Source organism: Homalodisca vitripennis, chromosome 3 (assembly GCF_021130785.1).
Source record: "Homalodisca vitripennis isolate AUS2020 chromosome 3, UT_GWSS_2.1, whole genome shotgun sequence".
NCBI classification, from domain to species: Eukaryota; Metazoa; Arthropoda; class Insecta; order Hemiptera; family Cicadellidae; genus Homalodisca; species Homalodisca vitripennis.
This window is the reverse complement of record NC_060209.1, coordinates 35,961,130-36,105,308: the sequence shown is the minus strand read 5'-3', so window position 1 is coordinate 36,105,308 and position 144,179 is coordinate 35,961,130. Positions and strand designations below refer to the sequence as shown.

General features: G+C 32.7%; 1 protein-coding gene and 1 pseudogene across 1 annotated transcript; both read left to right on the top strand.

Annotated features, from left to right (window-relative positions):
* Positions 1-78,228: 78,228 nt before the first annotated feature.
* LOC124356796 (neuropeptide F receptor-like) lies at positions 78,229-125,026 on the top strand. The gene is made up of 6 exons (XM_046808004.1): positions 78,229-78,356; positions 110,021-110,271; positions 112,053-112,345; positions 112,957-113,074; positions 113,710-113,962; positions 119,846-125,026. Exons 2-6 carry the CDS (start codon positions 110,134-110,136, stop codon positions 120,223-120,225), a joined length of 1,182 nt encoding a protein of 393 aa, XP_046663960.1. The 5' UTR covers positions 78,229-78,356; positions 110,021-110,133; the 3' UTR covers positions 120,226-125,026.
* An 11,576-nt stretch (positions 125,027-136,602) lies between these two features.
* The window catches only part of LOC124358146, a 7,926-nt pseudogene continuing 349 nt past the window's right edge, over positions 136,603-144,179 (top strand).

Below are 144,179 nucleotides of genomic sequence, written 5' to 3'. Positions count from 1 at the left end.
TTAAAATCGGTTGTTTCCAACCACACAGTTAATCAGATAAAATTCGGGGAACTGTGTTAATTTCAAAACCACAACGATATTGATGAACATTCATTTTGCCGTATTTGTTGAATCAGTAAACTATTCCAATATCTTTTGTAAAAAAAAAACGTGTAGTGCTTTTAAACATGTTGAAGTTTCCTTGAGCTTTTTAAACATTTCATTAAATTTTATCGAGTTGATCATTGTTCGGATTTAATTTATGATGCTCACCATACGGTTATATATGTAAATTAAACTAAAACTATACGACATTCGTTTTAATTAAATTTATTATTCTATAATGTGTAGCATACTCATTAGATATTAACTCATGAATACATCTGTTTGTACTAAATATGACCAAAGAAGTGACTTTCTTCCGCTACAAACCATATTTATCTTACTATTCGATTTAGGTGGACGTCATAGTAATTTCATTTAGAAATAAATATTAATCATGATTTGTTTAGTTGATTTTATAAATATTCAATCATGTAGTATAAATATTGAGTTGATAAAATGAATTCGTAAAAAAACATGTGCATAAAAATATAGTGGTTATTTTTATAATTGTACTATTTATTTCCTTTAAAATGTTGGTACTAAAAATGTTAACAAGGAGTAAGCATGAAAATATTTCAATAAGTTGGTAAGTACTAGGCTCTGTAAAAAGTCTTCAACGGTTTTTACATGTTTCTAAAATAAAATAAAAATATCCTCTTTAAACATGTAATTAATAATCAGTTACTATTATTTCCCAACGTACGTACAGTACTAATAATAAAGTTGTCTTATTTTTAACTCAGAATAATAGTAATATAATTTTTAACTCAGAATATGCTAGCAATATCAAAAAAATAAAAATAAATATAAAAAAATGGATGGTTGCCTGTAAAGTCGGTTTTACGGGCGAAGATTTTACGTGACAACGTCTTTTTCTCGGTAGAATATTTATTGATATGATTATTATTAAATTGCACAATAGGAACAAGGAATTGAATGAAAATAAGAATTGCACAAATTTTAACTATAGAAATATATTTTGTTTACTAAAACATTGTACATAATTTAAAATTAATTAAAATTTGTTATTGTAAATGGTAAAGTTGAATAAAACATTTACTAAAATTGGAATTTGAAATTCTTGCTAAACACAGTTAAATTCTAACTCCGCGCGTGGTGATTGGTCGGTTTAGTTCGTTTGTTTGGTCGCACTGTTATGACAGGTTAGAGGTTATAATTTGTTATTTTAAATGTTTTGACTAGCAATACGCGCTGTTTCTTCTCAATCGACTGAATTACGATTGATTGCAGAGTGATTTAAACTAATAATTTACTTAACACTATCAACATTTGTCAATAGTATGACATAACCTATAAACTCAGTTTCTCAACTTTTGTGTCAATCTAACAATTAATCAATCAATCATAGTTTACGATAATGAAATATCAGTGTACAATTATTTACCATTATTGTTGTAGTTGTTGTAAATGACGAATCTAAGCACTCCACATTTTCACGAATAAACATAGTTATCTGCTTTATCCCGTGCGGCGGACCCACAGTTATCTGCTTTATCCCGTGCGGATCCCGTGCGGCGGACCCACTGGACGGGCATCGTAACGTTACCGGGCGTTACACTTTTTCATGAGTGACTCCGAGCCGCAACCTAATTTAAGACGTTGTCACGTCAAAAATATACCATTGCAAAATCTATAATTTCCCTCTAACCACTGCTTTATATATTTATCTATAGGAGATATGTAACGCTCGAAATTCATTCATAGTAAGTTTTGCATCTATGTAACTTTTCAGTTATTTCTGATACAACGATTTAACTTGAGTAAAATAACATACAAAAATCCAAATAGTTGTAAAAATATAAATAAATGTAGTACAGTGATCACTAATTAATAGATGTGCTTAAAAACGTTATACTAGAATATGAACAAATAATTTAATAATATTAATGACAAAAACTAACTTATTCTAAATTACATCACAACATTTAAAAATACTTTTACATATTTCCTAATTCAAAAATGTTATCTTATAACTCCAACTATGTTGTTTGGGAATAGTTAGACTTTTAAAAGTTTCTCCAGATTTCTCTATAACAGAAATTATAAATAATTTAATAATTGATTTTAAACAAACTAAGCCAGGAAAAGATTAGACTGTAAATATTCTGAGCAATAATATTTAAATATTGTCTAAAGTTAATAAGTTAATTTAGGGAATTGCCTCTGAATTCATCATTCTTATTGAGTCAACCTTTATCACCATAGGCCTTCGTTACTAAAGCAACGTTTGTTTAAATTAGAATCCCTTTTTGGAGATCTGGAGAATCTGTGAAAAAATTTTCACTTGCACGGAAAACTAGGCGAGTGTTGTAAAAAATTGTTAAACATTTTTGCTGGTGATGAATTTACATCTTTCAGTTAATTACAACCAAAAAGTAACATATGTTACTTACAATTAAGAATAATTGTTTTTCTTGTAAAACATGAATACAAATATTCTATCTGAATTTACAATGTACGAATTTACAATGAGATTTATTGGTTTTGTGTGTAATAATGTGTACGTACATATATCAACTTGATACGCAGTAAAATGGTTTTTAGAAAAGTTTTGATGTTGTTAGACGTAAAATGTTTTTTAGTTTGTATTATAACTGACAGTTAATACTTGCACAATGATTATTTTTTATTCTGTGTAAATTGCATGCAGTTTGAAACTATATCACAGAATCCCAAGTAAAATAGATAATTGTGCTTGTTTATTTTGGTAAAATATGCATCACAATAAAAATCAATGCACTTTCCGCTGTGATTACACCAGCAACCTATTGTGCTACTGAGGTAGAGAAGGTTAATGTCTAGGTGTTTGTCAGTCAATATGTTTCCCCATTCACAAGTTTACAGGTGAGAAAACAGGCATATCCAATAAGGCAAGAGAGTTAATTTTCCAGTCGGCTTGAGTGTGAAGTCTAGTGTTAGTGGAAGATAAGTGGGACAATGTACGATTATTGTACTCGAGATTTGCTAAACCGACAATTTGAGATCAGTATTAAATCCTGTTACTACCCGCCCTCGCCATTCCTACACGACGACTTCGTTATATTTGGGTCTATGGTGGGAAAGGTTATGACTTTCATCAGCCAGTATCCATTAAAATCAACGTTTGTTGTGTACTATATGTATATCTTACTATTACCCCCTCTCACCGCTCATACTATTTCCAAACTTGATCTGCCTTCTCCAGTGGCACGCTTTCAATTGCACAATACTGTGCAACACTGCCTAATGTTGCATAAAAGTGTAAATGTTGTTTAGCAGGTTACACAATAAACCATACACGTAAAATGATAAAGGCCCAATACTAATAGACATTGTTTATAAAATGTAATAATAATATATTGTATGTAAAAGTAAAGTACCTAATTAGTATGTTTCCTAATGTATTTATTTATCTTGACATATTTTTAAAATATATTAAATTTCAATGAACTACTGAATATCGTAACGAGTATTGTAAGCTATAGTTAGGGTGTGAAATAGTAAAAAGTGAAAATCTACCAATTTAAGGGGGGTCCGTACCAAAAACTTCTTTTTTCAAATTATTTGTTTTTTTTTTAGTTTTATATTCTTCAGAATCTCACCTTTTCAAAGATGAGGTTATTGTATTTCTATCTTCATTAGAAGTTATTGAAAAGAAAGTTTTTAGAAAGCATTGAGAATAAGCGACTCAAGAAAGCCGAATTAGCTGCAAGTGAGCTTGAGAAGAAACTCAGGAAGGCTAAGTCATTGAAGAAAAGAAAATTAGAGGACCAATTTGAGCAGGATGAAGCAGACAAACCAGCCTACAGCACTGGCAGATACTGATGTTACCAAGTTCACTGTAGGTTAGTACAAAGACTTTTTCAATCGCGTTTCCCCAGAAGTTGTATTTTCTAACTTTGATGTTTTCTCAGGACCCGTTAAAGATATCTTTATGAAATTTTCACCGTATGTTTATTATAGTATTTAAAAGACAAGAACACAAAGGTTTTGTAAAATTTTAATTTTTGAGCTTATAAAAAAATTCTAATTAAAAAACCCGAAATTTAACACAAGTTTTTAAAAAACTCTGTAGAAAAATTAAAATACAAAATAAACAAATATCCTTGTGTCAGTGTCTAGAGTATTAAATGACTAAAAAAATAAAATAAAACATTTCAGTGTAGGTCCAACACAACTCTATAAAAATTACATATAAACATATTACAGAGATAGGCGCACAGATCCCATAATTGAGATAATGATTTTTATCAATAGTTTTATACTCTTAGGTGCACATCCAAGGATTCAATTAAGAACTTCAACTGTATTGAATTTAATATAAGATTTGTTTTTTCATGTTTGTAAAACGCATAATGAGATACAAGGGCTACAATATCTTAACATAGAAGGCAGGTTTTGCTGAGGTTGCATGTAAAATTGTAAGTATACAACTCATTTTATCAGCCTACACGTGTTACTAAGTTCCCAAGCTTAGACCTGTCTAGTGAAAGCTCCATGCTCAACAAACTGAAACCTGTAGACCAGATGATTAATAACACAATAATGTTTCTCATAGGCTAGTGACCTTTGTCTCTTTAAACCTTCCTGCTGACTGGAAAACACCAAGTACAGATTCATAAGTAATCAGAGAAAGTGACTCATAAGTTTTACTCATTGTAATAAAAACTGGTAAATTTGTACTAATGAAACCAGCTTAAAAATAAATTGTTTATTTTATTTTAATTGAACATTAAAAAAATGCTAAAAAATTAGTGTAACACATTTTGTGGCAAGAACCATGTTAAAATTACATTGTTGAACATCAGTAAATTTTCAATACTAAAAATGCTCTATTTTCTGATAGAATAATTCCCTTGAGATGCGGTTTGTGGCATTCAATTCAGTAAGCTATTACCTTTAAAATTATGTATCACAAGGTATAGGATTCCATTAAGAATATTCACGATACCCTCGGCAGGACGTCCCCCGTTGGTGTGACATAACAAAACATTATTCCAAAAAGTAGATGCCCAATCTCTATCACGATTGTAAGAGGTTTCAAATTTATATTTAATTTATTTATTAAAGGATATATTTGGGTGTTTCCAGACATAATATACACCCTGTATATATATATATATATATATATATATATATATATATACGAGTATATATATACATACATGCGTACGCAAGTTCGTGTGTGCATTGAACAACTGAAATGGTTATTTCTGCATAAACCTATCACAAAATCAATAACTGTAATAGTTTTATCAGTTTTTGTTTTTTTTTTTAATTGTTTAATATGGTAGGTAACATTGATATGCAGAGATGCGTATAGAGTTATATTTAAATTACATGGACCATAAATACCATTTTTAATCTAATTGCTGAGACTACATCAAGATTGTTGTAGAATTAACTTTTGTAGAGTATAGATGCAGAAGAAACGTCATACGTAATATTGATTTAAATCTCATGTTACTCATAATGTTTCTTTATAAGAGACGCGAGAAAAAATCACAACGAGGAATCATAGACCAGTAAAATAAAAGTAGATTTTGATAAAATAAGAATGTAAATAAGAATGTAAAATAAGAGATTTGTAAAGCAACATAAGTCGTGAAAAATCTCGGTCATCAGGATACAACGCAGTTTGCCAGATTAGATTCTGAATAACTGTATTGATTTAAATCTCCAACAATGTTGATGAGCAATCGCTTTGGTTGTCTGTATTGAATCGGAAAACGATTCCAATAACGTTGCTAGGTAAGAGAAAAGTGTACCGTTATTAAAAAAGTTCGAATGTTACGTAAATTATAAAACCTTGTTTGACTTTTATCATGGTCTACGGAGTTGATGTTTTGGGTATAATTTGTACCATTTACCATTTGGCATTTTGGTAAGGTGAATTTATGAAAACATTCAATAAATCATACTTTTTTAAACATTTATTGTACATGATGTTTATGTCCCAATGGGGCTATATCTGTCGATCTTTATATAACGTTGCATAGTAACACATTAAAATCTATTTGTACCAAATGCGTCGAGCTTCTCTTATTGCACGCCATTATAGCAAAATTCTTTATAATTTTACTAATATTAATTAATCCAGTAAAAATGTAAGCTATATAACTTTTTCATTATTATTTGTTTTTAACAGTCTTGACCTACTATAAAAATAACCGATGTGTAACACGTTTACTTCCAGAGCCTACATGTTCTGCCACTGGAGCCAAAGAGTTGAAACTGATATAATAAAAAAAATGTTAAGAGGAATATAAAATATTTAGCGTCAATATCAGAATTCATTTCAAAAATGAAGTAACGTATTTCAACGTAATCGCAGTATAATATAATCAAGTGAAAATGAACAGATTTCTTTAATATGTACAACAAATTTACTAACAACAGATTTTAATATTTCAAAAAACAAATCATATTACTTTTTTGCTATTTTTTAATTTTTAAATCTTAAAACAACAACTTTATGAATTATGTGAATTTAACCATTTTATATCATAATGGTGTCTAATAATAAATGTTTTGTTAGTTTGTTGTATTTAACGAAATATATACACCTCATAAATATTGAATATTAGTTATCTAACTTAATTATGAATAAATAATCTGAAACAATGAAAACTTTGAATAAAAATGTATATGAGCAAAAATGTTTAGAATTCAGTAAGCTATCACGTATAATCAAGAAAGAAGAGTATACGAGATTAAATATTGTCTTTGTACGTGTAACACAAGGTTTATGTTTGTAACCAGCCTTTGCGAGTTGATAATCAACTTGGCTTTCCATTTTGTTTTATATTACTTACTATATGTTTGGAAAAAGATTTTTAACTTTCTTTGTCACCCCCTCGTAACTGCAAAAATAATCGAATAAGTTAAAGTTGCTGCGTTCTTTTTTAGATGTAGTTTGGTCTAAGTTGAACTAATTCCAGAGAACGTGTCTATCTTGGAGTGAAGTCAATATTGCCCCAGGGTTGCGTATTGTCCCCGTTATTGCTCTTAGTTTATATTAATGATTTAGAATGTACAATTCAGTACTATATAATCACAATGTTTGCAGATGACGTAACCCTGCTCCTTACTGGTAGAGATGCTGTAAAAAGTACTATGGACTTTGCAATTTCCCAGCTTTCAGATTGATTTGAGGCAAATGAATTATTTATGAATGGAACTGAAATCAGTGAAATACAGTTTTTGTAGGAATTCGCTTCACATAACTGAGGGGATTGATCATTTTGGTAGTATCGCATTTTGTGAGTCGTCAAAGTTTTATAAGGTAAGATGCTCATACAGGCGAACTTTTGAAGCGTTTGAACTCTGCAACTTTTGTAATTAGAATGTTGAAGCACTCTTGTAGCATAGATGTTCTCTTAGACGTTTACCGAGGATATTGCGAAAGTCTACTGCGCAACGGTCTAGCGGCTTGGGTTAATCCTTCTTCTTTAGACGGTCTGATAAGATTCCAGAAGGCTGTTCTAAAATGATTTTTAACCTTCGCAAATCCAACTCTTACAAAAGGATTTGTTTTATTAAATTTAAATGTCTTTACAGTGCATTCTTTATATATAAAATTGTTATTTATAAAACTCTTTTTGGGATTCTTAAAACAGACTCTAATTATTTTGATACAAGAAGCAAAAACTGAATTATGATTTTGCCACCACAGAACGGTCAAGTTTGAGAAAAGTCACTTTTAATTTGGTATTCGGCTGTTCAATCAGTTAGCTGAACAAATAGGAGCAGAAAAACATTATTTTTGTTTTAAGAGATTGTTGAGGAAACTCCTAATAAGTTCACTGTTTTATTGTCTAAAAGGGTTCCGTAATTTTAATCTTTGACTTAGAAATTTAAAATAACTCGTTATTTTTTGTCTTTGCATTGCTTGTACTTTACTATATTATTGTACTTGACAAAGCACAACATTTTTAAATATTTTGTTTTACTGTGCAAATAATACGTGTAAGTAAATAAAGAATTGAATTAAATGACACAAGTAATTCAGATCCTTACTTTTTTCTTTTTTCTTATTAAAAACGTTAGTAAAACCGGACCCTTCTGGCGAAGAATTATTTATTTACATTAATTAGTGTCTCGGATTAAATATAAATAATTCATATATTGTTCGTGGCAGCAAAAACTCGTGGTAGCAACATTTCTTCATAGCGACATATCGTGATAAAAACCTTCTTGTCGTAAACGTTAGTAGTCAAGTTTATTTAGAGGCAAGTCTTGAGGTCATCCAGTTAAAGAGGATAATTTTTATAAGGGAAAATAATGGGAGAGATTGCAATGATAGCAAGATTTGGACATTAGTAAATAAGGCTGTTAGTTAGAACGTCAATCAGCAATTATGTCAACAGGCATTATGTCAACATCTTACAGCAAAGTTTAGTAATAAATCGGTATTATCAGCCCTGAAAGGCTAAGATTTATGTCTTTTTAGACATACTATGTTAGTATGTCCACAGAAACACATATTGCCAAATGCATGTTTAAAAAACTGCATATCTTATTTGGTTCTTTTGTTGGTAAACGTTATTAATAGAGACTTAAATACTAACAATGAAATAAATGTTTGGGTAATGTTCTCAAAACTTTAATAAATGTAACTTTATGTTTTTAATGTCTTTATGTTTTGTGTGCTCGAAAAAGAGCAGTTTAATATACGGACTTGAGGAGTTATAAATCTTACGAGATATGCCAATAGGTTTCGAACAGCCATTCTCCCTCGCTAGCGGTCCTTTACATAACTCAAATGTTACAGCATCATAATATTTATAGCGTCGGCTTATACGCACTGGGTAGGCCATTCTGTATTTCTACCATTTTGTGTGTTTGTGTATGTTTATAACTTTAAAATATAAATAAATATTTATTTGTGTATTGAAGTTATTACTATAATGAAACTTAACCAGTTTGAAAACTAAATAGCAACAGCATGCGTAATTAAGATAATTATAATGTTTATTAAGGTGGACGCCACCTCCACTACGTTGAAGGTCATGTGATATCACTAGCCAAAACCAATGTGATTACTTACATATATATGGAGTTCATCTAATTACATTTTTGAGAGTGGTGGTGATTTCCTTATTATAGTTCTTTGATTAGTTGCTTTTAGACAGGAGAATCCTAAGAATAACAACAATTTATAAATGTAATTTTCAATTACAAAACAAAGCTGTTGTACAAATGTAATGAGAACTGTTGAAGGTCATGTGATATCACTAGCCAAAGCCAATGTGATTACTTGTATATATATCGGTATATATAACGTTCACAATACAGAACTTTAATAAGGAAATCACCACCAATCTTAAAAATGTTATTCGATGAACTCCGTATGTTTTAATAATATAACCATTCTTTTCAATTTGTTTTAAAATTGTTGTCTAAAAGCATAGGGTAAGATTTATAGTTCCGGTCTTATTTCAACCTTTTCTGCAACCACTATTGGCCACAGAATAAGAAAATATTTAAATAAGAAAATTTAAATTTTAGATAACATATTTTTATCTGTACATTTTGGCAAATTAATTCTGTAATACAGATATAAAAATAATATTTATATAAAACTTTTAATATTGATTTAAAGAATGTTTTAAAGTCAATGTTGTGTTTTGCCAGAAGTAGCCTCATCCGACCTGCATATGTACTGTATATGTATGTATTCTTGACTTGGGCAAGAAAGAAAACCAACAATTGTGATACCCGATATATGCTAGACTTGAAGTAAATTACAATGGATAAATGCATGCGCTTCACGTTCGGAGTAGACTTTTCAGACATGAGTTTGTGTTTTTTTCGAGGAAACAAGGCAAAATCAACTATGGCACAGGAAATACTTAGACCGAAGTATATTACAATTGCCATAAATATACAGTTTTTGGCATATTTTCTTTTGACTGTATTACCAAGGCATGGCTTCGGAAAATTCACTGGAACCAGAAGTGCTCATATACGTGCAAAGCCTACGAAATTGTGTTCCAAGCCGTGGATAACTGCTAGTACATTTGTGAATGAACGAAAGATTGGCGCAAAAGGTAAAAATTGAAAGGGAACATATAACATCAGTAGGGATGTATGCTCCTGAGTAAGGTAAAATATATTTAACTATCTTACATAATTTAATGAAATACTTGAAGAGATTGACAAATGTGTTAAAAAGGATCATGTTGTAATGTGTCTAGATCTGAAGGCCACAGTCGGCAACAATCAAATTCTTACAGTTTCAGAACCACACGGAAAAGATCATCCTACAAATGTTCTATAAAGCATACATTCATATACAATACTCAAGCCAATATTCCTGAATAAACGATCTCAACGTCGTATTGCCATTCTCTTTGAAATTTAAATGGTTTTTATAAATTTAAAAATTGACCAATAACCAATAAAAACCATTAAAATATTTAAACTGTGAAGACGCAACAAGATATAGCCCAAATCTTGCAAGTGGAGAAGAAGAAGAACATTTTAAAGTTGCGTTTAGCTTCAGTTAACTTTCCTATTATTGTAGCGTCTGAAATCTAACACTGTCACAGACTTTAGTCCTCGAAGTCATGTTGTCTAAAGAAGACGATCTGGAGCTAAACTCATCATTCACAGAGAATGGAACTTTCTCATCTTACCTACGTTATGTGAAAGAAGATTAGCAGTTCGTACCAAAGCTCGAGTCTGTTGCAAGCCGATATATGAAAATACGCGCCTTAGTTACTACACTAATCGTACATTGTCACAATAATCTTCCACTAACTGTAGACTTCACACTTAAACCGACTGGAAAATGAACTCTCTTGTTTTATTGGGTGCACATGCTTTCACCTCTGTGACGTTGTAAATGGAGAAGCAGACTCACTAACTGCCAGCTAGTAATTAACCTCTTATAGCTCAATAGTACACTCGGTTTAGCTTTTGTTATCGTCGCAAATATTTTAAGAAAGTAATTTATATTAATGTTTTTTCCGAGATAACTAAAACAAGAGTATGATTGTTGTTGCAGTCTCAAAAATACTTAGTATTACTCAAATTTAATATCCTCTAGGTCGTGCTGTACACTTTATATTTGAGAAACAAATAGAATTAAGATTAAAATTTAAGAATTCAATATCCTGTAACAATATGTAAAATGAGTTTTCTCGTACGACGTGCAAAACTGTTCATAAAACATTATTACTTTTCACTCAGGCAATTTATATTTACACAGTTATTTCATTTCATTTTTAATATAGCCATACATTTTCAAAAATGAAAGTGTGATTTTATAATAATAGGCGTACATTATAAATTACGCGAATAAATAAATGGAAAACGTTCATGAAAATATAGGCCAAAGTAGGCTTCTGGATTTAATAATTTTCCAGTACAGTGATTGAAAACGACATAGCGATACATTAAAGCTTTTAAAGCAGACATATGAGGTTGTACAATGTTAGAGGTACCTTACATCATAACCAAAAATGCAGTATGTAACTATTAGTATTACTATTATTATTATAACTATATACCTGGAATAAACTATGTTGGAACTTTATTGTACAGTACCAGAATATCCTTTTTTAACAGACTAAATGCATTATTCTGTTTTCGTTCCAGATCGATGCTATGTCCAGCATCATTGATTTTGGGTTTTATTTAGTCAAAATTAAATCTTCCTTATTCCAGATTAATTTCATTGCCAACAAAACCAGGAAATAAAATAGTAACACAATAAGTGAAGGTGAGAGGGGTATCTTATTCACAAATATCGAAAAATCTTTATTTGACCTAATATAAGGAGGTGTCTATTTCCTTAACATTATTTCTCTCTGTTATTCATTATAATGTCTGTGATAATAACTTCAAAAAATGAAACATTGGAGAAATTAACTGTATAAAATATATAATATCCTGACGAAATGAGTGATCCTTTTTCCTTCTCCTACGTTGCGTGTTTTATTTATTACGTGTTTGAAATGGACAAAATCTTTATTTGAATCTGTCTAAACTTCATCGACGCTATATCGCCCAGCATCTTCCGAATACGAACTGCTGATTATGAACAAGTTGATTTATGTCCTGTTATTTGGCTGAAGAATCCCCATATATTTAAATACTTTAACTTTCCATCCAGGAATTATACAGGTTGACAATTAAGTCTGGAACCTCTTTTTTAATTTTTGAACCACAATAGAAAGAAATACCAAAGTTCACACGTGTTTACTGGTGATAGTAATGCACACATCTGCCCAATTACCGACCGAATAATCCCTTTGGGAGACGGTCCACAAGGAGTCAGACAAAATTCTTAAATAGCAGCATAGGTCAAGTTTGGTATCAAATTAAAGGTCTTACTTAGCAGAGTACAATGCTGCAAACCGGACTAAAAAAGGTGGATTCATTCAGTAGTTATAGCTATTTGAATTTTAAAACAATTGAATAATGTAAATTATTAAGTATTACAAGTAAACATCAATTTTTAAGTACCTGTGATCAAAGTAAGTGTTCAAAATGTTCCCCTCCCATCATCTGACAATGTAGTAATCAAAGCCAGGAATCAATAATTATTACCAATAACACAACTACTGTTAGAATGTGAAAGTGGCAGATTTAGTCATACACAGCATCCACAGAAAATTAACGTTTAGGCAGGTATTATAGGAAATCAAATTATGGGCCCATTATTTATCAATGGTAATTTAAATGGTGACTCGTGTCTAGCAATGCTCCAAAATGAGATAATTCCTGCACTTGAATTATTCCTGCAAGCTGCTCTTGGTCGACAATTTCAAAGAATTTATTTCCAACAAGATGGTGCGCCACCACACTTTGCTCTCCTTGTTAGAGAATACTTGGATACAATATTCCTTCACAGATGGATTGGAAGATGTGGTGCAGTAGAGTGGCCTGCTCGTTCCCCTGATTTATCTCCGATGGATTTTTTTCCTTGGGGATACCTTAAAGATAAAGTTTATCGTACTAAGCCTCGAGATTTGGCACACCTAAGAAATCTCATAGTCCAAGAAGCTCAAGATATTCCTCGTGACTACCTTCAAAATGCAGTGGATGGCTTTTACAACCGCCTAGGACATTGCCAAACGATGGGAGGGGAACATTTTGAACACTTACTTTGATCACAGGTAATTAAAAATTGGTGTTTACTTGTAATACTTAATAATTTACATTATTTAATTGTTTTAAAATTAAAATAGCTATAACTACTGAATGAATCCACCTTTTGAAGTCTGGTTTGCGGCATTGTACTCTGCTAAGTAAGACCTTTAATTTGATACCAAACTTGACCTATGCTGCTATTTAAGAATTTTGTCTGACTCCTTGTGGACCGTCTCCCAAAGGGATTATTCGGTCGGTAATTGGGCAGATGTGTGCATTACTATCACCAGTAAACACGTGTGAACTTTGGTATTTCTTTCTATTGTGGTTCAAAAATTAAAAAAGAGGTTCCAGACTTAATTGTCACCCTGTATAGGCTTATAACACAGCTTTCTCGTTAAAACTGAGCTTTCACGCTTCTCTCTTTTTTCATCAAAACTGCCGTTGTAAAGCTTTTAACTCGATGATTTTCACATCGTTGAGAGATAATTGTAACCCTGAGGGTTTTGATTAATTAACCACTTTCCTTAAAATGTGAAGTGTTGGTAAAAAGCTGATCTGGACCGCTGTACAGGGGGGGGGGATCCGAAATATTTTGAGAATGCATGAAATGTAAATTGACTTACTGCTGCATACATATTTTACACGTTCACCCTCCTGTAATATATATATATATATATATATATATATATATATATATATATATATATATATATATATATATATATATATATATATGTAATCAGAAGAAAAGGAAACAAGAATAATAATTTCATCCCATTTATATTATCAATGTTGACAACACGCTTTTTATATTGTTGTGATCATTACATGTTTTACCTAATTTAATTGTATATAAAAGCCCATATTTCCACGTCGTCTCTCATCATAAATGTAATAATTCATCATAAACTTTAAGCAAGTCCAATTATATCTTTGTTTTATACACAGTATGTAATTTTCATTAATAACATTTAATACAATTATTTTGAATGGGCGTGATGTAGCGATGAATAAGTAGTTAATACAGGAACTCCATAAGTTGCAATAACTATGCCGTAGGGACTACAGTTTGTAAAACCGACAGAAACAAATATTTTCCACTTCCCCACATAGCTCCCGAAAAATTATCAATTAAATGATGTATTGCTCGGAAATTTGTTTATGCAATGGGCTTTACTCTGTTACTTGCGCTTATTGTGAGTTATGCACAGTACATTTCCTCTCGCTTATACAGACATTTATTTAACTTTTATTAAAGCATGAAATCATTAAAATCATAAATAAGTAAAGTATAAATTTTAACACTTATGTATTTAATAATAAAAATTGTTATTAAAATGTGGAGAAATGTTTATTTGTTATAAAAAACTTTACTAAAAAACTAGTATATCGCTTTCAATTTGGTAGGAGAGAATAGAAATAATTTTACTATACGAGTTTGAATAAATTCGTAATTAGTTTTTTAACGATAGCGTATTAAAGTGATTACACTAAAAAAAGTATACAATCTCGAAAGATATGTAGTAAATATTGCTCGTCACTTTATTTTCACAAATTATAATATAATATATGCCTTGCATTACTTTAGTAGATCCGTGTATTTTTCTTAAAAGTATAAAAATCGCTCAGTACGATAATAGGCTATTTTGAAATACAATTGAGATATGCGAAAATCAACCTTTCCCTAGTAGCTAAGTCAGCTGATTTTCTCTCTCCTATTATTTACACTCTTTCCCTATATAAACATCACTTTATAATCATGTTATGCATTTTGACAGTCCTATGTTCAAACAGCGGATTTAAACACTAAAATGATTTACAAAAATAATGTTACCCTTAATTAATTATGGAAGGATAACTACTAGAGTATGCAATTTCATATAATTTTACCGTGCATAAGTTTGTTTGCGGTGCTCGATATCGTTCTCCAGGTTTGACATTGCTTCCCTCGAAAATTGTTAAAGAACCTAATAAATAAAGAATAAATAACAATTCAGCAAAAAATATAAACTTACAATTGCTTCCCTCGAAAATTGTTAAAGAACCTAATAAATAAAGAATAAATAACAACTCAGCAAAAAATATAAACTTACCATTGCTTCCCTCGAAAATTGTTAAAGAACTTAATAAATAAAGAATAAATAACAATTCAGCAAAAAATATAAACTTACCATATTCTTTTAACCAGTAATCATTATTTAGTTGTTAAAAAAATTATTAATAATTAATACTACAAAGTATGGCGGTTAGTAAGCTACTGGTGAGAAATCAAACAAATTGGACATTGATTAAGATTATTGGTATTAATAACATAGTTTATGTTTAGGTAGTTTTATTGATACAATTGCTCACTCTGTTTTTCTAATACTTATAACTGCAGTTTTTAATTCTCTACTTGTTTCATGAACGATTTAAAGCATTGGTGACTAATAGTACCGACTACTAGTCAAAAAGATAATAAATTACGATGTTTACGTTTAAAACTTGTGTCGATTTACTCTTTTAAATTCAAAACATTAAATTAAAAATCTCTACCATCCTGTTCCGTTGATTTATTATTTGAAAGTTAAATTGAAAAGGAAGATACTTGAATAGATGAGTTTTACATTTCCATTAGTGCAATAAGATCGAACAAACTGAATTAAAGGTTATCCTCGTTTAAGTTTCTACCAAGTTATGAAGAAATATAACAAAGATTAAATAATTTTATAACTGTAACTTTGTAAATAACATTTTAACCTCATATTACAAACATTTTAGTTTGAAAACTAATCCAAAAATTTAGCCAAAAGCAAATATATATATATATATATATATATATATTTATATGATCGATGAGTTTATGTATATATATATATATGTATATATATATGTATATATATATATATATATATTTACATCCTAAGGCGTCTATTACTTTTCAACTATAACAAGGTTTTGTATGCGTTCTTTAGCTTATTTCACTATGAACCCAATTTATCTATGAAATGCATCTATCATATTATATACCTGTGTAGGTTGTTGATTTTCTAATGATGGTTCCCTCCTTTGATTTTGGTGTCAAAAATGACTTCCTTCAGTAATTTATCAATCCTGTAGAACACATTCTTTTTGTTAAAGTCTTGTCAATATTTAATATAAACTACTAAAGCTTGATAAGAAATTTGATTTGTAGAGAAAATTTGCCAAAATGACAAGAAAATTAACTGAGAATATATTTGACACGCAATATATACTTGTCATTACTTATAAAAGATCGTTGTTTCCTTAGGTAAAGTAGTTGCATTGGCTGAGTAACTTGTTTGACAGGATTGAAGCTAAAGAAACATAATAATTCTAAGCCGGGACTATAGGTTTGTATTTAATAATGTATCTGAGAATCCTAAGAGATTTAACCTCTAAAAGAATAAACTGTTAATACACCAGAATCTGTTAATGTCAATTTTAACATCTTCTCCTTTGTCACTGTAATACATTGAGGATATTACGACTAAATTTAAAATTGTTCCAATATATTTACGTTATTCTTCCAAGATGTACATCACCTACTGTAAATGTGGTAAAATGAATAACGCTTGAATACATCGTGTAACACGTTGACTGTGACAGACGCCTCACGGCGCTGTAGTCTCGTGTCACTAGTCACGATCACGCAGTATAGAGCCGCAATGAAGATGTAACTACTTGTATTATAACTAGTTAGGTATTTTACAGTGGTTTAACGAGTGTTGGCTTCTATATTATTGTCATTATATACACAGTAATACCTTATTCCCTTACAGATAATTATTATATGAAAATAAATCAAGCGCCTTTTGTCCGTATGCATATTAGGTTACGTCTATAGTGTCTGCCTCCTTATTCTTTTTAGTGACAAAACTTAACTCAACTAAATATAATAGCCGTAGCAGTTATCAAATGACGAATCTGATAGTATTTTCTAAACAACAGTTATCTCTTAAACACTACTCCTGAATTGGTAGTGAACTAATTATTATAATGGAATGTTACCTTCCTTATTATCAAATTCACATTGCTACTAGACATTTAATAAAAATCCCCTTACTGCTTTTTCTGTATAAAAAATAAAGTAATATTCGTTATTTAACTTTTACAGAAACCTAGACATATTTCACTGATAACTACTCAAATCTTGTAGATAATAAAATTTTTAAATGTAATAATCAGAACATTCTCTAAAGAAAACTTTAAAAATCAGACTATTTAAATGGTTTGGAATGAAAATTTGAAACTACTAATATGAAATTTCAAGGATCGTAACACTTTATTTTTAGATTTAAATTTAAAATCTTTACAAATTTGAATTACTAACTCATATAATAAATACATACTATACTATCTAAATATATAAGTATACATTAAATTAACAATTTTAGGAATGAGAGAATATTACTTTTAGGAGAGAAGCAATATTTTGATAATGTTTTATGTTTCATTTAAATTTATCTTACATATGCTAATATACTTTTACCAGTAGTTAGAATATGTTAACTTTTATATTTTAGCATTTTGAACTAATTTAATTGTCTTAATGAACACTGAACATCCTCGCAAAACTGTTTTGTAGAAATTTGCATAAATTCACGAAAGCTAACATTATGATAATGTGAGCAGCCGTAATGTTATGTAAACTTCCATCAAGCAGCTTAACGAGAACAGGCAACAACAGTTTAGTTTTGTTGTCATGGTAGAATATATTTTTAAAACGAAATACGATAAGATTTGTTTCAGAGTTATTTTAGCTATAATATATCTCTCAATTAAGTTTTGTTTATTTGGTCTCTAGATCTATAGGTACATTTAGGACGTGGGCGCCAACGCAGTTATTTATAAGCGTGTGATACGATCCAAGCGTTCAGTCATTGCTTTCAGCTGCTTCACTTTTCATTCTAATATTAACAAGGAGAGATATATTTGACAGCGGGTTTTCATTATTTCAGATTCTTTAACATACACTAGAAAACTGTATGGATCGTCCAATATATTACATTCTTGAACTATACTACAGTTACGGAAATGTCCACGGTATAATTCACCTGTCTGAATATAATTAGTTTAAATATATTGGAACTATATTTTAGGTTGTTCATATTTGAAATACTTAGTCAGCTTTAATAGAGGAAAAAGACAACTTTATCTAAATAGTTCTTCCTGTTGAACTACATTTTGTTCAGCTCCTCGCCATTCCTGATGGCCAGTTGCAGGTGACGGGGAATGATCCTGGCCTTCTTATATTGAGTAAACCGTGAGGCAATAGATAAAGCTACTTGGTATCCTCATGGTTTTTCAAAGTATCGGACTTTCCGCTTTAAAAAATTTAACAATGGTTACTTCACATAACGTAGCTAAGGTGGGAATAACTGAATAATTGTGAATGTTCAGTTTTGCTTCAGTCTAATTTCCTCTTAGTGCAGCGTCTAAAATCTGACGCTGTCACAGACCTGACTTCCGGAATCCTAGAGTTATGTTCGTCTGAAGAGATAAAAAAAAGTTGCTGTCTCTTTACCTAGTTTCGAGTTAAGACACACCCACATTACAAAATATAGTGTAATTTATTGTAATACCTCTTCACCTATGAGAAAAGTGAACTGCAACATTACTTAAAATATAGAAGGTACACTGAATAAACAAGTTTACACCTTAACCAGAAGAATATTGCAATAATATGCCATTGTATAAAATATCGCTTATTTGTTTTAACACAAAGTCCCTCTATTAGGCTGATTTAAATATGAAAGGAGTTTAAAAGCATTTAACAGGAAATCTATTAAATATTCTAACTTTCAAAAAATGGAAATATTAAAAACTGAAATGTCACATCAGCGTAGTTCAAATTAATCCTGAACTCAAAATAATTCTTCCAATTGTTTGTAGATTATGAACCTCATGTTAAGCACTGGTATTTATTGAAACAGCAAATCTTTCTTCAAGGAAATATTAATATAGCCTTTTGAAATGCAGATGGCTTACACAAGTTTATCTTCAAAGAAATGCAAATGAAGCTGACGAACGTGGTGTGGGTCTACAAAAGAAAATCCGACAGGCAAACAGATAATCTATCTATCCAGCATGCTGCTATACTTAGGCAAAGAGTTATTCTTGTATAATCTGAACTGTGCTATACCCATACTGTAATGAAAGGTCCCCGTCTTTAATTCTTTTTTGTTGCAGTGGCGATTTGCACAAAATAATGTAAAATTAATTCGTAAATACTTCATCATAATTGCAACAACTTTATTGATCAAATTATAATTTATGCACTGTTTATGTAATTAAATTTGTTGTATGGAAGACTGCAAGCCTGGGGTTAGCTCTTGAAGCGGACAAAGGTGATCGCTAGTTGCATAAAGGTTTACTTCTATATAAATTAATAAAGTTCATTCTTAAGTAATTATTACGAAACACAAGTAAGCTCTTTATGTGAACTTTATAAATACTGCACCTTTGATTATAAATTACACAATTCAACTAAAAAAAAACACTAATAATAAGTGATACTACACTTGTAATCTGAAATGTTTACGCATATGGGGTCAAAAATAAAAATATGAGAAGGTTTTAAACATTTTGCATTGTATGAGAGTAACTTATCGATTAATAATTTTATTCCCCTAGACCAGTATGCGCTCTGCACGGAAGTGAAATTATAATGCGAAATGCTTATATACTATGCTTATACATATATAAACGCCTTAACTCTTAGCTTGCACCTGATTTACTCTTTTGATGAAGTAACATTTAATTTATATGAAATTGAATAATGAATTGGCTTAAACGTCTGCTATTGATGGGTGTCTTTTAAAGTTTTGAGAACAGTTTTAACTACATGAACAACTTTAATTGCAAGTTTTAGTTTTACTAGCTGTCTACTTCATACATCCCGTATCCAGTTCTTGGAGCATCGTCCATGTTCAGTATAGTTCGGTATTTACATCCAATTTTGAGAAATTTAGGAAATAGTTCGTCTAACAAACCAAGGAAAGTATTCTTAAAGCGTATCATAGCATTCTGAGAAGAAAGTGTTCGCTTCAACATTTGAAATCTTAGAAAAATTATGTGATTTTGATGACCAACTTTTTATTTCACTGTTTGATTGAAAACACACTTGACATGAAGACCTTGTGACATGAATACAGAATTAAAACGTCCAGGGTAGCTTATAGCAAGTACTGACATAGTTCATTTCAAGAAGATTTGGGTCAATCTTTTATTTAGAGCTATTCAATGAAAGATTGACCCAAATCCGTTTCCTGATAATATAGACTATCGCCTATATGTAGATGATTTAACGTTTTCAGTCCTTAAATAAGAATCAGTTTGTTTTAAAATATAAAGTTTATGAATAAAAAATAAATTGTTATTATCAAAAGTAATTATTAACACCTCTTATAAAATAAAATATTTTCTATAACTACACACCTTTACAATCTTAATCAAATGTTTAGATGTTCTAGGTAAGATTACGGTATGTCAGATTACATTTTTTGTGAATCTGAAAATAAATTCTTTTTATAATTTGATGACGATATTATACAGTTTTTTATTTTCATAAAACTTGACTGTTCAAACCCGCAATGAATAATATAACGGTGTATGAGAAGTATATATTTTATTACTAACTACTTATGTTCAATATAAAGTTACAAGTATTGCTATACTGTATTGTACGAAGCAAGAGTGTTGTACTACATTAAATATGTAAGTGTAATACAATTTTTGAATCATGCGGTTAATTAGTCAGCTCGTATAATTCAAAAGACTCTAGTTTAGTAATAAAAAATAATAATGAGTGTGTGTTTATATACTTTAACTCATGTGGTTTTAGAACGATACCTTCCTATATTTATTTATTTTATCATAATAGAAAAGTTAGGAAAGTATAATTATTGTTCTAAGAAACCAACGTAAGGGGATTTCAATAGGGAACACATCTGTCACGTCCTTTAGGATCCGTGTAGATTTCCCTTGCTTTTACATATTTAGGTCCATGTCTTTGAACAAAATCAGGTCAAAGCAACAGCGGATTCTTAATTTACGTCAATTATTGTATTTCAGATATGATCATGGCTATCTAGAAGATAAGTTAAAATAACGTCACGCGAATGTAATAGTTGTTAACAGAAATAACACCAATAAGGTATTAAAGAGATTAATGGAATCAGAAATAAGTAAATACATATAATACGTATAATACCAAATTTATAGTAGACTAACAAATAATGCAGCAATTTTGATATCAAAGTAGCGATAATAACATCACATCCCAAAATAAGATATCTGTATCCATATACTGGAATGATGTATTAGATAATTATAGTGATGTGATATCGATGGAGAGTGAAGTAGAGTAGTGCTGTCCTTCAAAAAGCCTTAAGAACTAAAATATTGTTCGTTAAGAAAATCAACTTAGGTCAATATACATAGTACGAGTAAAACGGCCATCTAATTTGACAAAGAATTGATGAACCTTTCCTAAAGTTTATATCAGGGTCCCTTGTTCATAGCGTTCTTAATATCACTAAAAAAATAGTGTAGATTATTTTGATTCCTTGGGGAATGTTACCTGCTCACTTTTATCTCCAATAATTGTGAGTGTATAGTACTTACTAGAGTGCATATTACTGTAAATCGCCGAAGCAATTTAATGTTAAAACCATTATGGGTTTCTTACTACAGCAAATTCCAAAATAAAATAAAAATAATAAGCCTTGCCCATGCTTTTCTTATATTTTATCCTTACCTTATTATATATATATATATATATATATATATATATATATATTTTATTATATAGGTGTAGATAAAATGCTGAACATTTGAAACAACTAAATCCTATGTTTGAATTAGAAATGAAGCTTCGGAGACACACATTAAGAAGTTTATAAAATCATCAGGATAATTATCAAAACCCTGCTGAGGGGTTTTCATGTCAGAAAAATCATTACTCTACCTTTACTTTCTTTGTCATTGTATCGTCTCTGTTTTGTAACGAGTTTATAAATTAGGGAAACACGAGTAGTTTGTATTTTCTTTAATTTTGGAATATCAAGTATCGAGTAATGTTTGTTGACAGCTGTTTGTTATTGTCAGACAACAAACTGCTGCCAGCTGTCCCATTGTAGCTGCTGACAGCTTGACAGCTCGTTACTGAGGCCCGACACCGCTCTCCACTTACTCGTACTTCGTCAATGTCGTGACCAGTCTATCAGCGACATTAAGATGTTTATTTCTGGTATCCCACCCCCCCCCCCCAATATATACGTCTAGTGAATGCAATTTTCGTAATGATAAAGTAATTGGAAAAAGATAAAAAATAAAAACTACGATATTATAAATATATATAAAATTATTTGTTTTGAATTGTCTTAAATGACACGCTTACGGATCAATGCTACCTTATCGTACGTATTGTACTATATACTGCAGTGCAGTGTTTTGTGCAGGTTGTGTGCAGGATCTGCTCTTTCTTTTCTAGTTAATATTGTTGGTTTTTATTAAAAAGTTTTATATAAATTGTATATTAAAGTCAACAATAAGTAACCCACATCATTATTACATTGTTTATTTATGCAAAATTTAACAGGAAGGTGCAAAATTAGGGTTTTCCATAATTATTTTTACATTTATATCTATTTCCTACAGAAGATAAGAAGGGTCTTGAGATAAGGACTGATAAGTGAAGTGATCTGAACTGACCTTTGCCTTTGTTTATGAGCCTGAACTTATCTCATAAGATTATCAATACAGTGATCTTTTTAATATGCACCTGTAACAGACTTGGGTTATTCAGACATGATAGCTGAGTGGTAAGGTTCAGGACTAGTACACTGAAGATACCAGGTTCAATTCCACAAGACATTAGTTGAACTTTTTGCTTCATAAAGATTATTTGTTTTTTCCTTCAACTGTCTGTATTCACAAAAATTATTTTTATTTGATCAATTTTTACATCTATATGTTTATCTTCAGACTTTAAACTAACAGCTAATAAATTTATTATTTGTTTAAACTTAACTGGCTGGATAAAATACTATAGTAAAAAAGGAAAAATATACTCTGTATATATATACATAGACGGAACTGAACTGAGTGTGAATCCCTTTTAAATACATTTGATTAATTGTTTTTTTTAATAAAGTTATAAAATTAATATATTAGGCATATAAATTGAAGTTCTAAGTGAAATTTTAATATTGTGAAGGGAAGAGTAATCAGTATTTATACTGCAATGGATCAAGCTGATCTTAACAAGGAAAGTTGTGGGAAATGTGGACGGATCGTAAAGCATGGAGGAGTATTTTGTACAGGTTATTGTAACAAATGGCTACATTTTAGGTGTATAAATTTGCCCTATTCAGCTGTTAAAAGTTTAAGCAAAAGGGAATTAGAAGAGTGGAAATGTCCCTCTTGTGTGCAGCAATTGACAAAAGGAGAATTTCAAAATGATGTGATAGAAGTTAATAATCCTGAACTGGAACATTCCCTAACACTTGCGGCCGAAATAGGGACAGCTCTACTTAATGAAAATGAGGATCTGAAACAGGAATTGCATGACATAAAATACAGGAAATTAACTCTTGAATCTGAACTTGAAGAAGAAATAATTAAAAATGACGAGCTTATCAAAGAGTTAAAAAGACAATTAAAAAATGACGAAGAAGAAAAAATCAAAATAATAAATTCTTTTGAAAATAAATTAAAAATATTAGAGGAACAAAAAGAAGGAATTATTTATCAAGCTGAAGATGAGAGAGAGGAATTAAAACTAAAACTGTATGAAAAGAATAATTTTTGTACAAAATGTACGATCTACAAAGATGAACTACAAAATATCTTATCATCTATTAAATCTCTCGAGGCCACAATTGAGATATTGCAGAAGGATAATGAGGAATTACAGAGCAAAGTATCATATACTGATAAACATGGTTCAGTGTGTCTTAACTGTTTCCCTCCACCATCAGATTGTGACTTAACTAACAACAGTGATTTCACAACTGTGGTTTATAAACGCAGGAATAGTAAAGTTTCTGAGTGCGTAAGGAATGCAAGAGGGTTGCAGAATGTAACCTGCTCACAGGATACATTAGAGACATGTAATCCATTTGACATACTCAGCTCTACAGATGAGCAAGAAAGTATTTGTCATGATAAGGAAGGGTCTGATAAAGTAGAACCAATGGAACATAGAATGTTGTTATTAGCTGACAGTCACGGAAGAGATTTAGCATGGAACTTAAACAAACATGTAAAGAAATATGAAGCCTATGGTTTTATCAAGCCAGGTGGTCGTGCTGCCCAAGTCTTGAATCAACATAACATTGAAGGGGAAAAGTTAAACTCTGATGATATTTTAGTGATCTCCTGTGGCACAAACGATGTAGCACGCAATGAAGGTAACACAATGATTGACATTGTAAGTAACAGGTTGAAAAATTATAAAAAGTCAAAGGTTGTTCTCATAGACCTACCTAACAGATATGATTTGGCCAGCTGGTCCTGTGTTAATGCTGAAACACGAAGAGTCAATATTGAGTTAAAAATATTGTGTGATGGACTCGAAAATGTAACTTTGGTGGAGGCTAGCAAGGCGGATAGACAACTTCATACAAGACACGGGATGCACTTTAACAACAAAGGAAAACAATGGCTTGTGCAGAAGATCTGTGAGGCTGTAGCAAGAATGGACGGAGAGCAGTCAGTATTTGAAGAGACGAGCGTATCTTTGCATGGAGGGGAATCTGAAGAACATACAAAGCCACCTGAAGAAGAGGAAGAGCATAATTTAGAACATTCTTCAATACCAGCACAGACACTGAGTTCTGGACATAATGGTTTTTTAGACAAGTGAGAAACAGTAGGCTAAATAGTTTAGTAACTGAACATAAAAAAGTACAGTTTGCACAAACAGGTTTTTTATTTTTAAATATTCAGGGTCTGGATGGTAAGATAACACTTTTAGAAAGTTTCCTGGTTAACTTAAAAAAATTAGATTTTATTTGTATATCGGAGCATTGGCTAAAACAATTAGAAATTAGTTTAACATTTCCAGTAGGTTATCGCTGTGTTAGTGCCTTCTGCAGGAAAGAGATATTAAGAGGAGGGACAGTAATTTTTGTTAAAGATTATGTTCAGGCAAGGTCCCTTGATCTGGGAAACATTGGTGTGGAGGTACATTTTGAAGCTTCTGCAGTAATTATTGACAATTTAAAATTGATAGTGGTTTGTTTATACCATTCCCCTTCAGGAGATGCAGATATTTTTCTTGATAACCTGGATAAAATGCTGTCACTTTTAACTCAATATCCCAATTATACAGTAGTAGCCGGTGGAGACGTAAACAATAAATTTAATATAAATAACTGTACAAAAACAGTGAAACAATTTCTTAATGTACTGAGACAAAAAAATTTTTATTGCCTAAATTCAGCTGCAACACGGGGTAAGAATTGCCTGGATAATATTTTTATTAACTGTGCTAGACATCAGTTAGAGTTTTGTAACTTTTTTGATTTTCCATACTCGGATCATGTTGGTTTGTTACTTTGTATTAATTGTATAGATTTAATTTTTAATAATTTAACTTGTATGCAAAAAGATTATCTTAAGTTTGTATTACCTAAATCTGCTGTGTTAGATTTAATAGACAGCCTTGTCTCATTTGACTGGAATAGTCTTTATCTCAAGTTTACATATAAAGATGCAAACCAGATTTTTGAAATAATATTAGAAGTAATTTTGAGGTTCTTATAATTTTTTATAGTCCTAAAACGAGCTGGAACCAGTTCTTCCAGACAAGTAAATAACAAGTGGTATACCACTGACCTTGCAAAAATGAAGGAAAAGTTATTGTTTTTAGGTAAACTGAGAACACATAACTCTGTAGCACAGTTGACAGTGTTGAAAAAGCAATATAAATATGCAATTAGTGAAGCCAAGCTTAAGTACAATGTAAATACAATTGAAAAAAGTAATAATAAATGCAAGGCCGCATGGAAAATAATAAATAATAATAGTAATAGCTCCAGACATCACAAAATTAAATTACCACCAGATACTTTTAATGATTATTTTATCAATTGTGTTAAGGAAGTTAAACAAAGCATAAGTAAACCAAGCATAAGTGTTAATGAATAGATAGAGTAAATAAGGTTAATATTGATCATAGACATTTTGAATGGAAATTAATTTCAGCGGATGATGTTATACATGCAACAAAAAGGCTTAACAATACAGATAGTAAAGATATATACAACATCTCTAATAATTTATTAAAAAAATATAATACACACTATTGCTGAACCTCTGTCGTTTAGTTTCAACCAGTGTTTAATGGAAGGTGTCTTTCCAAACAAATTAAAAAAATCAAAAATATGTCCGATTTTTAAAAAAGGGGAGCGGGATGAACCCGAGAGTTATCGTCCAGTATCATTAATCCCTATATTAGCCAAGCTGTTTGAACTGATAGTATATGATCAGGTTAGCTTCTTCTTTGAAAATAATAACTACCTACAATTTTCTCAGTTTGGATTTAGAAAGGGAAGATCGACAATTGATGCTGTAGACAGGCTGGTAAGAGAAATTCTTTTGACATTTGAAAATAAAGCCTTTGCTCAGGTTACTTTTTGTGACTTGAGTAAGGCTTTTGATTGTGTAAATCATGATGACCTTTTATTGAAGTTGAAATATTATGGTATTTCTGGTATACCTCTAAACTTTTTTGAATCTTATCTTATGAACCGTTTGCAGTCAGTTTCAGTTAATGGTGAAACATCCAAGGATGTTTTTGTTGAATGGGTACCTCAAGGATCTGTGTTGGGACCACTCTTATTTTTAATTAGCATTAATGATTTGCCAAACTCATTAAACACAAAATAATTTTTATATGCTGATGATACTACATTCCTAAATACTGCCAATAATGTGAATGAACTTAATTTACTATCTCAAGCCACTATAACAGATGCTGCTTCTTGGTTCAGAACAAATGGATTTTAGCTCAATGAAAATAAAACTCAAAAGATGTTATTTACGTTAAGAACTATGGACAGCAATAATATTGACAAGGATAGGGTTTCCAGGACTAAATTTTTAGGAATCTACATTGATAATAAGTTAAGTTGGCAGGCTCATATAGATTATATATCCTCAAAATTATCAAGAGTTATATATCTTTTAAAACAATTAACAAGTTGTGTACCAAGTCACTATCTGAAAACAGCTTATTATGCTTATTTTCAATCAGTTTTTCGATATGGTTTAATTTTATTTGGCAACTGTTCTAGGATCGATGAAATTTTAATTCTTCAAAAAAAAAAGCAATTAGAGTAATAACAAAATCAGATACAAAAGCTCACTGTAGACCTTTGTTCACTAAATTTGAAGTGCAAACAACCATAAACTTATATATATTTGATTTGATTACTTTCATTTTGAAGAATCATGACTTGTTAAAATTTACAAATGAAATTCATGACCACAATACTCGTAACAAGAATAAGGCAGTAATTGAGTATCACAGACTAAGCAAATCTTTATCTAGTCATATTGTATTGTCTATTAAAGTGTACAATAAGGTTATTCACCTTATAAATGAAAATTCAGTGAAGATATTTAAACACAAATTTTATAAGTGGTTACTCAACAATCCCTTTTATTCTTTAAATGAATTTTTTTTACTGTCTGTGATCAATTTTTAAACTAAGAATTTATTTTTATACTGTGCAACTGTACTTAATTATTTATTAACGTTTTATAATAAGTGTTTGTCTAATTTTATTAATAAATAAATTTATGTTTTGTTTATGTATGTATAACTTATATTGTTTCTATTGTTATTTTGATCTCTAGTTTTCATAGAGATTAAGTTGTTAAGATTTATTAAGTAATACATTTTTAATTGTTTTTTATTTATTGACTTATTTGTTGTAACTTTAAATATCCTTATATTATTTATTTAAGTAGGTTAGTGACGTGGCAATACTGCTCAATATAAATAACTTTGTCAATGCTTTTGTAAGCCTGAACGACAATAAAACATATTCTTATTCTTATTGTAGAATTACCGTTACTTTGACGATCCACCTTACACTGTGAACTGGAGAGGAGTATGCAGAGAGAATATATAACATAATATCACATTACTATTCCTTTACTAGAGCAAAGCAATTAGAAGATCTGCAAGTTTGATGCAGTCTTCTATAATAATTCACATAAGAGGCTCGAGAGGAATCATAACGAGAGATCACAGTACGAATATCTTCAATTAATAGGAGACAAAAATATATTCAAACGCGTTTTGGTAAAAGTCGGTCGTCGTGATAGGACATATTTAACCCGATCAGACTCTCAAAAGAGCGCAATGGATTTAGATGAACAATAGTTTTGGTTTTCCGTATTGAATTGTAAAACATGTCCAGTAACATTGTTTAGTCGGAAAATATGTAGCGTTATTGTAGATGTTGTACTGTTATTTATTATATAAACATTAACATGTGTGCAGGAAGGATCTTTTCCGCTCTCCAATTTGTCTTAGCGTCTTCGCGTCTTACAAAAGGGTATAGAGGTATTATAAATATTTACAAAAAATATGATATTTGCGGAATATTGTTTCAGTAATATCATCAATTCTCATTACAATTTAATATAATAGTTCATGTTTTCTAATCTTGTAGTATAAATCACAAAAAAGGACATAAACGGACACATATTTTGCAATTTAATAAAGTTAAAACGTTTGCGAAGGTTGATACTCTACCTAAAGCAGTTTGATACATGGAAGATATCACTACTGTGAGATACGGCTGCAGGTCTGGTACAACTCATTCCCTCGCTAGTGGGTTTTTACATAATTCAAATTTTTACAGCGGCACAATGTTTATAGCGTCGGCTTACAAACTGGATACGGCTATACAGTTCTTTTAATAGTTTTATGTATTTTTTGCTTTAAAAGCTTAAAATTTGCCAATAAAATGTTAGCTTGACACTGATAGTGCCCAAACTTAAATTAACCATACGGGAAGTGTAAAACCTGCATAAAAACTAACATGAGTATCTGAAAAACATACAACGTTAATCCTACAGTGAATGGTTACTGATGATTTTATAGATATCGTTATTTTTAAACGAATTACGTCTGTGGAAAGCCATTACTCCTTAAAATATTTTATAAGTTTGTTTCAAATACTACATCTAAAATTAAATTTTAAATAAAATGCTGCTATAAAATCTCATACGGAGAAAAATTATGAATAAATGTGTCGTAGAATAGTACAATAACGGAGCCTTCACCTCTTCGTATGTTTAGCTGATGAAAATAAAACAAACAGTAGAGGTAATAAATTAAAAAAAAATTTTAAATTCTCATTTTTAGGATATTTATTCGAACATGAAAATATGATTTTAAAAAAATTAGGAAACCTATTAATACAAAATAACATCAAGAGAAGCATTGTAGAACGAACTCAACGTCTCAAGCATGTCTTCTTTTTCTCCCCTCTGTCTTCAATATGTTATTAAACCACGCGACGAAGTTACACTGTAAAATATTCTGTGACTGACATTTTAATCCTGCTTAGTCCGATGTTTCTTGTTCTCAAAGGAGTTCTAGATATACTTCCCCGAGGATCTCTCAAACTCGTCATCCAACCAGGAACTTGTAAATAACAACGAAACGTGCAAAGTTGTATTCAATGTTCGCATACTCGATAGAAACGGAAATTAAACCTTCTGTAAAATAGATAGACTCATAATCTACATACAGCGCCCTTTCAATGTAAGGATTTTGTACGCTATGAGTGCTTTTGGCAAGCTCCTCAGTTTAATTAGCATACTGTTACACATAAGCGTTTGTACATTCTTGATTGGATACTCTATGTTTTGTTATTAACTATAAAAAATAATTTGTAAGAAAACGATATTCTCGTATTGGTTTTAATTTGCGTTGCGCTTCTTATTCAAATGGGTTTTATTCAGGATAAAATTAAAAATTAAATTTTAAAACTGTCAGTGTACTTGTATACAAATGGGGTATGTTAGAAGCATTATTGTTTTTGAGAAAGTGTTTATAAAAGCCAGAATGCAAGACTGAAATGCGTTCATATTTAAAAATACAATATATAAAGTTGTGTCAATCGTGATTGGTGGAATAAAATTAAAGGGTTTTTATTAGCGAATGTCGACATCTTTAGCTTTTATGCCACTTTAGTCATGTAGTTTTGTACTATGCGACGTGAAGCCGTGGATAAGTAAGAATGTAATTGTGTCTCTTTAGGTCGTTGTATAAGTGTTACTCAATCTGCAGGATTGATTATACTGAAATTTTAAATGGACATTCATAGGGTCTCTGGTTAACATATAAGCCTATTCCTGTTTGGAAAATCCCTTCTGGATACATCTTACCTGTCTTGAAAACTCCATAAACATTCCATTATTCATTATATATATATATAATATATATATATATATATATATATATATATATGAAAAATGAATAATCAGCTTGGCTTAATCAGCAGATAATAAATTTGTTTATAACATTTGAAAGTAAAAAATAAGAAGTGTAATAATTTATACACAATTAAACAGGAGATAGTAAATGTTTATTGTTATTCATCTGTCAAAATCAGTTACACTTTACAAATGTCGTGTTCCGTACTGATTTGTCTGAGTTTGTTTTTGTTGGAATTTTAATCAATTACATTAAAATGAGAAATTTATGACGTCAGTTGACTGGAAAGCTAAGGAGTTCGACTGTATCCTTAGGATTCTTCTACACTTGCCTAAACTAGTTAATTGCTCTAAAACTGTTGGAGCTATTTAATAAAATATGATGAAAAATTATAAAAATTCATGAAATGTTTAGAGATAGGCTACTTATAAAAGCAATCTCAATATCAGAATTCAGGTCTCCATTTTAAACCTAAAACTAAAATCGATAAAAATTTAAATATATTTCAGAGATTACCACCTTACATCAGGTCTTACAGCAGGGCTTACACAAGCAGGAACTGCCGCAGCGTTAACAAGGTAATTAACAAGCCCTCGCTGAACACACTTTTGAGTTGGACTTTTACTGTTTTATACGGATTATCAATATGGAAAAATACCCATTTGTGTAAGATCAAAATATGAAGATTTTTTTAAATCGGTAACTGAGGAGGAACGCTTTGTTTACTGTAATGAAGCGGGAGGTATTTTAGATGGATCATTCGTTTTATATATGTATATATATAAAACGAGTTTTCAATTACAAATCGATTTTTTCAATTGATTTCAGATAATTAGACCATGAGGGTGATTTGAATATATTTAAAGCAACTAATTAAGGGGGGAATAAGCAACAAAACTCTAGATCTACCGTTTACCAACTATATATATAAGGCTCTGTGGTGTAATGGTAGCACATTCACCCGGCAAGTGAGAGATCCGGGTTCGAGTCCCGGCGGAGCAAGTACTTTTTGTGATTCAATGTTTATTGAAATAAATTAAATTCGGCTATTGCCATTTATACAGATTTAACGAATGTAAATAAAAGTCATTTGACAGGTATTTGGTCTTCCGATCATATGTTAGTTTGGTTATTTAAACACATATGTGAAAGAAACGGCCAAATACAAAATAATTGAATCGTAAAAAAGTGAGGGCTCTGTGGTATAATGGTAGCACATTCACCCGGCAAGTGAGAGATCCGGGTTCGAGTCCCGGCGGAGCAAGTACTTTTTGTGATTCAATGTTTATTGAAATAAATTAAATTCGGCTATTGCCATTTATACAGATTTAACGAATGTAAATAAAAGTCATTTGACAGGTATTTGGTCTTCCGATCATATGTTAGTTTGGTTATTTAAACACATATGTGAAAGAAACGGCCAAATACAAAATAATTGAATCGTAAAAAGTGAGGGCTCTGTGGTGTAATGGTAGCACATTCACCCGGCAAGTGAGAGATCCGGGTTCGAGTCCCGGCGGAGCAAGTACTTTTTGTGATTCAATGTTTATTGAAATAAATTAAATTCGGCTATTGCCATTTATACAGATTTAACGAATGTAAATAAAAGTCATTTGACAGGTATTTGGTCTTCCGATCATATGTTAGTTTGGTTATTTAAACACATATGTGAAAGAAACGGCCAAATACAAAATAATTGAATCGTAAAAAGTGAGGGCTCTGTGGTGTAATGGTAGCACATTCACCCGGCAAGTGAGAGATCCGGGTTCGAGTCCCGGCGGAGCAAGTACTTTTTGTGATTCAATGTTTATTGAAATAAATTAAATTCGGCTATTGCCATTTATACAGATTTAACGAATGTAAATAAAAGTCATTTGACAGGTATTTGGTCTTCCGATCATATGTTAGTTTGGTTATTTAAACACATATGTGAAAGAAACGGCCAAATACAAAATAATTGAATCGTAAAAAGTGAGGGCTCTGTGGTGTAATAAATAAATAAATAAATAAATAAAAATGCCTTTATTGCAAGCGTTTCTCAGTATAACAACTGCTTTACAGAACAACTCTTGTCATATCTTACACTATTTACAATACTGGGAAATAAAATTAAAAACTAAAACCTATAGACTAAATATAACACCCAAACAAGACAAGACAAATAAATTACTGTACAATCATTTTTCTTAGTTTACTTTTAAAAACAGTAACAGAAGTCTGTTTAAGGCTCTGGGGGAGGTCATTGTACAACTTTGGGCCAAAGTAAGAAAAGCTCCTCCTCCCAAACTCATGCTTGACTCTGGGAAAGTGAAGCAAGTCACCATGGCGGACACTGCGTTGAGAGACCTCCTCCCGAAATTGGAGCTTCTCGACCAGGTACCGCGGCTCACCCAGCGCAAGCACCTTGTGGATCATGCCACATGTCAGGATCCTGCATACATTTTCCATGGGGGACAAACTGACAGCATCTCGGAAGGGAGACACATGATCAAAGCGCCTCAAATTGAAAATGAATCGAACTGCAGAGTTTTGCAGTCTTTGAATCCGATCTATGTCTCCCCTAGAGATACTGTTGCCGTATGCAGGATAGCAGTAATAAAATACAGACAGAACAAGAGAACTCATAAGCCGGAGCTTAGCGGATTCTGGCAGCAGACTTCTAAATCTGTACAGACCCCTCAGCCTACCAAGGGCACGCTGGATAGCATGAGTGACATGATCAGAAAAGGTGAGCTTACTGTCAAGCACAACTCCGAGAGTCTTGACTGACTCAGAGACAGACAGGCTCTCCCCACTGAGCCTTACTCTCACTCCTCTCTGACCAAGGGCCTGCACCAGATTGTGTGGGGCAAGATGAAGGACAATGCACTTACCTATATTGAGTTTAAGGCCATTGTTAACCGACCAAGTGTTGATGTTCACTAGGTCGGAATTTATTTTCTCAATAGCCTCATCAATGGAGCCAGGCTCGTATGACAAGCGCAACTGACAATCATCTGCGTACAGGTGAGCTGCACAGCTTTGAACACAACTTGGGAAGTCAGACGTATATAAGTTGAACAATATAGGTCCAAGACAACTTCCTTGAGGAACACCTCGCCTTTTGACAAGTGAAGTTGACGTCTCACTTCCCATCTTTGTAACCTGACTTCTGTCTCCTAGGTATGATTTTACCCACTCGATTGAATTTTTGCCAAAGCCATAAAAATGCATCTTAGCGTACAAAAGTTCATGGTTAAGGGAATCAAATGCTTGTGAGTAGTCCAGTATCACTAGTGAACTACACATCCCTTTATCTTTCGCATCAATTAAGTCACTGAACAGACTTACCAGGGCAGTGCATGTGCTATGATTTTTTCTAAATCCAGATTGTGTTTTTGGCAATATGTTTACTTCGTTCATATACTGTGCTATTTGACGTGTTACTATTTTTTCCATAATCTTCGATATTGCTGGTAAAATCGAGATGGGTCTCAGTTGTTGGACACTTTTAGGGGACGTTACTTTTGGCAATGGATGAACAACACTCATTTTCCATCTCTGCGGGAACACACCGCTCATCAATGATTTGTTAATAAGATGAGTAATTGCACCCAAAGCATACGGACTCACGGCCTTAATCATTTGGATGGATATTTCATCACTACCAACAGCTCTAGATTTTATTTCATTTAGTGCTTTTTTTACATCATCTTCAGTGACAGCAGAAAAGCTAAAATCATTCATCGATTCAATTCTCTTACTAGTTCTGAAGACATCGATTTCTTCAACTCTGGCTTCATTTCCATTCCCCATATTGACAAAATACTGATTGATGTCATCAAGCTTCAGTTGGTGTGGAATGTTTTCATTTCTGTTTTTCATAACTATATTACACTGTTTCAAACAAGTCCAAAAATCTTTGGGATCCTTGTTAGTGGATAATTTCTCAGTGAAAAAATCTCTCTTTGCTCTCCACACCATCCCATTCAATTCATTGCGTGTTCTTTTATACATCTCCCAATCTTTACTGTCCCTGGTTTTCCAATATATCTTACGGAGTTTGTTTTTTAGTTTAGTCTGCTTGTTTATGACCTTATTGTCTAATAGGTTCTTTAATATATTCTCTTTAAAAAATCGGGAACTGAGGAGGAATGCCTGGGTGGTTATAATTAATAACGTAGTCGGAGAAAAGCGGGAGGTGTTTTAGATGGATCATTCGGTACATGTGTGGGTAACGGTAGATCTAGAGTTTTGTTGCATATTTGGAGACCACAAAAGCCAATTAATGTTTAAATTGCTAGCACGTCTACAGGATAGTAAATGATAATGTCTAAATATTAAGAAGCAAATTTAATCTGACAAGATTGCATATAAGAATATTTCTTTTTCGGGACTTCTGGAAACTTGAATGATCAACTCTAAGGTTCTTCAGGTAACATAAGACTCCGAACATGACGCTATAAATGAAACAGAATCTGCTACTGTGATGAAAAGTTTCCTCAGTGCAAATAAACGTAACCTAAATCCTAACGAGATGTTTTGATTATTTTAAAATCAAGTGTACAGCCTACCAGTGTACTCGTACAAGACTTAGATGAAATGCTTTTGTACCCCAAATATCTGTTTTGAAATCATTGTCGGGATCTGATAAAATAGATTATCAAACAAGTTGATACAAATTCTTAGTAGTACAATAGACTTCGCTGTTACATCTCTGCACGTACATAAATTTAAACTCCGTTTTCAGAATCTGTTATTGAATGTGTACTATGCATTTTTTCTATAAACTATTCAACAGAAACTCCTATACCTCCATGAAATTAAAAACTAGCCTAAGTGCATAATAAAAAGTTATATCAAACCCGTAAAATTTCTTTGAATAAATTATAGTGGTAAGAAAGTAAGTCGAAAGTATTCATTCTGTAATTGCATTATCTTACAATTAGCAAATATTTGCCACAAGAGTATGCCAGATGACCCAAAAGTGCAATACCTTATTAAAACAAATAAATAAAAACCGACACTAAAAATCATGGTTTTAGTATTACGGCATCTTTGACCCCCAAACCTAAGCAGTGGGGATTGAGAAGTAAGTGAAAATATAAAACATATTATTTTAAAGTCCGGTGTAAAATGCTGCAAATCAGAGGTCTCTACCTCATGTTATAAAAAAAGGTAACTGTGCAATTTACATTCTTTTATTAGAGCAGCTCATCACTGAGGATGTGGAGTAAACATCTATTGAACAGGCATAAAACCGGAGGACGCTATTTACTATCGTGTTAAGTTTATACTATTGTAACATCAGAAACAATAGGAATTTATAACAAATCTGAGTTTGAAAGCTAGATCTCTAATAATAATAATAAAACTTCATCCCTCACAAATTACGCAATGGCATAGGACTGTAAGTTAAAACTCTGACTCGAAATATCACAAAGACTACCATCAGAAGCATGCGACTAGTGAATGCGTGTACTGAACCAGAGGTGTCACCTCGATCGTACATGGCGTCCTACCTCTGCACTCAGAATGTGGATTTCTGTTAACATCGTCACTATGAGTGCTAATTACGTAAACCACCGGTGCATGTGAAAGGAAAAAGGTTCGATGACCCACTTGTCTTTGACTGTTTCAACGTTCTTTCTTCTCTTCAGACACAGACGGTATCAGATTTCAGTTGCAAACTGTGTTACCGCGTACTCAGTTTGAGCTTGAGAGCTTGCTCCGAGTACCATCCTAGCCAGAGTACATGTAGGAGACTAAACTCGATTACAGAGGCTACTATATTCAGAGGCTGGCTGTGGAACATATGAAAGAGTATAAACAACCTGTTTACCCAATGCAATTTAAGAGATTGCAGTTTCCAATCCAACTCAGTTTTACAATGACCGTGAATAATCTTCAAGGGCAATCGTTAAAAATAACTGTTCTTTGTTTGAAGGTTATTTTTGACGATGGAAGGATTGTGAAGGAAACAGGATTTTTCCGGACATTTGCCATCGTTCAGTGAAACAAGAAATCAGTAACACTGCGTTTCGAGATCTGCAATCTGATCTCTTCTTCAGGTAAAGAAACTAACCTAATACATAATTACAAACTAGGTTAAAATAAACAAATCTTACCAAAGCGTTTGTGGCACGCCTTAGTAAGGAATCACAACCTACATGTTGTTTGTCATATTCACTAACTCTATAAACATGCACTTAATAAAAAACTATACAAAACACTAATCATTAAAACTGAACTACGGAATACAGGTCACAATACGACTTCACTCGTCTACTAACCACCTACGACTGACCAGAGGGTCTAGCCAATGGTGATCGTCACGGCTGGCTAAAACAAGATGGCGGAAATAAAAGGGAAGGTGGACAGGAATGGGCCCTTTCGTTATTATTGGTTCATGCGAGATGAACTTCTTTAAAACCATATTGTGACTCCGCATTGGTTTATTGCAAATATCTGATCCGTTTGATACATTTGGTTTTCTCTTTTAGTTCATTTTTTAGAATTGGCAACCAAAAGCGGCGTAATCTCGACTGATTGGTTGGTTCTGCCAATTTAATGTATGTTTGCCTCAATTAATTTCCTTTTGAAGAAATGTGGTTCCCGATGTATTATGTTGGCTTCATCCCAATTCATATGATTGGTCTTCGGACCAACAATGGTGTGCAATTTTTTGACTTTTTCTGTAAGACCCTTTCTCGTGTTTTCTTTGTGCTCTTTTATCCTTACGTTTAGTGGTATTTTTGTCTCGCCTATGTATTCCCTATTGCAACTACATTTTATACTGTAAACACAGTTTTTGGAATCCTGTGTGCCATTTTTTTGGTTTAGTTTTTACGAGACTTTTTCTAAGTGTGTGTGTGTGTTTTAAACGCGGTTCTAATGTTGTACTTTCTACCTACTCTTCTAATTTTCTCCGATAATCCCGGCACATAAGGGGATTGACATAAACGCAAATTTATCACAATTCTGTTTTTCTGACTCAGGAATGATTCTTCTGGTTCTTTTGCACTTATTTATTATTAATTGAGGGTATCAATTGCTTCTGAGATCCGATTCAATTTTCTTAACTTCTTTTTTTAGTCCATCTTTATCTGAGCACAAGCTCTTTGCTCTATCAAACAACGAGTAGGCTAATCCTTCTTTGACAGATTTTTGATGGTTGGATTGATAATTTAAATATTTTTCTGTGTGTGTGTTATCTTTCGAAAAACAGTTGTCTTAAGGACATCCCTATCTCTTAATACACAGACATCCAAAAAGGGAAGCTTGTTTTGGACTTCCACTTCCATTGTGAGGCGGATGGAAGGAGAAATACTATTAATGTGACTCAAAAAATTATTTAATTGAATTTCTCCATGAGAAAAAATAACAAAGGTATCATCCACATACCTCCACCAAATCTTCGGTTTGAACTGAGCTGAAGCCAAAGCTTTTCGCTCAAATTCCTCCATAAAGATATTGGCGAAAATAGGAGACGAGAACCCATTGCCATCCCTCATCTTGACGGTAAATTTATCCTCTAACTCAAAATAATTGCATTGAGTGCATAGTTCTAACAGTTCCATAATCACTGGCACGGGAAGTTTAGTTCTATCCTTTAATGTTTGGTCTTCTTTGAGACGTGATTTAATAATTCCGAGAGTTTCTGGAACTGGTACATTTGTAAATAGACTTTCGACATCAAAACTTACCAGTTTGTCAGTTTCAGTCAACTTTAGGGATTTTGACTTCTCTACACAATCCCTGGAATTTTTGATGTAAGAGTCAGTTTTTCCTACCAATGGCGTTAAGATGTCCAAGAGGACTTTAGACAGTTCCCTGCAAGGTGAATCACGAGAACTAATGATGGGTCGGAGAGGGATGGTGGGTTTGTGGATTTTGGGAAGGCCATACATATGGGAGATTTTGGAGTGGTGAGGAGTTAATTTAGATCTAAATTTATCTGAAAAAAATTCTTTATGTTTTCTTAAGGTGTTTGCTACTTTGCGTTCAAATGAATCAGTCGGGTCTTTATTTAAAACTGTATATTTGCCAGTATTTAAAGTTTCCTAGTTTGTAATTATGTATTAGGTTAGTTCTTTACCTGAAGAAGAGATCAGATTGCAGATCTCGAAACGTAGTGTTACTGATTTCTTGTTTCACTGAACGATGGCCAAATGTCCGGAAAAAATCCTGTTTCCTTAAAAAATAACTGGATTAGATTTACGGAGTCCGTGTTTCTCCCACGGTCAGCTGTACGTGGCCTGGTGTCGAGTAGCGTTTTAACTGTCTAGTGATATGCTGTAACGCGAGGTTCGCACAATAAATGTCATGTACAAGGAAGTTTTAAGACGATAAAAATATTAATGACTAATTCTTTTACCACGGTACTCAATACAAAGTAATTGTTAGATAACAACGAACTAAGTAAAATAGTTTATGTTTTGATACCTTGTCAACGCATGAACAGTAGTTAGTTTATATATATTTTGATAAAACCTAGTGAAACGTTCTGGAGCAATATTGTAATGTATTACGAGTTTTTTAATACTCGCTGATTACAGATGGCGATCGGCCTGACTCCACGAATGATCGTGAGTTATGCAGTGAGTATATAAATTATAAGATAATTTAAGATCAATATTCTTTATCCAAATTTAAGGCAGGCTCCTTAGCAAACGTCACATAATGGGCCTAAAAACTTCAATGAAGTATACGGAACAGTATGATGAAAGTAGATTCGGGTGAACACAATTTATATTTATAAAGAAATAAAGACCTTAGTGAAAATCGGTTTTTTCGAACCACACAGTTACTCAGATAAAAGTCGGGGAACTGTGTTAATTTCAAAACCACAGCGACACCGATGAAAATTCATTTTGCCGTCTTTATTGAATCAGTAAACTATTCCAATATCTTTTGTAAAAAAAAATGTTTATTGCTTTTAAACATGTTGAAGTTCCCTTGAGCTTTTTAAAACATTTCATTAAGTTTTATCGAGTTGATCATTGTTCGGATTTAATTTATGATGCTCCGCATACGGTTATATATGTAAATTAAACTAAAACTATACGTCATTCATTTTAATTAAATTTAATATTCTACAATGTGTAATATACTCATTATATATTAATTCATGAATACATCTGTTTGTACTAAATATGACCAAAGAAGTGACTTTCTTCCGCTACAAACCATATTTATCTTACTATTCGATTTAGGTGGATGTCATAGTAATTTCATTTAGAAATAAATATAAATCATGATTTGTTTAGTTGATTTTATAAATATTCAATGATGTAGTATAAATATTGAGTTGATAAAATGAATTCGTAAAAAACCATGTGCATAAAAATATAGTGGTTATTTTTATAATTGTACTATTTATTTGTTTTAATGCTGGTACTAAACTTTATTTAACAAGGAGTAAGCATGAAAATATTTTAATAAGTTGGTAAGTACTAGGCTCTTCAACTGTTTTTGCATGATTCTAAAATAAAATAAAAATATCCTCTTTAAACATTTTTTAAAGTTACTATATATTATAATTATATAATTATAATATAATTATATGTTATATAATTATAATTGTTACTATAATGAAGTTACTATTATTTCCTAACGTACGTACATTGTTTTTAATTCAGAATAATAATAATATAATAATATAATTGTTATATATTTAAAACTCAGAATATGATGGCAATATCAAAAGAATAAAAATAAATATAATAAATACTATTGCTAAATCACTTACTTCCCTCCTACCGCTGCTTTATATATTTATCTATAGGACATATGTAACGCTCGAAATTCATTAATACTAAGTTTTGTATCTATTTAACTCTTCAGCTATTTCTGATACAACGATTTAACTTGAGTAAAATAAAAAACAAAAATCCAAATAGTTGTAAAAATATAAATAAATGTAGAACAATGAGCACTAATTAATAGACTAAACACTACTTAATTCCTGAATAAAAGTATTTTGATTGTTGGCCGATCCTAATAAGATATGATAAAAAACCTAAGAAAATTATGCGTAAAAACGTTATACTAGAATATTAAATAATAGCAATAATATTAAAGACAAAAACTAACTTATTCTAAATTACATCACAACATTTAAAAATACTTTTACATATTTCCTAATTCAAAAATGTTATCTTATAATTCCAACTATGTGGTTTGGAAATAGTTAGACTTTTAAAAGTTTCTCCAGATTTCTCTATAACAGAAAATATAAATAATGAAATAATTCAATAATTAATATTAACGAACTAAGCCAGGAAAAGATTAGACTGTAAATATTCTGAGCAAAAATATTTAACTATTGTCTAAGTTATAAAGTAAAAACTAGTAAAGAAAACGCGCCAGAGCACACTGTATCTTTGACAGTGTAGTAAACCACGTTTATGTTTGTGTTCACATAATCGACTTGAACTATAATATCGTTTGATTCCCTCGCTTTACGAGTATGTTTGAAAAGAGACCTTAACGTTACATTTGACCTTTTCGTAACATCAAAATAACCTAGTTAAAATGACGCTAAGTTTTTATTTGGGTGTGGGCAGATCCAAAGTAATTTTTCAGGATTGTATATAACACTAGCTGTAAACGCTGTTTCGTTCGTAATTTCCTACGGAGTAACACCATAGCCAACTATTTATTTCCTCAATGATGTAGAACTCTGACATAGGTAGTCATAATTGGAATATATTTCTATTCGAATTTCCGATCAAATATCCATGATTTTGTATTGAATACTCAAAATATTACTAGCACTTAAAATATCTTAGACCAGGGGGAGAAATTCTCCCTGTAATGTGTTAACTCTTTTAGTGAGATCGCCGGTGGCGTGATATGAGTCCTATGATACGTTTGAAACGGAAGTAGTCATATTAATCGGGCAAATTATTTCTACCTTACTGGAGATTTCAATACAGTCGTGCATAGTAGGTTTAGCATAACAATAGTATATTAATATAACCAATTAGACTTGTAATATTCTCGAATCTGCCACACGGTTTTCTGTCCTCGTTTGTATCCTCGATTTTCATTCTTTAAAAGCAAAGTCATAAAATATCATGGAAAACACAGTTTGGTGACATTGAAGAGGCAATATTATAACAGGGAGTAATATTAAGATACAAATATAATATACAACAAATGCTGATTGTACTGGATGCTGGCTGATGAAAGTCATAAGTGTCGTAAACAAACGCAGTTGGAGGAAATTGAGGTGCAATCTATGTTACATCATGTCAAGAGATAATATTTACAGGGTCACAGTATATAGTTATAGTTATTTATAGTACAATAAAAACTTATCATTTCCATATTTTATATACAATTTCTATCAGTATTAGGCCTAATGAATGGGTTCAGCTCCAACTCACCTTCTGTTGGTGAATCGTTTAGAATTTAAGGAATTGCCTCTGAATTCATCATTCTCAATGAGTCAACCTTTACCACCATAGGTCTTCGTTACTAAAGCAACGTTTGTTTAAATTAGAATCTCTTTTTGGAGAATCTGTTAACAAATTTTCACTTGCACGGAAAACTAGGCGAGTGTTGTAGAAATATTTTAAAGATTTTTGCTGGTTGAAATGGATTACATATTTCAGTTAATTGCAACCAAAAAGTAACATATGTTACTTACAATTAAGGATAATTGTTTTTATTGTAAAATATGAATACAAATATTCTATCTAAATTTACAATGTACGAATTTACAATGTGATTTATTGCTTTTGTATGTAATAATGTGTACGTACATAATCAACTTGATACGCAGTAAAATGATGTTTTAGAAAAGTTTTAATGTTGTTTTTTAACGTAAAATGTTTTTTAGGTTATAATTGACAGTAAATACTTGCACAATTATTATATTTCTATTCTGTGTAAATTACATGCAGTTTGAAACTATATCACAGAATCCCGAGTAAAATAGATAATTGTGCTCGTTTATTTTGGTAAAATATGCACCACAATAAAAAACAATGCACTTTCCGCTGTGATTACACCAGCAACCTATCGTGCTACCAATATATAGGAGGAGTCTAGGTGTTTGTCAGTCATTATGTTTCCCCATTCACAAGTTCACAGGTGAGAAAGCAGGCATATCCAATAAAGGAAGAGAGTTAATTTTCCAGTCGGCTTGAGTGTGAAGTCTAGTGTTATTGGAAGATAAATGGGACAATGTACGATTATTGTACTCGTAGTAACTAAAGCGATTATTCTCATACATCTGCCTGCAACACACTCGAGCTTTACTAAACCGACAATTTGAGATCAGTATTAAATCCTGTTACTTACCGCCCTCACCATTCCTACACGACGACTTCGTTATATTTGGGTCTATGGTGGGAAAGGTTATAACTTTCATCAGCCAGTATCCATTAAAATCAACGTTTGTTGTGTACTATATTTATATCTTACTATTACCCCCTCTCACCGCTCATACTATTTCCAAACTTGATCGGCCTTCTCCAGTGACACGCTTTCATTTGCACAATACTGTGCAACACTGCCTAATGTTGCATAAAGTTGTAAATGTTGTTTAGCAAGTTACACAATAAACCATACACGTAAAATGATCAAAGGCTCAATAGTAATAACCATTGTTTATAAAATGTAATAATAATATATTGTATGATAAAGTAAAGTACCTAACTAGTATGTTTCCTAATGTATTTATTTATCTGGTGGCCCAGTTATAATACTGTTGTTATGTATGATCATAACAAACACTTTCATTTGCCAAAAGCTGTTATGCTTGCTATCAAACCAATATTTAGGGATTTGGCTGATCCTTAGCTTTTGCAAAAATGTGTGAAGGGCAAAACACAAAACCCAAACGAATCATTAAGCAATGTAATTTGATCTGTAATATCAATAAGGGTTTTTGTTAGCCAACCTATGCTAAAACCTATAAGCACATTTAATAATGGCCTGATAAGTAGAGTACAATAATAATGGATGAGCTTTCTCCTGGTAAAATTTTGGTTGCTGCAATGAAAAGTCTTCAGAATAAGCGACTCAAGAGAGCCGAATTAGCTGCAAGTGAGTTTGAGAAGAAAATCAGAAAGGCTAAGTCATTGAAAAAAAAGAAAATTAGAGGACCAATTTGAGCAGGATGAAGCAGACAAACCAGCCTACAGCACTGGCAGATACTGATGTTACCAAGTTCACTGTAGGCGATTTTTTCAATCGCGTTTTCCCAAAAGTTGTATTTTCTAACTTTGATGTAAGTTTCAATTAATCAAAATCAAAAATGTAATATTTTTGTCACTGTTTTTGTTTTGAATTGTTTCATATAGTAAAGTTGAAATGCAGAGTTGTGTATAGAGTTATTTTTAAATAACATGGACCAAAAATACCATCTTTATTCTAATTGCTGAGACTACATTAAGATTGTTGCAGAATTCACTTTTGTAGAGTACATATGCGGGAGTAACGTCAAATGTAACATTGATTTAAATCTCATGTCAACTCATAATGTTTCTTTATAAGAGACGCGAGAAAAAAATCGCAATGAGGAATCACAGACCAGTAAAATAAAAGTAGATTTTGATAAAACTAGAATGAATTTTTAAAGAAACATAAATCGTGAAAAATCTCGGTCATCAGGATACAACGCAGTTTGCCAGATTAGATTCTAAATAACTGTATTGATTTAAAAGCTCCAACAATGTTGATGAGCAATCCCTTTGGTTATCTGTATTGAATCGGAAAACGATTCCAATAACGTTGATTGGTAATAGAAAAGTGTAGCGTTATTAAAAAAGTTGGAATGTTACGTAAATTTAAAAACCTTGTTTGACTTTGGATCATGGTCTACGGAGTTGATGGTTTGGGTATAATTTGTACTGTTCACCATTAATTTGGCATTTTGGTAAGGTGAATTTATGAAAACATTCAAATAATCATACTTTCTTAAACACCTCAACATTTATTGTAATTTCGATGTTTATGTCCCAATGGACATACACTACAAGGACCCCGCTGCTGTCACAAATCATTGGACTAATGTGCGGAACACAACGCCAACCCTTTTGCATTGTAACTGAACTGCTTCATCTTCCGTTTCTACAGTTCAAACTTACAGTGTAAATGTATAGCCATATGTGTCGATCTTTATATAATGTTGCATAGTAACACATTAAAATCTATTTGTACCAAATGCGTCGAGCTTCTCTTATTACAAGCCATAATGAAAAATGTTTTATAATTTTACTAATATTAATTAATCCTGTAAACATTTAAACTATGTAACTTTTTCATTATTATTTGTTTGTAACAGTCTTGACCTACTATAAAAATAACCGATTTGTAACACGTTTACTTCCAGAGCCTACATGTTCTGCCACTGGAGCCAAAGAGTTGAAACTGATATAATAAAAAAACCTTTAAGAAGAATATATAATATTTAGCATCAATACCAGAATTCATTTCAAAATTCAAGTAACGTTTTTCAATGAAATTGCATTATAATCTAATCAAGTGAAAATGGAAAAATGTCTTTAATATGTACAACAAATGAACTAAAAACAGATTTTTAATATTTAAAATATAAATCATATTACTTTTTTGTTATTTTTTAATTTTTCAATCTTAAAACAACAACTTTCTGAATTATGTGAAATTAACCATTTATATCATAATGGTGTCTAATAATAAAGGTTTCGTTAGTTTGTTATATTTAATGAAGTATCTAAACCTCATAAATATTGAATGTTATATCTAACTTAATTACCAATAAACAATCTGAAACCATGAAAACTTTGAATAAAAATGTATATGAACAAACATTTTTTGTATTCAGTAAGCTATCACGTATAATCAAGAAAGAAGAGCATACGAGATTAAATTTTGTCTTTGTTCGTTTAACACAAGCTTTGTTTGTAACCAGCCTTTGCGAGTTGATAATCAACTTGGCTTTCGATTTTGTTTGATATTACTTAGTATATGTTTGGAAAAAGATTTTTATCTTTCTTTGTCACCCCTTCGTAACTACAAGATAATCTTATAAGTAAAAGTTCCTGCGATCTTTTTAGATGTAGTTTGGTCTAAGCGGAACAAATATGAGCAGAAAAATATTTATGTTGTTTTAAGAAATTTTTGAGGAAACTCCTAATAAGTTCAGTGTTATATTGTCTTAAAGAGTTCCGTAATTTTAATCTTTGTCTTAGAAATTTAAAATAACTCGTCCTTGTTTGTCTTTGAATTGTTTGTACTTTAATATACTATGGTACTTGACACAGCACAAAATTTGTATACATTTTGTTTTACTGTGCAAATCATACGTGTAAATAAAGAATTGAATTGAATGATACAAGTAATTAATATCCTTACTTTTTCTTACTAATTCCAAAGAACGTGACTATCTTGGAGTGAAGTCAATATTGGCGTGCCCCAGGGTTGCGTTTTGTCCCCGTCATGTTCTTAGTTCATATTAATGATTTATAATGTACAATTCAGAACTATAAAATCGCAATGTTTCCAGATGACGTAACCATGCTCCTTACCGGTAGAGACGCTGTAAAAAGTACTATGGACTTTGCAATTTCCCAGCTTTCAGATTGGTTTGAGGCAAATGAATTATTTATGAGTGGAACTGAAACCAGTGAAATACAGTTTTTGTAGGAATTCGCTTCACATAACTGAGGGGATTGATCATTTTGGTAGTATTACCTTTTGTGAGTCGTCAAAGTTTTATAAGGTGAGATGCTCATACATGCGAACTTTTGAAACGCTTGAGCTCTGCAACTTGTGTAATTAGAATGTTGAAGCCCTCTTGTAACGTAGCTGTTCTCTTAGACGTTTACCGAGGATACTGCGAAAGTCTACTGTGTAACGGTATAGCGGCTTGGGTTAATCCTTCTTCTTTATACAGTCTGATAAGATCCCAGAAGTCTGTTCTAAAATAATTTTTTTAACCTTTGCAAATCCAACTCTTGCAAAGAATTTGTTTTATTAAATTGAAATGTCTTTACAGTGCATTCCATATATATATATATATATATATATATATATATATATATATAAAGAATATATATACATCTTATATATATATATATATATATATATATATGTATATATACATATATAACATTGTTATTTATAAAACTCATGTTGGGATTCTTGAAAAAATAGACTCTCATTATTTTGATACAAGAAATAAAACTGAACTATGATTTTCCTACCACAGAACGGGCAAGTTTGAGAAAGTCACTTTTAATTTGGTATTCGGCTGTTCAATAAGTTAGCGGAACAAATATGAGCAGAAAAATATTTATTTTGTTTTAAGAAATTTTTGAGGAAACTCCTAATAAGTTCAGTGTTATATTGTCTTAAAGAGTTCCGAAATTTTAATCTTTGTCTTAGAAATTTAAAATAACTCGTCCTTGTTTGTCTTTGAATTGTTTGTACTTTAATATACTATGGTACTTGACAAAGCACAAAATTTGTATACATTTTGTTTTACTGTGCAAATCATACGTGTAAATAAAGAATTGAATTGAATGATACAAGTAATTAATATCCTTACTTTTTTCCTATATAAAGCGTAGTAAAACCGGACTAACCCTTCTGGCGAAGCTGTATTTATTTACATTAATTAGTGTCTCGGATTAAATATAATTAATTGATGTATTGTTCGTAGCAGCAAAAGTCGTGGTTGCAATACTTCGTGATCACAACATTTCTTCATAGCGACATATAATAATAAAAACATTTTGTCATAACCGTTAGTAGTCAAGTTTTTTAGAGGCAAGTCTTGAGGTCGTCCAGTTAAAGAAGATAATTTTTATAAGGGAAATTATTGGGAGAGTTAGCAATTATAGTAAGGATTTGGACATTAGTAAGATGTCTGTATAAATAAGGCTGTTAGTCAGAACGTCACTCAGTTATTATGTCAACAGGCATTATGTCAACTTCTTACAGCAGAGTTTAGTAATAAATCAGTATTATCAGCCCTGAAAGGCTAAGATTTAGGTCTCTTTAGACATACTATGTTAATAAGGGATTTTTATGTCCACACAAACACATATTGCCTAATGCATGTTTAAACAACTTGAAATCTTATTTGGTTATGTTGTTGATAAACGTTATTAATAGAGACTTAAATAGTAACAATTAAATAAATGTTTGGGTAATGATCTCAAAACTTTATTAAATGTAACTTTATGTTTTTAATGTCTTTATGTTTTGTGTGCTCGAAAAAGAGCAGTTTAATATACGGACTTGAGTAGTTAGAAATCTTAGGAGATATGCAAACAGGTTTCGTACAGCCATTCTCTCTCGCTAGCGGTCCTTTACATAACTCAAATGTTACAGCATCACAATATTTATAGCATCGGCTTGTACGCACTGGGTAGGCCATTCTGTACTTCTTCCATTTTATGTGTTTTTGTATGTTTATATCTTTCAAATACAAATATATATTTATTTGTATATTTAAGTTATTACTATAATGAAACTTAACTAGTTTGAAAATTAAATAGCAACAGAATGCGTAATTAAGATAATTATGTTTATTAAGTTGGACGGTACCTTCACTATGTCGAAGGTCATGTGACGTCACTAGCCAATGCCAATGTGATTAAATACATATATATAAGGAGTTCATCGAATTAAATTTTGGAGAGCGGTGGTGATTTCCTTATTAAAGTGATTTAATTAATTTCTTTGAGAGAGAATAATCATAAGAATAACAACAGTTTATAAATGCAGTTTGAAATTACAAACAAAACTGTTGTACAAATGTAATGAGAACTATGAGTTCGTATTACAAAATTATAAATAAAGATTAAAAGAAAAATATTTTATAGATAGTAAAATAAAATCCAGTCTATTTTCATAGTTAAATTTATATTCGTATACTAGATCGAAAATTATTCTGTAAATGTAAAAAAATGTATTATTATTTTTTTGATGGAATTATAATGCATATCTATAAGATGAATTATAACAAACAAACGATGTTTATTGAAATAGTCAAATAGAATAAATTGTTAGTTGTAAATATTGTTTTATGACAGCAAAACGACAGTTCTTATTTCAACCTTTTCTGCAACCGCTTTTGGGCACAGAATAAGAAAACATTAGATAGGAAAATTAAAATTTTAGAAAAATATTTTCATCCGTACGTTTTGGGAAATCAATACTGTAATTCAGATATAAAAAATAATATTTTCATCAAACTTTTAATATGAATTTAAAGAATGTTTTAAAGCCAATGTTGTGTTTTGACAGAAGTAGGCTCATCCGACCTGCATATGTACTGTATATGTCTTCTTGACCAGGGCAAGAAAGAAAACACAATTGTGATACCAGATATGTTAGACTTCAAGTAAATTACAATGGATAAATGCATGCGCTTTATGTTCGAAGTAGACTTCTCAGACATGGGTGTGTATGTATATTTTCTTTTCGAGAAAACAAGGCAAAATCAACTATGGCACAAGAACTACTTAGACCTTAGTATATTATAATTACCATATATATAAAATTTTTGACATATTTTCTTTTTTTAATTTTATTTCCAACGGATCAACCATTACAAAATCGAGCATAATAATTTATAATTATAGTAATAAGTTAGCAACAATTACTAACACAAAACTAAAAAACTAAATCCAGGCAATAAGGCACTTATGGGTATGGCCCCCTAAAGGCACCATCAAAAGCTACCACGTCCCCCGCGCCTGTGCCCGCGTGTTCCACGCCTAGTCTCAGCATCTCAACGCCACCTTCGCCTGCACCATCCAGTCTACCGAGCAGTCCCTCAACACCTGATGACTCCTCGCTTAGCCCAACACTTTCGGATGATTTGGCAGTGGAAAACAAGTTACTGAGGGAGAAAATAGATGATCTAAACAGACGAGTAACGGTTTTACTGGACCACTCAATCGAATCGGATACTCGTCTTCTCCAGTACACTGACCAAGTGTTTGTCGCTAACAACTCTAGTTCCGCAAATATGACCGCGCCGCGTGCCGCCATGACTGTAGACTGTGCCACACAGTGTGAACCTCCGACATCTCTCGGTAATCCAGACGATACTGTCGTAACAGTGGACGCCTGCGTGCAGTACGAGTCATTGACAATCCCGGCCGTGTGTGACAGCGAACAGTGTTGTGTGAATCGCGATCTAGTTCACAGCCTCAAAACGACAGTTGAGGTTTTGGAGGCAGAGATTGCAAGCCTTAAATATGAATTAAACCTATTTAAGCGTGAGGAACGTACTAATGAAGATACCTGGACAAAAGTACAAACCAAAACCAGCCAGCAAAAGGTGCCAGCTAAATCTAAAAGTAAGTACGATGATGCTAAAAAGAAGAAAGTTATTACAAAGACGTCAAACGAAAAACATACCTCGCAGCAAAAAACTATTAAAAAGCAAGACATTGGCTTCAATACGGTGGTAATTCGGGGGGATAGTCATGCACGCTACATCGCCGGACTGTTGGGGGAGATGGTTAACTCCGAGGTGACGGGCGTCTGCAAACCAGGAGCGAGACTCTGCGACATCATCGACCACAGCCCGACTCCACCGGTGGCCGGTACCCGCTGCGAGGTACTGATAGCGGGTACCAACGATCTGGCTTCAGGTGAACAGCAGAATATATACCGTCACCTGGAGAATTATATGACTACCAGACCCGCCAACACTAGCCTGGTCATCTCTACTCTGCCATATCGCCACGACCTGCCCGGAGATGACGGCACAAATCAAGATATCGGCCTCGTGAACGCTTACATCCAGGAGTTGGCCGTGAGACACGACGCTCGATTCCTGGATTTTAACCAGTTAGACCGGAAGATGTTCACGAGGCACGGCATGCATCTGTCGCAGCGAGGCAAGAGAAAACTAGCTGGTTTGATACAGCGAAGCCTCGCCAAGATGCATAAGCCCACCGCGAGGCCTTCTCTTAAGATGCCACCTCCATCCTCGGGTGAGCCGCCGTCATCAACTACGCAGTCTTCGAGCGTCACCACCGCAGAGCCGCGATGTCTGCCGATGCCGTCGCCGGCTGCTGACACCGTGGTCCCCTGTGTGCCGCCCAGCCCGGCTACACCCTGGACATCACCCCACAACAGCTACGCGGAGGCAGTGAGATCTTCACCCTCATACGAACGCTCTACAGTTGTTGTTGATGAAAAATCAAACTCTGTTTTTTTAGGGAGCCCTCTTGGAAACAGCGGACAAAATTGACAGACAAAACCCAATTAAAACTAACAAACACTAAAAAACAAACTGAAGTAAGACTGCTTCATCAAAATTCTCAATTTGCAACCAACAAACTGGATCAAATCCAACTTATGTGCGAAGATCTGAAAACCGATCTCCTTGTATTAACCGAAAGTGGTTTCAACATGGAGAACGTCGCACTCTGCAAAATTCCAAATTACAAATTGGCTTCCGCGTTTTGTCGAACTCACTCCAAAGAAGGAGGCGTTAGCATTTTTCTTAAACAAAATTTCTTGTTTACCCCCTTTCCGATCCAAGAATTAATCGAAAAAGATTTTGAAGCAGTCGGGATCAAACTTCAAACGCATCAATCAAAATTAGTCGTGATCGGAATTTATAGGTCTCCTAGTGGAAATGTAGACACTTTTTTTTCTAAATTCGAAAAATTATTGACATGCCTGACTAACCAACGTCAGGAATTTGTCGTGATGGGGGATTTCAACATTGACGCGTTGGACAACACTCACCAATCCACAATTCGATTAGTCGATTTACTTAGGTCATTTGACCTGGAGTTACTAGTCAGAACTCCGACGAGAGTGACGGCTACAACACAATCTGCTATCGACAATATCATCACCAACCACTCAAGTGTCGCGGTGTCTGTAGTGAATACAGCTGTCTCAGACCATAGTACAGGCGCATACAGTTATAGTACAGGTGCATACAGTTATAGTACAGGCGCATACAGTTATAGTACAGGCGCATACAGTTATAGTACAGGCGCATACAGTTATAGTACAGGCGCATATAGTTATAGTACAGGCGCATACAGTTACAGTACAGGTGCATACAGTTATAGTACAGAGTTATAGTACAGGCGCATACAGTTATAGTACAGGCGCATACAGTTATAGTACAGGCGCATACAGTTATAGTACAGGCGCATACAGTTATAGTACAGGCGCATACAGTTATAGTACAGGCGCATACAGTTATAGTACAGGCGCATACAGTTATAGTACAGGCGCATACAGTTATAGTACAGGCGCATACAGTTATAGTACAGGCGCATACAGTTATAGTACAGGTGCATACAGTTATAGTTCAGGCGCATACAGTTATAGTACAGGCGCATACAGTTATAGTGCATACAGTTATAGTACAGGCGCATACAGTTATAGTACAGGCGCATACAGTTATAGTACAGGTGCATACAGTTATAGTACAGAGTTATAGTACAGGCGCATACAGTTATAGTACAGGCGCATACAGTTATAGTACAGGCGCATACAGTTATAGTACAGGCGCATACAGTTATAGTACAGGCGCATACAGTTATAGTACAGGCGCATACAGTTATAGTACAGGCGCATACAGTTATAGTACAGGCGCATACAGTTATAGTACAGGCGCATACAGTTATAGTACAGGCGCATACAGTTATAGTACAGGTGCATACAGTTATAGTACAGGCGCATACAGTTATAGTACAGGCGCATACAGTTATAGTACAGGCGCATACAGTTATAGTACAGGCGCATACAGTTATAGTACAGGCGCATACAGTTATAGTACAGGTGCATACAGTTATAGTACAGGCGCATACAGTTATAGTACAAAAGCATACAGTTATAGTACAGGCGCATACAGTTATAGTACAGGTGCATATAGTTATAGTAACACCCTGTCAGGCAAAGTAAAAATGCAGTACGGTGTTCCCCAGGGTTCAATTTTGGGGCCCATACTTTTTCTCATTTACGTCAACAGATTGAATTCATCAATTCAAAATGGAGAGGTGATTCAATATGCGGACGATACGACTCTCTGCATCAGATCAAGTACGAAACAAGATCTTGAGATCAAGCCTTTATTGAACTAAACGCAATGCATCGAGCACTTTTCAAAGATAAATCTAAAAAACTAACTATGCCAAAACTAACGTAATAAAATTTTGTCTCCGTCAACAAGAAGACGAATACAACCAATTGTGATGGCGGATGAAGCTATCTTAGATGAAGCCGAATCCACCAAGTTTCTGGGGATGTACCTGGACAGGGGACTGACCTGGAGCGATCACATTGACAGAGTTTGCTCAAAAGGTTGCCTCAGGCACTTATGTCTTACGCAATCTAGCAAAATTCTGCTCGTTTGATGTACTGAAAACTGCCTACTTTGGCATAGTACATCCACATTTGACCTACGGTTTGAGACTATGGGGCAGCTGTTCTAAATACAAATTTGACATAGTATTTAGAACACAAAAGAAAGCTGTTCGAATAATTTTCGAAATTAAAACCCAGAGAGTCGTGTAAAATTGCCTTCAGGGAGCTTGGATTTCTAACCTTACCCAGCCTCTATATTCTCGACGTTACCCTGTACTGCCGATTCAAATGTGAACTGGTTCAGGGCAGGGACGTCCATCAGTACGAGACCAGAGGCAGGAAACAATTTCAGGACAGAACAGCATAGAACGGCTATGTTCGAACACTTACCATCTCAAATGGGTGTCAGGTTAATCAATAAAGCTCCCCTGGAGATCTCAAACAAATTAATGAACCCAAACAATTCAAATCTCGATTAAGACACTTTTTGTTGTCAAAGGCATTTTACTCCGTTGATGAGTTTACGATGGGCCGCTGGGATGAAAATTAATATTTTATTATTATTATTCTATTTATCCTTTTCTGATATCCAAAACATGCAAAACGTGCAAAATACAATACATTGTTAGGTTCACCACATTAGTATGTGGAATTAACTGTGCCTATGTTAAGATAGGTTTTTTAGTTTATAGATTTTTAAATCCAAATGTTGAAAATGACCGCTTGCAATGCAATTTTGTAAATTGTTTTACTGCAATAAAGAATTTATTATTATTATTATTAGTACAGAGTTAGTTATAGTACAGGCGCATACAGTTATAGTACAGGCGCATACACTTATAGTACAGGCGCTACAGTTATAGTACAGGTGCATACAGTTATAGTACAGGCGCATACAGTTATAGTACAGGCGCATACAGTTATAGTACAGGTGCATACAGTTATAGTACGAGTATAGTACAGGCGCATACAGTTATAGTACAGGTGCATACAGTTAAAGTACAGGCGCATACAGTTATAGTACAGGCGCATACAGTTATAGTAACAGGCGCATACAGTTATAGTACAGGTGCATACAGTTATAGTACAGGTGCATACAGTTATAGTACAGGCAACATACAGTTATAGTACAGGTGCATACAGTTATAGTACAGGCGCATACAGTTATAGTACAGGTGCATACAGTTATAGTACAGGCACATACAGTTATAGTACAGGTGGCATACAGTTATAGTACAGGCGCATACAGTTATAGTACAGGCGCATACAGTTATAGTACAGGTGCATACAGTTATAGTACAGAGTTATAGTACAGGCGCATACAGTTATAGTACAGGTTTGCATACAGTTATAGTACAGAGTTATAGTACACAGGTGCATTACAGTTATAGTACAGGTGCATACAGTTATAGTACAAGGTGCATACAATTATATTACAGGTGCATACAGTTTATAGTACAGGCGCATAAAGTTATAGTACAGGTGCATACAGTTATAGTACAGGTGCATACAGTTATAGTACAGGTGCATACAGTTATAGTACAAGTGCATACAGTTATAGTACAGGTGCATACAGTATAGTACAGGCGCATTACAGTTATAGTAAAGGCGCATACAGTTATAGTACAGGCGCATACAGTTATAGTACAGGCGTATAACAGTTATAGTACAGGCGCATACAGTTATAGTACAGAGTTATAGTACAGGCGCATACAGTTATAGTACAACCGCATACAGTTATAGTACAGGCGCATACAGTTATAGTACAGGTGCATACAGTTATAGTACAGGTGCATACAGTTATAGTACAGGCGCATAAAGTTATAGTACAGGTGCATACAGTTATAGTACAGGTGCATACAGTTATAGTACAGGTGCATACAGTTATAGTACAGGTGCATACAGTTATAGTACAGGTGCATACAGTTATAGTACAGGTGCATACAGTTATAGTACAAGTGCATACAGTTATAGTACAGGTGCATACAGTTATAGTACAGGCGCATACAGTTATAGTATAGGCGCATACAGTTATAGTACAGGCGCATACAGTTATAGTACAGGCGTATACAGTTATAGTACAGGTGCATACAGTTATAGTACAGAGTTATAGTACAGGCGCATACAGTTATAGTACAGGCGCATACAGTTATAGTACAGGCGCATACAGTTATAGTACAGGTGCATACAGTTATAGTACAGGTGCATACAGTTATAGTACAGAGTTATAGTACAGGTGCATACAGTTATAGTACAGGTGCATACAGTTATAGTACAGGTGCATACAGTTATAGTACAGGCGCATAAAGTTATAGTACAGGTGCATACAGTTATAGTACAGGTGCATACAGTTATAGTACAGGTGCATACAATTATAGTACAGGTGCATACAGTTATAGTACAGACGCATAAAATTATAGTACAGGCGCATACAGTTATAGTACAGGAGCATGGAACTCCTAGCTTGTAGGCGCATACTTGTTCGTGGACAGTAATAATTCACATTCCTGCACGCGAAGCTGAGATTATTGTTTGTTACCATGATTACGGTTCCTTAAAGTACATACTAGAATTAATAAATAATTTTAAATAATACAGTACAATTTAAAGCTTTGTTTGGTTTCATCACGTTATCGTTTGGGAGATGGTAGAAACAGTTTTATAAAACACCTGGAATTCATTGATTACCACTAAATTTTCACAAAGTTAACAATTTAATATAATATACATTATGGGTCATGATGTTGGCAGGCCTGGTCCTATCAGGTAGACGCAGTTTCAACGACGCTCCTCAGTTTAATTAATTTTTAATAGTTTTACAACAACTATATGATAACAGTGTTTTGACTCCGAATTCGTGTATTTGACGTGGAGTGATTAGGACTGCTTATCTTATCTGTAAGTAATTGCTACATGTACAGCTAACCAGCAGACTAACAAGGTTAGACTTGTACCTACAGAGCCATACAGTCCACGTTTGACGTAACTGGAAGCGTCGTAATCTATCAATCACCTACAATTTAATCTTTCATCGGCTCGTGTGGCAATATCGGTAGCGACAGAGTCTGATGTGTATGAGGACCCTGGTTCGGTTCGCAGCACCGGAGAAATATTTTTTGCGCCTGAAAACTTTTTAATGATTTTAACTCTTTCATTTTATATTGTTATTGTTATAAGATTTTATTGTTACTGTTGTTACAATTGAAGTTTTTTATTGCATTTTATCTATTTATTTATTTATCTAACTATTTATTTATTAATTTATTTATTTAATCTAATATGACATTTACCGTTGAAAAAACCAAGTCTGGAAAACCCTGCATCGTTTTCAACAACGTAAAATATAGACAGCAAAGGATTCTGAGAAATGGTGAAGTGTCTTGGCGCTGCTTGGGGAGGAATTGCGGGACATCGATAAAAACTGATGCCGATATGACAAGAATAAATGTGTGTAACCAGAAACATAGTGGCGAACACCCAGTCACCATGCGTTCGATCTTGTCGCCACTGACCAAGCCTCGTCCTGCGACCACCTTATCACCCTCCACCCCAACTGCATCAGCTGCAACATCTGTACCCTCCACACCTCCGGCACCCGTCTCACCGCCTGTCTGCTCTACGCCCGACCCTGGCCACACACTGACCGCCACTACACCTGACCCCAGGGAACCAGTAAGCATCGCGTCAGAATTAATGACACCTGAAAATCCGGTGGCGGAGGTTTCTCGCCTTAAAAAGGAGGTTGAGCGCCTTGAAAGCGAGTTTAAAAAACTTCTGGATCACACAATCGAATCAGACTCTCGCTTACTCCAGTTCACAGACCAAATATTTCCAGTGAACACAGCCCGCACCGAACAGATCGCCCGCGTCTCCGCGGTAGACCGCGGCATACAGTGTGAATCGCTCCTCAATCCACCAGAGGACCCTGCGCCTGATTCCGTGGATTTCAGTGCGCAGTGCAGTCTGTGGACTGCTACGTGTACGCGATGCTCGGAGAGTACTGATATTATCAATAGTCTCAGAACAACTACAGAAGTCCTTCAGGCAGAAAATCGGTACTTGAAGCAACAGCTGTCAGCAAGAGAGGACGTGGAAGCCAATTGTAATCAGCCATGGACAGATGTAAGGCCCAAACAAAAACAAAAAAAAGTACCTCCATATAAAAAGAAAAATTTTCAAGTACTGCCTGTAAAAGAAATAAAATCTCCTTTCCGCAAACAAAAATTAAAAACTACATCTAAAATCCCTATCCCACCCCCTCATAGAGAAAATCCGAATACCTCAAACAATTCACAAGCATTCCGTACACCTATCCCCCACTTCCGCTACATAAATATTAGAGGTGATAGTCACAGCCGACACATCGCGGGACTTGTGAGGAACATGACCGCCCCTCCGTTCTCTGTTGGTGGCGTGTGTATGCCCGGCGCTGGCCTGCTAGACATCCTGAGCTCGGACCACACACCATCTCGGCCCGGAATCCACTGCGAGGTGTTACTAGCCGGCTCTAACGATCTGGCGGTGGGCAGACAGCGCAACATCTACCGTCATTTGGAGGCTCACATCACTGACCGACCGGCCAACATGGAGCTCGTTCTTGTCACTCTGCCGCTTCGACACGACCTGGGACCTGATCATCCCATACACGATGAGACCGTGCTCGTAAATGCTTACATTGAGGAGCTGGCTGCTCGACATAACATCCGAGTAGTAGATTTCAATAAAATTGGGCGGAGGCATTTTACGAAGCACGGTCAACATCTCTCAATGCGGGGCAAGCGGATACTCGCGGGGATGATAGTGTCGAGCCTCGCACTCCTGAGACCCGCTCCTTCGAGACTCCGGGAGTCTGTGTCACCGCCGCGTATCCTCGCTGCTACAGCGCCCCCCGCTCTTCTTACCACCGTCCCGAAGCTGGCGCCTGCTGCTGCTGACGGGGGGTCGACTGTTACCACTCAGCAGTCACCAAGACATCAAAATGTCACTTACGCCGAAGCACTCAGGGGATCACCTACGCCAGGCAGTGCTGATAAAAATGGACGCTCTCCTGAATCAAAAAACATGGACAATCTTGTCGGTGGGAAGCCGGACTAGGGGTGACTTCGGATCCAGTTGCGAAGCATACAAAAACTCTAAATCATCTTCAAAAACCCAAAAAAATTCAAAATTCAAAATTCTCAACAGAAATAATTAAATTGGTTCACCAGAATGCCCAAATCGCAACAAACAAAATTGATGAATTGGCAGTCATGTGCGAAGAACTTAAACCTGATGTTTTTATAGTGTCTGAGCACGGTTTCATAGTCGACACGATTCATCTTTTTAAAATTCCAAATTTTATATTGGCAAAATACTTCTGTCGAAACTATTTCAAAGGGGGCGGTGTGTGTGGCAATTTTTGTAAAAAATTTGTCAAAATTCGAACCTTTCAAAATCAACAACATGTCTGAGATGAATTTTGAGGCTGAAGGCATCGAAATCGTGTCAGATTGTTTGGGGAAAATAGCCGTCATTGGGTTATACAGATCACCCAATGGATGCAGCAATTATTTTTTTGAAAAAATTGAACAACTTCTCAATAACCTTTTTTCAAACTCAGTGAAGTTCCTAATAATGGGAGACTTCAACATTAATGTAATGGATCCCACTGACCCCCTCACCCAGCGGCTTCGTGATGTTCTAGTTTCTTTCAATCTAAATTGGTCCGTGAATTCACCAACACGAGTGACCGCTACAACGAGTACTGCCATCGACAATGTTGTCACCAACATTCCTGACCTGACAGTCTCTGTTTTGAACACTGCAATCTCTGACCACTTTGCGCAGGAGGCCGTGGTTCATGGGTGCAAACTGGAAAGTCAAAATTCTAAATTTAAAGTTGCCAGGACAATTCGGCCCCAAAATATTCACCACTTGAATGAGATTTTGGAAGTCGAGCCTTGGCAGTTTTTAGACAAGTTTGGTAATGTCGATGACATGTATGCAGCATTCAGTGATGGTTTCAACTATTACCTGGATGTTGCTTGTCCGTTCAGGAGGACCAAAGTCAATCGCAAACCACAAAAAGGTACGTGGGTGACTAAGGGAATTCTTGTGTCTCGAGAGAAGCTAAAATTTTTTCACAAAATTTTCATTGGAACCCAAAACGAAAATTTCAAAACTTTTTTCAGAAATTACCGAAGGATCTATAAAAAAGTTATACGAGCAGCTAAAGCGTATGATGTAAATAGAGCCTTGGGTAACTGCGAAAACTTCTCAAAAACTGCTTGGAAAATCATAAACGACTTATCTCGAGATACAAATTTGAGCAAAAACACCAAAGAAATTGCAATCAGAATTGAAGACAAAATTGTTGAAAATCAAGCTCAAGTAGCAGACGAATTCAATAAGTACTTCTCTTCCGTTGCTACAGTGAACTCGGCGTTCACTGAACCTCGGTTCGGTGGGGGAGATGCTGTTGAACCAGTTGCATCCATGGCTTTGGCTCCTGTGTGTGAGGGGGAGGTAGAACGTGTGATACAAGGGCTGAACTAAAAAAAAACGTGTGATGCCAGCGGGATGTCAGTGTGGCTTCTCAAACGTTGCTTCAGGCACATAGTGAGACCACTCACAAAACTGATAAACTTTTCTTTGGAAAAGGGAACTTTTCCGTCTCTCCTGAAGACGGCCAAAGTTATCCCGATCTTCAAAAAGGACGATCCTTGCCTTGCAAGCAACTATCGCCCAATCTCAATTCTGCCTGTGTTTAGCAAAATTGTTGAAAAGATTTTTTATGAAAGACTTGCAAGCTTTTTAGAAAATAACAAAATTCTGAATCCAGAACAATTTGGATTTAGGAAAAACAGATCTACAGTGGATGCTGTGAACAACCTCCTGGACAATGTTGTCGATGGAATGGAAGGACGAGAACATGTGCTTAGCATATTCCTCGACCTATCCAAAGCTTTTGACTGTGTGCATCATGAGACACTGTTGCACCAGTTGGAGAAATGCGGCGTGCGGGGGCTCTCGCACTTGTGGCTCGCTTCTTACCTCAAGGATCGAGACCAGTGCGTGGAGATCTCGAACGTTGTTTCAAACAAAATTAAAATGACCCACGGTGTCCCTCAGGGCTCCATCCTTGGGCCTCTCTTGTTTCTAGTTTACGTCTGTAGATTGAAATCAGTGATCCAGCATGGAACGCTGGTTCAGTATGCTGACGACACTACTCTCTGTCTCAAAAACAAATCAACCCAAGATCTGGAAATCAATTCTTTCATAGAATTGAATGCATGCATTCAGTATTTTGCTGAAATAAACCTGAAAACAAATCAGTCTAAAACAAATGTCATACATTTTAGCCTTCGACAAAATGATCACACAGCGCACCCTGCTGTGTTTGTGGATGATGTTCGTTTAGAGGAAACTGATTCCACAAAGTTTTTGGGAATGTTCCTAGATAGAGGACTGACCTGGGCTGATTATGTGGACAATGTATGTGCTAGAGTAGCCTCAGGCATATATGCCTTGCGGCATTTAGCAAAGTTTTGTTCCCTCAGAGTTTTAAAAATGGCCTATTTCGGCTTAATCCACCCACACTTTGCGTATGGAGTGAGACTCTGGGGAGGTTGTGCCAGAAACAAAATGGAAAGAGTTTTCAAGCTCCAAAAAAAAGCAATCAGAATCATTGCAAAGCTGAATTATAGAGAGTCGTGTAGGGAATCTTTCAGGGAGCTGGGGTTGCTGACTTTGCCCTGCCTCTACATTCTTGAGGTGATCACGTACTGCAAATCAAAGTGTGATTTGGTTCGTGGCGGTGACGTTCACCAATATGGGACAAGAGGCAGGGACAATTTTCGAACTAGTCAATACAGATTGACGTTATCACAACACCTCCCGCAACAAGTTGGTGTCAGACTCATCAACAAGCTCCCTGAGAGTATAAAAAATTCCATCAATCAAAATCAATTAAAAACTCGTCTCAAATGCCTTTTGGTGTCAAAAGCGTTTTATTCTGTCGATGAATTCATGATGAGCCGCTGGGAGGTCTAAATTTGCACAGTATTTAAATAATCAGTTTGTATGTGTTTGCTCTGGATCTGGAGTCGGTATGTATATGTTTGCTTTGGATCTGGAGTCAGTTTGAATGTGCCTGAGCGAATGTATGAATTGTAAGTGTGAACGTGTATGAAGGTATAGTTGGGACTATTTATTTTTGTTTATGACGATTGCGATACAATGTTAAATTGCTTTTAAAATGCAATAAAGAGATTATTATTATTATATTATTATTATTAAAAACTAAACACGAGTACAGGTGTGCGTGCGCGTCCGCGTTTGTGCGCGTGTGTGTTTTGAAATTTATAGTTGAGTGGTCAAGCACTGAGAATCACATAGAGCTCTCTTGAAGGAAGCCAAGGAAGCGCAGAAAAAGTCCATGTGTTCTGGTAGCAAGCATCCAAGTCTCTGCATCCTAATCACAGGACTGTTGGCTGCATAGGAAGTTGTCACCGAAGTTCTTGCAAAAAGGACTCTAGATCTTGTGCCAGTGGGAATTTGGAAATTTATTTTCTGTAGCAGGTCTGGGCAATCGATGATCCGTTAACCAGCTTGTACAAGAAGAGAACGTCATGGATGGAGCGTCTTGTTTCAAGTGAAGGTAAGTTAAGATAAGACGAAATCACTTGTTCTGGGAAATCCAGATACCTAAATCCAAGGCGCACTCCCGCAAGTCTCAGGAACCTCCTCTGCACCATCTCAATGCTATCCCTCAAGTACAACTGGCGAGGGGACCACACCACGCAACAATATTCAAGGTGTGGTCTTATCAAGCAGCAATACAGCGTCCTCAAGACGCGCAGGTCGGAGAAAGGCTTAGAAACTCTGAAGAGAAGACCAAGAATTTTGAGGGCTCTGCTGCATGTGGTCATAACGTGTTGCTCCCAACTTAGATTGGTGGTAAATATAACACCAAGATCCTTGGTTTCACTAACCCTGACCAATGGTGTATCCGTGATTGAATAATCAAATATGATTGGGTTCATGGTGCGATGAAAAGTAATAGAGGTTCATTTGCTGATATTGAAAGACATTTTGTTCGTGCTACACCACCGGATAACCAAGTTGATGTCCTCCTGCAGCAGAGCCGCATCATGGTCGGTAGAAATCTTCATGAATAATTTTATATCGTCGGCAAAGAGCAGGTGGTTGCATTTGAGGGCATTAACGACATCATTAATGTATAGGTTGAACATGATGGGGCCTAGGTGAGAACCCTGTGGGACGCCAGATGAAGCTGGAAAGCTGTGGGACAAGGTATTCTTGTATCTAACCTGAAGCATGCGCCCACGCAGGTAACTGTCAAACCAGTTGAGAAGAGGTCCTGTGAAGCCATAAGCCTCAAGTTTGCGGATCAAGATGGAGTGGCATACCCTGTCGAAAGCCTTTGAGAAGTCCAGCTCTATTGAGTCCACCTGCTGTCTTTGTGCAAAAGCCTCTATGATGTAGGTTTGAAACTGAAACTGTACGAGGTTAGTGGTTGTTGAGTTGTTAGACAAGAACCCGTGCTGACTTGGATGTAGCATATTTCTGACTTGGAAAATAATCTTATTTAGGACAAGTCTCTCAAATACCTTTGCCAAGATTGGTAATATTGTTATGGGTCTATAATTTCTTATGTCACTGGAAGAGCCATTTTTGTGAATGGGCACTATATGACCTATTTTGAAGATCTCAGGGAAAACTCCGCCGGATAGAGATTTATTGTATAAATTGATGAGAGGTTGAGCAAGCAGTTCTGCGCAGTGTTTAGTTACGGATGGAGGAATTGAGTTTGAACCTGGGCCCTTGGTGACGTCGTGACTGTTGAGCACCTTCAATACATCCTGGGTATTAAAGTGGCAGGAGGATATCACGTCTTGGGAAAGTGAATTAGAGCAATCCATTTGTGATTTGTTATCATCAGGAGAATACACTGACGCAAAAAAGTCAGCAAACATATTTGCTATGACGTTATTGGATTGAGACGAGTTGCCATCAATGTGCATGGTAGTCGCAGTGCAGGTGGTATTTACTTTCTTCAAATAACTCCAGAAAGCCTTTGGGTTTTCGTTGATTGAGCTCTGCACCTTGTTGATGTATTGGTCAAAACAGGTTGCTGATAGGGTCTTGCATTGTGCTCCAACTATGGCGAATCGAGTATAGCTAGACTGAGATAAAGAATTTTTATACCGTTTATGTAAGACTTTCTTTTGAATGGTAAGATGAATGAGCTCCTTGGAGGACTTTGTGATAGGAGAGTTTCTCAATACACTCTCCGATATAGTGTCAACAAACGCCTTGAAAGCTACATTTATGTCTTCATGGCAGGTGACGATTTCCCAATCCAAGTCCTGTAGCTCTTGCAGGACCTTCACATTGTCACAGCGTCTCACATTAGTGTGGTAAGTGACATTTGGACGAGACGACGTTGGCAGTGACGTTTTTAAAGACAGTGAAGGATGATGGTCGTCCTCAGGAAGTACTGGATCAGGATCACGACATGTCGCAATATCTTGATAAGAGGAGAAGACAAGGTCAAGTATTACACCTCTGCGATTAGGAACACAGTTAATTTGCGTAAGGCCAAGCATGGTCGCCATATTTCGCAAGTGTTGTGACGGTCCAATGCCATTCACATTTGAGGAGGTCCAGTCCATGTTCGGTAGGTTAAAATCACCCATCAAAATAATGTTGTAGAAACCATTGGAGTTAATAATCTCTTCAAGTGCATCAGAAAGGCTAATGTAAGTCGCAGCGGATTATTTGGGTGGAATATATATGCCACCTAGAAGCATTTTCACACCAGGGCACAGATGGATGGAAACAGACAGCTTCGAAAGGAGTATCAGTGAGAACCTCTGAGCAATTTATGTTTTGTGATATAGCAACCACAACCCCACCTCCACTAGCCTTTTTACTGGTTTCAGGACTTCTATATTTCCTGAACACCTGGTGGTTAAGAAAGCCAAGGTCACTTGTGCATATGTTCGGTGTAAGGTTAGTTTCAGTGAGTACGAAAATATCGAGCATGCAAGAAGCTACCGATTGACGAAGTTCAATAAGTTTGGACCTCAGTCCATTAACGTTTTGATAGTAGATGTCTAGGTAAGTTGATCCGTTAGAAGGTATTAGTTTTTTGACTTTTTAACAATGTGTGGGGTACCATTTATGTACTTCATGGTGAGGTCATTTTCACCGTTTTCAGTTCGGGATTTCAGGCTTTGACGGAGCCCATCGAGATACTTCCGTTCTTTTAGTGTCCTATCGTAGGAAATAGAGACCTCTGCTAAGCGAGGATCAGATTCTTGAAATCCGTCAGTTGATAATCTTTTGAAGAAATCTCTTGCTTCGGCTGGCGTATTCAAGATGAGTTTGATGGGACGAGGATGCTTAGATGAGGATTTCCCAATCCGATAGAAAGTAAATTTGTCTATAGAGACGTTAGCAGCCGTCAGAATATTTTTAATTAGATCCAAATCGTAAGCCTTCTTGACAGACACCTGAGAGCTTTGGCTTTCAGGAGCATTGAAAATAATAATGTTGGATTGTCTAGCTGTGCGATCGACCATCTCGGAGTACACTTCATCAACAGACAACGTTGGGGGTATGTTTCCTTGTTTGGCCATCTTCAAGTGGATGTTTGACATCGACTTCTACCTTACATAGACGTGGCTCGAAATCCGACATGACCTTCGAGAGTTTTTCGAGGTCATTTTTCAGGGAAGCAATGTTGTTTGAAATCGGCTCGATGTCGGCTTTGGTTGCTAGAGAGTCCATTTTCTTCCGAATATCTTCTAAAATGCATGTAGAGGAGGCGGGAGCTCTTCCCGCATTGCTACAGTCAACTCTGTTGCAATGCCATTTCAATGACGTATCATTAGAGTAGCGCCTGTAGTTAGACGAATTCAATTTAACGCATTCAGAATGGAACCGTCTGTCGCAATCATCGCCCTTTATGCCTTTATCGCTTTCGGACACAACAATCATGCAGTGCGCACAAATTAATAGGGAATTCATAGTTGATTGAAGGCCTCAAGAAAAAAGAAAACAACTTTGTCCAGGTTAGTTATAATATGACATCTGTGTTGGTAAACGATATCTGTGTGTATTAAGGACCCGAATATAAAATTCACTGTACATTTCACAAAGACAAATATCATACAAGAATACAAGTAACTTTAAAAGGCAAATATGGTTAAATAACCTGTCACATACACATTTAGGTTATGTTTATATTCTTGCTACCAAGCACTGGAATTTGGGAATCCTTGAATTATATTTCCTTGTAAAAGCAAATGGCAGCCTAGCAGTTCATCGAAGAAGCTTGCTTAAAATTAAACTCAGAACAAAAACATAAATATTTGCTTTAAAACTCATAAAACAATAATACAACAAATGTTTTGACACCTGTTTTTTGAAACTTTTTCAGTAACTTGACTGTGGTAACAAGGCATGGCTTCGGAAAATTCACTGGAACCAGAAGTGCTCATACAGGTGGAAAGCCTACGAAATTGCGATCCAAGCCGTGGATAACTGCTAGTACATTTGTGAATAAATGAAAGATTGGTGAAAAACGGTAAAATTTAAAGGGAACATATGACAGCAGTACAAGTGTATTCTCTTGAGTAAGACAAAAAATATTAACTACGGGATTTAATGAACAATTACAGATAGGGATTGAAAAATGTATTAAAACGGATCATGTTATAATGTGTGGAGATCTCAGTTTTAGGAGCATGCGGAGAAGATCACCCTAAAAATGTCCTACAAAGCATACATTAATAGAAAATACTCAAGCCAATGTTCCTGAATAATCAATCTCCGCGTTGTACTGCTAATCTCTTTCAAATTAAGATCTCTTTTATAAATTTTCAAAATGGACCAATAATCAATAGAATTTATTGAAAAATTTAAACTTTGAATGGTTAACAGGTTCTAGCCTACAACTTGCAAAGTGGAGTAAAAAAGAAGAAAATTTGAATGTTGCGTTTAGCTTCATCTAACAATCTAACGCTGTCAAAGACTCGAGTCATGTTTGTCTGAAGAGATAAAAGAAGAGATTTCTAACGTTCCGCTAAGAAGAAAAGTAAGCTGGAGCTAAACTCAACATTCAAAGTGAATGAGACTTTCTCATCTTACCTACGTTATGTGAAAGAAGATTATCGGTTAGTAGTAAAGCTCGAGTCTCCTGCAGGCCGATGTGCGAGTATTAGAATAAGCGCCTTAGTTACTACACTAATCGTACATTGTCACAATAATCTTTCACTAACACTGTAGACTTCACACTCAAGCCGACTGGAAAATGAAACTCTCTTGTTTTATTGGGTGCACATGCTTTCACCTCTGTAACGTTGTAAATGGGGAAGCAGACTCACTAACTTTCCGCTAGTAATTAACCTCTTATAGCTCAGTAGTACACTCGGTTTAGCTTTTGTTATGGCCGTTAATATTTCAAGAATATATTTATGTACGCTGCTTAGACGCAGTGTGAACAGAAAATGTTACGTGATTATAATATATTTAAGTATTCATTATATCAATTACGAAGTGTTACAGAAGTAATGTATATTGGTTTTATTTTCAGAGAATATTGAAACAAGATTATGGTTTGTTGTTGTAAACTGATTAAAACGTAGTATTACACAAATTCAATATTCTTCAGCTTGTACTGTATACTTTATATTCATGAAACAAATAGCATAAAGATTAAAATTTAAGACTTCAATATCCTCTAACAATATGTGAAATGAGCGCTTTCTTACAACTTGTAAAACCTTTCATCAAAACATTACTAATTTTTACTCTGGCAATTTCTAGTTACACGGTCATGGCATTTCAAATGGAAAATACGTAACATTGTCTAGTTTGTGCAAGACTGAAAAATTATATATTTAAAACAAGTTTTCATTCGCTCTGGTTGAGAAAGATATGTGATCAATGAATCTGAACCAATGATTTGATATTAAAAAAAGAAATCGTATCATAAATATTAAATTTTTCACATAATCATACATTTTATCAAATGAAAGATTGGTTTTATAATCATTACACGGATAAATTATTGGAAAGCTTTCATGAAAGTATGAACAAAATAACCTTCTTCTGGATATAGTAATTTTCCAGTAAAGGGAATGAAATGCAAATATGTTGCGAGAAGCTAACTCGCAAATGAGTTTCCCGTAGTTCTGTGTATATATTTCCTACTTTATTAACTGACAATGCTAGCTATTGTTTATTAACTTTTGCTGTTACTATAGTTGTATTCAAAATATCTCGGAAAGGGCACATGACTACTTGGATAAAAATGTTATCAACCTTTTATGTACTTATAATCGTTTTAAATATCAGTTCGCCTCCATGAACCAAATAAAACATTATAATATTTAAAACTTCTGTGTGATGTTTATGCTTCGAGTTATTAGTTCCAGCATAGTTCCGCAGTAAATGTACTCATTTCTTCATAAATACATCAAGGAAGAGATATAGCGGCTGTACGCTGTGGTGGAGAATCTAAGAGCCACACATCTCGCTAAGAGGTGCCTCGCCACATACCCAAACAGCGTACTACAGCCTAACAGACACGACTGCCTCATAAATTAAATATCCCACCCGTTCCCAAAACTAGTTTTTTTAAACATTTTACTCCAAATTGAATTAATCCATTCAACTACTAAAAAGCGCTCAAGAGTACAAGAATGTCATCTAGCCATCAGTTATTGGGAGTTTTTCTAAGAATTTGTATCCCAAATAGGACTATTGCTATCTGCCTTCTGTTTGTCCGACTTACAACAATAAGATTTTTTAGAAATCTAAAAGGAATTAATCTTAAGGATGATAATGATCATCGGCCATGCAGAATTTGGTGGAAACCGAAATGAGAGGGTAACGAAAAGTTTAAAATAATTTTAGCTTGACACATTTAAAACCAACCGTAAGACACAAAGATAATAGTTATAGTTCTTTTACAACTAAACAACTAGAATCAACCAAACGTGTCTGACGTGAAATAATTATCCGAACAGATTGTCCTTTCATATTCTTAGCCCTTTTGACGTCTTCCAATTCGGCCCCAACAGTGTGAGGCTGATAATTTTTTTGCTGTGTGTTTTGATGTTTGTGTCCTCTACCCATTTCAAGATAAAATAGATTGTGTGCTTATGCAATACAAATTGTCTCTCGGCTCCTGAAATGTGACCGAGAGCTCTTGAGTTATAATTTTAGAATTCAAACTTGTAGCTGAAATCTTGTGCCTTGAGTTATTGGATCACCCTGAATGGCATTGTTGCTTTTGATTTCAAAGTGATTACTGGATTATGTGTGATTTGAGTATTATGTGTTTTTGATTCTTTAAAACCGAGACTTCTAATTGTTAGGTCTCTGTAAAATAGAGCTTTCAGTGTATAAATCTCCACAGTCCAAGATCCGTTAACCTCAAGCAAGTAGGGAACTTACTATGTAAAACAATTTCAGTGTTCTTTATTTAAAACATTTTTAATCTGTATATTATTTATGTAGATATTGAGCTTCATATACGAGTATAGGTCGTATTACTATAACCAAGAACTAGTCTTCTTTCCCTAAGTTGAAATCTTATCTCAAAGATGATGGGAAATCTAGATGATGAGAACTAATAAAGGATGTAGACTTTGGATACAGTCTCTCATATATCTTTTCTACTATCTTTTCATGAGTATTTCCTAAAGGTTTGTAGTGAAATTCGTCCATTTTTGGTTAGGTGTTCGCTGCTAGCTTTCTTGTTAGAGGAAACAACTATGTATGTGCGAGTAATTAGCAACAGAGCAAAGCCGTTTAGAAGAGGCAATTATAGTGTCTGTTAATGTGATCTGAAACTATACGAGAATAACCGTATTTGATTTATGATGTTCATAATTTCTGCGACCATTTTTTACTAGCTGTATATTTATTAAAGCACATGCTTTAAAAGAGTTTATTGCAAACCAGTTTTACACGTTACGTAACTTATTACTCATTATGATATTAAGTTATATTTTAAATTACGTATTAAATTACTTATTTACGTTTTTATGACTTTTCCAGTTAATTCACCAAAACATAAAAGAATGACTAGATTTAAAATAAAATAATTTTAATTGATGTCACTCATATCTGTTATATTATTAACTCCTAATTACGGGGTTATCTATGTATTTGTGTAATAAAACCCTGTTTTAAATTATTATATTGCCATACACGTGGTTTGGTATTCAACCATCATCAGTGTACATTAACCTCTGAATAAATTGTAAACAATTAAATACATACATGTGGACTATTTATACACATATTAAATTTATATGAAACAGTTGTAATTTTGATTAGTATGCTTTATTTAATATTTACATTTTTTTCATCTAAAAATATCGCATTGTGAAAAAAACAAACACAATTTTTAAACACGTGTATGGCAATAAAATACTTAAAGAGGGTTTTAGTTGACTTTTCATTATACTAATTTTAATTGAAGTTAAATGTATTTACAGTATGCGTCGTAAATAATGACAGTCATGACAGTCTGTTCCACAGGAATAACAAGTAATTATTTTTTCTAAATGAAAATTATATAATGAAATCATTTTCATTAATGCTTAAGTACAAATATATAAAGTGCATACATCTAATAAAAGGATTCTTTCAAATAAAAGCACTTTGTTTAAGTACATCCACAAAAGTAGAGACGCTTGTGAAGCTGTACATTGCTAACTATTTTACCAGTGACATATTTGCGCTCATTTAACTAAGTCAATCAGTTTGTAGATTGAAACAAACGTCTCTTTATATTGGTCACAAAGACAGTTTAAATTTAATAAATTACTCTTTGAATAATTTATTACCGCTACACCCAACTGCTATATCAGGAGCGCACGTGTGGAAACAGTGTGAATCGGTCTCCTCTCAGTTTCATGGCTATTGGCTACCAGATCGGATTTAACGCCCGAGAAAACATAGCAGGAGGTTGAATTTCAATTCACAGAACTGATAATCATTAGTTTGGCTATCTTTGAATTATATCACAGGAAAATGATATGAAGAATTACAAAAGAAACTAATTAAATCTGTTCAGAACAACAATTGTAAAGCGCCGAAGTATATTTACCCCCATGCCCTCAGGATCAAAAGTAAAAGGATGGCCTTTAGTATTGTTACATACAGAGGATAAGATTTATTAAATTTTTCTCGTGTAAAATATAATCATTATTGGCTGAGAGTTGTTGAAGATTGCATATGTAAACTTTTATATGTAAAAAGTTGTGCATGTGATCCAATTTCTGCAATGGTAAAAATTAGTTTTGGGATAGTGAATGTACAACCAAAGGATTTAGTTACGAATCAATTGAAACCAAACATAGACAAACTATGGCTGACAGAATTTATCTTTGTCTGTAGGGGAATCTAAAATTGTGTTGTATCTGTCTGTCTGCTGGCAGGTCATTTCAAAATTAATAGCTAGGAGCTATAGATTAAGAATTTTGCGTGCAACTTCACCGAAGCTTAAAGTGGTGTGGCGTACTAGTATTTTTTGTTTATAAAAGGCAAGCGCAGAGAACCTTCAGAACAAATTTTTATGTTAAGACCAATTGCAATAAGTACACGTAGTTAAGATACTAATACTAAGTTAAGATATTAATTTAACAATATTGTTTTCGTATTACTATAAAATACTAAAACTTCAAATCAAAATTGTACCTTTTCAACTATTTTCCTTGTATAAAAATAGTCCTTCCGGCTTAGCCGGAAGAAGTAGGTAGCTTTTGTAGTAACTGAAATATTACTACGTAATTTATTCTTAAGAGATTTATATGTACCTAATATTTCAAAACCGTTCGGGTTACAAAGAAAGTCTTAGTAAAAAGGTGTAGGAAATGCTAATAACGATATATAAAACTTTCAAAACAAAAATATGTGCATATCCGGTTCCACTTGATTATGGCCACTGTATAAACGCACATAACAAAGTTTAAATTTCAGTTTCACACGTGTAGTTCCATTCCTCTCGTATTAAGATTAAAATTAAATCGCTATAACCTGATAAACTTTAAAACCAACGCAAAGAAATTTAAAACCAATTAAACTATCTCGTAAAGTTTATTTATAGAAGAACTCCACCCCACTGTCTTTATTTTAATAGTTGTCAACTATTGCAATTGCATAAAATATTCTAAGAAACTATAAAATGTTATAAAAACATTCATTCTCTCTCAGAGTTTCTCAATAAGAATACGGTAACTGGTGCTTCAAAAGAAACTTCTGAAATATTTAGATACAAGCGGTACATAATTTTTAGTTGAAAATGCTGCCAAGTAGTTGCTTCGTAAGATAGTGTTTCGGTCATAGACTTGGGGCTTCACCCACTGGCTTTTAAAATTCGATACTATTTTAATCTAAGAAAATATTAAAGTAAATCTGATATAATTTTGCACAGAAGTTACTTCATATTAGCTCCTGTTACCGACAGGTCAACACAACTATAATCTATTGTATTTTAAAAGTAAAAATATAATAATAATTTAAAAGTAATTTCGGATATGAAATATCTCTTGATTGCCATCACTTATCTCAGAAATGCCTGGAATGTCATTTAAAAAGGCACGCCTATTGCGCTTTGTTATAGGCTCTTCTGTGAGGATGTGCGAGAGGAAGCGCAGATTATAGTTATTACATTATATTAACCATTGTGAGAAGAATGTCGATATCTTCATTATTATACGTTACAATAGTGGATACATTAAGTTTCTTGAATTGATATATTTCCTTTTCTAAAAACTTTCTACACGTTGATTCTAAAATGGCCAGTGTATGAATTACTGTTCAATGTAATACAATAATTTAATTAACAACATTTTTTCCGGAATTAAAATTGTTTGCTTGTAAATGATCCGATGCCAAATATATCATTGGCTACATATAACATTCAAAATAAGCGCCTACGAAAAATATAACCACTACATGGCACGGATTAATTTTTATAGTTAAGGGGAACCGGGAGGCCCTATCCTCGCAATGTTAAATTATACATATTAAGGTACACTTTTCTCATAAACTATTTAAGCTATAAGGTTGAAATTTTTTTACATACTCTTATACTTGTTGTAATACTATGTGACTAGAATTACATTGGTGTGACGTTAGGAAAAAGAATTGAAATTTATTTTCTAAATTGAAAATTTTTAACACGTTTTTTTAAACTTATTATTTAATATTTTTAAATGTGGAAGAGTTAGAGTAATAATTTTAGTGCCGTATTTTGGCATTGGTACTGGAAATACTCACAAAAAATTTCAAACCTCTAGCTTAAATAGTTCCTGAGAAAAGTGTACCTTTGTGTGAAAAATATAATTTGCGGAAAAACGCATTTAAAGTAAGTAAACATACCTTAGGCCTAGAACATCCCTGCTCCGTAGTCTGGATCATCTGCATTGCCTTCCTCCTCTTCAATAAGTTTTATTTTAGCTCTTCTTTCTTGCCTTGCAGTTTTAGTAATGTCCTCAGCTGCTTTTTCAGCTTTACGGAGTCGCGTTTTCTCCATTCCTTTCAGAGCGTCAATCGAACGTTGACAGATTTTTAGCCCTAACTCTTTATATAAGTTCAACTTTCCACAATGGCCAGTATTAAAAGATAATACACTGTCAAACACTCCTAGTTGTAATGTATTTAACCTAATGAAGGTACTTTTTGGCAATTTTGACCAAACAACATGGTTAAGACTTTCATTAACATTTTGTGTTTGTTCATGAAGGCATTTTGATAGTAAGTCATCACTTGTCAAATCTCTATAAATGCTTTTCATAGCTAGCAAGACGGCCCTGGAAGTGGAGTATTGTGCTTGTAGACAGTATTTAGAGCTTTGGATTTATTATAACCACACCACGATTCGGCTCCAGTCGGACAAAGGCCGTGCTGAGGGTTTTCAACTGTAGATAACCTATGGAAATAAGTGGCCCAAATATTTTTTTTCATTTCTGAGACTCCTTTCTTATCTGACACTGCTCTTCTAATAGCTAATCCATAGTAATATTGTAGCTTGTCAATTTCTACATCTGTCAGTCTGCCCTTCCCTCCGATTACCTTACCGTCATCGAGCTTCATTCCTTTCATATCCCTTTTTAGTTTTCTTAACCTAGATCCCATTCGCTTCTGGACATGTCCAATGCATTCAAGTTTGGCTATTTCAATATTTTCACCATATGGTTTATTTTTTATTACACTCTGAAAACCTTTACTGTCTCCATCGCCTAAATATTTGGTGTATCTAACTCCTTTACTAACTGAATTTTGAAATATTTTTATTGCCCCTTCCACCTCCATACCACCACTTGACCCTTCATAGTTTTTAGTACAAACATGTTCTTTTGGTTTTTTATTGACATTCTTAGACTCTGTACATATCTGACAATACTTAGACATAATAGCAACATCCAATACCCTACCCGTATCAACACTTGTTACACTTACAATCCCGTTCAACGATTTGTGTCCCCGCCTTTGCCAAGAACCGCAAGTAACTAGTATAGCAACTGTAAGATCTGTACAGCCTTCATTTTCTTCTACAGCTTCTGATATAGCTTCTGTCATACTCTTTTCTGCACAATTACTAATACCTGTCCTCAAAATTTCTGTATAAGGTCCATACTTATCTGGGGGAGAAGGCAAATCTAACAACGAACACAAAATACTGCCGGCTGCAGGACTTTTACCAATGGTTCTTAGGGCATAGATGAATTTTAAATTAATGTCATATTTATTGCTAGGTGTAAGGCTTGCATTCCTAAACTCATAATGACTTCCACACAAGCTACAGTCTAAAATAGTTTTTACAGCAAGGCCATGTCTTTCGTTGTCAGAAGTATTCAGCTCGATGCAATTATCGCCATTACAGTTTTTGCAACGAGCAAAACATTTTATGGCATTACTTAGAATATCTAAGTCAAAAATACAGTTTCCATTGCCACTAGTTTCAAACTGTTTGTATTGATCAAAAGTAATCTTTTTTGATGAAGAACTTTTATTAGGCCTACCTTGAGATGAATTCAAAGGAGTTGATTGTTCATTAGCTTCAACTAGGCCTATGTTGGTTCGGTTAGTTACATTATTAGATATTTTCTGTGTAAATCTGTTCCCATGGAATGTAGATTTCTTTTTGTAAGAAACTTTTACACGAGGCATAGCTTCAAAACTAACACAGAAACTCACACTAAATAAACGAATGTAATACTTTTACCTTCACTGTAAACATCAACATAACCATAAACAACAAGAAGGAAGATTAGTTACAGATGTCACATGCAACAATAAGCATTCTAAACAGCTGCTATCAAGTTAGCCAACTAGTAAAACGAAAATTACAAGCCCAATTCTTTAGAACTGGTACTATAACAAGTGACCAAAAGCAAGTAAGCTCCTGAAACGTGTGACCCGTAAATGTAATAAATATGTTATAGTGCATAATATTTAAGATATTAAAAAACTAATTACATATTCTGAAAGAGGACATTTCAAAACTATAAAAAAACATAAAAATATAAAAATGTCAAAAACATTATTTTTTTGCCTCCCGGCTCCCCTTGGGAAAGATTATTGAGATCATTCGTTTATAATATTTGTAAAGTATACTGCAAAAAAATATGTAAATACAAATGCAATTATCGTATTAAAACTATAACCAGTTTATAAAGATAACAAAATTCGTGACACTGTATCTAGCAGAATGGATTGTTAGCAGAATTTCATCTACCGATTATTTTAAATACAGTTAGCCTTTCTGCGTCATTTTGTTTCAGTAATATAATTATTACAATTATTAGCTCATACCAGCACGCGATTTAAAAAAATCAGATTTCGTATCATACGTTGTCAAAACTCTTACGATAAAATATAATGGTCCTGTGTGATATTTTTCAAACGTAAGTAAACATACGATCAGGTTCATATTATTTCATTATTCATCATATTATTTCATTATTTCATTAGGGGATCATAGGTTGAGGAGCTAACTCTTACATCAAGTTTGGCGTGTATAGGAGCATTTCTGGTTCAAATTAGTTATATTTCTGATACCACAACTGAGTTTGCCTCGTTTCCCTAATCAATAAAATATATACATAGGTCTAAAAGCGATTTGGTCAAAAAACGTTTATTTCCAGCTATTGTAATTTACTTCAGGTCTAATATATTTACAGCGCCACAAATGAGTATGCCTCGTTGTCAACAACGAAGGACATATATTTAACTACTTAGAACTGAGAAGCCTACTCTGGTCGAAAAATGTCTAGTCCGTGCGTTTCAATTCACTCCTAGTCTATTTATTGCTTTAACCTGTTACCTGTTTTTACATTGTTAATACAATGTCTGACTGGAAAACTAATACAAAGGAGTTCACGGGGCTCTGTTCTTGGACCCCTTCTATTTCCACTTTACATACACAACATTAATTCAATCATATAAGGTATTCAAATATAAATGTTTACGCCGATGATTTAAAAACATATGTCCACTATTTACTTATTACTTAACAACGAACTATACACTTCTATATCACTAAAAAACTTGAATATTGAACTGATTAACTTTTAGGGCTAAAAGACATAGAGTTTTGGGACTGAATGAAAATATTACCCCAGCATTGATTTTAGGTAACTCGAGACTGATCAACCGTATTAACCTTGATACCACACAGAAAATAAGACTTAACAGTCGTGAACTAAAATACCAGGATCTAAACTGAATCTAGGATTGACTATGAATACAAGGCTAACACGGGCAGACCATGTAACAGTAAAATATAATAAAGCTTTTGCTTGGATCCATACTTAAAAGGAATTTGCTTTGTATTTATATTCAGTATTAATGTGGTGGTGCTTGTTAATACACTTATATTACCACACTTTAAATACTGTGAGGTTGTGGTCAGTGATTTGACTGTTGATTATTCGGACAGACCTCAGAGTTCTCAGAATTGCTGTAATAGATTTCGCCATGGGCACGTTTTACAATCTTTTCATCAAGTTTCACTCATAAAACTTCAAGAATTACGCCGATTTTATATAATTTCTGTTCTGCATTAAATTATTAAAACTAACACCACTATTTGCCTCTGTTGTTGTTTTTTTTTTAATTGTCTCTTTTACAGTGTTAGCTATTTTTATTAATCTTTCATTAAGAATTATGCTATTAAGTTCATGAGTTTTCTTGTATGAATTAAGCAATTTCGATTATATTTTATGATAAATTATAATTACATTAAAAGTTTATATGTATAACACAAACATACACCAACGAGTATTTAAGTACACACAGAGTTTTTTGTTCGTGTAAGTAAACACGATTAAAATAACTGATCAATAATTAATACAGGAATGTAAAAATTATATTAACACAATAATAAGTGGCCTATTATGACTGTTTAAATAAAACATACACCATTGCAAAATGTTTTTATACTTTGATATCGTAATTTATGAAAATTGCATCGATTGTTGGTTTGAAAATGAACCAGAAATTAAACACTTACATTATTTGTTTACTAAGCGGTGGTTAATTAATTGGAGTCCTTTCATTATGTAAAAGGTGCATCATCGAACGCAATTGGTAATGTAACTTTTAATTCTAATGTAGCATTCTATTTCCTGGAAATTGCTCTCTGACCATGATACTAATAATAAAAATTCTAGTTTGGTTTTCAAGCATTTTACTCCTCAATTACTTTAATTAATAGTTAGGCGATGTCGTAAAATTTGTTAAAGATTTCTATAACAATTCATAACATATATCTTATTATTTCAGAGAATTATTTTGCCATATATTAATGTACTTTAACCCTTGAAAACAAATAAATCAGTTAAGGTATTGTAGTGCCCAGAAAGTAAAAATCTTTATCGCACTTTGAAACTTCAAAGAGTAATTTATGAGGTCTCACAAAACTTAAAACAATTTAAAAAAAAAAAAAAAAAAAAAAAAAAAAAAAAAAAAAAAAAAAAAAAAAAAAAAACGTGTTTCTTAGTACATTTATAATAAACCATTTGGGAAATAATAAAAGAAAAAGGAGACTACAGTTGAGTGAAAGTGCATTGTTGGATAGTTAAAATTAAAAACAATACATAGTTAATGTTTTAAATGCGTTTTCTAGTATGTATGTAAAACTTATATTACATAACTTTAATATGCCCGTATTAATGATTTTTATTTGAATTGTAAGTGGTGCTCATGGAAATTAAGGAACATTAGTGATGTTAACATCTAATAAATGAACAGGGCTTATAACCGAATAATTAAAGTTTCGTGGGTGAATTATGACAACCATATGTAACCACCAAGTATTCAATTAGTCAGCCAACCAAGGTCTCCTCGAATATGTGTTTATAGTTTTATCAACTTAGAAGATAATATTATTATTTTAAAAACACCTTTCCCACTATTATCAAACAAGTTCGGATTCCAAGGTGGAAAGTCGACAATTGATTCAGTTGTGTCTCTATTGTTCTCTAAATTGCTCTCAGGCATTTTTGTACTGAGAAAATGGTAAAAAAATACTCCAACTCTGTTGCTGATGACGGCGTGGTATACACTAGTCTACTCAAATCTCTCTTATTGTGTAGCTTTTTGGGAAAGTTGTACAAACATAAATTTCTCTAGAAATTTTTAGTCTTAAAAAACCTTCAGAATAGTTGCTAACCTGCAACTTGTTACAAGAAAGTCGTGCAGACCAGCTTTAAAAAATCTGAAGCTGTTGGCATTGCCCTGCCTCTCTATATTTTGAAGACGTTTCTTTTTTCAGACAAAAGTATAATTCTACAAGAGGTAGCGACATGCATTCTTATAAATCTAGAGACAGGGATAACTATTGAATTGGGAGACACAGAACGTTAGCCTTCTCAGGCCAGAGTTCAAATTGTCAACCAACTGCCCAATTAAATTACAAATGATGCGATGCCTCAGGTATTTAAAACTTTTAAAAATAAAATTTGAGTATATAATTTACTTTGACGAGCATGTAAATGTTTACACGCAACTAAGTATACGATTATTTCTTAAAATTAAATTTGAGATAAAGGTAGTAAACGGACTGATTTAATTTTGAAAATCCTTCACCACTCAAACGCCCATTTTTTAACTCTCTATTGCTTACGCCTGTTAACTGGAGGTGTATGGAGACGATTGTGTGTGTTGTGGGTCGGTTGGCGAGTGCGCGTGCGGGCGATGGACGCGACACGGTGGATGAGCGCTCAAACCCAATCACTGCCACTGAGCGGTCCCTCAGTCGTCTACAAGTTGCGCGTCCCGCTCCACCTTCCCGCAGTCGTCCCGCACCCACATCGCGCGTGAACTTTATACTGCTGGAGTATGTGATGTTGTGTATGTGCTGACGTGTCGATCAAACATACTGTGTCCTGTGAGTAACAATATTTATTTTTCGAAATTCATAAATAGTTAAACATTCTTTTAGGTCTGCGGATTTCAACAAGATGATTTAATTTACTAATTGTAAAATTAAGCCATAGACTAGTAATATTTTTTTGTAATTCACCATTTTACTTCTTAAATGCCTGGTCTGAAGTTTTTCGATTCTAATCATATTAAATGAATTTTTGAAACGTTTTATATTAGCTATTAGAGGGTTACAACTGCTGTAACCTTAACTTTTATTTAAAGTTTTGTTAAAAAAAAATACATATTTTCTTCAAGAGACTCAAGTGCAAAGAACTGATAAGTGTAAATATGCGTGTATAATCACTTATCTGCTTAGCATTATCTATGAGAAACCCTAAAATATGTAATATAAAACTATTAATATAAAACATGTATTTCCCACCCTCTAATTTAATCTATTTTGACAATAGTATAAGACAATCTAATTGGAAGTTTGTAAAACAGGTTAAAGGTATTAATTACATATAAAGTTTACCTTAGAAACATTATAAACCTCGGCGTTCTTTGTAACTTGAACGTGTTCCAAATAGGCTTATTATCAAATATAACTAGTTTAATTATTCTTCAGTATCTGAGTATTTTTGGGTGGTATTCGTCCAATCTAATATTTATCAAGCACCTGTAAAATCTTACACTTATAGTCGTAAATTGATTAATCTAATTCATTACTGAACTTTATCTCTTTGTATCAGATTACGTGGCACTTGGAAATAATAATCGCCACACTTGTCAAAAATCTTTCAATGTTGAAGACGAGGATAAAAAAATTTAGAAATGGTATGTTAGGGGTGTCCCCTAGTTATTTTACATATGATTAGACTAAATTACAACTAGACAGTCTTAGTAGTTGTAGCGGCGTTTACGCACTTATAAATATCTCTTCCTTTTATTTCTTGTATAATTGATAATGAAACACAATTATTAATGTTAAATAGTTCATAAAGTATTAAAAACCAATGTTTGTATTACAAGTTCTCTTCATTGACTCATATTTAGTTTTAATAATCTTATGGTTAGTAATTTTAATAATTATTCATATTATGAATTTAAGATTAGATTTAAGCTTATATTTCTCGGTGTATAACTTTTCTCCACACAAGTTCACATTAGCATTTAATTCATTCAAGCCGTATGGATCACTGAAGTTTAAGACAGATAATATCTAAACAATTTGGAATGCATGGGTATAGTCGTAACATAAAAAGTCCTTTCATTTAGGACATTTATATATAACAGTCATGTACGCGATCTTATCTTCAAACTAATATAGCCTTTTAATGGATTAATCTTTAGGAGATCGTTATTTCTTATTCACTGTAATCTAATTTTTGTAATCTGATTTCTTTTTTAAAATTAAAGAGATAAGGCAAAACTGCTATTGATAATCTTAAGTGTATAATCCCGTGTTGCTTTTTGTTGTTTTAACTACATGTATTATAGTTGGTGAGTTATGGTACAGTAGTTTAACTACATGAATTATAAATAAACGGTGATTGTACATTAGTTTAACTACATGTATTATAGCTAGACAGTTATTCTACAGTAGTTTATCTACATGTATTATAGCTAGACAGTTATTGTACAGTAGTTTAACTACATGAATTATAGCTAGACAGTTATTGTACAGTAGTTTAACTACATGAATTATAACTAAACGGTGATTGTACATTAGTTTAACTACATGTATTATAGCTAGACAGTTATTGTACATTAGATTAACTACATGAATTATAGCTAGACAGTTATTGTACAGTGGTTTAACTACATAAATTATAACTAAACGGTGATTGTACATTAGTTTAACTACATGAATTATAGCTAGACAGTTATTGTACAGTGGTTTAACTACATGAATTATAACTAAACGGTGATTGTACATTAGTTTAACTAAATGAATTATAGCGGGACAGTTATTGTACAGTGGTTTAACTACATGAATTATAACTAAACGGTGATTGTACATTAGTTTAACTACATGTATTATAGCTAGACTGTTATTGTACAGTAGTTTAACTACATGTATTATAGCTAGACAGTTATTGTACAGTAGTTTAACTACACGAATTATAGCTAGACAGTTATTGTACAGTAGTTTAACTACATGAATTATAGCTAGACAGTTATTGTACATTGGTTTAACTAAATTAATTATAGCTGGACAGTTATTGTACAGTAGTTTAACTATAAATAATAATAATAATGATTTATTTTCTCAAAATACATTACAGAATTGTACAGAAACCATGTTTACATCTAATATTACCATAATATCTACTAATATACAATAGAAATACAAATATAAAATATACGTTCTAATAGAGAAAATAACCAACCTCCAAGGCAAAGCCTGTGTGGAGGAAATTAACACACAAGTTTTTCCTAGAGTGATGGCTAAATCTTCTATTTAACATAAATTATATAGATCCAAACTTTAACTACTATATGTATAATACATTAACTAATATATAAATTTCACAAAGTTGTTACTAGTGGAAAATTAGGAGCCTATAAGTTTCATATAATACAATTTAATTATGCAATAAGCCAACAAAAAGCATAAAATGTTACAGAAAAAGAAAAGAATCTCAACAGAATTTAAAAATGATTACTTAAAAGATGTTCTTGAAACTTAAACATAAACACACAAGAGGAATACAAAAAGTCCTTGAATTTCCACATACAATTTCGTTATGACATACACAAAAACCTGAACAAAAAATCCAAAATTGGCAACTTATTGAAATATGGCATTGCTGTACATATACCTAATCTATTAATTAATTCTATTGCAACTTAAATACATCGAAAAAACACATGGTAAAATACACACACATCATAACCGAACCAATTTACTATTTACTAGCAAAATAGAAAAATAAAAAGCTATGTTACCTTTCTAGCTATTTACAAGTAATAATTCATCAATATTTTCTATGCTTAAAAGCCAAGACCTCAATCTAGAATTGAAGAAGGTTAAAGAGTTGGCATTACGAATTGAAATGGGTAATTGGTTAAAAATTCTTGGAGCTAGGAAGCTATAAGTTTTAGTAAAATAGGTATTAGCTGGTCTAGGCACATACACATCTCTTGCATTACGTAATTTCGTCTTATACACATTCAAGTGCGTATTGTTTCTACTACGATTAAAAAACAACCTTAGTACTTTATAAACATACATATGTCTCAAGGGTAAAATTTTTAATTGACAAAATAACGGAAAGGTCGGATCTGTTTTGTTTTTTTTTCAAAATTAATCTGATGAATTGTTTTTGAGAAATAAATAATGTTTTAGTACCTGTTCCATAAGTTCCCCCCCAGCAAGAGATTCCGTACTCTAATCGGCTGTGTACCAATGAAAAATACAACATTCATCATTACATATATTTCTTAGGAAAAAGAAAAGCCGCAGGACATTATTAAGTTTTTGTTTTAGATTAAAAATATGGGTTTTCCATGTTAGTTCTGAATCCAAAGTTAGACCTAAATAGTTGACACTCTCTGCAGGTTTTACCTCTACACAGTTAGTGCTGCACGTTCTACAGCAGCAAATACAAGTAATGCATTTTGAAATAATTTTAATTGGAAAATCTACTTTCCCCCGTAAATTAAAATTTATGTAATTTGTTTTCGTAGGACTTAAAACCAAATTGTTTTTTGTAAACCACCATTGAATAGCTTGCATATCTAAATTAATATTTTCCTGAATATCACTCCACTTATCATCAATGTAACATAAAGCAGTATCATCTGCAAATGGTGTGACTTGTCCATGAAATTCTGCGTTACAAAGGTCATTTATATATATCAAGAAGAGAACTGCCCCTAACACCGATCCTTGTGGAACACCGTATTTAATTTTGCCCATTTCACTAAATACCCCATTTATTCTGACACACTGTTTTCTATTTGATATATAACTCTCAAACCATTTATAAATCACTCCCCTTAAACCACAATTGTATAGTTTAGTAAGCAAAATTTGGTGATCTACCATGTCAAAAGCCTTTGTGATATCTAGGAAAAGACCACAGACTTTTTTTCCATCATTAATACCTTCTGAGACTTTTCCCATAAATTTTAAAAGCGCACTTTCAGTATCCATGCCTTGTCGAAACCCAAATTGATTATCACTGAAAAATTTAATTTTTTCAAGGAAACCGGTCAATTGCTTCTTCATTAATTTTTCAATTATCTTGGAGAATGATGATAATAAAGATATTGGCCTGTAGTTTCCACTTATCAGTTTGGAATCTTTCTTGTGAATTGGAATTACAACTGCTTCCTTCATTTTATCTGGAAAAACGCCCGTTTCAAAACTTAGGTTAATTATGTATACTAATACATGAATAATTTTGTTAGAATATCTTTTAATTATTTGTGAGCTAATTCCATCTATTCCTGGCGTTCCGTTTTTAAGCGAATTTATTGCATTATATACATCTTGTTCTAAAACCGGATATAAGAACATTGATCGAGTTGGAGATCTCTCTGTAAAATAGTTTCTAAAATTCATAGTATAAAAATTGTGAGGCTTATATTGTTTTGTACTAAGCTTTTCAGCAACCGATAAAAAATAGTTATTAAACTCATTAGCGACGATATATGGATCATTTTCATAGGTGTTGTTAATATTTAACGCAATGTTGGAATTAGTGATGGATTTTTGTCCAGTGATTTCATTTAAAACTTTCCACGTCTCTCTAGAGTTACCTTTGTTTGTTTCAAAACGTCGGCGATAATAATTACTTTTTAGCAATCGAATATCTAACGGTAGCTTGTTTCTATATTCTTTGAAGTTTTGTTTAAGTAATTCATTATCAGGTTCCTTATTAAGCCTTTTAAGTAAAAGGTTTTTTATTTTAATACGCCTACAAGTAGATTCATCGATCCACGGTTTTAGTTTAACTATTTTAGTGTTTTTATTTTTAGTTAAATCTTTGCTTTTATTCAATATATCTTGAAAAATATTATAAAATGCGTCAAATGCATTTGATGCGTTCTGTTCATTATATACTGCACTCCAGTCAGCTTTATCAAGCAATGAATTTAGATAGTTATGATTTACGCGATAAGAGGAGTTGGCCAGTTGTGCGACCTTGACCGAATTATCCTTCTCTCCACGCACCCAAACAGCTGATAAACAATGATCAGTTATGGCACAGTCAATCACAGCTGCTTCGACTGTAACTTTATTTTTGTTTCTTATTCTAACAAGTAAGTGATTAATGCATGTTTGTGACTTATCTGTGATTCTTGTAGGAATATTTACTAAAGATTCTAATCCATTACAAGCTAAGGTAATTTTATATTCTTCAATTATACTATTGTCATCCAATAAGTTTAAGTTTATGTCTCCTATAATAATTAAGTTATTGCATGATTTTACATCTTGTGTAGATGTGTAGGCTTTAAGTTCATCAATAAATATATCTGCAGACTGCTGTTGCAACCTATAAATACTAAGTAACTTAAAATAGTATCCATACATTTGAAAAGATAACTCTATCACATCAGCTGAATGAAATACAACATCAGACATTTTTATAACAGTAAAACTATTGTGTACAAATACAACCACTCCTCCAGCTCTATATTTTTCATTAGTTTTGTAGTAAGATTTATAATTTGGAATTTGATAAAAATGTTTCTCAGAGCTATTTATCCATATTTCTGTCAGGACAATTAATTTTGGAACATTATTTAAAGTTGACAATTCAGCTAAAAATGTGTCGAAATTCGCCCTCAAACTCCTTATATTCTGGTGGATTAAAACAAACCCAGAGTCTTTGTTAACAAAATCTATGTCTTCATAACATTGAGAACTACTTTGCATTTAATATAAAGAAAACAAAACAGTACTTCTAAGTATGTAGCTAATAAGTAGTTTAACACACAATAGCAACATAAAATAACTATAACATAACTAATATTTGTACAGAAAAAGTCCAATTACATTACTCACAGTTTCACCAGGTCTGCTTGGCATGTCACAGTTGACACTGGGCCATTGTCTTCTTTTCTTAAAAATATTTTTCCACCCCTCACCCACAACCACTTGTAATGTTTCTGGAGCTTTACCTCTCTCGCCATGGCAAGCAATCTCCTTCTAGCCGGTGATAAGGATTCATTAATATAGACTGGGATATCTGACTGCATTCCCAGATGCCTAGTAGAAAGCTTCTTCCCTTTCCTCTTTTGCAACATATTTTCAGCATCTATTTTTCTCACAAACTTAATTATGATGCCTGGGGGCCTATCTGAACCTGGCCTTTTGCGTAACAAATGACAGTTGTCAATCATTTGGTCAGTTATCTCCATACCAAGAGCTTGGCCTACAGATTTAACATGATCCATAACATCATTATCAGTTTCAGGTATCCCATGAATTTCAACACAGTTTTTTCTAGAGTATTGTTCCATTTCATCGACTTTATTTTCTAAAATAGAGACTCTATCTTTTAGTTTACTGTTTTCTGCTGCAAGAGTGTCAATTAGTTTCAAATAGTCCTCTACTTTCTTATTGTTTTGTTTTACTGCCTCTGTGTTGTCATCAAACTTACTGTTCAGTAATTCATAGGAGACATTTAAATCATTAAGCGAATTTTTGTACTCACTTTTAAGATCTTCAATAGCTTTGATAACATCTTGCAGTGAAAGATTTCCTTCTGTAGCCTGAGACTCCAGCCGTAGACTGCTGCGCCTAGTTACTGCACAAGGCTCACACCTCCACACTATATTTTCACTTGCTAGATATTCAATGTCTGCTTTGCTTAGCCTGACACAAGACCCATGAAAGTCTTGAGTACAATCAGCACACGAAACTTAGAGCCTTTTTCCTAGCGGATGGTTGCAAACTTTACAATTGGACATTGTAGGTTAGCTTGTATAGGTTAGGTTGTACGGCACAAGCAGGTTATGTGATTTACACAAGTTGAAAGTATCTTTCACTTCAAAGACTTTATAAATACTTAAATATAGGCTCCTAAAGCTATTATTACCCACTATGTATCATTAAAATGTAATATATCCACAACAAACATTAAAGTTTGGAAGAGCCAAATCACAGTACGTCTGCACTGCTCAGCCACTGCCATCTGTATGTCATGAATTAAAGCTAGACAGTTATTGTACAGTGGTTTAACTACATGAATTATAACTGGAAAGTTACTGCACCGTAGTTTAACAGACAGCTATTGTACAGTAGTTTACCTACATGTATTATAGCTAGACAGTTATTGTACAGTAGTTTAACTACATGTATTATAGCTAGACAGTTACTGCACCGTAGTTTAATAGACAGCTATTGTACAGTAGTTTAACTTCATGTATTATAGCTAGACAGTTATTGTACAGTAGTTTAACTACATGTATTATAGCTAGACAGTTACTGCACCATAGTTTAATAGACAGTTATTGTACAGTAGTTTAACTACCTGTATATAGTTATAAAGTTTAAATAGTAATAATCAAAGAATAGAGAAAAAATTATTAAATTTGAGTATATTTTTATATGAATAAGAACTGTATTACAAAAAAGTTTTTAACTTTAATTTTTTCTATAAGTATGCATAATAATTGAGTGTGAAGTAACTTTTATGTTTTTGTCATACTATCATCATAGAAAGCACAAAAAAACTGAAAAATTAGTATATTTTAAATCATTAGTAAGGAGTAAGAGTTTGGTATAGATGACATACCCCAAAATTGTAGTCCATGCAAATATTATTTTAATATGTAACGCTTCAATCATTAGAGATGAACAATACTACTATCATGAAGATTATTGTTATGTTTTTAATTAATTATAACATAAATCCAAAACTAACTTCGGCCATTCATTATGAATTCTTGTTTTTGTTTGGTAAGTATATAGGCAATTGTTTTAAATCACTGAGAAACTAAAAATGTAAAAATATTAATTTATTACAAAACTTGGTCAGAACAAACAATTATAATACGGTACAATCTTGGTATACATTGGAAAAAAATGTAATGCATTGTTTTCAATCGTTGAGAAACTAATAATGTACAAATATAGCACATTTTATAGTTGAATGAAATAACATGGAACTAAGTAACACAACGCGTGGTATCAAATCGCTCAGAACATAAACACGAAACTAACCTCGCTCTTCTTTCGCTTCAAAGAAATATAAACAGTCTGTCATTGGCAATCGAATAAACACATATCGATACGCTAAGCTTTTGAATGGAATAACTTGACGTCTACCAGGTAGATGCTACTAACTTTTGACATAAACAAAGCTTCCACCATGTAGACGCTGCTACACTAAAGGATCAACATTTCTATCGCACCGGTTTAGTTTCACGGACCTGACGTTTGATATTTTAGCATGTTTCTTTCATATCTGTATTTTGCAGGAAACGTTATGTGACGTCTTGAGAGTAAATAACTTGTTATGTAGTTCAGAACTATGGACGTGTTTAGACCGAATTGGCAAACGTATACAAAAATAGGTATTACACGTTGCATCGCATTTCAATGTGAATGGCGGCGTCCTAGGCAGTTATTCTCCATAGAAAAATTTGTCATTTAGGTATCCTAAAATATCTCTCCATTATGTATTAAAGTAGCTGACACCGATCTGAAATACATTGTAAATTGAAAAAAGTGTACGTACTCTTTATTTATGTTCATACGTCTATAATATCATTGTATTTATTTTGTAACTGTAGATATACTTATAAGGTAGAATGATAGAGAGGACTCTCTAATCGTTATAAAGAAGGAGTTAGTTCTTCTGTAAACAAGGATCATTTTACACTATTTCAATTTTATTTAATTTTATGTTTAGTTTAACGAGAAAATAGTGATGGAATCCTACCCTTTTACAGAATTTAATTTTAAAACCCTTTAAACCCGTTGCAGTTCTAAGAATAATTATAGTTTTGAAGCTGTAATACGTGAAACCTTCATCTGAAATAATTGTTTTCATCATCAATATCTCAGCACTTTTTTTATATCAAGCTCACTTTTTGTTATTTGAGCTTTTCATTAGCACACTTGTTACATCTCTATTGACTTTCGGAAATGCCTGTTATTTATAAAGATAGTGAACCCGTGCGATTACGCCTGTTGCGGTTGCAGCTGTTAAATTGGCAGGAACTTTTGTTGATGTCAACTTGTTCCAAACATAACTAAAACCAGTGATAGCCTTTAGTATAAGTTACCGAGTTCGAAAAATAACTATTCCACGGTAGCAGACCAGTATTATCGTTGATACACACGGATATTATCGGTTGTTACTTTAGTAATTATAAGCAAATGTTTTCAATTTCAAATCCATATTTCAAACCTCGGTATCGGATATTTGTGTTAAATTCACGTAATTATTATCGCGGTTTCCCACGAGTCCTCGCAATTGGTTATAAGAACACGCAAATAAACTAGTCTTGATCACATCTATATGACTCCGGTGGGACCCTAGTGATAAATTTTATTATTAAAAATTCTAAATGTGAAAGAATTATCGACAGTGTCGCGATCTATCATAAATTTCTACGTGTAGGCTGCAAAAATTCCAGTTGACCCTGGAGAGCTTCAAGTGGTCCCATGAGCATGTTTACAAGTTCCATGCAAATTCGATTTGTAGTTTCAGAGATGTCGTGACGAGTCAGTTAGTGGTATATGGGCTTTTATGTGTATTGAAGAGGAAGTTAAAAGGTACCTTCATAAAATTGGCATAAGTGGCCTAAGATCTAGGTCAAATTCCTTGATTAATAAGGGTGTTTGTAAAGAGTTTAAATTAAATACTTTCCAAAGAAGGATTTAATATGAACCACCATTCGTAGGTGGCGAGGGTGGAAATGGTGGGTGGGCGTGTAATGAATTGTAAGATTCATGGCACTTGGGGTTTCCAAGAAAAAGTCTGCAATGAAGCACCGCCATCTTCGATGATTAGTTTTTTTTTAAAGCCCAAACCATTAACGATAAGCGAAGATTGGGGTTAAAACCAGGGGGGGGTGGGGTAGGGTTGGTGGAGGTTAAGTTTATATTTCGACTTGTAAGACATGCTAAAATCCTTACTTGGATAAACGTCTATGTTACTGGGTTTTATAGTAACTTCGTAAATTTTTTGTATTTAAAAAAATGTCCAAATATTAATGAATAGGTGTTTTTCTTAAACTCGTTGAACTAACTGAAATAACCATATTCTAATGAATTTAATACAATAATAATTCCAACACGAGAGTAGTTATGAATCAAGAAAATGAAATTTTAATTAATAGTAAAATGAAAATGTAATAGATCAATGAGATATATGAATCAAGGTAATTATGAACCAAGAAAATCACATTTTAATTAATAGTAAAATGAAAATAATAGAAAGTGGTAGGAGGATGATAAAGGTTAATTCATTGAAATTAAATAAATTTGAAGTCCAGGATGTTATTTGCTTTTGTTAAATGATTCCGTAAAACAAAGTGCATGAATAAAACTAAACAATTATTTCCAAAGATAAAACAGATTTAATAAACCAGGTAATAGTTTTATAGTGTGATCAACTCATGCTTAAGCTAGTATGTAATACTTGTCATAATATAACATTTTCAAATATAGAAAGTCTAACTAACATTACAATTTATTAAATTACATCAGAAAACTTTATTCATAACATAAAATATATTTAATTTGGAACAAAATGAGGAATTTTATAGCAATTTTTAAACGTATTATTACTTCACTATTTTATAAATATCATACATTTAAATTAGGCCATGTTTTAATTTGGTATACCAATCTGATTCCTACTTCTATCAGAACGTTTCATTTACAATGCTTTAACACACATTAAAACAGTAAAAAATATAAAAATAAAATATTTACCCAACTAAGATAATATGTTAGCTACTTGCATCATGCTGGGTGTTAGGATAGGTATGAAGATACTGGTTATCTAAGAAACAGAAACAATATATCCACTTATTGGTCAGAAAGGGGTTGTTATGATTAAAATGTTTAATATATTTATCTTAAAGTTTATCATGAATAAATTATATGAACTAAATTAAAATAAGATTTGATTTGTAACTAAGAATTGAAGGATAAATACTAAAAACCACGCCGTGAAGAATATAAACACAGAACACATTATAAATAAAATTTATTTTCTTATTTGACACAATTTCTATCTAAGAAACGAAACGAAAACGCCTACATTTCTGGAAAGAAAGTTATTAAAATGAAGGAAACCTTAAGTATGATGCTTTATTCAACAAACAATGTGGAATTCTGGAGGAGATTTTGTAGAATTGTTCAGGTTTCTTGTTCTCTCACAAATCCTTTATAGAGCAATACCTCAGTTACCGGTAAAAATATCTTGATATTCAAGTGCCCACTCTTTTTACCTGGTTTATCGGAATACTTTATGAAAAATGGCTTTAGTGAAGAGTACATTACTTTGTTATTTATCTCAATGAAGCCGCTATTTAGCCATCTGTTTGGTATGCCACTAGACAGTTAATGTTCAGTTAGCAATGTTTTTCAATTTAAGCCTAACTTTTGTGATTATGTACATTAGTATATTTTATATCCTGAATCACATATAAGAAAACTCCAAACGAAATAAATAGCAATACTAAACACTTAGTTATAAAACATGAAAATATATATCAATATTTAAGCCTCTTTGATTTCCATTTATGAGAGCGATAGTGTCCTCTTTTAGTTCTCATACAACAATTGGTACTATTGAGTCTTATACCACAATTATTCCTTATATGTCACTTAAAATGAATAAAGAGTCAGTGGTCTCAATAATTGAATGAGATTGGCTTTGACATATAATTTTTAACTATACATCTGTTTTTTTGATAGCAATAATTTTTGCAACGTAAATTATTAAAACTTCATTATAAATAAATGCAATATCTAGAATATTACATCTAAAACTTAATTATTTATAACTTCCGACATAATGTATAAATGTTTATTCTGAAACGGCATTTAATGAAAATTTTAAGTTATAAAAATATCAACATACATACTTAAAACACACACACACACACACACACACACACACACACACACACACACACACACACACACACACACACACACACACACACACACACACACACACACACACACACACACACACACACACACACACACACACACACACACACACACACACACACACACACACACACACACACACACACACACACACATATATATATATATATATATATATATTTTAATACATCCAATATACTTTTTTATTTACTAAACCCTTCACTTATTGGTATAAATATACATATTTCTTTCATCAGCCACAATTCAAATTAATTATAGGTGTTTTTTTAAATATTTAAGCTTTGATGTGCAATAACATAAGATGTATGAGCTATGAATTTTATATTGCATTTGAATCAATTTATAAGAGCTTAAAGTTTTATAAAGGCACTTGTTTAGTTTAAAAATTATATAAAAATAAAATATTTATACTAAGAAGTATTATTCTTAACATAAGGTCAGGTATAATATACTATGATTATGATTACTATAATATACTAAAATACCTGGGCAACACACCGTCTGCCGACCAGAACAGGTAGTAAATTATATACAGGTTCACTAAAGGGTGTCATAAACTTCTGTGGCTGATAGTACCGGTACTCATGATTCCAAACAAAAAAAGTCTTATGCTCGTAGGTGTCGGAATTTGTCGTTTAGCTGCTAGCCGCTATTTTGTATTATTTATAAAAAGTTAATATCTCTAGAAATAGTAAAGCTAAAGATACCAACATCTTGTACGTTTTTTATAACTGATATAAAACAGCTAATGTCTTTCATCTGTCAAAATATTTGTTGCTATCTGCTTATGCAAGCATATCTCTAAAGTGGTCGTGCTCGCTTACGCGTTAACGGATTTCGTTAAAAATGTAAAATTTTAATTGATATATTAATTAGAAATTAGTTGGTATATTTTAAAATTTTTATAAAAATTTTAGTTTTGGTTATCTTACTTTAAAATTTTCAACATGTGCAGTTTTTTTATGTATAAAGAAAATCATAAAATTATTTTTTTCTTGTTTTTATAACATGTGTGCAAAGTTTGGTGTCTAATTTAATATTTCTAGAAATATTAAATTTAGTATAAAATTACAAAATTGTATCTGAATACTACGAAACATTTCCTGACTTATGTTTACAGAACATTTTTGTTTGGAATCATGAGTACTATCAACCAATGAAGTTTGTGATATCCTGTTTTGTGAACACTCTGTACAGACAGTTTGTACGTTGGATGTTTCATATTTAGGTCAGTGGAAATTCCCTTACTGTTACTAATTGATACAACCTCATTAACACAAATATATGATGTGTCTATATTTGATGTGTCTGATAAACAGTAAAAGTTTAGTAACCTCATAAGGAATTCAGTGAGCATAGTTAGAAAAGTGAAGGATCTTAGAGAACACTCATAAATATTATGGATTCTCTTGGAAATCGAAGACTTATCCAACGGTGGCTAAAAGGGTTGTGTAATTCATGACCATACAATAAATACTAAAGTGTAATATCTTCTCTCAGAATCTTGGGTATTGGTGGTAGCTATTGTGTTTCACCTCACGTTCATTGAATCACATACCTTACTCAAAGTAATTGCAAATGAATATATTACACAATTTTTTAAAATATCAAATTAATTGAGCATTCCTCACAAGCTATATATTTATAACGTATATTTTATTATTATTACAAAACAAAACACAATTATTTAGACTCATAGGAATTTTTAAATTTCAACTCGGCAATAACGCCCCTACTCCGATTCCTATTCCAAAACCTGAATATAGTTGCCTCTAACATGATTGTTTAAAAAAGCTCTTACCTTATGTACTACCTTGAGATTAAAAATGTCGATTAAAAATGTTTTTTTTGTACTATCCTTGAGATTAAAAATGTCGATTCGGAGAAAATCTTTCTGGTATTTCCAACATTCAAGTAGCTGTTTCATGGCAAAATACTAAAAACATGTAATTGATTAATTCCTAATAAGTTTCAGAAAACAACGACGCACTTTGATAAAACATGATTGATTAATTTTGATATCACTAAAGCCTGAACCAATTCAACATGTCGAAAATTGGGCATGAAAATTATAGGAAACATCTTTAAAACAGCTCATTGGTCAATGAAATATTTCATCACTGTTAGTACGAATGCCATGAAGGGATCCACAAATGAAATGGCTGGTGCTGAAGACGAGGATTTTCAGAGACTGGAAGTTTCCTATAAATCTTAAATTCGAAGGTCAGAAAATTATCACACATTGTGGAATTCAGGCCAGAGGCTTTCATAAACTAAAAAACTGTAGACAGTTTATGCTTCCCAAACGTGGCCGGATCCTTGTATAAACTTACGATTTCCAATGACTGAAAGGGTGAGGAAGCTATGGGCGATGAGTTTCTAGATGTTGGAAGCTCCCAGAGATAGGAAGATGTTGTAAGACGAACACTATTATAGAAGTTAGTTTTCAAAAGTCAGGTGCTTTAAAAATCCAAGAATTGCAAAACCAAATGTATTAAGAATACGAACTCTTCTAATACCAGGAGCTTTCAGAAGTGAGGATTTTCTTTATAGGAGGCAAGCGTTTGCAGAAGTAGGAAGCTTTCATAGATGGAGAAATTGTGCTGGCTATAAGCAACATGGGTGAAAGCTTCTAAAAAGTGAAAACTCACATTCAAGCTATATTTGAAGCCACAAGTATGGAAGCCAAAATATTCTGTAGACCTCAAGCTTCTAGGCTGGAATATTCTAGAGGTCTGGACCCTTTATAGACCGAGAACTAATTAAGAACATTTATTCACAATCGCTAGTAATTCATAAGTGGTGAGAATTTCTAAATCACGGAGGTATAAGATATCGGGATTTTCTTGAGAGTAGAATTTCCTAGATTATCTTAACTTTCAAACATCGCTTAGTTTAAATAGTTGCTGAATATGGCAATTTGTTCTGCTTTGAATATCACGGGTTCATTAGTTGATTACCAATATACATATACAAGAAGTTTAGATTATTTTGAACTTTCATTCGATTATTCAGTGAAATGTTAGTTATTAAATTTTATATATGTTCTACAAAAGTTCACAAATAAAAATAACTAAGATCTTTTAAACATGGAAAATGCTTTAGATACGTTTCGAAATTGAAATGAAACAAGAATTAATTGAGAATTTAACTAATTAGTTAATCGTTCGTATGTATAAATTTGAAACAAATAGGTCGTACTGAATAAATTATGCAAATGTATTCTGCACCTCATAATATGATTATTTATTGTATTACCTAAAGCAGTATTTATCTTTCATATACTAACAGGTAATTAGAGATTAATATATGTATATATTTAATTTTACGCGCCTTTCTAGGATTGTGCCGAGTATTTAAATAGATAAATATTAAAACACTATTAACATTCAATGGTTTTGGCCATGGCAGGGTTATACATCTCCGTATCCCATTTAAAGATGGAATAAATACGAGTGAATAGCGGAAATGGATTAAAACAAATAGTACATATATAAAACTTGGTATATTATCGTTTATAGTTATTTTAAATTATATTAAACTTAAAAAGTGCACACAGTTCTGGTATTTTGCTTAAATTGCTTTTACCTCAGAGAGATTTAAAAGTTTAAATAGCGATCACAAAGGTTTGTTCTGAAACTTCTCTTCTTTACGGCTTGCGGTCATTACTTAATTATTGTAGATTTACAAAGAGACTCGTTAAGAGCTTTGGGGAACAGATGAAGCGGAGCTCTTTCATGATTCACGACAATAGAATCCACAACTCCTTTATATACGTGCATTTTATTGTTGATGCAACGTAATAGAAAAATAAAAGAATAAATAGTTATCTATTGATTATATTGTATTGTACAACACCGACACATAAATGCCCTTTTAATCATTTACGTTAGGATAGGGTTAATTCTCTCTCTCTGATATAATTATAATTGTTCTAGGATCTTTGAAGTTATCTCGAGTAGATGAAGTGTTCTTCACCCTTTGAGACTATTCGTTTTGAAAAACCTTTCTCTCGTTTCAGCTATTGTTCTTAGCACCTTTTTTATTTTGATCTAAATTCTATGTTGACTGATCTTAAGTACATTTCCCATTAAGTCATCGTGTTAATAGACAACAATGGCAAAAGCCGGTGATAATAATTTCTGAGTATTTAACAATATATGCTTACAGTTATGTGCAGAGATAATAGCTTACCTAAGTTATTTTAGGAATTCGATGTTTACTACAACCAATATATTTATTTTCAGTAGTTTACAGTTAAAGTTGCCTAATGACATGTGAAGTAATAAAGGAAAATCTATAAAATTTGTAACACGATGAACAATATCTGTAAGCAGTTTACGCAATTACTGACACCAGCCGTAGGAAGCAGTGTGTTAAACTTATTGTAAATTTTAGTTCGTAGCATTTTATTATCAGATAATGGTGCACCCAGTAGTAACATATACAATTCTATGACGCTCTAAAATGGTTAGAAGTTAAGCGTATGAATATCCCGTTGCCAAGCTACTAAATGTTCTTTTGACATGTTATAACTGTGATGAATAAAAGAGATATTCAATTTTTATAGTTTTTAATTAATTCCTTTATTATTATTTTTAAGTAATGAAATAGAACTAGTCACTCAGTCAATATTAACTTTTGTTTGAAATAAGAGACGATCTGATTAAAAGTTTCTAAATAATTTAAAACAAAATGTATAATCTGTATACTCGGTATAAATTTAAATGGTTTAGATAAAATTTCAATTTTAACTGAGTAGAACACATTTATCATGAATTTGAAATTTTGATACATAACTCCAGTTCCCAAAATTGGAATAAAATACCAAGGAGTATAAACACAAGATAATACATATACATTTAAATATACATTAAAGTAATTCAGCTAATAATAAAATTGTTTACTTTTAGTTTTTGTCCCTAAACACTATATGTTTTTTAACTTTTTTAATACAGCAAAATATCAAAATATTAATCGATTGTAGAGAAGCCTATTTCTTCCTTTGTTATACATATTTCTTTTTGAAAGAAATGGACTTCTTTACAATCAATTTTTGATATTTTGCCGTTTTCAAAAAGCTATAACACACACACACACACACACACACACACACACACACACACACACATATATATATATATATATATATATATATATATATATATATATATATATAAATATGCTGATTCGGAAGTCAAGGAAGATGTGACAAGTGTGCTAATGAAAAGCTCAAATAGCAAAAATGAGCTTGACATACAAAAAGTGCTGAAATATTGATGATGAAAACAATTATTAAAGTTGAAGATTTCGCGTATTTTAGCTTCAAAACTATAATTATTCTTAGAACAGGAATGGGTTTAAAGCGTTGTTAAATTAAATTCTGTAAAAAGAAGGTTGGATTCCATACTATAACTATTTTCTGGTTAAACTCAACATGAAATTAAATAAAATTGAAATGGTGTAAAGTTATCCTTGTTTACAGAAGGACTAACTCCTTCTTCCTAACGATTAGAGAGTCCTCTCTATCATTCCACCCCATAAGTATACCTACAGTTACAAAATAAATACAATGATATTATAGACGTATGAACATAAATAAAGAGTACGTACATTTTTTTCAATTTACAATGTATTTCAGATCGGTGTCAGCTACTTTAATACTTAATGTAGAGATATTTTAGGATACCTAAATGACAAATTTTCTACGGAGAATAACTGCCTAGGACGCCGCCATTCACATTGAAATGTGATGCCACGAATAGCTACTTTCTTATACGTTCGCCAATTCGTTCTAAACACGTCCGTAGTTCTGAACTGCATAACAAGTTATTTACTCTCAAGACGTCACATAACGTTTCCTTCAAAATACAGATATGAAAGAAACATGGTAATATATCAAACGTCAGGGCCTTGAAACTAAACCGATAGAAATGTTGAGCCTTTAGTGTAGCAGCGTTTACGTGGTGGAAGGTTGGTTTATTGCAAAAGTTAGTAGCATCTACCTGGTAGACGTTAAGTTATTCCATTCAAACGGCTTAGAGTATCAATATGTGTTTATTCGATTGCCGATGACAGACTGTTTATATTTCTTTGAAGCGAAATAAGAGCGAGGTTAGTTTCGTGTTTTTGTTTTGATCGCTTTGACTCCACGCGTTGTGTTACTTAGTTCCATGTTATTTCATTCAACTATAAAATGTGCTATATTTGTACATTATTAGTTTCTCAACGATTGAAAACAATGCATTACATTTTTTTCCAATGTATACCAAGATTGTACCGTATTATAATTGTTTGTTCTGACCAAGTTTTGTAACAAATTAATTACCTATATACTTACCAAACAAAAACAAGAATTCATAATGAATGGCCGAAGGTAGTTTTGGATTTATGTTATAATTTAATAACATAACAATAATCTTCATGTCAGTAATTTTTGTGCGTCAACTCTCATAATTGAAGCGTCACATATTGAAATAGTATTTGCAAGGACGACAATTTTGGGGTATGTCATCTATACCCAACTCTTAATTCCTCACTACAGATTTAAAATATATTAATTTTTCTGTTGTTTGTGCTTTCTATGATGATAGTATGACAAAAACATAAAAGTTACTTCATACTCAATTCTTATGCACAATTATAGAAAAAATTAAAGTTAAAAACTTTTTGTGTAAAAAAGATCTTATTCATATAAAAAATATACTCAAATTTAATAATATTTTCCTCTATTCTTTGATTATTACTATTTAAACTACTGTACAATAAATGTCTAGCTATAATACATGTAGTTAAAGTACTGCACAATAACGGTCTAGCTATAATACATGTAGTTAAACTACTGTATAACCACAGTCTAGTTATAATTAATCTAGTTAAAGTACTGTAAAATAACTCTCCAGCTATAATACATGTAGTTAAACTACTGTACAACAACTTTCTAGCTATATAGACGTAGCTAAAACAACAAGAAGCAACACGAGATGATTTACTTAAGATTATCAATACCAGTTTTTCCTTATCTCTTTTATGTTAAAAAGAAATCAGACTATAAAAATTACATTACAGTGAATAAAAAATAACGATCTCCTAAGAGTTAACAATATATATAATTTGGTGGGGATCATAATTTGGTGAAGTTATGTAAAATGTTCAATAAGTGCCATAATGAGGATAGTTACGATTGGCTGACTTTGTATACCATATACCTAAAAATCTACACACAATCACGATGAAATTAACAAGTGTGAAAACCCATTAAAACATGGTTCCAGCATAAACCTTTTTGTAGGTAGATAATATTATCAGCATTACTACTTTTAGAATTCATCTTCATCTCTATGAACGTAATTCATTATTATCATAAGAAGTTAAAGCAATAAAAATTAACTTTCTTTGTACGTTTCTCGTGATTTTGTAGTTCATTCAATATTGTAAACCGAACTTTTACCTTCAAATTATGTAATATTTATGTTAAGTAAGTATAAATATATCACTCGGTATAGTGAGTATAATATTCTTTGTTCCCATACATGCATACCATTGAATCACAGCAAGCACAATAATCGGTTTGAATAAAATTTTGTAGATTATTATAAATTTTAAATTTTAAACAACTCCTAACATTTGCTGCATAACTACTTGTCCTGCAAGGCACTGATGCAAAGCCATGAAGCAATATTTCAGTTTGTGTCATTAATGTAAAGATGTAAGTTAATTTTCATACAGAATCACATGATTGAAAACACTTAAGCCCACACTTAAACACATGGTAGCCCCCTAAAAATATACTACCTTCGTCTTCGTTCCACTATTTTAAGATGTTCAAGCTTTCCAAAGTTAAAGGGCGAACGTCAACCTTGTAAAAATATTCCTTATAATATATAACGAGGAATATTTTGAAAACGTTGATTGTTTGTCGTACCTTGTTCTTACAACAAATGTATAGATTCATTGAACATATGTATATATATATATATATATATATATACATATAATGTATGCAACACAAGAGGGTTTGTATGACAAAAGCATTTTTTCATTTGTAGGACTGTGAGCTTTCTATGCTATCCTAATATTCTCAACCTGCGGATTGGGTATTGGATTTTGCTTCACTGATTTTCCTAGTAACCTGAATTGAGGAAGTTGTTTAATAGACTTGATTTTTATTTGGGATGAAAAGTGCCCTTATTTTAAGTTTTTCAATTAATAATAACTCAATTTCGAATGAGAAAATAAATACACTTGATTCCCTGTAAGGGGATATCCTAAGAAGGTTAATTCGAATGTTATCTCAGAACGTCACCTGATTTACAACCGATTTTACTAATTAGTAAGGTATTATTTTTGAATAGGAAACACTGACAACTACTTTACAATATCACTGTCTAAAACCCTTAATAAAACTAATCCTTCTTCCAATATTTAGATATAATAGTAAAGTAAAATTAGAAAGTATATACTATCAAATATACTTGTCTCTTGCATCTTGTATATCTTATCTGCATTACTACGAATAAACCAATGATTGATATTATTGTTAGGTTAGATTCGATCTTATCAAAATACAAAAAAAAAACATTTAAATAAATGGTTAAATTCACTGCAAATACAAGAAACAGTCAATTACAAAATAAATAGAAATATTGTTTAGAAAAATAATTTTAAGAGACAAGTTAATAAATGTACAGTAATAATGTTAGTTTATGAATTAAATGAGGTGTGTAATTCAAAGGGGCTGTGAATGTTGTTGGCTAAGCTAAGACATCTTTTCAAATGGTGTTCATAATCTTTTTGACACAGACTCATTTTGTTTATTGTAATATTTTCTGGACTCAGAGAAACTTAATCGAATCGACTTATCTTCCTCTAAAGTCTCGACTCCAAATGTGTGGAAGGCAAGCTGTGCCTTGTATTATTTTAATTTAAAAATAATGCAATCCTATCGTTTGGGATAGCAAAACTAAATTATACCTTCGTACAGCCATTTCGTTTAAAAACTTATATTTTTTAATTTTCATGAAAAATTACCTTTGACCTTCAATGTTAAAGCGATGTACAAAAGACTGAGCTTAACAAGTACCAACCGCTGAATCTCCATGCAAAGTAGTAAACATTTCTCTTTGTCTCTGCATAAAGGGTTTGAAAGGATAAAACTTCAATATCAGCATTGAATGCGGATATGGTGAAACCCAACTAGAATTCAGGCGGTTAGTTAGCAGGGCTGTTGTGCACAAAAGTACTGCTTGTTATTGGAAAACGCTTTTTAACCATTTTCTGGCTCGCATAGTACAGGGATTATGGTTATGCTAATAAATATTGGCATAAGCGTTAAACGTTCATTTTAATATTAATATTGAATGGCATTTCTGTTATGTGATTAACCAACACTCTAATTATGGTTATGCTAATAAATATTGGCATACGCGTTAAACGTTCATTTTAATATTAATATTGAATGGCATTTCTGTTATGTGATTAACCAACACTCTATCAATTTACTCTACTAACGTTTCGCGTTCCTATTAAGCTGATTCGTAACCAAAAATCAGGATCTATTGGTGAGGTCATGGTTACTTCATGTCACTTCCACAAGTAGTGTATTAAGACTAGTTTCTGGAACTGGGTTTCCTGATTCGCTTTCGTCCTCTCTTATGCTTTTGATGACGAAGTTCCGTTGAACTATCCAGAGTGTTGAAGTGATTGGAAAAGTGGAATCAAACAGCCTTAGTCAATATAAACAGTATTGGAATCACCATAACTTGTTCTTGGAACCATTGACTTTGAAACGCGTACTTTGATAGATCTTGTTGATTTGTATTGGTTATGTGCTATTAGTTGATTACACTTTGCTAATAATTACTCAAACTCAATGATAGTAAACGCTTCTCAAACTCACCCTTAGTTAATAATTACAGTAGAACACAGTTCCTATAGAACTAAGTTCCTAAGATTTTTCTCTCATGTTCGTTGAACATGACTATAACTAACAACCATAGTTTATACTTTAAGAGTTCTAAGTTGATTCGGTCTTGTCACTAGTTTGATTTGAAAACAGCTTCATTAATAAATTAGACACTCGTTATTGATCAGGCATCATGAATAACGAGCGTCCTTTTCATTCTTTGACTGGAAAATTAGTGGTAACGTTTGTTTAGAAGCTAAGACGTTACCACGCCAATCCACGTATACTTAAGCCAATCCTGAGGTAAGTATTGCCAGAAGCTTTTGCCAACCACATTATTTATTTTGATGTACCTTGACGGGAAGCTGTTTTTTTAACAGAGCTGCAATTGAAAAACTTTATTGAATGGTGACTTGTGTGTATATGAAATAATTAATACTGTAGGTCAAGATTCTGTTTCTAAGGTCAGTATTTTTCCTGCAAGTTTAGATTCTTTCGTTCAGGGCTTCGTGCTTTGCGGTCAGTAATACTTGTTCGTCTCGAGGTTCTAAAACGGAGATCAGTATTACTCCTGCACTTTATGATGGTGCATCTGTTGCCAGTTTTATTTCTGCACCTGAGATCAGTATCGTTACAGTCTTTATAGTTGCAATCTGGGGCCACCAATGTTGCAGTAGAACCGTATAATTTGAATTACCTTCTTTGCAAACACAAAATTTGGTAAATTTGAGCCATTTTGATTGTTTACACAAAAACTCGTAAACTCCATCAAAGTCATCATTTTACTGTGTTGTAAAAAAATTAAACCTAAACTTAATGGACATAGTGTATACTTTGTATAAGTTTATTAGCCAGCATAAACCAACACAAAGCCTTGACATTTGAATTTGTAAAAATTGTATCACGAGTGTTGTTAGATATTAGGTATCGTAGAGGGAAACAGTAACAGTTAAGTTATAGTTCTCATACCATTTACGACAAATTTGTTTCTTATAATCTTATTTAATGTCTCCTAATATTTCTATCTGGTCGCAATGCTAATTAATAGTATAAACGGATAAGTTTATATAATGCAATTTCTAGTCGTTTGGAACCAAACCAAGCCCACGGTTTTAGAGACAGTTTTATATGCCTATAACTATTTAAATCGGTTAGTTATCAAGATGACTCTTATCCGTTTTGAAAGAAATTCATATTGACATATCAATAAATTAAGTGCCGTCGCATCAACGTTGTATAATTAAACTTTTAATAATGCATATATAATATTTTAAAAATTAATATTGTTGAATATGACAGTCAAACTTTGAATATAACAGCTTTTCAGGTTTACCGAAACATGTATGGTGATATCTATCGCACTGCTATATCATATGGCACGTTTTGATGGATGTAAAAATAAAAGGTTTATACTTGACACCTCTTAATTCTATCTGTATTAAAAATACACACACTTTTGGAATTTGTCAAGGATTTAATTTGTAGGAGTAAGATCAAACGTGAAAATTTCATTAAATGAAAAAGGGCAGTTCTTTGACGTTCCAAAGGAAAGGGTGGGTGGCAAACCTCTTTGTTATTTACGTTCCGTACTGCACTTGCATGTTCCTCGGGCCGCGAGCTGCTCTGAGCTTGTTGTGGGTGTTGTGCTGTAATACTATGGATAGTCAACTCCACTGCAATTGTATTAAATGTCATGTTGCAAGTTCTGCTTTGTTGACTCGTACATGAAATTAATTTAACTCTTCTACTTGTACCCTTGATGGTGAAATGTAATTATAGCTCTTAAATATTATTTTACTTTCTGACAATTTTTTCAATATACAACTTTATAAACTGAATAAATGAACTTTTGGGTTCGGAGGGTTTACCCTCCTCTGAGGTTTGGATTGAACAATAGATATACAAACATTCTGGTTAAATATCGTGTGGCCTAAAATAAAGTTTATGTGGTATTGAAATTCTTTACAAACAGAGACACTTTTAATTGGCTGAGATTTGGCGAAATATTACTCAGAGGGCTGGTAAAATGTTTTCTTCTGCCTGCCATCCACCCTAAAACTTGCGAAAAATGACCTATTGGTTTAAAATTGTTTATAAGGTTTCATTTATAAATATACAACAAGGAAACGATAGTACATGTGTGTGTGTTTTTAGCCATGGGATTTGCATCTTTATGATGGAAATATTCCTGTATAGAATTCGGCTGAGCTTTGCGTATTCTAACTCACGCTAGATATATTAAAAATAATTTTCTATCCGTAGACTTTGATTTTGCATTAAACTTCACTTCTACATTGTCGAGTGTAAGTTCATTGTTGGTGCATGTCTATCAATGAAATTCGGCTGAGTGCCCATAACTCAATAGGCTGGATAAATTAATTTCTTATTCGTCTGTCTGGGAGTTGTAAAATGTAATATCTAATTATCAGTCTGTCTATGTGTTTACAGGACACCTCGAGAAGTGAATGAGCATGCAATAAATATTCTCCATACAACTCCACCGAAGCCTCTTTCGCGACATGTAACCTTCCTTGAACAAGTCTAGTAGCCGTGAACAAATTTTTATTGCACACGCATACAACCTGCCGCGTTAATTTCGGTTGGGGCTGACATGGTATGTTATAAAAAGGGTTAAAATATGAAACAATAATTTTTTCTCAATTTACGTTTTTCTTTGTTTGTTACCTTTAAGCCCAACAATAAGCTAAGAAAATAAAGAATAAAGTTTAGTATCAGACAAACCATAGTTCAGATTAAGCCAGTGGTCACTTAATAAAGTCTATTTGTTACAAAGTGTGACGGTCATATAACTGTTATTTATGTGTCTGGCGATTGTTTTAAGTGTTTATAGCTAAGAAAAGATGTGACCTGAAAGAAATAATGTTTCACATATTCAAATCTTTCATTACCCAGCCACATCAGCCCTTCAAAGGAGGTAAAAAGTATTTCTCTATTAATTTTACGAAACACTAAAAAAACACCATAAAAAACATTTTTATGTTCTTGTTTGGTTGTTAACAAGAAAATTTTTAAATTTTCTGGCAGATTAATTTTAAATACACAAAAAATGGATTCGCAAAATTAGAATACTAGAAATTTTTAAATTTTATTGTTGCTTCATTTACACACCCTCAACTAAAAAAAATTTATTTATAGCTCTTTCGAAAATGTTTCATAGTATACGCTAGTGAATCAGTTACTACGTCTTATCCAATAGTAACAGTATATTGCAAAAACAGACTTGAATACAAAGAGTTGATTTAGGTCGAAATATTAGGCTGTGTATTGTGTACAGGAAGAGCTGCCAAACGTGCCAGGAATTAATTTGAAGATATTTTCTTGTATGGATTCATCTTTGGCGCCAGTACGGTATGTCACGTTCTGTTTGCGTCTACTTCACGAGCTAACGAGGAATGCAAAACAAGGAGTGTCGTTTTCGTCGTCATTATCAGATTTAACATTAGGTACCCAACCTAGAGCACTTGCTCTTCTTCGTTATTCCACGTCGTAAACTTTAAACGCTTTATATAACTTTCTGTTGTGACAATAATAATAAAACATCTCTTCCGAGGATATTTAGAAGTCAAATCCTATGGTTGTTTCTAAAAACCCTGCAATCAATGGAAATGTCAAACTTTATCATCTATTTTGGCACTAAGAATTTATGCTACGTAGAATAGAAATATCTGTACGTCATTTAACGATGTTCATTCATTGCTTGACATCATTCTCTAAGTTAAAATTTGTGAAATAAACAGTAATTGTTTATTAGTTTCTGGAGTAATTATTTTATATAATACGAAACCAACAATATGTGTATTCTGGTAGATGCGTCCTAACTTTATGCCTGTTCAGAATGATTGCAAAATCGTCGATCGAAAAAACTATTTGTAAATAATTTTTCTTTCATCAATTGCACATATAGAAATAAATACATTTTAGGTTAATTTACAATACAATGAAAGACAACTAAGTGAATGTATTTTTAGTATTTGTTTTATAGAAAAAATCATAAGTGTTTTCAATATAATGAGAGCATAAAAGTATAAAAAATGTTTTTCGCTGTAAGGGAATTTGACATTGGAGAAAGTAATCTTTAATTTATGACCTACCATAACTTTTATATTTCGTTTGTGTGTAAATACATAATTAAGAAAAAATTGTAGCTTAAGCCTTTTATAGTTTTTCGTGAAATAAACAAATAAGAATAATAACAATTTTAAATTAAAAAATTTAAAAAAATACTCTGCTCTAAAATGCTTAAATTTTCATGATTAAATTTTAAATTACCACTATGTTAAACATGTTTGCTTTTGGTTGGTAAAAAGTGTCATATTGCAAAAAAGTGTTTTTTTTCAATAATGATCTAATATGCCAAATGGGTTCAAAATACATCAATATTTAGTTATTAGTGTTCTGACAACCCACAAAAATGTAATCTTCTTATCTTCACAGGTTCTCTTGCTAAACCCAATTTTCTTTCTGAAAACATGCAAAATTCGGTCATCCACCGCAATCAAATTCCAGCAATAGGTCAGGATGGATTATGATAAGCTACTAACCATTATAACCCATTGCTACTAACATTAGATATTGGATAATTCCTTTTGCTATTTAAAAATTATATATTAGGAAGCCTGCAAGGTCCCATAGTGGTTTAGATTGTTTATTACTATTTATATTCTGTACCTACAAAAAGTAAGCCTAAAAATCGCAAAATCAAATCACGTAGCACTTTATAAAATGACAAATAACGTGCCGATTTGCAGCTTGTTCTTAAATTATTCTTGTTCAAAACTAAGTGTTGAATAAGACAAAACAATGTTTCCATAAAACCCTTTCATCTCTTTCAATTGCTGAATAGTGAATATCCCATAAAAGTCGTCCATTCAATGGATGTAGTTTATTTTATTCGCCCATAAAAGACCTTTGATTTAGAAAAAGCACGATTTAAAGCAGTTGTATTTTCTTTTGTTCAGACAATTAGATAAGGAAATTAAAAATTTAACGTTAAGGGTTTGTATTTGGTTAGTTATTTGGACTCTGAATTAATATTAATTTACGTATCTAAGAGCTGGTTAAGTGCGTGAAACTAAGAAAAGATACAGCCCGTGTGGATTTTTTATATTCGATTTTACCTTATTTTGCATTTTATCTTCTTATAATTTTAGCTCTATCAAGTATTCGTGATGGGACTCTATAATTTTTATATTTGTTTCATCTCTAGGAATGTTTATATTTTCCTTTGGTGGAACCCCGCGCTGTCACATTTCCGTTGGGTATTTCAACCGATCGTTCAGTTTGTGAGTTTTACTGATTTTTCAGGTTCTCTTTTGTATACATAATGCAGGCGCTCGGGCAAATGTCCTTGACCTTGAAATTAGTTTCCCCGATCTTGATAACTCGCTTAAAACGAACATAGACACATTATTCAATATTTACAGGAATTTCGCCAAACCGTAACAGTTACATCGTGTTCTGAATGGGTGACCTGCGTACAGAAAGTACAAAAATATGATCTGAAAAATAAGTATCGTTCCGTATTTTCAACACTTTTGATACTCTTCCATTTCGATTTCCACCAAAACTAACTAGCTCGGTTGACGATAAATTTCTTCCATACGAAAAAGATTTCCTCTGTAGATTCCAACAAAACCCAGGTTGTGTAATTAAGCAATGTAAATTTTCCCGGCTCCTGCAGGCGTTAGCTTTTCCTGGAACATGTTAACTGAAACCCCAAAATTTTAAAGAAGGAATAGTAATGAAATTTAATTAAATATGGTTTTATCAGATGATGCAGAATAATTTAATATTGGATATTGGTAGATAACTAATATAACTAAGTATTTTTCCTTTCTCTTATTTCCTGAAAATGTAATGTTACCGTTACACTATTATAATATAAGAGTAGTTACCCGCAGTATCATTTGCAATTTGCTACTGAAAACAGAGACAATGGGACTTTTAAATTATATTCTAATCTCTTATCAGTTGATAATCACTGAAAAATATTAAAACTGAGTAAAAAGTTTAAAAGATAGTATTTTGGGGCTTTCAAGTAGGAGAGTGAAGCAATTTTTATAAGTACCTTGAAGTAACTGGAATGTTTCTCGCATGTTTTAAGAGATAGGAATTTACTAATACGTTAACCATGAATTCTAAGAATGTCAAAGTAAAATTCCAATCGGTCGAGTAGTTTTTACGCGACACACACACACACACACACACACACACACACACACACACACACACACACAGACACTTACGAAGACTCACGCAGATATTTTTATGTACTAGTATAGATGTTTCACTAAGCCCAAAATTAGATTTAGTTTATTAGTATATTTAGCCTTTGAAATCTACGAGTAATTTATAATTTTGATGATAACGATGAGTACATATACAATAAATTAGGCACTGCTCTCGTTAGTCTGCCATCATGAAACCTGACAGATCACATATGGTGCGCGCATATGGTATCGTGTGTGTGTCAGTCAGTACTTACTATCAGTCGGTGTCGTGTGGTATGCATTTTATATCGTACTTATAAAGTTGTAGGTGGGTGGTTGTTTTAGATAGATTCTTAAGAGAACTCTTTGTTACTAAAGGATATTTATGATTTAATTTCAAAACTTAGAAATGGTTATAAATAAATTAGAAAATAATATACAAGATGATTCGCAAATAGAACAATCGAAATGATTTTAAATTTGAAAGTATGGTTTTATAAACAGTTCTAATACCGGTTTTATTACGATACAATATAGTTGGAATGGAATAGAAAAGACAAATGTATAGTTATTTCATATCCAAGCAGTTTACGAAGTATATAAAATCATACCAATAAATTACTTGTTATTTTAAATTAATAGATTGGTATTCCTGGTGAGTTGGAACTTCTCCCGGGAATAGAGTATTAGTATTAATTATTTGGTGATTCCTGACTTAGGCGTGCCACAACGCTTTGGTAAGATTTGTTTATTGTAACCTAGTTTGTAATATTATGTATTAGGTTAGTTTTTTACGTGAAGAAGAGATCAGATTGCAGATCTCGAAACGTAGTGTTACTGATTTATTGTTTCACTGAACGATGGCAAATGTCCGGAAAAATCCTGTTTCCTTTAAAATAAATTCTTCCTGCATATTCTTATTCGTTATGAAAGTTACTAATAAAATAAAATAAAACGTAAATCTGAAAGAACTTATGTAGTTAGGCATAAAAATAATGTCAGAAAAGTATAAAACATTAAAACTCCAGTAAACAAGAACATTACGTTAAAAAAAATTAAGTTTCAGGTACAATACCTAACTAAAATGTTCATATTGACTTTAAATAAAAGTTCTTGCAAAATTAACAAGAATGGGGAACTCTTTGGTGATATATTAAATTAGTTTAAGATATAATATGTTCATTTGTACTGTAATGATGTAATATCTAACATTGTTTGGGTAGCAATAAGACAACTTTTTATAAAATTTCTTTTAATACACATGTATAAAAATTTGATGATTTATTTGAAAGAACTCAACACACCCATAACACACGTTATTCTAGATCAACAGGAATTCTAACACTGCAATTAACTAAATCTTATTCAAACACCAACTCGTACTATCTAGCTCACGTGCTTTTTATTAATATAAGTAAACAGTTTCCTAATTTTAGTTTTTTCAATGAAATTTCTACAATTATCTTTAAAAGGAAAGTTTAACCAGTGGATATTATCATTGTCTATTGAGGAGGCCGAAGCAGTGTTGTCTACGAACTACGGGCGGGCAGTTTGACATGTGAACAGCCTCCACTCCTATCCCATCATTATTCATTATCACTACCCCATTATAATCTGCGGTGACACTGCTTATTTACCCTTGTTGCTAATATGTAAATGTTTTTAAAATTAATAATATTCAATTCTTTAAAACAGGTACATATTAAAATTACACGGTTTTTTCCTTTTAATATATTCATTCCAGATTCAACGTGTGTATGTGGTATATAATAGTGTATTATTTTGTATTATATTTTATATTCATTTTTTTTAATGTATATCCAGTCCGTTATTTCTTCAGGCGTGAGCAACTCGAGCGATTGTTAATTCGTCTTTTGCAATGAGTCGTAGTGGGTACTTAATATTTAATATATTTTAAGATTTTACATTGCCACCAACAAACGAGAAAGGGGTAGCAGTCTGCAGCGTTTTTAAAGCTACATTGGTGTCGTCAAGGAGTGAAATACATGGATAGGGATGGTAACCAGAATGTATATCCCGTTAATTTACTTCCAACCACACAGACAAACCGACTCCACAAAGCCCGAACAGCTTAAACTTTATCTTGTTTCACCCTAAAAAATTTAAACAGCAATCTCGGAGAAGGAATCTTTATAGTTATTAATATAAGTTGCTGACTCTTGAGAACAAAACTGTTGAGAACTCTGCGGTTTTAAATAATCTTGTTTTGTGCCAAATGGGTACAAGATGAAAGGATTTGGTCGAGTCTCCTCGTTATTTCACTTTTGACGCAGAACCGTTATACCTTTGGTCCCTAGTGGGTACTTAATATTTAATATGTTTATGATTTTACATCGCCACAAAAAAAAAAAAAAAAAAAAAAAAAAAAAAAAAAAACAATCAGATAAGGGGTAGTAGTCGGAGTGAAAAGAGTGGATGGGGATGGTTATGGATTAAGCCACTTGCGCATGTAAACAATTTACAATATGGAGCTGTTCGAGTAATAATAACTTACCACCACGTCTATGACGCGTTCTTTCATAAGCTCAAGATGTCGTCCTTTGTGGTTCCTTCCTTCTTTAGGTCCTCCGACACAGACATAAACATGGCCATTATAATTAATGCTTAACAATGGTAGTCGAATATCTCTAAAAACATTTATTTCTAAAGGTAAGGTGCTATAAATAAATCATTATCAATATGCAGCACTTTTATATTCAATTTTATTACTAAAATAACGTTCGTAGAGTAGGAGGTACGTATCTATGCCGCAGCAGGCTAAAGTTGCACATTCATGCGTAAAAAATCGGTCTGTTTAGATTCACCAGCGAGCGGGGAAGGTAAGTAAGCAGTGCCTAGTCTATGTTTGCAGAAAGCCATGACTCGCCACATCCTCACCGACCATGGCCGTGGGCACAGCTATTGACTTAATAACATAATGTAAATGAAGAAAACAGGATTTTCTTCTGGATATTCCGTAACACTACGTTTCGACATCTGCAATCTGATCTCTTCCTCAGGTGAATAACTAACCCAAACACATAAGTAAAACTTATATTAAAATAAAAAAATCATACCACAGCGTTCTGGCACACAAAATACCTCCATGGTGGTAATGGCAACCTCCATAGTGCTTGTCAACTCCAATGAGTCCGAAACGTGCATTTAATAAAATCAAAACACAACACTAATTATTATAACCGAACTACAGAATAAAGGTAACAATAGATTTGGACTCGCCGACCATTAACTTAAGACTGTTGTAATATAATGGGATAATGTAAATATAATTTTGTAAAATATTTAATAGTTTCTCAATACAGAATAGTACGTAACGACATATTATATTGCTTAAAGTGGCGTTCATGTTGTATTTTAAGTTAAACTATGAATGAAGAAGCGTTATGTACAATGTACAGTTTCTGTTGCAGGAATTGAATGCCTCAAGTTGGTAAAGTATATTCTGAACGCACTAAACCTTCTCGACTCCAGAGTGACGGTGAAACTCCTACGTGGCCGTACAATCTGATGACGCCCTCTGTACATGAGCTGTCCCATGTTCGAATCATGTCTGATGATGGAACTGAACGCCTCAGGCACATTTAACTTCAGCATCCACGAGGCGTTCCAGATCCTGCAAGAACACAAGAGTCGTGACCGCAATGTTGACGGACTTACGGAGGTCAGTTTCCTTCTTGTGGCGATGTAAATCAGTTTTATATCTGTTATTTTCGTTCGGCATATGAAAGTACGTCGTCCATAAGTGGAGTAAAAAGACGTGGAGAACAAAATTTGTATCTTGTTAGTCTAGCATGAAAAATCCTTTACGTCTTCCTCTTGAGCCCACCTAAATCTTGAAGCAATCTTGACAGTTTCAAGATTTAAGTGGAGCTCAAGGTGAAGAAGTAAAGGAGTAAGGATCTTCAAAACATTTATTCAGCCTTCCCACCAAAGGACAAAGCTATCTTCACTTTTGTGAGATGCTATCTTGGTAACATGAAAAACATCCCTGCACGTTTTGTAAGCATGAAGGATTTTCCCATAAAAGGTTAGAAATGGAAAATCATGTGATTAAACTTAACATGTGATTTTATTAATTAAATGTAAGTCCATAATTATAAGCTAGCACTAATAATTGGGTTGATCAGTGTAATATAATTTTTAAATAGCTTGACAATCTCAAATGATATTATTACGTAGAAGCATTGCGTGCTTAGTGTTGCTACCTATGGAAATTCTTATCTTGAATACTAAAAGTTTTAAATAATCCTATAAAGTAAACTTAAGTATTCAATGTAATCATGATTAATATAATCCACATGAGTATTTCTAAATTTATAATAAGTTTCGATGATCTCGTTTCGTGTTCTTTCCCGGGGTTCATAAATGCGAATTACTAGCATTCATACATTAAATTCACATTTAATGTCTAAAGCACAAAGCAAATTAAGGGATTATCATTAGATTAATTAACACTATTTAAAGTAATTTTTTTACTATATTTCATTTTTTAATTGTGTTTAAGCTTTTGATAAACTGTAAGTTACATATTTCTTAATCCACTACGTTTATTTTTAGTGTTTTATATTTACGATTCCATTTGGTTAGGCCTATTACATAAACTATATCATCCTTTGGTGTACCGCTAAATTAGATTAAACGTGGAACTTTGTTTAACTAAAAGACAATTCCGTATAAAATTAATATTTAAGTTATTTATATTTATTTTAAAATGTAACAGATTTTTCCTTGATTTTCTTGAATGGAATCATCGAGGGAAGTTCACTCGGGACATGAGTTTTAATATCAAAAGAGCTTTTATCTATTCGCACATTCAGAGTGATTTACAGATTCCGTTTGAAAGAGTACTCTGCAAAAATAAAAACATCACACACTCCTAAATTTTCCTTTGTGAAACATATTGCAGTCTGTTATGTCAGTAACATGGAGATCAAAGGTGAACTAACTACTTTTATTTAAATTGTTTTAATAATCTGAACAAGGCTAAGTTTTGAATTATTAATTAAAATTTTATTTTATAGGATAAAAACCATCGGTTTCCCACTTGTTAAATTTTATATTATATTGGATTTAAAAACCAATGTATTATAAAATGTAATGAAAAATGATTAGCTATTTCTAATGCAATTTCTACATCGGCTTACTTTCTTGGAAAATTTAGATAACAGTGATTTGCATCTATAGCTTTCATGGTAAAGGTAAAAAAGAACGTCTTATTACGGCTAAGACGTCCTGTCTAACACTTAACCTGAGGTCTACGGCTTAAAGGTGACTTGCGGTGAACCACCACCATTGACAGTTCGGCAAGCAGACTGCTTTCAACGACAGAATCGCTCAGCGATCACACATCGAAGCCGTTAATGCCATTTTGGCGTGAAGATCCCTGATCTTCATCCTCAGTAACTCTATTACTGCTAAAAGAAACTCTAATTTATGGGACAGGTGATCCTGATCTGCATCTACGGGTTCCTGATGGTATCCGGACTGTCAGCCAACCTGATTGTCAGTTTCGTGGTGGCGCGTCGACCGCAGATGCACACACCGAGGAATCTCTACATCGTGAATTTGACTGTCTCGGATATGACTTTGTGCCTCATCTGCATGCCTTTCACCTTGGTCTCCATCTTGAGCCGCCAGTGGACTCTTGGACTCGCATTGTGCAAGCTGGTGCCGGTCATTCAGGGCACCAACATCATGGTCTCCGTTGGCACCATTACCGTCATAGCCTTGGACAGGTAAGTGAAGCTGAAGCTATTTTAATATAGCCAGAATAATGTAAGGATTTTTTTTTAAGTAATGGTGAAATATTTCTTTTTTTAATTGGGAAATAATGTTGTTTTTTGGTTTTTTAGGTATTGGGATACTATTTTTTGGGTTTATTTTAAATTAATACTTTTTTGGGATTAGGAATAATTAAAAAAAATTATTATAAAGTCTTTTGAAATCACTATATATTTTTCAATGTTAATTGATATAGCTTCCAGCCTCCAGAGTTTAGTCATATACTAGTAGTATTTCATAATAATAACCATTTTTATAAAGTTTTATGGATAAAAGTGAACTTCAGAGATTTAAAAGTAACTTAAAGTTTTTAGTTTATAGTTTTTAACTTGTAAAAATTACCCTGTAAGTTTTTAAGACAGACTGAGTTAGCTTAATGGTATGTTGTCGTATTTTAGAAAACTCCTGGGTATAATTTCCTAGTCACAAATCAGTCTATAAGCGTTACCTTATAACCCTAAAAAATCCCTAGATTTGGTCCTGACCGGATCTGGTATTACGAGTGTTCTGTGTTATTAACTATCAGATAATTAAGATATATGTATAACGAAGTTCACTGTTGTAGGTACTTGACGATAGTGCGTGGACAAGAAGGTACCAACAGTAGACGACGGGTAATCACATCCATAGTGATGGTTTGGTTGGTGTCAGCACTAGCCACCCTCCCTGTTGCCTTTTATCAGGTGAGTCTCTTACTGTAATGTAAGGTTATGCTACTTCGTTTATATGAACAGTACTACCTGTTCAGCTGTAAAGGAAAGCACATTACTAATGTATAAAATCATTGAATTTCATTGAATAATACTATTCTGTATTAAAATTGCGTTTTATTATCATTGCCACAGGCTCTTACTAGAAGACAGTTAAATAATCCTGTATTTCTTAAAATAGGCAGTATTTTATTTAAGTGTGAATGAATCTAGCAAGAATCCTTTTCTTTTTGACAATTGACAACAGAGGGTCCGGTTAATGTTTCAGTTATGGGGTTAATTTCCTCTTCATATGACCAAACAGGTTTAAAATGATTCAAAATTTAAAAACTTAAGACCCTTTAAGTAAATTAAAAATAAATACTTTTCTAACCAGAATGTTTAGAACAATTAAAAAAGCTTTTGAATGTTTATGTTTGAGTTATATGCGTATTTGTTGTAAATTATTTTGTTAGAGTCAAAGTAGCTTCAATATTTTTTAGGGTATTATATTTTTCAACAAATGTTTACCAATTATGATTTAATTTTAGGATAGACGAAGACAGTTATATGTTACCATGGAAAAACCTCCTCCCTGCACCGGATATTACGAGTGTTCCATGTTGTAGGTGGTGGAGCCTCTGATGTTCCACCGGGTGGTGCTGTACGAGACGTGTCTGGAGCGATGGCCCTCTCAGCAACTAAAGATATCGTACGCTGCAGCTGTGCTGCTCGTACAGGCCGTCATCCCAGCCCTCGTAGTGTGCGTGGTGCACGCGCGGATTGCATCCTACCTGCACGCACACGCACGCACACAGAAGGATAGGCGGAGAGCCCTGCGGGAAATAAAGAGGAACCGAAGAACTACGCTTCTCCTCTCAGGTGTGCTTTAAACGTATTTTTTTCGGAAATGGTACTAATAACTATAATGTTTGACTTAAAAAACACTTGGAAAAAGTACTAACATATATTGCGTGAAGCTTGATTTGTAAATTTGTCTGCATTTTATGTTCTGTTCTAGGATTTTCCTATGAAGAAGAGGATGGATAAAAATCACCATATAGCTGTTTAAAATTTCTAGATTTTTAAGTTTTTCTATACTAACAGTAATTGTAATATTGTAGGTACAGATAAAATCCATTCTTCTCTAAAGAAGAATGTACGCCCTTATTATATCTATATAATATATGACTAAGACTAAGAATAACCAATTATGGTTGTAGCATCTCTATGTATTGTTTTGAAAAAGTTGCAGTAGAATGAAATAATCAGAGAGATAGGGATCCGAAATATAATTTCAAAATTTTATATATTAAATACAAAATGTGGAATAGATGTTTTTAACAACTCTCTCTGGATCTGCAGATTACATCTAAGTCCTTGGGTGTAAAGGATTCTTTAATTCGTTAACTGTTTTAATGGAAGAGAGCGAATAAATAACCGTAAAGCTTTAGATTTAGTAGGATGTTCTACTTGGAAAACGGACGTGTAACACTCTCAGCCCCAGGGTATAATGCTCTGTTCACTAAGTGTAAATACTCTGACCACACATCTTCACGTGACACTGAACGCGTTAATGTTTACTTTAGATAGTCTGACATTGTTATAAAACATAACCAACCGTAACGTCTATTTATCATTACCATAGGCGTCTGTTTAACTGTGCAGTGTGAGTAAATGGTTTTACTATGCACATTCGCGTTTGGCAGAAATTGTTATTTTTCACTTTTAAAAATAACCTTCTTAAAAATATGTTAATATTGAGTATTATATGAATTGATTTCTAACGTTTCGTCAGTCATCAAAATCGATATATATATATATATATATATATATATATATATATATATATATATATATATATAAAATCAAATCAGTTTTTTATTGCCGGAACATTATACAACGTATGGCAAATGTCATATTTTTACTTTTTACTGGCTAAAATTTTTGTCAAACACACCACAAGAAATCTCATTCAAACATGCAATTTTGCAAACGTACCCACATCCATTCATTCACCAATTATTCCCTCTTCCAGCAACGAATTTTGTCAGTCTTTTTAATTGGTGGTCTCCAAATCATAAGCAAAAAACTCGTCAACATTATAAAATGTTTTTGACACTAAAAAGCGTTTCAAACGAGTTTTTAACACTTTGAGTGTTGAAGTGTTTTTAATTGAATCTGGTAATTTATTGACGAATTGAACACCTGTCTGTGAAGGCAAGCGTTCATAAACCACCGGTCTGTGTCTACCAGTTCGGTAGTTATCTCTGCCTCTAGTGTCATACATATGTATGTCTCGGCCATTCGTCATGGCACATTTAGACATACAAAACAGAGTTGTTTCCAAGATGTAGAGACTGGGCAGCGTCAACAGTTGCAAATTTTTGAAGGCTTCCTTGCACGTCTCTCTAAATTTCAACTTAGCGATAATGCGGATCGCTTGTTTTTGCAGCTTGAACACTCTCAGGAATTGATTGTTTGCACAAGCTTCCCACAACACCAGCCCGTAAGTGAGGTGGGGGTAAATCAAGCCATAATACGCCATCATCAGAACTTGAGTCGGGCAGTATTTGGCTAGAGACCTCAAAACATAAATGCCTGAGGCCAATTTGGAGCAAACGTGGTCGATGTGATCGTTCCAAGTCAACCCTCGATCTAGGTATATTCCCAGGAATTTCGAACAATATACTTCTTCCAGCATAGTGTCAGCCAACATAACAGCTGGCTCATCATGACTATCTACTGGTCGTAAAGCAAAATTTATAAAATTGGATTTTGCAGAATTTGTTTTAAGATTGAGGCTGTTAAAATTTTGGACACAGTTGTTAATTTCAACAAAACTATGCTGTTCCAAAGTCAATTTTGATTTGCTAGTGAATCAGAGAGTCGTGTCATCAGCATACTGCACTAGTCTTCCGTGCAGAAGTGATGAACCTACATCATTGACATAGATCAGGAAGAGAATTGGACTGAGAATTGAGCCCTGTGGGACACCATAACTCAGGTGAATTGGTTCAGATAATTTATTTGAGATCTGGACAATTTGAGTTCTATGGCTTAGAAATGATCTGAACCACTGGAGAGGCACGCCTCGGATGCCATGAGATTCAAGTTTGTCAAGCATTGTAACATGGTCAACACAGTCGAATGCTTTCGATAAGTCCAGGAACACACTCAATGTGTGATCCCGACGTTCTAGTCCCTCTAGAACCATGTCGACAAGATTTACAATTGCGTCTATTGTCGACTTGCCCTTCCTGAAGCCAAACTGGTCTTCCGATAGCTGGTTGTGTTTATTCAAAAATTGAAACATTCGTGTCAAGAAAAGCTTTTCGAATATTTTGCTCATAACTGGCAAAATTGAGACAGGCGGTAATTTTGTGGGGATTGGGGATCGTCTTTCTTGAAAATAGGGGTTACTTTAGCGGTTTTGAGGAGTGAGGGAAAAACTCCTTGTTCAAAAGAGAAATTTACTAATTGGGTTAATGGTCTCACAATATGCTTTGAACATTTTTTTATGAGCCACGTTGACATTGAATTTAAATCATTTGTTTTTTTGGCTGGGAGCTGCTGAATTATTTTTTCAAGCTCTTCCTCAACGACAGGTGCCAGTGCCAGGGAGGCTACTGGACACTGCCTACGTCTTGTGATTCCTTGTGGGGGTGATGGGCAAGGGCCTTGCTCACAAGCCACAGATCCGAAGAATCTGTTAAACCTATTTGCAACCTCCACCGCGTCCTCCACAAGTCTATCACCACTTTTTAATTTGATTTGTTTGTTACTTGATTTGTTTTTATTGTTGATGATGTCCCATGCAGTTTTAGAAATATTTTTGGAAGATATAATTGATTTGGAAACATCATATGCCTTTGCAGCATGGATAACTTTTCTATAAATTCGTTTGTAATTTCGAAAATACCGCTTGAATTCTTCATTTTGGGACGTTTTTTGGATTTCTGAGAAAATCTTTAGTTTTTCTCTAGAAACCAAAATTCCTTTAGTTATATATGTATGGAATTCAATAGCTTTTCTTGGGAACGATTTTAGCTAGAAGAACCCTCAAGTGTTTAATGCGTGCGTTTTTAAGAAATATAAAATGTTTCTAAAAACATTCTTTTAAATTTTCCTTTTTTCAATCAATTTACAATTATTAAAAAATTACTAAAAATCTGAGCTGTAAAATATATAAAAACACAGACATGTGCAGCTTTTCGTGTCTAAAAAGATTAGGTCAAGCTACGTTCAGTTCATATGTATTCTTACAGGTTTTGGAATAACTATGAAAACGAAAAAAGGCAAATTTTTAATGGAAATCTGTCATGAAACTAAAAATATTACAGCGCACATGGAATTAAAATTTTTTTGTATCGAGGAAAAAATTCATGTATGCTTTTTTCTAATTCAGTTATTGCGATAATGCAGCCACCCAAATATTTTATTCACTTTTTGTAACTTTATATATATATATATATATATATATATATATATATATATATATATATATATATATATATATATATAAAACAGGGTTTCGTGTATATAATATGTGGAACGAATTCAATCCAAGGTAGGGAAGCGGAGAAGTGCACGATGAAAGACAGTCTCCGTGTTCATTGTTTTCACATTAGCGACGGGAAAGCACCATCATTAGTGCCTGCAACACTCTGTTTCTAAAACTGTACATTCAATGACACCGAGTTGTTTTTTAAAACATTTTATTGTTTGGTAAAATAAAATGTTGTTCCGTTTATTCTGTAGTCCTCAACTAGGATCAGAAACGAATTCTTTATATTTGTTATAATCTTGGTTCACATAAACTAATAGAGCAAAATCCTCTTCAAGGTGTTCAGAAAAGGAACAAAACAAGCTGTGGCAAGGACAGTTCGTGGCAACTTTTGTAAGCCATGTAATATATTCCAGTCTTGTAGACGGTTTGCAAGGATGGTAAGGATGGGAGAGTCACGTGTTATTGCCATCACGTGCCGCCTGTGTATCATTGTTTTTCATCCTTATAGCACCTTACATAGATCCACTTTCCAGTCAGCAAAGTTCCACATTGTATTTTTTATGTAAACTAAGATAACGAACTGATATAAAAGATGTAACTTATGTGTCAGTAGTTTATAATGAACGGGTTGTGCTCTAGAAAACTCCCCTCGAGTATACCAGCAATTTGACAAAACGTCCTGAAATACCTAATCTTCATAACCTGACGTAGTTTAACTTCATTTTAGTTATACTTCCGTCATTTAACGTCTTAAGGACTAACAGAAATACAGAGTGATCATTGTACTCCATTTTCCTTTGTGTTTGACGTCATATAAATTATTTAATATAAGGATTTTCATAAGACAACTTATTAATGACAGCTGATGACAACTTTGATGGGATTGTAATATGACGTGGTTATAGAGAAAATTATTGTACATATAGAACTTTACTTTGTTTAGCATTATACATGTATTTAAATGGTGATATATTTTTTAGGAAAACCTTTTTTTTAGGGGATTTAAACTACTTTTTTCATTGTGCATGAACTCACAGCTTTTACAAACTATTCAGTGTTATTTAAAGATATTATCATTTCTGAATATATTGTATTGTTTTATTAATTTTATAATTTGGTTTTTACACAGTTTCAAAATTTTCTATACTTTTCCCAGTCGATTTGACGAAATCATGATGTAAAATGTTTTTCTTTTTTGTAGAATTATGTAGTGTATAATTCCTCCAAGATGATTTATTTCCTCAATAATTTTATAAAACAGAACAGTGTATACCCCTTATTATGCTTGATGTTATACATTCCTTACTTCATGGAATTTTTGTATTTTAGTCCTTTGCTTCCAATCACTCTATAACAATTTATTAATTATAACATTAATATGAAAAATGTTCAGAGTATTATATTTTTACACTTTTTTACTCTTTGTAAAAGAAATATTAATTTAAAAAATTATTATTATTTTTATTAAATCATAGTTTTGTATGTTGTACACATAAAACAAAGTTTCACTATTCTTATGAGCTATATAAACTGATATTCTACCCTAACAATCTAAAACAACATTAGAATAGTATTTATCAAATTTTATAATTATTTTAATGATAATTTTATTTAATTTCGAGTTTTTAATTCTATGACTTGTACTGTTTCTACGCTGATAAAGTCTATTGTAACAAAATACTTATTTAATGACAAATGAGAAATCTAGAACCTTGATACCCTTAATATTTGCTTAACTAAATAAAGTAAGGATGATACATTTATGCTGCCTCAAATTAGTTAATAGGTAAGACATTTTCAACATTGCGTTCTAATATTTTTGTGAAAATAAGATAAGGTGATAGTCATTGAAATAGTATAAAGCGTGCAATTACATCTTAGACGTGATATATATTATTATGTCGCAAACATTGGAATGTTTCGGATTCTTGTAGAAGCTTATACAAACACTACACAAACACTATAATTAATTAAATAAATTCTATTTCCCACACAAAAGACCGACCAGTACCTTTTGTGCGAACACAGCAGTTACAGTACCGATACCGCATCAAGGCTTTTGTGGTACCATGTAAATTCTATAGAAGGTATATTCTATACAGTTTTGACACATTGAAACTTAACAGTTTAAATCTTGTAAATTCGGCTGAAATTGAATAACACTCTTCTTTAATTTATGAAAAGTAGGAAAGAAACTTTAAATTATACTCTGTTCAGTAGAATGTAATCTGTACAATAGTGTGTAATCTGTACAGGTGTTGCGATCTTGTTCGCCCTGAGCTGGCTGCCTCTAGGTATCTTCTCTCTGACGGCCGACGTCCTCTACTCAGAGGAGTCCTTCAGCCGTGTGTCCTCACAGGACCTGTACGTGACCTTGGCCGTATGTCACGTGACCGCCATGACCTCCGCTGTGTCCAACCCCGTGGTGTACGGCTGGCTGAACTCCAACATACGCCAGGAGTTGCTGCAGCTGCTGCCCTCGAAGTGTGCCACTGTGTCCGGGATAGAGGAAGCCACCACCAAGACCGCTCTGCCAACCACCACCCACCGGCGGGAAAGTTTCACCATCCTGCTGCAGAACGGGGACCGGCCAGTGCTCACTCAATCGCCCCACACATTGGTCACTGTCTTATAACGGTCCGTGAGGTCCTCATCGCGACTCTGAGATACATCTTCTAAACACCATTCTCTAGATAAACACTATTTTATGTGACAAGGTATGAATGCAATGGGTAGAAAATTGTAAAACAATTACATATCACATAGTAAGACGGATAAATTCCTGGTTTAAATAATATAAGTTTCTTGACCCGTTCCTTACTTCCTAAAATTGTTTACCAGGATTACGATTGTAGATTGTCAATACAATAAATATCCAATTTTTTATACTAAACTCTCGAACACATAGCCTCTAATCGCCCTCAGTATATAAAGCTTCTGGCTTTGGAGATGAGGTCAGTCTTTCTGTCAATAAAAATAAAATTCATAAAACATGGTTTACTAATATTATTATATTCAATTTTATAATGAAAGGAATTTTTCATCGCAACATATATAACTTTTCAAATAAGCTAGATCTAAGTAGAGATACTTTCACACTTTCTGTTTATGGTGGTGTTGACAAACACATGATGAGCGAGTGCCAAGAGAAGATAGGTAACTACTGTCTGTGTTATGTTTGCTTTGCTTAGTGTCAACCTTGACGTATGCTGCATAAATATCTCTTGTGACAGATACCATATAACTAGTTTTAGAAAAGTCTATTTAAACGATTTAATTTTGTAGTAAGAAATGAATTGTTGAAATTATTTGTTGTTTTGATTGGTTTTAAAAATACAAATTGACAAAAATTATTCAAAACCTTGAAGATTTATAATGCTTGTAATATTTATGATCCGGTTTTATTTAATTTGAAAAGTAAGACACCTGTATTGTTTGGTTTTTCGAGAACATACTTAAAGTCCGTTCCTAACGATAAATATTTAAATTCTTGCTCAAACACATTTACAACAGAATTTTGAAGTTCAACTGACTCACATTCAAATGTTATTCCACCCCAAGTACTACGTTATCATAGACATGATACGCGCTTCTTTCCTTATAGAAGTATTGAAAAAAGAGTTTGTTTGGAAGAGTAACATAAACTTTCAAATATAAGTAAGAGTAAAGAGTAGCATGGACATAACTTGATGCTAGATTTACTTGGCGTATTTATAATAAATACGTATAAAGACATAACATCATGATCAGTATCAGTAAGTTCAGCTCTTTGTTTACTTTACTATAATTTTACAAGTATGGGTATGCCACAACACGTGTTGCATAACAAGCTTGACTGAGGTTGTGTGCAAAACTAAGTTTATAACACATGTTCTTCTGGTAGTTATAAAATACGTTAAAATTTATTATGATTTGATCCATTTTGTTTACAAGTTGATTTAGTCTTTGATTTTCTCGTTACTATCACGGTGAGACATAAAACCAATGTATAAGTAATTTTAGTAAGTACCGCTGTGGATTGAAATGCAGCCTCCTTAAAATCGATGTTGCATTTATAAAAATGAAGCTGCTTGCAAAATTCCAAGTTTATAGATTAATTCGTTTTTGAGGCATCGTGCGGACAGAAGGGCCTACATAGATGAAATTTTTCCAGTCCCTCGAGGGATGGTCTTCTCTAACGCTCAGCCATCAACGGACGATTGAAAATATGTATAGACAAACTTGTACGTACGAAAGGACAAAATACTTAAACACACACAAAATCTGTGATTGGATCTACGAGTTAAGAGTATCGAGAGTTATCGAGAACGATGAAACATATCAACACGAATGAGAGAGAACGATGAAATGTATCGATTTGTGGCACATCACGAACATCTCTCTGTATGCTGCAGTACCAAAGTGGGCGTCGAGTTTACTTATCGGTTTGGCAAAATCGTTTAGTTTAGTCAACAACGATGTATTTTCGTAGACTCTGATCACCCACCAAACCGTTCATAGGTTACAAACTGGATGTGATATTTAAAACCTTTTTAAATCTCTTAATATAAACCACTACCGAATTGGGTCACATTATTGGTGCTCAAATATGATTCCTTTGAACTGTGACTATAAAGTAAATGTGGGCGTAGTAGGTGGTTACATATTAGGGCGGTTCTATAGTATTTGTTTTATAAAGCCAGCATTAATACAATTATTTTTTTAGTCTCAGAGATAAAAACTGTAATACATTTTAAAAGTTTTTTCTTATTCCATATATTCCGAAAGTAGCATAAAAATTATATTTAACTACATACCATTGTATAACTATTTAAAGTTCTACTTTCATTACCATTGAGATTTGAAGATGCAACTATATGATCTTACTTAAAATGTGGCAAAATGTGTTATATGACAAGTAAGTATTATTTCATTATTTGTTTATCATTTCAAAAAACGAATGGTCGTTATCTTGTATCGTTTTCTTCAATCGCCTATCGAGCTGGAATCGCCTATCTTACCAGAATTACTATACAGCCGCTTTTATACCTTGAGGGGCATAAATGTTTAGTGCTGTGAGACAAGGGTCAATAAAAGATAATAGCGATATCGTGTTCCTTTTAAGTTCAGTATCATTAAGTAGTTCTTTCGCTAAAAATATCACAATCTGCTCTATCTAGCTTAAATTAAGGAATTAAAAAAATAATTCAGGATAATGCAATAGTATAGTTTTCTTTGTAATAGAATCAAATAATTCGTATAATGACGTCAAAAATAAACAGTTTGGATTCCTGTGATTAAAATTAAATTCTAGTTTTTTCGGTTAAATAATTTCAAAATGTTATTTTTATTTACAGTGGCATTATTTAAAAAAGTATAATTGGTAAAATTCATAATGTAATTTAATAAACAAATTGTATAATGTGTTAATTACTAGTATTAACAATTCGGAGTTTAATAAAGAAAGACTGTTTTAAAGAATAATTGTAAACTTTTTCAAGAAATATTCGTAATACATTTTATTTACATAGTTTCTCGTAGTTCTAGAGTAATATAAATTTTATCCGATGACATCTTAGAGTGGAATTCAGGACTTGGTACGCTACATAAGTTAACAGAGATTGTTACGGATAACTCCTACAGGTGAAATGTAAATGTCACTACCCACTTCTCAAGCAACACCTCTTTGCATCTCATTACTTCTCCGTACACATCTATTTTCGTATGGAATATTAGTATTTTCTGAATAATATTTTCCTGTTCTAATATTCGCTCTTGTTGTTGGCGTGACAGTGCACCCAACCACATTTAAAATTTGATATTTTTATATGTACATTTTATGACTGTACCACTACTTGAGTGTATTGTTAATATGATAAATTAATATAACAATTATAACTTAATATAATGTGCGTATTTATCTTGTAATTTGTTGTAAATACTAAACAACATAAGTGTAATTTAGTTTTAGTGTTGTTCTATGGTTCCTATACAGATTGATTACAAATTGTAACTAACATAATTGTCAAAGGTAAATTATTTCACAGGATAAATGTTTTTTTTACAATGGGTTCGCCAATATAATACTTGTAACGTGAAGCTCTTTTTTACTAATGCTAGCTGTAATCTCATATATTTACATCACAAATTGTATATATATTTAAATATATATATATATATATATATATATATATATATATATATATATAATATATTTTAAATATATGAACATTAATGTAAAATTAGATACAATATAAGTAATACAAAAGATACTTTAACGTATATTTTACAACACATTTTTTAAATAATAACAAACAAAATGAATAAGTCTAGATAGGTTTCCTAAAGGATTTTAACTGGTATCTCATGAATACTGGAACTATTACTACAGACAAAAATTGAAAAACTGTCATATATATACAATTTCACTTATTTGTTAATTTGAAATTATTGCTTGCAAATGTCAGAAATTGTATCTAAAACCATTTATATAAATTGCCAAAATAACAAAACGTTTCTATCATTATAACATAATTTTCTCTTTAAATTGGCAATTATTGAACAGCAACGCCACCTGCTTTTTTGTGATGAATACCAATTGGAATTTACAATTTTAAATTATTGATACAATTTCCCAGTATCTTGTAAATCTTAAAATTCCTTAAGGAAAACTCAATGTTTTCTTTTAATGTTGATTGTAGTATAAGATGATTTTATAATTTATAAACTTTTATTTACTCACTCGCTTAAGAGCTATAGCATATTAATGCTTTAAAAATTGCATATTTTTCCAGATGTAAGCACTATTGTGTAATTAATTTCAAATGAAGCAATAAGGAACACTGCTTTTAGTGAATTAGTAGTGTTGAACGAAAAAAATACACAGCATGACATGCGTATGGTGGATATGAGTATAAATATTAAAAATACAATAAAAATGTGCAATTGTTCGTCGTCTATGACGATAATCAATTATCCTTGGTGTTCCACTAATTTTGGCGATGTATTGATTACACTAAAGTTTTATAACTGATCTTGGCATCATACAGTGATTTAAATTAAGGTGTTAAAATTAGTGAATTTAATTAATAGTTTCTTCCATCGCATATATGCAAAATGTTTTACTCATAATACCAATAAAAAGTGTATTTATTTTTTTAAACTAGTATTGAAGGATCTAATTTAAATAATATATCAATTGAAAATAATTTTATTACGTATGGGGGGCTTCACGCTTTACATGTGTACGTTACCTATGTTTCTTGTGTTGTTTATGGTGATCTATGAATAACCACAACTATTGAGTTATAGCAATCCAAATGTTTGTACACGTGCTGTTGTGAGTAGTGAGCCCAACTCCAACACATGATTACAAACATGATCATGTATACATCAACATTATGCAGCCTCTGTGATTTGTTTGTACGCTTATTGATTAAACTATACCTTTGACACAACTTCTGTATTTTATTCCTCCAACCGTATATAATGTGTGTGTGTTTTATCAAAACAATATTTAAAAAAAATGCCAAGTCAAATCATATTATCTTTAAACTGAAGTCCTCCTACTATTTGGCAGTGAGTTAAGCGCGGGGTGAGATCCTCTCTCATGCTTTCAAAAATCTGAAGTGGTATTTGGTAGTAGGTGTCAAAAATCCTGTTTCTTTAATCTTCAATGTTTTCTAGTGGTGTTTTGTAAATTACGGATTTAATGTGACCCTATCGAAAAATGTCCAAGCTATTCTATTTAACCACGCCTACCAAAACACTGAATACGTTTTTGAGTTGCCGGGAAATGTAGAACAGGGTGAAAATGTGCTAGGACACCATAATGATGGAAGTAAACGATGTCTTCATCAGATTCATGTTAATTTTCCTTAATAACGGAAGTTTTAAGGGAAGGTTTATTCTTATACCATTTGTAAATACAGTTCTTCATTAAGATTCTCGTTTAAAAAATGGTCCTAAAAAGTGTTTATCAAAAATTCCAGGCCACACATTCAATTTTTCTTCATATTGGGTGCAGTATTGACGACAATGATGGAGATTTTCTGTGCCTCAGTACCTACAGTTGTGTTTCTTTAAAACCCTATTAATAAAAAGTGCATTCATGACGGAACACAATTATGGATGAGCAGACTTCAGAGCTTCCATTTCTTTACGAAATTCTGGAAGGTCTTTACGAAGGTCTTGATCGTCTTCATTTAGCTCGTGTACAAGTTGAATTTTATCTGGATTAATGTTTTTTCTGTAAGTCACTTGTTTACAGACTCTTAAAAATGTCACAAAGATTTTATACTGATCCGTTGGATTGCTAAGGATCTTCAAAACATTGTGTTTCATACGCTTAGCCTACGTCTAACAGAGACCGACCTGGACATTTTACTAAAGTTCTTAAATATTTCTTTGTCACATAGCTATCAGGAATTGCAACTTTAAAACGCATTTCTGCTTCATGATAATTTATATTCGTAGCCCTGGAAATAAATATTATTTCTAATAGCTAATTTCTAATTAACTTAAAAGAACAATTGTCATTCCTACACTATTGGTCTTAGTTCTTTGTGTGGACTGAGTAGCTCACTGTTACATAACACAGTCAGTAAAGAGCGGCTGATGTTACTCCGTAATCTCGGGATAATCTATGAGCTCGTTTGTCACTTGCAGAAGGTAGTCTTCTCTGTCTAACTAAAGAGCTATTATCAATCCTACACCAATATCTTAGCTCTTTGTGTGGACCGAGTAGCTCATTATTAGGTAACACAATCATTAAAGAGAGACTGATGTTACTCCGTAATCTCGGGATAATCTATGAGCTCGTTTGTTACTTGCAGAATGCAGTTTCTCTGTTTAACTAAAGAGCTATTATCAATCCTACACCATTGGTCTGAGCTCTTTGTGTAGGACTGAGTAGCTCACTAATACATAACACAGTTAGTAAAGAGTGGCTGATGTTACTCCGTAATCCCAGGATGAGTTTTTGAGCTCGTTTGTCACTTCCAGAAGCTCGTCTTCTATGCCTAACTAAAGAGCTATTATCAATCTTACACCATTGTCTTAGGTCTTTGTGTGGACTGAGTAGCTCATTATTAGGTAACACAATCATTAAAGAGAGACTGATGTTACTCCGTAATCTCGGGATAATCTATGAGCTCGTTTGTCACTTGCAGAAGATAGTCTTCTCTGTTTAACTAAATAGCTATTATGAATCCCACACCATTGGTCTCATCTGTGTGTGTGGGCTGAGAAGCTCACTACTACGTATCCCAGTCACTAAAGAGAGACATATGATTTTCCGTAATATCGGGATAATCTTTATAATTTGTTAGACACTTGCAGCTGCTATTTTATTTCCAACTAACAATTTGGTCTTACACATTTTTGATTATCTAATCAGTAGCATAAAGATTTATGTAATAGGTAGTTTAGGGGAAATTTATGGTTTGTTTGTTATTTGGAGATACTTCTCTTGTTTGTTTAACAGAAGCAAAGTTATATTGGGTTTCTTAGAAGAAAATAAAATAATCTAGAAGAGGATTAAAGGGTCAACGAAGACATTTACGATTATATAAGTAAACCCAAATCGTATAAATCCGTAATATTAAAGATCCATGAGAAGCTAAATTTAGTACAGTGGAACTAATTTATTTAAATGAGTTGCAGAGATAAAGTTTATTGAAGTTTTATTTATAGTAGTCATCATATTCTTAAACATTTTTGACCCATAACTGCTTAACAAACTTGTTGATTTAAGTTGGTGAAGCGTTATTTAAGATGCAATTAATAAAACCTGACTCTACTTTTGTGCCGTGCCAGAAGCAGTAGTCAATGATTCAGTACAAATGAATTAGTTAACGAGTTTTAAATCAAAATAAAATTCTCAGTCAGTGATATTTTATGAAATGCTGGAAGTTCTGCCGGTAACTGATATTCAATTCTAGGTGTGTTTGGATAAGAATAAATATGAAGTTGCAAAACAAAAGTTTCTTTAGGACAAAATCAACTGTCCAAAAATTCTAAATGAATGTACACGATTATTCTTTGGAGTTTTAGTAATGTCTAAGAATGAAATCAAGCGTTTAAATATTCAATCAATTGAGGATCATGTCATGTATATTACTTGATGTGAAAAACCACAATTTTATGTTTTTGAACATTGCCTTTTTAACGAAAGTTGTGAAAGGGAACACTTAACTTCTAAGAGCCTTTTAGCTAAGAGCCGAGGTCATACCAAACAATATAAAAGAACCACTAACAATCTCCGGGGTAATATAAGGAGGAAACCCGTAACATGAAGTGAAGTGACGCCATATTGTCCTGACGACAGTTTCAGACTGACAGTTCCTGTGGGCTGTCAGCCTCCTGCGTCAACATGACAAGTAGCGTATACTATAAATATTTTAGGTGTCCATGTTTCTTACTTCCTAAGACGAAAAGAGTGATGATTATATTAGAAAAAACTGTTTGGTATGTATAACGACTTGGATTGTAAATATTAATATTCCAGAGTATTAATATTTAAACCATCAATGAGACAGCCAAGACGATATAAAATATTTTTTTATTCAGTGAATATTTAGTACAATTTATTACTAGATTGTTAACTATTAAATATTATCTGGTTTGTCTAAAATAAAATCACAATTCTTAATAAAAATAATGGATTTATTTTACACTGGCAAATTAATAAGTTCAAAGATTCAGAATTATCATCACTATATTTTCTACAAAGAATTGACAAACCGTTTAGTAAATTTAAAAGGTCCTTTGGTAAGAAAACAAAATATTAATCAAATATATCAAACTAAAAATCAAATATTCTGAAAAAAAAAAAGTTTTCAAATAAAAATCAAATACCACTTGGAAATAACTGAAATAATTGATCACTTCTAAGTTCACTCAAAATTCAAAATAAAATTTAAACTTCTCTTTCCACTAGTTGAACCTTAACTTTCAAGTCTCTTCAATTCAGATTACAACTCTCTCAAACAATAATTATTAAAGTTCAATTAATTACCAATTAACAATTCACAATAAAACAGTTCCAAATAATTATTAATAAATTACTAAATTTCCAAATTTCAATTAAAGTTATTGACAAAGTTCAATTTTAATTCACTTTTCTTGCAAGTAATGTAACTTCATCCAAATGTAACTTGTATGATTCTATTATGCTCTATTGTTCATCGAGAATTAATTATGCAGATTGCTTTGTAGTTTCTATGAATTTAATTTTTTCCTATAAAAAAAGACAACAAAATTAATTTAATATCAGATCTGGAAGACTATTTCAATAACGTACAATAAATTTGGTGCTTACCTGAAAATCCCTCGCGGAAAAAATTTAGAAACACGGCACACTGTAATCAACAATTCACGAAAATTACCAAAAGAAGGTCGAAAATTATGAGCTGGCGCTTATATACTTCCCCTTCCACCAATTCTGATGGACATCCGCGGTGTTCTCTCATTGGCCCAGCTGTATTCAACTAGGAGAACAATAGCCGTAGCCAGACAAGTTCTGATCAATTCAAGGCATTGAACCGCCTTCCTAACAATTTAAAACTACCAGTAGTAACTTGCCAAAGGATTACATATCCGTTTTTATTCTAACTTCTCACAATCTAATTTAAAATTAAATCCCAATATTTCCTTCCCAAAATGTTCATTTAATTTAAGTTTTAATTAAAAAAATAAACCAATGTAGCTTTAAAATCGCTACAGTATGCTTCAAAAACACAGTTTTAGGCGATTCTAATCGAAAAGAGTTCTTTCAACGAATATTAAGACGAATACGAGCGCTATTATCTCTGCTACCAACGCTTACATTTTATTCTGTAATATTTGGTGAATTTGGTATTTAAGATTTACTTTTAGAACTTCATATAAAACAATAGCAATAAATGCAATAGTTTGTTTTACGAAGTTTACAGCTAATTACAAAAATATCTTAACGGGCATAATAGGTAGAAGTATAATTATAGTGAAGATGGAATTGTAAGTATGGTGGTGAGCGTATAAAAATGCACTTCTTTCATGACAGTTCACGTTTTGTGGTATTTAATTTCTATCAATTCAATAAAGAAAGTTTTACAGGCTGCCATTTTGTTGAACAAAACACTACTCTCAATTTGATGGATGGTTTAAAAAGTCCCATAAATCACTTTTAAAGCAGGATTGCCCTTGTTACAACTACTTAAGCTTTATCTTATAAAGACATTTTAGAACTCCGTGTTATGTGGGAAAAATTTATAAAATTGAAAATATATTTTTAGTACGTAAAGAAGGTAAAAGAGAAAAAGAACCAATGCTATGGGACAAGGTTCCTTATGAACTAATATACATGTTTTATAGTCAAATAAAACGTATCGTGACATAAATTTTCACAATGAATACTTTATCCGCCCCATTATGTTCCTTGCAAAGTAAAACCACAACAATATTTTTAGAAACAAAATATATTGATATAATGATTTTTATCACAATGTAGTATAATTGTTTGAAAGGCTTTTTATACAGTGTAAGAACTGTTTTTGTATAAGTGGAACAACACTATGCAAAAATGACCGCAACAGTACGAATATTGTGAACATTAGTATGGGAAGCTTATACATGTTAATGGACTCTGTCTTTACTCGAGCAGGAAAACATTATGCATATCATACCTTTACATCTTAGAGGCAACCTGCAGAGAAATACCTAGTCGTAATAAAATATGCCATCGTATAATGTATATATGAATAATAATGAACTATCGATATACCCAAACCAATTTAAACACTCTATACCTTGTGAGGAGACCAACGTTGGGTATTTTACGTGAATCTCAAATATCCCAGTAAGTAAATTCGTATCTCGTATTTTATGTTTTACGTTAAATATAATTTTGTAAAAACGTGGTCATTTTATAAATATATACGAAACAGGCAAACAATATAAAACAAACCTTAAAAATGCTTTCAAAAAGTGCAATATGTTACCAACATAGGTCAAGCGTTAAAATATATGTAAATGTTTTTTGCGTCAAGATTCCATTGAGCTATTTTCGAGTAGCCTGTTAATCAAACTGTGGACGTTGTATCACTAAAAGCGTTAAGAAAGTTATCGTTTAGAAATTAACTGACTTTAATTGATAACGCTATCAAAACTTTTGTATACATGTTAACTGAATGTGTGCATTGCTTCTTGTTGATTATTTTCATTTAGTGTTTCATAACAAGGTGTATTCTCAGTGCATTGGTTTATTTATTTTACATTCTTTGTGCAAAAATAATTTATGTGGACAAATACTACTTCGGGATTAACTGTAAAACTGATTTTGTTCGACCTTGTAAAGGTTAAGGAGATGTATTATGTTGTCTTAATTGTGTATAATTCAGTTACTTGTAAAATATTTATTTTTTTCCATTTCAATCGTCATATATTTTTCATTATTTTACAATAAAACACGCAAGATACAATGCCTCCTTAGGATGAGAAACAGTACTTTTCAATATTCAAACATCAACACAATGAATTAAATATTACTGATTCGGTGATAACATTTCAAAATCAGAACAAAAATGGCAGGTAGTTAAATACTAGTATTACAATTGCTTTGCATCCTAATAAAAATAATCCTATTAAGGAGTTTTTAATTGTTTGTTCAAGAAAAATTGTAAGTATCCTGAAAAGTATAGTATATTTTAAATCACAGTTTACACTGCTAAGAATTGACCAGAAATAAATTGATACAACTCCTTCTTAATTAAATTTAGATTTATTTTACGAACTATTCAGAAGGAACTTGCAGGAAGGTTTTGGTTTAACAGAACCTTAGACAAACCGTAAACTTGTGTGAAAAGTGAAATTTAAAACTATTACATAATATCATATTAATTTATACAATAACAATTATGGTAAACTGTCATATAAATCTAACTTATACTGGAATATGAGTGTTATACATAAGACCAATAGATGTAGCATAGGTAAACGCGACGTGAAGTCAAGAAAACCACGCGCCTACAAGATGGAGGCGGCCAGAGATGAATCTTAGTGGTAAGGCAATGAAAAATCTAGATTAATAATTATTGAAACTAAAATCGTATATTTTAACCCTTAAAAATTTTTGATGTAGGACTTGTATTATTAATTCCCAAACATAATTATAATTTAAAAATCATTTTTGAAATATTTATGTTCAATAAACTTATTTTAGACTTAAATATTTCATTTATGCCCAAACTTAAAGCATTTATTAGAATGCCAACGTATTGAATTATACATTGAATGTCCGTGTAAAATATCAGTAGTTTTAATTTTAAAACGAATAATCAAAACACAAAGTAACTTTTTCATTTATAATATAAGGATTAAAATATCATATATATATATATATATATATATATATATATATATATATATATATTTAGAAATAGAAAGCAGGACTATAATAAAACATAAACCTTTTAAAATACAGTACGTATGGTTTATTCACATTTTCATTTTTATAATACGAAATAAGCTTGTATGGTACAATAGACTGTTACTATGAATTAATGACTTAATATATACGTAAAGACAGTTTATTATTTCTTTAAAGGGTTCACTTGATTGATATATATCAAGCAATTTATAGTCTAACGCGATATAAAAAATGGAATTGATATGAGGATTTATAATTAACAAATATTTTTGTTAAATATATCGTGTTTTTCAAGTTGATAGATTCATGCTTTGCTTGAGAGGGAATAAATCATGATTAACCTACTTCTAGAAGGCACTAAATGAAGATGAGGGGAAGATTAACACGCAAGGATGGTGACTCAGTCTGTAATCAAGTCTGTTTAAAGATAACGACAGACTTTGACGATGTCTGTGGACAAACAATTGAGTTTTGCAACGAAATATTCAACGAACAGTAAATATACTATTTTTAAAACTGCACAATGTTCTCAAGAACAATAATATCCCAGACAAATGTTATAATTGTATAAATGCTTCAAAGTAAAATTTAGTCTTTAAATCTATAAAATAAATGTTAAAATTCGTAAAAACTACCTTCATCAGTTTGTAAACACATAAAGCCGTGAACATAGCTTTCGTTATCCTTCTGAAATAGTCAGTAAAGAACTGAAATGAATAATGAATCAGACAAGAAAAATAAAACTATTATTTTTAAATTTCTCATTTTCACTAAAACAGTGTTTGTTGTAAACCTTATTTTTAAAAAGGGGATTAAAATAGACACTTCAACGCACTCGTTTGGTATTTTCAATACGAAAATACTATAACTGCAAACAGCAAACAATTAGTAAATTATGCAACGGAGAATTCGTAACTAAAGGATTACTAGCCTCTTAAATCTACAATAAATCTTGCAAATCTTAAAAATCTTCCTGTTTACAGATTGAGAGGTAGTCCAAACAATATTTTCCATAAAGTTTGTTTATGACGTCGCCTCAGGAAGCGTTAAACACTCAGTTTACTATTACCATTACTCTAGACCTATCTTCTCTCATTGCATTTGAATAGAACCATGACATACTGTAGAAAAGTCGCCTTGGATTATTATGCTACAAACTTTTTCCACTTTTTTCTACTCTTTTATTATCTTCATTAACATTTATTACTCTTCATTAGTCTTATTCAGTAGTAAAAACTTATAGCTGTTAATTTAGATTATAGAAATTTAAATCTAACATGTTTATAAAGCTCCCTTTTCTATTATAATCGGCAGTATTCATCACCTTAGCGCATGATAAGTTGTTCTCGTATCTTCTCAGTTTAGGTTGCGGCTCTAAAAAAAATCACGCATTCGATTTGCAAATAGGTGCCTCCAAAATACCATCCACGATTTGGGCAACCATTAACATTCTCTGGCCCTATTAAGAAACAGCTTAACAAGGACAATTTGGAAATCTAGCTGGGAATACCGCACGCAACTTTTCCACGAACTTGCCGCATATCATTTTCCCACCGTTGCCGGCAGTTGGGTTGTCGTGTCTGCTAGAATACTCTTGAGACATACTATAGATTACAGGTTAGAAACAGATTAGAAATAGATTCTTACATCATCAAAAATTATAAAGTTGACTTTTGGTAATAAAACTCTAAACAAAATAAAGCACACACCTATTAAAATTTAAAATTGTATATCTATTGTATCTTCCGTTAGTCTTTTAGGATTTTAAACCTCCTATTTCTAAGAAAATAATAAAAACTAAGATTCTAATATTATCAACTTGACTTTAGATTTCAGACACTAGGCTATTTGTTCTTATGATAAAACAATTATTGAACGAATTTCCATTTACTGTCAACAGCTACCATTATTTTAAATGTTAATTATGTACTAACTTCCTTCTCAAACATAAATTTAATATTTTAGTTAAATATATGTCAAATAAACCTGTAACGTAGATTAATAGTGATTGTGTTTCTAATTCGTTCACCTTAGTAGGCGACTTTTAATCAAGTCTGCAGGAGGGAATGAGTCTTTGGCGAGAAAAAACTTAAAATACTATAACAGCATTTTTGTAAAAACGTGATGAGGGTTTGTCTGATTATTCACTCTATACGAAGGCTGGTGTTTACAATTTTAAATGTTTAACTATTCCAGGCTGCATATTCAGTGGTGACAGTTTTACGGAGCCCAAACAAAAAGTAAGGCACCGTCTAGTCACAGGTTTTGTGACCTCATTATTGTTTGGGCCAACGTATTTGCATGTAAATTGGATCTGTTTTTGTTCCAAGAGATGGAATTGATTGTGTTTTGCAAATTTTATTTATTGGTTTCTGTATTCCAAAAATTTTAAGTCGAAAGCGTGCAGTAACCTATGATTACATTATTCTTTGTTGAATATTAAAAGAGTTCTATCTAAACATTTAATAAGTAAATTGGCATTAAAATAATATACCACTTTTTTTGTAGTGGTATCTCTGAATTACTCGTAAATAATGATGAAGATGTAATTTCTACAAACCTTTACACTACACTCTAAAACAACTATAAGGAAATGTCAATTTTTTCAAGTTTAAGTGTTGACGTTTTAAATGCATTTTCGGGTAAAGCTATTGCTAAAATTGTAAAAGCCTCGGGAGATTTATCATGCTTAATATTCTTATCCTACACGAGTTATTGATCTCTTCATTCTAAAAATATTAAGTGTGTAGTAACATGTGATAAATTATCCTTTGTTAAAATTTAATTGTTAAAGTATATTGAAATTAAAATAATATAACACTTGATCTGTAGCGGTATCGCTGAATTACTCATAACTAATGATAAAAGAAGTAATTTCTACAAACCTATAAAACATTCAGATGAGTTAAAATTTAATACTAATTTATTAAACTCGTTAATAAGTAAAGTTAAATATTTTAAATTCATTTTTGGTCCTTGCAATTGAAAAAAGTGTAAAAATCTCAGGGGATTTATTTTGCTAAACATTCTTAGTCTAGAAAAATTGTGGGTTATTGCAGATTAATTTTACATTTGCTTCATTAGCTTTATTTGATCGTAGAATGTATATTTGTTCGATAATTTCACCGGATGTAAGAATCGCATCCACTGAGACAGGAATTTCACCGCTGCAGAAACTTGGCAGAACCAAATCACTAATGAAATCTATTATTAATCAGAGTAGATGGTATGCAGGAACACTAGCACAAACTGGCAGAGGAAAGACTGGACGATATCCTGAACTAACACGCTATGTACTGATTAAAAAAATTATATTTATAAAATAATAATATAAAAAAGTACATATACATTTTTAAGAATACGTTCATAAAAACTATTAAATACTGAGATTAGATGTTATCGTTTCCTGTTCTTTCCTGGAAATCATAAAGGCGCATTACTATTATTCATACATTCAATTCAAATTATTTTATAAACCTCCAAACAAATAAAGAGATTAGTCTGAGAACAAATTTACCCTATTTAAATTACTTTAATGCGAAATTTAAATTTTTAATTGAGTTTTACGCTTTTCATGTACTGTACGCTACACACTTTTAGCCTCAAAAGTTTATTTCTAGGGCCATATTCATGTTAGGTGTGTCTTTGGCCTTACATGAATATGGCATATATGAAATAAATAAACTTATTCATTTAGTATGGGTATGTAAAATAATCTTATGTATGTGTCTAAAACGGATTTAATTCTAAAAAATAAATATGTTTAGGTTTACATTTGGGTAAGACTATTACATAAACTATATTATCTGGTGTACCGCTAAATTAGATTAAACGTGGCACTACAATTTCGTCTAAAAATAATATTTAAATTATTTCCATATATTTTTTAAATCTAACAGATTTTTCCTTGCTCCCTTGAATGGAATCATCGAGAGACGTTCACTCGGGACATGAGTTTTAATATCAAAAGAGCTTTTATATATTCTCACATTCAGTGTGATTTACAGATTCTGTTTGAAAGAGTACTTTGCGAAAATAAAAACATCACACGCTTCTAAATTTTCCTTTGTGAAACATATTGCAGTCTGTTATGTCAATAACATTGAGATCAATGATAGCCTAGTTACATCTGAAATTCCCATATTGTTTTATTTAACTAAACAAGGCCGAGTTTTGAATTATTACTAAAAAATAATATGGCATAGGAAAAACCTATCGGTTTTACACTCGAATTTTGATTAACAAACAATATAATCTAACATTTAATGAAAATTTACAAATTATATTAAATGCTATTTTATACACATCGGCTTACTTTCTGGGCAAATCTATATAACAGTGATATGCATCTATAGTTTTCAGATGGTATAGGTACAACATTTTAAGGAATAACTTTATTCAGGCTAAGGTACGTCCTGAGGTCCGGTCGAACACTTAACCTAGGGTCTACGGCTTAAAGATGACTTCCGCCGAACCACTACCATTGACAAGTGGGCAAGCGGATTGCTTTCAAGGACAGAATTGCTCAGCGATCACCCATCAAAGCCGTTCATGTCATGTTAGTGTGAATATACGTGGTCGTAATCCTCAGTAACTCTATTACTGATAACAGAAACTCTAATTTATATGACTTACGTGATCCTGATCTGCATCTACGGGTTCCTGATGGTATCCGGGCTGTCAGCCAACCTGATTGTCAGTTTCGTGGTGGCGCGTCGACCTCAGATGCACACACCGAGGAATCTCTACATCGTGAATTTGACCGTCTCGGATATGATTTTGTGCTTCATCTGCATGCCTTTCACCTTGGGTTCCATCTTGAGCCGCCAGTGGACTCTTGGACTCGCATTGTGCAAGCTGGTGCCGGTATTTCAGGGCACCAAAATCATGGTCTCCGGTGGCACCATCACCGTCATATCCTTGGACAGGTTAGTGACAGGGCAGCTATTTTAATATGGCCAGCGTTATAGGAGTAAATTTTGTAAGTAATGGTGAAATAATATTTTTTTAATTGGGAAAAAAGGGTTTTTTGTATTGCGATACTATTTTTGGGCTTTTCTTATTTGTACTTTTTTGGATTGGGAATTTCTTTTAAAATGTGATGTAAAGTTTTTGTGAAATTACTATATATTTTTCAATTTTAATTTTTACAGCCTACGGGTTTGCAGGGTAAATTTTTTAGTTTATAATTTTTAACTTGCACCAAATATCCTGTCAGTATGTCAGGTAGTATACTGTTCTGTTTTAGAAAACTCCTGAGAATAATTTCTTCCTTAAAAATCAGTCAGCCATATAACCCTACAAAATCGCTAGATTTATTTCTCACCGGACCGAATATTGCGAGTTTTCTGTGTTATTAATTATCGTTATTTAAGATATAACGAAGTTTAATTGTTGTAGGTACTTGACGATAGTGCGAGGATAAGAAGGTATCAACAGTAGGTGGCGGGTAATCACCTCCATAGTGATGGTTTGGTTGGTGTCAGCACTAGCCACCCTCCCTGTTGCCTTTTATCAGGTGACTGTCTTTATTGTACATACTGACTGTAAGGTTACGTTACTTCGTGTATATAAACAGTACTACCTGTTCAACTGTAAAGGGCTACCAACACATTACTAGTGTATCAAATCATTGAATTTATTTTGAATAATACATATTATTTTATATGTAGTTTTGTTTCAATATTATTACATCAGGCTCTTACTAGAAGAATTACTAGAATTAGATAATTCGCTATTTCTTAAATACGTACTAGTTTTTTTAAGTGTGAAAATAAACTTGCAAGAATAGAAATATTTAACATTTTCAATTCGGCAAGAGAGAATAGTGAGTCAGGTTGATTCTTCGATTGAGAAGTTACTCTACTCATCATATAACTAAACAGATTTAAAAGGATTTGAAATATATAAGCTTAGGACCCTTTAAGTAAACAGAAATTAATTGTTTTCTTACTAGAGTGTTCAGGAAAATAAAAAAAATCTTTTAAATAATTACTGTTAGCTTTTTAATGCGTATATGCTGTAAGTTATTTTTTGCAGTCATTAGAGTGTTATTTTATAATGTACGTACCGTGTCTACAAAGCTATGAGCTAAGCGATATTCATTGAATATTTCAATATACCAATATTTTTCAGGGTATTATATTTTAAACAAAATTCTACCAATTACCCTTTAATTTTAGGTAAGACTAAGGCTGCTTGGTGGTATTTACTATGAAAAAATCTCCTGAGTTTTAATTTCTGATCACATATCATATTATAAGTAACACCTTTTAATTATAAAAATCCCTAGATTTAGTCCTCCCCGCACCGGATATTACGAGTGTTCCGTGTTGTAGGTGGTGGAGCCTCTGATGTTCCACCGGGTGGTGCTGTACGAGACGTGTCTGGAGCGATGGCCCTCTCAGCAACTAAAGATATCGTACGCTGCAGCTGTGCTGCTCGTACAGGCCGTAATCCCTGCCCTCGTAGTGTGCGTGGTGCACGCGCGGATTGCCTCCTACCTGCACGCACACGCACGCACACAGAAGGATAGGCGGAGAGCCCTCCGGGAAATAAAGAGGAACCGAAGAACTAGCCTTCTCCTTTCAGGTCTGCTTAAAAGTGTTTTAATTTATTCGTGAATGGTAGTAATAACTATAATGTTTGACTTGTGGTAAACACTTGAAAAAAGTACGAAATTAAATATTGCGTGTAGCTTGATTTGTAAACTTTTCTGTGTGTTTAAAGTTCTGTTCTAGGATTATCTGCCTAAGGGAGAGAATGGATTAAGTTCACATTAATTTTTTCTATACTACTATTAATGGTAATATCTTTGGTACAGAAAAAATTCATTCTTCTACAGATAATATATGACTAAGACTTGAAATGACCAAGCAATGTTTCAGTGCCTCCATGTGTTATTTTGAAAAGGAGTAAAATGAAATAATTAGAAAGAAATGGATCCGGGATAAAATCCCGAAAAGTTTACATAACAAGTACAAAATGTGAAATAGTTGTTTTTAAGAACCGCCTCTCCACAGGATCTGCAGATTACATCTAAGTTCTTGGGTGTAAAGAATTCTTTAATTCTTTAACTGATTTAATAGAAGAAAGGGAAAAAATAACCCTTACGTTTCAAATTTATTAGCATTTATACCTGGAAAACGGATCTGTAACATTCTCAGCCCCAGGGTATAATGCTCTGTTCAGTAAGTGTAAATACTCTGACCACACAACTTTACGTGACACTGAAAGCGTTAACGTTTACTTTAGATAGTCTTACATTGTTATAAAACATTACCGATCCCAGGCGTCTGTGTAACTGTGCAGTGTGTGTGTAAATGATTTTACTATGGAAATTCACGTTTGGAAGAAATAATAAATTTTGACTCGTAAATAACTTTCGTAACCCAACTTTATAATTTTGGGTATTACATGGATTGGTGTATATTTTGTAATTTATGAACGTTAACACAGTCATCCATGAGAATTGCAGACTGAATATAAAAGGAGAAAACCGAAATAGACACATTTGGGTAACATTTACATAACATACTTCAAGAATAGTAAGCTGTAAACTTTTTACGGTCGGTAACGGAAATACTCGTACACCGGCTTCATCTGAAATCTTATCTAATCAGGTCCCTATGAGACACCCTGTTTTGTCGGCATATGTTTACTGATATAAAAGTTTATATCCAATAAAACGTAATTTCATGACAGTAAAGATTTAAATGGTTTATATGTTTTATGCATATTGCTATATTTTAGAATTAAATTTTTAAACAGTTCACATAAAAATGTTGCTGAGATCACATTAACGGTTATTATACGTCTTGCAGTGTTACAATTTTAAGAATCTAACAAAGGTTATATTACTAACTTCTGCTTTTTACATTACCATACTGGTGCACAAATACCAGTTAATGTGTTAAAACTGTTAGAGAAACGTGTGTTATTCACAGATAAAAAAATAAATTCTGTTGAGTACCCAAACAATTCTTTATATTAACATTCTTGTAAACGGTTACATGATTACAAGTCCGGCCGTTTAGACAGAAGGGCTATGCAAAAGATAACAGGATTTTGGACCCATATTTAAATGTTATAAAACATAAAATATACATGATTGATTCGTAATCTGTTGTGTAACGTATTAAATTGGATAAATAATAAAAAATCCAAATATGGCGATAAACTCGCTAAAGTCAAAATTAGAAGTAGCGCCACAAAGTTATGCGTAAAAAGTCCGAAACATATAGCTTAGACTTATAGATAAGAGAAGGACTGTACAAGACTGCACGATACATGTTATACACTCTATAGAAGAATAGCGTAAATACCTTAATAAAGTAAAATATCCATAACAGAATGGTGTAAATTTTATGAATACAAGATGGAATTGAAAGTACACTGTATAATTAATTCCTTACATTTGAGAACGCTGGTTATTGTTTACTATCGGAGTAGTAGCTGGAAGTGTTACGACATCAAGCTCAGTGCTTACAATTCACTGTAACTTTTCATGGAAACTATTTCAGCTATAAGAACCCTAAAGAGTTTTATACGTATGTTTTTCTCTTTCCAAATGCATGTTCAGAAACACATTTGAAAATCCTAAAATGTTTCAAAATACATTCTTTGAAATATTGTTATTTTAACCAATTTACGTCAGTTCATAAACTCATTGTATTCAAAATAAAAGATTGTTATAAATATTAAAACAATTATTACAAATCTGAACTGTAAAATATATGAAAACGCAGCTTTATGTAGTTTTTCGTGTCTTCCACACTAGGTCGAGCTAAGATCAGTTCGTATGTAGTCATACAGGCTTGGAAATAATGATAAGAAAGACAAAAATAGCTAATTTCCAAATTGGAATTTGTCAAGAACCTAAAACTACTGTATTATAGAATCATTGCTTTGAAGAACATGGAATCTAATTAAATTTAATATGGAGGATAGTTACAATAACTATCCTGTATTAAATGTTTTAGTGGCTACATGATCACCATATTAAAATTAGAAGAAAAAACATATTTAAAAATAAAAAATAGTCTTTCTTAGATATAATATGTGGAACGAATCCAATCCAAGGTAAGGAAGTGGAGACGTACAGATGAAAGCCAGTCTCCGTGTTCATTGTTTTCACATTAGCGACGGGAAAGCACCATCATTAGTGTCTGCAACATTTTGTTTCTAAAACTGTACATTCAATGACACCGAGTTGTTTTTTAAAACATTTTATTGTTTGGTAAAACGAAACGTTGTTCCGTTACATTCTTGAGTCCTAAACTCGAAAAACTACTTCTTTATATTTGTTATAATCCTGTTTCTCATAAACTTAGAGAACAAAATTCTCTTCAATATGTTCAGAAAAGGAACAAAACAAGTTGTGGCAAGGACAGTTCGTGGCAACTTTTGTAAGCCATGTAATATATTCCAGTCTTGTAGACGGTTTGCAAAGATAGTAAGGATGGGAGAGTCACGTCTTATTGCCATCACGTGCCGCCTGTGTATCATTGTCTTTCATCCTTACATCTTTATAGCACCTTACACAGATCTACTTCCCAGTCAGCAAAGTTCCACATGAATTGAGCACATTGTATGTATTTGGTAAACTAAGATAACTGACATAAGACATGTACATCATGAGTCAGTAGTTTATAATGAACGTATTGTGCTCTAGAAAACTCCCCCAAATTTAACAAAAAGTCCTGAAATAGCACATCTTCGTAACCTGACATTTGCCTCTGAGGCAACACAATCAACCCATGTAACCAAATTTACATCACCACAATATTTATTTTTCATTTTAGTTATACTTCCATCATCTAACAACCTAAAGACTAACATCTAAGACTAACACCAATCCAAAGAGATCATTGTACTGCATTTTCCTTTGTCTTTGCCGTTATAGAAATTGCTGAATAAATTAAGGAGTTTCATAATACCGTTTATTAATAAAAGCAGATGACAAATTTGATAAGACTGTCGTATGACGTGATTATTGAGATAATTATTGTACTTGATGCAGGTAAAATTGAAATTTGCCTAGCATCGTTATTTTTTTAGTATTACACATAGATGATGGTATATTATTCAGGGAACTTTCTTTTTGTAGGGTACAAATACACTAATTTTTGTCATTGTACATGGACTCACAGGTTCTACAAAATGTACAGAAACTTTTGTTAGAAATCATTACATTTCATTTTGTAGGTTTTCATCTTACTCGTTATAGCCTTCTTCTTAGCCACGTGTATGAAACTAAAAGTACAGCTATAGTAGTTTGCCTGAGCTCCTGGAAGTTCAATTGTTTTACTTTTACTTATTTCATAACACAGGCCCTTTTTCTTTAGTATTTATTTGGAAGGGAATTCCATTTATACGTATTTGGATTTATTTGCCCATGTAGCAATATGCCTTTTCGTTGTTACTTACAGACTTTATCACCTTCGAATATATTTGTGTTCTGTATTACTTATATAGTTTGATGTTTTAAACGGTTTCAAAATTGTGTATATTTTTCCCAGTCATTGTAAATTTCCGAAGTCTTAATGTATTAGGGTTTTTTGTGAAATAATTTATTATATAATTCCTCCTAGAGGATTTATTTCTCGCAATGTCGTCGTATAAGGCAAACCTGTTATTATGCTTGATGTTATAAAATTCCCTACTTTATGGAATTTCTGTATTTCTGTTCTCTGCTCCCAGTCTCTCCATAAAAATCTCGTATCTATGATTACTTCACTATGAAACATGTTCAAAGACTATTTTGCTCATCCACAAAACTTCCTATATTTTTACAAGAAAATTAAATTAGGAACGGAATTTATTGTCATTAGAGAATTGAGATGGGTGAAGTATATTTCTTTACTACAAAACACGGAAATCAATATGGGTAACCACAGAACATAACAATGAAATATGAGTCTAGGATAAGGTCCATGACAAACGTCAGACCTTTCTTAACTCAATCATAGCTAGTTTTTTGACATAGGAGACAATTAAAACCAAATTACGTATCTATAATGTCTAAATTTGTATTCTTATAAGGTAAAGACATTGAGATATGTTAGGTATTTTATAAAATTATTGTGTTGTTAATTTAGACGCATTTTTTAATTGTTAAACTTTTTTAAAGAAACATTATATTTTTATTTTTGAAATATTCTTTTAATTTGATAATAGTTTTGTATGCTGTGTACATAAAATAAATTTACGTCGTTGTTATGAGTAATATAACTGATAATGTAATGTCCATTCTTCTCTAACAATACAAAACAACATAAGAATCATATTATGTCAAATTTAAAAATTACTTTAGTGCTAATTAAATTAAATTAAATGTTTTTTATTCTAACACTTGTAATGTTATTACTTGTACAGTTGCGAACAAAGTATATTGTAACAGAATAGTTATTTAGTGACAAATAGTGAGATCTAGAATTTTGATAACCTAAATATGTGTAACTTTAACTACAATTGTAAATATTTGTACTTTAACTAAATTAGTAAGGATGATATATTTATGCTGCCTCAGAATAATTAATAAGTCCGGCTCATTTGATAAAATTTTCAACGTGGTGTTCTAAAAGTTTGTGAAAATAATAACCCTTACTAAGGAATAATCTGGTATAAAGTAAAATAAAATAGGGCCTTCTGATACTTTTAATTTAAATAGCTTGAGAAATAGTAAAAAAACGTGTATTTATATCTGCGTTCTCAGACGTTTTATATATATATATATATATATATATATATATATATATATATATATATATATATATATATACATATATATAATTTTATCGCAAACACTGGGATGTTTTGAATTCTTGTACGAGCTTATATAAACACTACACAAATTAATTAATTAGTTAATATTAACAAAATAAATTCTAGTCTCCCATTTCAAGTCCGACCTGTACCTTTTGTGCGGATGCAGGCAGTTACCGAACCGATACCACATCAAAGCTTTTGTGGTACCTCGTAAATTCTACGGAAGATGTTCTCCACTGTTTCACAGCAATAAAACCTAACAGTTTAAATCATGCAAATATTGCTGTAATTGAATAACACTTTTGTGAAATTATAAAAAGTAACAACAGAATACTCAATTATAATTTGTACAGTATAATGTAATCTCTACAGTAGAATGTAATATGTACAGCAGAATGTAATCTGTACAGGTGTTGCGATCTTGTTCGCCCTGA

Excerpts from the sequence above, each read along its gene's own strand:
- LOC124356796 (XM_046808004.1), top strand. The coding sequence starts at position 110,134 with ATGAGCTGTCCCATGTTCGAATCATGTCTGATGATGGAACTGAACGCC. Across the intron at positions 110,272-112,052 it reads ATGTTGACGGACTTACGGAG|GTGATCCTGATCTGCATCTA; the intron begins GTCAGTTTCCTT and ends TTTATGGGACAG. Across the intron at positions 113,963-119,845 it reads AACTACGCTTCTCCTCTCAG|GTGTTGCGATCTTGTTCGCC; the intron begins GTGTGCTTTAAA and ends TAATCTGTACAG.